The 130,840-nt window shown below is 34.6% G+C and overlaps 1 protein-coding gene and 1 pseudogene across 3 annotated transcripts; both read left to right on the top strand.

Moving 5' to 3' along the window:
• Nucleotides 1–18,713: 18,713 nt before the first annotated feature.
• On the top strand, nucleotides 18,714–111,598 carry LOC148942018 (uncharacterized). Of its 3 annotated transcripts, none has more exons than XM_089103533.1 (10): nucleotides 18,714–18,746; nucleotides 38,545–38,744; nucleotides 59,492–61,687; nucleotides 65,866–65,919; nucleotides 69,448–69,520; nucleotides 83,665–84,269; nucleotides 91,177–91,341; nucleotides 103,493–103,615; nucleotides 107,312–107,591; nucleotides 111,263–111,598. In XM_089103533.1, exons 2-9 carry the CDS (start codon nucleotides 38,664–38,666, stop codon nucleotides 107,540–107,542), a joined length of 3,528 nt encoding a protein of 1,175 aa, XP_088959659.1. In that variant the 5' UTR covers nucleotides 18,714–18,746; nucleotides 38,545–38,663; the 3' UTR covers nucleotides 107,543–107,591; nucleotides 111,263–111,598. The 3 variants fall into 3 exon arrangements, with proteins under 3 accessions (XP_088959659.1, XP_088959660.1, XP_088959658.1); XM_089103534.1 differs by having other exon boundaries at nucleotides 107,312–107,569; XM_089103532.1 differs by having other exon boundaries at nucleotides 107,312–111,598.
• Nucleotides 111,599–114,482: 2,884 nt separating this feature from the next.
• Nucleotides 114,483–115,153, top strand: LOC148942019 (histone H5-like; annotated as a pseudogene).
• The last annotated feature ends 15,687 nt before the right edge of the window (nucleotides 115,154–130,840 follow it).

The raw sequence follows: 130,840 nt of genomic DNA on the forward strand, positions 1-130,840 counted from the left end.
AAGGTGCTCCAAGGTGACACCTTCCTTTTTATTGCACAAAAATGTTTTTGGCGTTTTTTTTAATTCTTTATTTAGCTGAAGTGATTTACTTCATAATGTAATGATCTATAATTAAAGAGAGGATTTAGGTCTAATTCTCTACGAACCTTCAGATAAATATAGGACAAGGTTTAGCGGGGGGGGGGTAGGAGTTCTATCTGGGGTTCTGATGTACGCTTAGTGGACGATACCCAAAACTTTTCCCAGAACTGGATACCCAAAAGTTGGCCACGGTGGCCAACTAGGAAATTGGCTATTAGTTTCTTACTCGCTTACACTATATATAATTAATTTTTGACTAGCCTTAACGAGTAAAAGAAAGTGGCGATATCTCTACAAAAAAAAAACGTGCCTGAACCTTTACATTTTAGGTGGTGTGGAAAAGAGTTTTTTTTTCTTTAAATGTATAAAACAAAAAAAACATGCCCCTTAAAGTAGATAGTTATTTTATTTAGACTAAATGTTCTTTAGATTATATTAAAAAACAAAAACAAAACAATTTTTTAGGCTGGGTGGGGTTCCATATGTCTAAATGATCAGGTTTCAATGCCCAAACCATTTAATTCTCCATGAACCTTCGGATAAATATACGAAAGACTCTAAGGGGGGATAGGAGGGGTGTTGGTAATAGTATCACTCTCCGTTGCTACAATCTTTTTTCTATGTAGTATGGATATTGCATTCGCGTATCTACGGGCACAGAGTGGGAAAAGCCAAAGCAGGGCATCATGGGCCTTGCCAAGAAATTGTTGGGAGATAGTTGGTAGCAAGTAATACCAGGAGCTTTGTTTTCACCGATTTTTAATGGTAATTCTCCTTTTTTCCCATGCATAATGTTTAAACATAATTAAACAAACGTATACAATGGCATTTAAACGTCAGAAAACACTCTTTTGAAGGTCGTGAAGGCTTCAGCCACGTGAAAGACCAAGTCATGCAGAACGTCCATCCACATTAACAATAATACCCGCCTCTGTCCACCCGAATTTCCCTAGTTGAGTTATTTTTAAGAAATTATTCCAGAAAACTACTGTTCATCGAAAATTTTGACTTAAGAATCAAATCTTGTCCAAGATTTTAATTACAATCCAATATTTGAATTTTCCATCGCAGAAGACTGAAAAAGCGGGAAGCTACCATCCAATTTACAAGTATTGGTACATATACTTCAACAGCAATAAACAACGGTACTAGTAGAAAGGCCTCAGAAGGTCGTGACTACACCACGTGGTTTACGGTTTTCTCAGTGAGAATGAAAAAACAGGAATTTTCTCAATTGAAGAAACAGGAATTTTCTCACATTTATGTCTGTTTTCATGGATGGTTATGTGTGTTGGTCAATTTATTTGATGTTTTTCTCGGATGTCAACATCAAATTATGGATGATTTATGGTTTTTGTCAGTGAGAATTTGAAAAACAGGAATTTTGTCACATTTATGTCTGTTTTCATGGTTTTTGTCAGTGAGAATGGAAAAACAGGAACTTTCTCACATTTAAGGATGACAACAGCAATTTATGTTCCTGTTTTGTGTCTGTTCGTTGTCAGTGAGAATGGACATGCTTGACGAGAATGTTATGAGATTGTTTGGCTAACCTAACCTGAGAAATTGATTTACATAATCGCTAGGGGAAATTATTGATTCACGAAGGGGAGAATTAATAAACATTAAGGCTTCTTTAATCTTAGGTCTGAGGGATAAACGTCCTTAGGTCAGAGAGAAAAATTAATATTCTATTTTTAAATAGGGCTTCATTGATCTTTAGTGTCAGGAATTATAATTGACATCACTTGTTATCTTGGAATTATGCGGGAGTCTAAAGAGATGGAAATTCTATTTTTAAATACGGCTTCACGGATCTTTAAGTCGGAGATTTAAATTGATATTCTAACGAAACACTAATAGTTTAGCTAGGAAAATTTATGAGATGAAGAGATTAACGTAGGAAAGGGTTTCCTAGAAATTTGAAATGCGTTAGCGCAGAGATGCCAAACAAAAGGAACATGCTGAAATTACGTTTAGGGATTATTTGGGCGAAACCGTTTTATCCATTTTATGGGATTATTTCAGCGAAACAGTTAGAGACATTTTGAAAGAAGATTTTAGGAAAGGTTTTAGAAGAGAATTTGAGGGTGAAACTCTGTGGTCGTTATAATACACAAGTTCCATTTGAACAGTGTTGTGAGGTCCTCTACCCCAACCCCAAAGGGTTCCGATCCCCCACCCCAACCCCGAAGGAAGCCCCCGGTACTCAAAGGTCCCCCAAGCTCCCATAGAGCCCCCGCCCCCCAAACGCCCTCCACCGACCCTCAAAGGCCCGCCACTGGTCCGCCAAGGGCCCCCCGCCCCCCAAACGGCACCCCCGACCCCCGGACCCCAGAGGCCCTCCCCCGGGTCCTCAAAGGTCCCCCGGGCCCGAGAAGCGCCGCGGGTCAGGAATGCGCCGCATGGGGATGCGCCGCGGGTCAGGGGAAGCACCGCAGGGATGCGCCGCAGGGATGCGCCGCAGGGATGCGCCGCAGGGATGCGCCACAGGGATGCACCGCAGGCCAGGGATGCGCCGCTTTTTGTTAGAGTTCTAGTTTACTTTAATTTTAGTTAAGAGTTTGATGTTTTTCCTTTGAGTTTCATTTAGATTTCTAGTTTAGTTTTAGTTAAGATTTTAGATTTTTTAGCTTAGATTTTTTGTTTAAGTTATGTTTTAGTTTATTTTTATTTTATATTTTAGAGTTTTATCTTATAGTCTTAGCTTATAGTTTTTGTTATGGTTCTAGTTTAGTTTAATTTTAGTTAAGAGTTTGATGTTTTACCTTTGAGTTTCAGTTAGAGTTCTAGTTTAGTTTAGTTTTATTTAAGAATTTAGAGTTTTTAGCTTAGAGTCTTAGCTTAGAGTTTTTTTTGAAGTTCTAGTTTAGTTTAGTTTTAGTTAAGAGTTTAGAGTTTTAGCTTAGAGTCGTAGCTTAGAGTTTTTGTTAGAGTTCTAGTTTATTTTAATTTTATTTTAGAGTTTAGAGTTTTAGCTTAGTCTTAGATTAGAGTTTTTTGTTAGAGTTCTAGTTTAGTTTAATTTTAGTTAAAAGTTTGATTTTTTTACCTTTGAGTTTCAGTTAGAGTTTTAGTTTAGTTTTAGTTAAGAGTTTGGTGTTTTACCTTAGAGTCTTAGCTTAGAGTTTTAATTTGAGTTCTAGTTTAGTTTAGTTTTAGTTAAGACTTTAGAATTTTAGCTTAGAGTTTTTTTTGTTAGAGTTCTAGTTTAGTTTAATTTTAGCTGAGTTTGATTTTTTTACCTATGAGTTTCAGTTAGAGTTCTAGTTTAGTTTTAGTTAAGAGTTTAGAGTTTTTAGCTTAGAGTTTTTATTGAAGTTCTAGTTTAGTTTAGTTTTAGTTAATAGTTTAGAGTTTTATCTTAGAGTCTTAGCTTATAGTTTTTTTTATAGTTATATTTTATTTTAATTTTAGTTAATAGTTTGATTTTTTAAATTTGAGTTTAAGTTAGAGTTATAGTTTAGTTTATTTTTAGTTAAGAATTTAGAGTTTTTAGATTAGAGTCTTAGCTTAGAGTTTTTGTTTGTGTGTGTGTGTAAGTTTTTGTGTGTGTGAGAGTTTTTTTGTGTGTTAAAATATCAATTATATTTTCATAAAATAATATAAAATTTTCTTTTGTTTATGTGTGTGTAATAAGTTTTTGTTTGTGTGTAAGTTTTTGTGTGTGTTTAAGTTTTTTTGTTTGTAAGATTTTGTGTTTGTGTAAGTTTTTTTTTTGAGTGTGTAAGTTTTTTTTGGTGTGTAAGTTTTTTGTGTTTCTGTTAGTTTTTTTTGTGTGTAAGTTTTTTGTGTGTGTGTAATTTTTTGTGTGTGTGTAATTTTTTGTGTGTGTGTAAGTTTTTGTGTGTGTGTTTTTTTTTTTTTGTGTGTTATTTTTTTTTTTTTTTGTCTGTTATTTTTTGTGTGTGTAAGTTTTTTTGTGTGTGTAAGTTTTTGTGTGTGTGTGTAAGTTTTTGTGTGTGTGTAAGTTTTTGTGTGTGTGTAAGTTTTTATGTGTGTGTAAGTTTTCGTGTGTGTGTGTTAGTTTGTTTGTGTTGTTTAGTTTGTGTGTGTGTGTTAGTGTGTGTGTTTTTATTTTTTGTGTGTGTGTCAGTTTTTGTGTTTGTGTAAGTTTTTGTGTGTGTTATTTTTTTTGTGTGTGTAAGATTTTTTGTGCGTGTTTAAGTTTTTTTGTGTGTTATTAATTTTTTTTTGTGTTTAAGGTTTTTGTGTGTATTTAAGTTTTTTTGTGTATTTTTTTTGTTTTTTATTTTTTTTGTGTGTCAGTTTTTTTGTGTGTGTAAGTTTTTTTTTGAATGTGTAAGTTTTTGTGTGTGTGTTATTTTTTTGTGTGTATTTAAGTTTTTGTGTGTGTGTAAGTTTTTCTTGTGTTTTTAAGTTTTTGTGTGTGTTTAAGGTTTTGTGTGTGTGTATGTTTTTTTGTTTGTGTAAGTTTTTATGTGTGTGTAAGTTTTTGTGTGTGTGTAAGTTTTTGTGTGTGTGTGTAAGTTTGTTTGTGTGTGTAAGTTTTTTTGTGTGTGTTTATTTTGGTGTTTGCGTTTATGTTTTTTTGTGTGAGTCATTGTGTGTGTGTTTTTATGTTTTTATTTATGTGTTTTTTTGTGTGTTTTCTTTAGTTTTTGTGTGTGTGTGTAAGTTTTTTTGTGTGTGTGTAAGTTTTTGTGTGTGTGTGTGTATTCGTTTGTATGTTTTTAAGGTTCTGTGTGTGTTTGTAAGTTTATGTTTGTGTGTGTAAGTTTATGTGTGTGTGTGTAAGTCATTGTGTGTGTGTAATTTTTTGTGTGTGTGTAAGTTTTTGTGTGTGTGTAAGTTTTTTTGTGCATGTGTAAGTTTTTGTGTGTGTGTAAGTTTTTTTTGTTTATGTAAGTTTTTTGTGTGTGTAAGGTTTTTGTGTGTATTTAAGTTTTTGTGTGTATGTTAGTTTTTTTGTGTTTGTCAGTTTTTGTGTTTGTTTAATTTTTTGTGTGTGTGTAATTTTTTGTGTGTGTGTTAGTTTTTGTGTGTGTGTGTAATTTTTTGTGTGTGTGTGTAAGTGTGTTTGTGTGTGTTTTTAAGTTTTTTTTTTTTTTTTTTAGTGGATGTGGGTTGATGTGGGCGGGTCTTTTTATTATCTTTTGGGTGTGGATTATATATCTCGTGCGTAAGTTTTTGTGTGTGTGTGTAATTTTTTTTGATTGTGTGTAAGTTTTTGTGTGTGTGTGTAAGTTTTTGTGTGTGTGTATTTGTCTTTGTGGTTGTGTTATTTTATGTGTGTGTGTGTAAGTTTATGTGTGTGTGTGTAAGTCATTGTGTGTGTGTAAGTTTATGTGTGTGTGTAAGTTTTTGTGTTTGTGTAATTTTTTGTGTGTGTGTAAGTTTTTTTTTGTGTGTGTGTAATTTTTTGTGTGTGTAAATTTTTGTTTGTGTGTAAGTTTTGTGTGTGTGTCTTAGTTTTTGTGTTTGTGTTTTTTTTTGTTTGTGTGTGTAATTTTTTGTGTGTGTGTTTGTTTTTGTGTGTGTGTGTAAGTTTTTGTGTGTGTGTAATTTTTTTTGTGTGTGTAAGTTTTTTTTGTGTGTGTGTGTAATTTTTTGTGTGTGTGTGCAAGTTTTTGTGTGTGTGTTAGGTTGTGTGTGTGTAAGTTTTTTTGTGTTTTTATCTTTGTTTGTTTTTGTATTTTTGTTTGTGTGTGTATGTTTTTTTGTATTTGTAAGTTTTTGTGTGTGTTTTTAAGTTTTTGTGTGTTTTTAAGTTTGTGTGCCTATTTATGTGTGTTTGTTTTTTTATGATTTTTTGTTATTGTTTATTGTTTTTTGTGTGTGTAATTTTTTTTGTGCGTGTAAGTTTGATTTTGTTTGTAAGTTTTTTTTGTGTGTGTAAGTTTTTGTATGTCTGTGAGTTTTTGTGTGTGTAAGTTTTTGTGTGTGTGTAAGTTTTTGTGTGTGTTTGTAAGTTTTTGTGTGTGTGTAAGTTTGTGTGCAATTTTTTTTTGTGTGTGTAAGTTTTGTGTGTGTGTAAGTTTTTGTGTGTGTGTAAGTTTTTGTGTGTGTGTGTAGTTTTGTGTGTGTGTGTAAGTTTTTGTGTGTGTGTGTTAGATTTTGTGTGTGTGTAAGTTTTTGTGTGTGTTTAAGTTTTTGTGTGTGTTTAAGTTTTTGTGTGTGCGTGTAAGTTTTTGTGTGTGTGTAAGTTTTTGTGTGTGTGTAAGTTTGTGTGTGCGTGTAAGTTTTTGTGTGTGTGTAAGTGTTTGTGTGTGTGTGTAAGCTTTTATGTGTGGGTGTGAGTTTTTGTGTGTGTGTGTAAGTTTTTGTGTGTGTGTAAGTTTTTGTGTGTGTGTGTATGTATATGTGTGTGTGTGTAAGTTTTTGTGTGTGTGTAAGTTTGTGTTTGCGTTTCAGTTTTTGTGTGTGTGTAATTTTTTTTTTTTGTGTCAGTTTTTCTTGTGTTTGAACTTTTGTTTGTGTTTGTGTAAGCTTTTGTGTGTGTGTGAGTTTTTGTGTGTGTACCCATATCAATTCTATTTTCCTAAAATAATATAAAAATTTCCACTTCAATTCAAATTTTTCTCAAACAGATGAAAGAATTTAAAATACTGTTCTAAATTTTTCATAGAAGATAGAAAAGTTCAAGTTCTCTTCTGAATTTTACCAAAGAACATAATTCAATTCTAATTTCTCCAGAGAAAATAAAAAGCTTCCACTTCAGTTTAAAGTTCACCAAGACATGAAAAATTTAAAGTTCACTTCTAAATTTTTCCGTAGAAGATAGGAAAAGTTATACTATGATTGTGATTATTTTCCATGAAGATAAAAAGTTTCACTTTAATTCTAAATTTTCTTAAATTCAATTCCGACCTTTCTCAAAGAGATAAAAAAATTTAAAGTTCTGTTCCAAATATTTTCCCGGAAGAAGAAAAGTTCAACTTCGATTCTGAATTTTCTAAATTAAAATGAAATAAGTTATTGATCAATTCTATTTTCCAAAAATAATATAAACAGTTTCCACGTCAGTTCAGATTTTCTCAGATATTAAAAAATTTTAAATATTCTTCCAAATTTTACATACAATACATAAAAGTTCAATTTCTAGTCTGAATTTTGCCAAATAACATAATACAATTCTAATTTCACCAGAGAACATAAAAAGCTTACTCAGATTATTTTCCATGAAGATAAGAAGTTTCACTTTAATTCTAAATTTTCTTAAATTCAATTCCGACTTTTCTCAAAGAAATGAAAAAATTTAAACTTCTGTTCCAAATATTTTCACGGAAGAAGACAAGTTCAACTTCGATTCTGAATTTTCTCAATGAAAATGAAATAAGTTATTGATTAATTCTATTTTCCTAAAATAATATAAAACTTTCCACTTCAATTCAGATTTTTCTCAAAGAGATGAAAAAATTTAAAATACTGTTCCAAATTTTTCTTACAAGATAGAAAATTTCAAGTTCTCTTCTGAATTTTACCAAAGAACATAATTCAATTCTAATTTCTCCAGAGAAAATAAAAAGCTTCCAATTAAGTTTTAAGTTGACCAAGACATAAAAAATTTAAAGTTCAGTTCTAAATTTTTCCGTAGAAGATAGGAAAAGTTATACTATGATTGTGATTATTTTCCGTGAAGATGAAAAGTTTAACTTTAATTCGAAATTTTCTTAAATTCAGGTCCGACTTTTCACATAGAGATGAAAAAATTTAAAGTTCTGTTCCAAATTTGTCATTGAAGATAGGAAAAGGTATACTTTGATCGTGAATATTCAAGTTCTCTTCTGAATTTTACCAAAGAACATAATTCAATTCTAATTTCTCCAGAGAAAACAAAAAGCTTCCACTTAAGTTTTAAGTTCACCAAGACATAACAAATTTAAAGTTCAGGTCTAAATTTTTCCGTCGAAGATAGGAAAATTTATACTATGATTGTAATTATTTTCTATGAATATAAAAAGTTTCACTTTAATTATAAATTTTATTAAATTCAATTCCGACTTTTCTCAATGAGATGAAAAAATTTAAAGTTCTGTTCCAAATATTTCCCCCGGAAGAAGAAAAGTTCAACTTCGATTCTGAATTTTCTCAATGAAAATGAAATATGTTATTGATCAATTCTATTTCATCAAAATAATATATAAAGTTTCTACGTCAGTTCAGATTTTTTTCAAAGAGATGAAAAATTTTACTATACTGTTACAAATTTTTATAATAATATAGAAAAGTTCAATTACTCTTCTGAATTTTAATAAAGAAAACATTTGAATTATAATTTCTACAGAGAAAATAAAAAGCTTCCATAGATTATTTTCCATGAAGATAAAAAAATTTCAATAGAAGATAGGAAAAGTTATACTATGATTGTGATTATTTTCTATGAAGATAAAAAGTTTCACTTCAATTTTAAATTTTCTCAAAGAAGTGAAGAAAAGTTCAACTTCGATTCTGAATTTTCGCAATGAAAATGAAATAAGTTATTGATCAATTCTATTTCCCCAAAATAATATAAAAATTTTCCACTTCAGTTCAGATTTTTCTCAAACAGATGAAAAAATTTTAAATAAAGTTCAAAATTTTTTCATAGAAGATATAAAATTTCAATTTATATTATTAATTTTACAAAAGAAAATAATTAAATTCTAATTTCTCCATAGAAAATAAAAAGCTTCCACGTCAGTTTTAAGTTCACCAAGACATAAAAAATTTAAAGTTCAGTTCTAAATTTTTCCATAGAAGATAAGAAAAGTTATACTGATTTTAATTATTTTCATGAAGATAAAAAGTTTCACTTTAATTCTAAATTTTCTTAAATTCAATTCCGACCTTTCTCAAAGAGATGAAAAAATTTAAAGTTCTGTTCCAAATATTTTTCCGGAAGAAGAAGTTCAATTTCGATTCTGAATTTTTTCAATGAAAATGAAATAAGTTATTGATCAATTCTATTTTCCTAAAATAATATAAAATTTTCCACTTCAATTCAGATTTTTCTCAAAGAGATGAAAAAATTTAAAACATTGTTCCAAATTTTTCATAGAAGATAGGAAAAGTTATACTTTGATTGTGACTATTCTTCATGAAGATATGGAGCTCCACTTTAATTCTGAGTTTTCTCGAAGAAGTGCAAAATGTACAAGTTCTCTTCTGAATTTTCTTAGAGAAGAGAAAAAAGTTAGCTCAATTCTGAAATTTACCATTGAAAATGAAAAAGCTTTCATTTCAGTTCCTAATTTCTCAAAGACATAAAAAATTTAAAGTTCAATTCTAAGTTTTTCCATAGAAGATAGGAATGGCTATACTATGATTGTGATTATTTACCATGAAGATAAAAAGTTTCACTTTATTTCTAATTTTTCTTAAATTCAGTTCATTCATCTAACCACCAAAAACAATAGGTTAGGTTAGGTTAGGAATAAATAAATATTAATAAATAATTAGAAACATTTCTCCATGTTTAAGTTAGGTTAGGTTAGGTAAACTTATCACGAGCGCTCATGATAAGCTAACCTAACCTAACTTAAACATGGTAAAAAGATTAAATTAGGTTAGGTTAGGCTAGATTAAGTTAGGTTAGGTTAGGTTAGCCTACGTACGCTCGTGTACGTAGGCTAACCTAACCTAACCTAACTTAACCTAACCTAACTTAATCTAGCCTAACCTAACCTAATTTAATCTTTTTACCATGTTTAAGTTAGGTTAGGTTAGATTATCATGAGCGCTCGTGATAAGTTTACCTAACCTAGCCTATCTTAAACATGGAGCAATGTTTCTAATTATTTATTAATATTTACTTATACCTAACCTACCCTATTGTTTTTGGTGCTTAGATGAATGAACTGAATTTAAGAAAAATTAGAAATAAAGTGAAACTTTTTATCTTCATGGTAAATAATCACAATCATAGTATAGCCATTCCTATCTTCTATGGAAAAACTTAGAATTGAGCTTTAAATTTTTTATGTCTTTGAGAAATTAGGAACTGAAATGGAAGCTTTTTCATTTTCAATGGTAAATTTCAGAATTGAGCTAACTTTTTTTTCTCTTCTCTAAGAAAATTCAGAAGAGAACTTGTACATTTTGCACTTCTTCGAGAAAACTCAGAATTAAAGTGGAGCTCCATATTTTCATGAAGAATATTCACAATCAAAGTATAACTTTTCCTATCTTCTATGAAAAATTTGGAACAATGTTTTAAATTTTTTCATCTCTTTGAGAAAAATCTGAATTGAAGTGGAAAATTTTATATTATTTTAGGAAAATAGAATTGATCAATAACTTATTTCATTTTCATTGAGATAATTCAGAATCGAAATTGAACTTTTCTTCTTCCGGACAAATATTTGGAACAGAACTTTAAATTTTTTCATCTCTTTGAGAAAGGTCGGAATTGAATTTAAGAAAATTTAGAATTAAAGAGAAACTTATTATCTTCATGAAAATAATTAAAATCATAGTATAACTTTTATTATCTTCTATGGAAAAATTTAGAACTGAACTTTAAATTTTTTATGTATTGGTGAACTTAAAACTGAAGTGGAAGCTTTTTATTTTATGTGGAGAAATTATAATTGAATTATGTTATTTTGTAAAATTCAGAATAGAACTTGAACTTTTCTATCTTCTATGAAAAAATTTGGAACTGTATTTAAAATTTTTTCATCTGTTTGAGAAAAATCTGAACTGAAGTGGAAAATTTTTATATTATTTTGGGGAAATAGAACTGATCAATAACTTATTTCATTTTTATTGCTAAAATTCAGAATCGAAGTTGAACTTTTCTTCACTTCTTTGAGAAAATTTAAAATTGAAGTGAAACTTTTTATCTTCATAGAAAATAATTACAATCATACTATAACTTTTCCTATGTTCTATGGAATTTTTTTTTTATCTTCATGGAAAATAATCTGTGGAAGCTTTTTATTTTCTCTGGAGAAATTGGAATTGAATTGTGTTCTTTGCTAAAATTAAGAAGAGAACTTGAACTTTTCTATCTTCTATGAAAAATTTCGAACAGTATTTAAAATTTTTCCATCTCTTTGAGAAAAATCTGAACTGAAGTAGAAACTTTTTATATTATTTTGGTGAAAAAGAATTGATCAATAATTTATTTCATTTTCATTGAGAAAATTCAGAATCGAAGTTGAACTTTTCTTCTTCCGGGGAAAATATTTGGAACAGATCTTTAAATTTTTTCATCTCATTCAGAAAAGTCGGAATTGAATTTCAGAAAATTATGAATTAAAGTGAAACTTTTTATCTTCATAGAAAATAATCACAATCATAGTATAACTTTTCATATCTTCTACGGTTAAATTTAGAACTGAACGTTAAATTTTTTATGTCTTGGTGAACTTAAAACTGAAGTGGAAGCTTTTTATTTTCTCTGGAGAAATTATAATTGAATTATGTTCTTTGGTAAAATTCAGAAGAGAACTTGAATATTCAAGATCAAAGTATAACTTTTCCTATCTTCAATGAAAAATTTGGAACAGAACTTTAAATTTTTTCATCTCTATGTGAAAAGTCGGAACTGAATTTAAGAAATTTAGAATTAAAGTGAAACTTTTCATCTTCACGGAAAATAATCACAATCATAGTATAACTTTTCCTATCTTCTACGGAAAAATTTAGAACTGAACTTTAAATTTTTTATGTCTTGGTCAACTTAAAACTGAAGTGGAAGCTTTTCATTTTCTCTGGAGAAATTAGAATTGAATTATGTTCTTTTGTAAAATTCAGATGAGAAATTGAACTTTTCTATCTTGTAAGAAAAATTTGGAACAGTATTTATAATTTTTTCATCTTTTTGACAAAAATCTGAATTGTAGCGGCAAATCTTATATAATGTTATGAAAATAGAATTGATTATCAATTTATTTCATTTTCATTCAGAAAATTCAGAATCGAAGTTTAAATTTTCTTCTTCCGGGACTCTCTTTGGAACAGAACTTAAAATTTTTTCATCTCTTTGAGAAAGGATGGACTTGAATTTAAGAGAATTTAGAATTAAAGTGAAACTTTTTATCTTCATGGAAAAAAATCTGTGGAAGCTTTTTATTTTCTCTGGAGAAATTAGAATTGAAGTGTGTTCTTCGGTAAAATTCAGAAGAGAACTTGAAGTTTTCTATCTTCTATGAAAAATTTGGAACAGTATTTTAAATTTTTTCATCTCTTTGAGAAAAATCTGAACTGAAGTGGAAACTTTTTATATTATTTTGGGAAAATAGAATTGATCAATAACTTATTTCATTTTCATTGAGAAAATTCAGAATCGAAGTTGAACTTTTCTTCTTCCGGGAAAATATTTGGAACAGAAGTTTAAATTTTTTCATCTCTTTGAGAAAGGTCGGAATTGAATTTAAGAAAATTTAGAATTAAAGTGAAACTTTTTATCTTCATGGAAAATAATCAGAATCATAGTATAACTTTTACTATCTTCTACGGAAAAATTTAGAAGTGAACTTTAAATTTTTCATGTCTTGGTGAACTTTAAACTGAAGTGGAAGCTTTTTATTTTCTCTGGAGAAATTAGAATTGAATTATGTTCTTTGTTAAAATTCAGAAGAGAACTTGAACTTTTCTATCTTCTATGAAAAATTTAGAACAGTATTTTAAATTCTTTCATCTGTTTGAGAAAAATCTGAATTGAAGTGGAAATTTTTATATTATTTTAGGAAAATAGAATTGATATGGGTACATACACAAAAACTCACACACACACAAAAGCTTACACACACACACACACAAAAACTTACACACACAAAAAAACTTACACACACACAAAAACATACACGCACACACAATATAAAACGCACACACAAACTTAAAAAAAAACAAACCCATACAAAAACAAATAAACTTACAAAAAATCAATCACATACACACACACAAAAACGTACACACACACAAATTCACACAAATAAACATTTACTTACACACACACAAAAAATTACACACAAAAAAAAACTTACACCCAAACAAAAAATTACACACACACAAAAACTAAAAACAAAACACAAAAAATTACAAACACACAAAAGCTTACACACACAAAAAAAAACTAACAAACAAAAAAAAGCTTACACACACACAAAAACTAACTAACACAAAAAATAACACGACCATAAAAACAAACATACACACACACACACAAATACTTACAAAAACACAAAAAATTACACAAACACAAACAAAAACACACACAAAAAAAAAATAAATAACAAAAAAAAAAATACACACACACAAAAACATAAAGGCACACTAAAACTTACACACACAAAAAAAAACTTAAACACATAAAAAAAATTACACACACAAAAAAAAAACTTACACACACACAAAAACTTAAAGACACACACAAAATAACACACACACAAAAACTAAAACACACACACAAAATCTAACACACACACAAACACAAAAACTAACACACAAACAAAAAAGAACACACACAAATAAAAAAACACACACAAACAAAAACTAACACACACACAAAAACTTAAACACACACAAAAACTTACACACACAAAAAAACTTACACACACACAAAAAATTATACACACAAAAACTTACACACACACAAAAACTTGCACACACTCACAAAAAATTACACACACACACACAAAAAACTAACACACACACAAAAACTTACACACACACAAAAACTTACACACACACACAAAAACTTACACACACACAAAAACTTACACACACACAAAAACTTACACACACACAAAAACTTACACACACACACAAAACTTACACACACACAAAATTTACACACACAAAAAATTACACACACACAAAAAAAAACTTACACACACACAAAAACTTAAACAAACACAAAAACTTACACACACACAAAAACTTACACACACACAATGACTTACACACACACACACACATAAAATAACAAACACACACAAAAACTAACAAACACACACAGAAACTTACACACACACAAAAACTTACACACACACACAAAAAAACTTACACACACACACAAAAACTTACACAAACACACACAAACTTACGCACACACAAAAACTTACACACACATAAAAACTTACACACACACGAAAACTTACACACACATAAAAACTTACACGCACACAAAAACTTAAACACACACACACAAACTTACACACACACAAAAACTTACACACACACACAAAAACTTACACACACAAAAAAACTTACACACACAAAAAAACTTAAACACACACAAAAAATTTCACACACAAAAAAACATAAACAAACAAAAAAACTTACATACAAAAAAAAACCTTACACACACATAAAACATAAATACAAAAAAAAAACTAACACACACAAAAAAACTTACACATGCACTAAAAAAATTACATACGCACAAAAAATTACACACACATAAACTAAAACACACACTACATACACACAAAAACTTACATACACACACAAACCTTACACACACAAAAAACTTACATACACACACAAAAACTTACACACGCACAAAAAAACTTACACACACACAAAAACTTAGACACACAAAAACTTAAACACACACAAAAACTTACACACACACAAAAACTTATTACACACACACATACACACACACAAAAACTTAAACACACAAAAAAACATACACACACACACAAAAACTTACACACACATACACACTAACCAACACACACCAACTAAAAAAAACACACACAATAACCCACACACACACACAAAAAATTACACACACACAAAAAGTTACACACACACAAAAACTTACAGACACACAAAAAAAAACTAACACACACACAAAAACTTACACACACACACAAAAACTTACACACACACAAAAACTTACATACACACAAAAACTTACATACACACAAAAACCAAAAACACACAAAAAAATTAAATAAAAACAAAAAACTTACAAACAAACAAAAAAATACACACGCACAAAAAAAACTTACACACACACAAAATAATGAAAAAAAACACCAATAAACACACACAAAAACAAACACACACACAAAAACTTATAAAACAAATATAAGCATGCGAAAATTTTATATTATTTTATTAAAGTATTATTAATATGTGCACACATAAAAAAAACTCGCACAAACACAAAAACTTACACACACACACAAAAACTCTAAGCTAAGACTCTAAGCTAAAAACTATAAACTCTTAACAAAAACTAAACTAGAACTCTAACTGAAACTCAAAGGTAAAACATCAAACTCTTAACTAAAATTAAACTAAACTAGAACTCTAACAAAAACTCTAAGCTAATAATCTAAGATAAAACTCTAAACTATTAACTAAAACAAAACTAAACTAGAACTTCAATAAAAACTCTAAGATAAAAACTCTAAACTCTTAACTAAAACTAAACAATAACTCTAACTGAAACACATATCTAAAAAAATCAAACTCTAAGATAAAATTAAACTAAACTAGAACTCTAACAAAAAAAACTCTAATCTAAAATTCTAAAATCTTAAATAAAAATAAACTAAACTAGAAATCAAATTAAAACTCTAAGCTAAGACTCTAAGGTAAAACACCAAACTCTTAACTAAAACTAAACTAAAACTCTAACTGAAACTCAAAGTTCAAAAAATCAAACTCTTAACTAAAATTAAACTAAACTAGAACTCTAACAAAAAAACTTTAAGCTAAGACTAAGCTAAAACTCTAAACTCTAAAATAAAATAAAAATAAACTAGAACTCTAACAAAAACTCTAAGCTAAGACTCTAAGCTAAAACTCTAAACTATTAACTAAAACTAAACTAAACTAGAACTTCATCACAAACTCTAAGCTAAGACTCTAAGCTAAAAACTATAAACTCTTAACTAAAACTAAACTAAAATAGAAATATAAATTAAACTAAAATTTAAAACATAGAACTTTTAACTAAAATTAAAATCAACTAGAACTCTAACAAAAACTCTAAGCTTAGACTCTAAGCTAAAACTCTAAACTATTAACTAAAACTAACTAAACTAGAACTTCAATAAAAACTCTATGCTAAAAACTCTAAACTCTTAACTAAAACTAAACAAGAACTCTAACTGAAACTCAAAGGTAAAACATCAAACTCTTAACTAAAATTAAAGTAAACTAGAACTCTAACAAAAAGCGGCACATCCCCTGCGGCGCATTCCTGCGGCGTATCCCTGCGGCGCATCCCTGCGGCTTTTCCCCCGAATCGCGGCGCATCCCCCTGCGGCGCATCCCCCTGCGGCGCATCCCCATGCGGCGCATTCCTGGCCCGCGGCGTTTCTCGGGCCCGGGGGACCTTTGAGGACCGGGGGGAGGGCCTCTGGGGTCCGGGGGGTGGGGGGCCCTTTGGGGGGCCGGGGCCCTTTTAGGACCAGAGGAGGGCCTTTGAGGGTCTGAGGAGGGCGTTTGGGGGGCTGGGGCTCTTTGGGAGCTTGGGGGACCTTTGAGTACCGGGGGCTTCCTTCGGGGTTGGGGTGGGGGATCGGAACCCTTTGGGGTTGGGGTAGAGGACCTCACAACACTGTTCAAATGGAACTTGTGTATTATAACGACCACAGAGTTTCACCCTCAAATTCTCTTCTAAAACCTTTCCTAAAATCTTCTTTCAAAATGTCTCTAACTGTTTCGCCGAAATAATCCCATAAAATGGATAAAACGGTTTCGCCCAAATAATCCCTAAACGTAATTTCAGCGTGTTCCTTTTGTTTGGCATCTCTGCGCTAACGCATTTCAAATTTCTAGGAAACCCTTTCCTACGTTAATCTCTTCATCTCATAAATTTTCCTAGCTAAACTATTAGGGTTTCGTTAGAATATGAATTTATCTCTCCGACTTAAAGCTCCGGGAAGCCGTATTTAAAAATAGAATTTCCATCTCTTTAGACTCCCGCATAATTCCAAGATAACAAGTGATGTCATTTATAATTCCTGACACTAAAGATCAATGAAGCCCTATTTAAAAATAGAATATTAATTTTTCTCTCTGACCTAAGGACGTTTATCCCTCAGACCTAAGATTAAAGAAGCCTTAATGTTTCTTAATTCTCCCCTTCGTGAATCAATAATTTCCCCTAGCGATTATGTAAATCAATTTCTCAGGTTAGGTTAGCCAAACAATCTCATAACATTCTCGTCAAGCATGTCCATTTTCACTGACAACGAACAGACATAAAACAGGAACATAAATTGCTGTTGTCATCCTTAAATGTGACAAAATTCCTGTTTTTTCATTCTCACTGACAAAATCCATAAAAACATACAAAAATGTGACAAAGTTCCTGTTTTTCAAATTCTCACTGACAAAAACCATAAAACATCCATAATTTGATGTTGACATCCGAGAAAAACATCAAATAAATTGACCAACACACATAACCATCCATGAAAACAGACATAAATGTGATAAAATTCCTGTTTTTTCAAGTGAGAAAATTCCTGTTTTTTCATTCTCACTGAGAAAACCATAAACCACGTGGTGTAGTCACGACCTTCTGAGGCCTTTCTACTGGCACTTGTGTATTATATGGTACACACTCGAGAAGTGAAGTTACGTTAATCATAATGAAATATACGAAAACATCGAGTGTGTACCATATAATGGACAAGTACCTAAATAACTTTCAATCATGAGCGCCCATATGGAGGGGCAGAGGGGGGCTTCCGACCCCCCTTGGCCGAATGATTCTGCGTTATATTTTTGTTTTGAGATTCTCTTAGGCCTATAAAGCATTGGAAGCGCCGATTAGACCAGGTAAGCCCCCCCTTAAAATTCAGCTTATGGGCACCCATGCTTTTAATTTCCTTTTCAACGAGCATCCGGAATTATCCAGGGAGAAAATGGGTGGAAATTACTCGGTGGGATTTTCTGGGAGGGAATTTTCCGGGGGATTTTCTGCGGGGAGAATTTTCCGGGGGAGGGAACTTTTACTCCCGCCTATTTCGTACTTTCTCTGTGGTTGCTCAATTTTGCGTGTGGGAGAATTTTCCGTGTGGGAATTTTGGGGGGAAATTTTCCGTGGGGGAGAATTTTCCACAAGGGGGAATTTTACGGGAAGAATTTTCTGGGAGAGCAATGTGTTAATGACGCCAATAATTGACCAAAATGACAAGTTTATTTTAGAAAAGGAGGAACAAAAGAAAAAGTGCAATGAGGGCGCCAGAAAAATCTTTGCGATCCGGGGTCCCCCTTGGGCCCCCTGGATCCGCCTCTGTGATAATCTGATTAATAAAAGCATCCTTCACATAATCTAATAAGAATATCGTTGTTTCAGTGTTGTCTTTTATTTTGCTTTTTCTTATTCCTAGGGCCATATTTGGGACCATCAAGGGGGTTAAGCTGCACTGTCAGGAAAGCGTCCATAATATCTGGAAATAACATAAAGTAAGGAATCTAATGGTAGTTTTTTTTTATTTATTTAGCATGTTTGCTTCAGAAGAGGCGAACCACTATATAATTATCTATTTATTACTCCTAAACCCCACCAGACACAAAACTATTTTATTTCATTAGAAATAATCATTTCCTTTCCAATCAAAAAGGAATTCACAATGGGTGAAAAATAATCAAGGCGAGTTCATAGACGACGAATAATTAGAAATCTGGCATTAAATCAATTAAAACTTATTCTTGGCACAAATGCGGCCTCTCCTTAAAGCTTCCCTAGCGCAGTTTCGCAGTGATCTCTGTTGGATTATGATCGAAAAGACGTTCTAGTAAGTTTCTTTCTTTTTTTATTTAAGGGGACTAAAAAGGCAATCGAAATAGATTATGTCAAAATAACATTTAGGTACTAGTGTTGTGGCTTACCCATTCAGAAAGAAACGCTATAAAATTCTAAAACTACTTAAAAAGTACGGTACTTAAGTATTAAACGTACTCTTTTATAGCCTATACTGCTAAAGAAAACTGCTAGGTCAATATTTACCAAATCATATTATTGAGTTAGGAATAAAGTGAATACACCATTCGATGCCTTTTTTTATGCTGATTACGAATATAATAAGTATTTTTATCGGCAATGAATTTCAGCCCCCCCCCCTATATAGGCTATACCTAATCTAACCTAACTTAACCCTGAATTGGCATATATAGGGGGGGGTATGCTTATTATATTCGTAATCAGCATAAAAAAAGGCATCGAATGGTGTATTCACTTTAGTCCTAACTCAATAATATGATTTGGTAGATATTGACCAACTGCTATATATATCAATTCAGGGTATATATTTGCACATTAGGGGTGGGGTGGGGGGAAGGGTAAATTTTTACCAAATCATATTATTGACTTACGAATAAAGTGAATATACCACTCGATGCCTTTTTTATGCTCTTTCCAAATATAATAATCATTATTTCAGAAGTGAATTTTACCCCCACCCCTATATACCAATTCAGGGTATATATTTCCACATTGGTGGGGGGGGGGTTAAAGTTTAAACTTACCTCTCATTTACATCAGAAATAAAATTTCACCCCCCCCCACTAATATGCAAATAAATAGTCTGAATTGGTATATATAGGGGCGGGGTAAAATTCATTTCCGACAAAAATGATTATTATATTTGGAAAGAGCATAAAAAAAGGCATCGAGTGGTATGTTTACTTTATTCGTAAGTCAATAATATGAATAACGAAAAATTTACCGATAATTGTAGCTAATACATTTTGACCGCGGCTTTACAATACTCCCCCTCCTAAAGTGCAAATATATAGCCCAAATTAAATATTTCTCATGCATTCCGCCATCCGTCACAAATGTTTTTCCTGGTTCTTGTTTCATCACAGTTGATTCAATTTACGGGCACAGGGGCTGAAACAAAAGAGACACATTGGCAGAATGCACGGGAAATACATAATTTCGGCTATATTTGCGCAAGGGGGGATTGAAACAAAACAAGGGGGATTGGCACAGGGGCTGAAACAAAAGAGACACATTGGCAGAATGCACGGGAAATACATAATTTCGGCTATATTTGCGCAAGGGGGGATTGGGGGTATAGTGAGGTAAACATTCATTCTACTTTAGCGACTTTTGGCTATCTTGGGACGGTGTTAGGTTAGGAAAATGAAACGTTCAGGGATGGGTCTACAAGCAAAAGTTCGGTGTTTGAAGGTGTTTTGAAGTACCTACCTCCACTCCTTCTCTCTCTAGAGGGTCCTTAAATTGTACCATTGAAGAATTGTTTGTAGTAATAGCAAAGACTTGCTCGTGGCGATAGAGATTTCTCCTATAGCGCCACTTATAGCGCTGGAGTTTGTATCAACTAGGCTAGCTCCTCTCTCAATTAATGAGGGAAAATTGTACGTGTAGACACACCAATGTGTCTTCTTCTTTCTTGACCTATCCGGAGATCAGATTCCTTTGGGAGCATTTACCATGGAGACTGGCGAACTAGTTGCCCATTAACGGACTAGACTCAGACATATAAGATAAACGAGCACTTATAAGAAGATAATAGATTTATTTAACTTACATGCTTGGTCGTACAGGAACAAGTCACTTCTATGACAATAACGGTGACCAAAATACATTAAATTCGTCTGAATCTCTCTCGTTCTAAGGTACTAATCGCTTCAAATCCGGATAGAGATTCAAATTAAAAAGGCACATTTACCCCACTCCCAAACGCAGTTCTTTCGTCCTGCGCTATAGGGACTGCCTGCCATTGGCTTACGTGGCCCAAGGACGCGAACCCTCGTCCAGTAATACGTCTTAATTATTTTTGATGATTTAGGCGTTCACACGGTTATTATCGTTTAAACTTCCTTAAAAATATTGTGCGTAGCACTTTTCTTATTGCTCACTGTCTTAGCGAAATCCAAAGACTGCAATTTGTTTTCTTTGCTGATTAAGGACTTTTTCATTTTTGAAACTAGATTTATCTTAATTATAGGAGTCCGAATTAAAGAAGTAACTTTATTTTGGTATTTCAAATATATCGTGTTTTACTCCCGGTACATATCAACCTTCCCATGAAATAATGACGCCCCGTCATTAGTTACTGCCCATCAGGAGTTTTAAAATTTTTCAATTGTTTTTCTTATTTTATTATAAATCCCTATCTAAAATTCATCTACCGTACTAATATTATTTTTGGTCCTAGGTTATCTAATATACTAAAGATTTTTTTTTTTTTCTATATATAACACTGATTACTTTTAATTTTCTAATAAGGTTGGGACTATTCTACTTTTACATTAGTTGTTTTTTTTTTTTTGATTTTGATTTATATATTAAGTACTAAATAATATATAACAAACGTTAAATTAATAAAATAATAATATTACACCAAATTATACTTGTTGTACATACATGAATGATTTATAACATACAATATTTGGTTCAACATATTCACTGATGACATTAAAACAGTTTCACTATTGAGATTTTTGCATTGTCAACGCTATCAGGAAGTAACACATATAGCTTCACATCTATTCATCACCTTTCGTGTCCTTAGTGTACTACACCCTCCTGTTGTAAATTACTGTCCTTCACTCCTTTTGTCGTGGCAGAAATTACTAAGCACTTACGTTATGGTTTCTTCATGGAACAGTTTGAGTCTAGTTGTCTTTACACGGTAAGTTTTCCCTAATAGTCAACTGGGAAATGACCGTTATATACCGTTCTAATAGTCAACTGGGAAATGATTCTTCCCACTACAGGTGTTGGTGTTTTTCTTATCAGCATATCATTTTTTAGGATTTTGGGGCACATAGAGAATGTATTTTCGCGTAAAATTTTTTATTTGTGCCTTTTGAAATGGGTTGTTGTCATACTATAGTGACTCTCTTAATATATTGTCTTTAACTTCAGCTTCAAATATCTTCAACTATCATTTAACTTCAAATATCGTTAAATATCGTTTATCTTGTGCTGCTCGATGGTGTTCTCAGAGTTAAAGTTCAAATTGTCTTTAATTTCTGCTTCAAATATCTTCAAAAGTCTTTAAGTGTCATTTAACTTCAAATATCGTTTATCGTGTGCTGATCGATGGAGTTCTCAGAATTAAACTTCAAATTGTCTTTAATTTCGTCTTCAAAAATCTTCAAATGTCTTTAAGTGTCATTTAACTTTAAATAGCGTTTAATATCGTTTAGTTTCAAATATCATCACTATACTGTCAAATTATTATGGGGTCCATAGTGAGTATCAACAGCGATATCTACGTATTTATATCTTGTACTGGCCGATGGGTTTCTCAGCGTTTATGCGATTATATAGTTCGTTAAAGCACTTGATACTGAGGTTCAAATATAGTATTACCTGATACATAATATGGTTCATAGTCGAAGAAACGACGGTCGAAGGTAACTGTTGTTTTCTTAGACGAAGCTGGGATGGAAATTGCCTGAAGTTATGGTGAGTACTCGTCGCTGGTTGAGATGTGATGAAAATATATGCTACTGGGTCGTATCTGTACTGGGCAGCTTATTGTAATACTCAATGACCAAAGTGTCCATTTACTTTCCTGCAATAAAAACAACGCGGCAGAATCACATGTTCTTTGAAGTAAATACACATACAATAATTCACGCATTAATTGGGTTATAATTTCTTAGCTCTGAGACAGAATTAAATAAATACATTGATGTTAGTATTAACAATGGAAATCTAAAACATAAAAGTCTTCAAATTTGTTTGTAGAACGAACCCATCGATATAAAATAAACATAATTTACCCTGCAGTATTAAGTTTGAGGTCTATTTTTACAATATTTTTCATGCCTGCATTGTTCACGCAAGTCCATACTGTATAAGAAACGCATGTTGCAACGTCATAACCACACGGTTTTACGCAAACGATACTACAATGGGGGAACAAGACATAACAAGGACTAGTGGAGACCTCTATACCCACTAGTTTTCTGATGTCTTCCCTATTTCTTGGCTTAGACGTTCTCATGGGGCTCCGGGTTTAACGGCTGAAATGCAGAGGTTCTTAGTCTCGGGATTTTTCCGTAATTGCAAGTCCACATTGGTGCCTCATATTCGCTTTTCGAATAAGGTCATTAGGTGCAGGATTTCCAAGCTTGCCTCCTTAGATTCCAGTTAATGCTTGGCAAAGAATATAAGCATAATGAAGAACTGGCATCGATATCTTTTTAGAAGGCTATTGTTTGAGCAAATCCTTCAGAACTAAATAAATAAATATTATATTAAAGTCTTATTAGAATCCGTTAAGCGAGAAACACCTTCACATTAATAGGGAATTCCTTGTGGGTTTTACTTAGTCGCCATTGGACATCCACAGGGTTTCAATCCATGTATCTTAACTGATTAAATGGTTTTAAAATTTTACATATTATTTTTGAGATATAATTTCACATCCGCCGTGAAATTCTACATATAAACGTACCAATAGATTGTTACCAATTGTTGGCTATTAGTACATATATTGCTCGAGTAAGAAAAATTATATTTCTCGAGTAAGAAACACATGAATAAGCAAACTTGCGGCGCATAATTACACTGGTAGGCCTAAAATAATTATAATCTGCACTAATATAAAATATTTCATATAATTAGACGCTTCTGTACTGATAATTTCTTGTTTTTTTTTTGATAATATCCATCTTGATTAGGAAATGGGTGGATTTTTCATGTAAAATACAAGGGAGACCTGAGTAAGTGTAGGTAAGATATAACGTGACTGAATTTCGAAAATATGTCACAAAAATTAGAGCAAAAGATATTTCATAGATAAACCAATGAAATTAAAGAACATTTTTGTCACAGAACTATAGAACAGTGATCTCTCTGTTATTGAATACGTCATAGGTATAAACTAATGAAATTAAATTTTTTCGTCAAGGAGCTAAAGACATAAACGCCTTTGTTTCTCTTTGAAACTAATGTTTAACACAGCTGTAGGAAAGCATACGTCATGGATATAATATAATGAAATTAAAACGCTTTTTTTTTTTCTCGGAGCTATAAGAAAGTAAACTCTCTGTTTCTCTTACAAAGCATTCTGATTCAAAAACGAAAACTTAACTAGCTCGCTGAAGTTTCTATTCAACCTTTAAGTATTGTTTTGACTGGCCCTGATTGGCATAAAAATACTAATTTCTTACACTTGAAGGACTGAGAGATATCCCTTCCTACGTTCATTTACACGCAAAAAAATTACAAAACAATCATGGGCCTTGAGTTCCTCCTCGGGCTTCCCACAAGACGTGGTCCAACGCCTGTTGTCGTTTTAAGTATACCAAGATCGTCCTACCTGTGGTTACTTTATTTGTTCTTAAAAGTTTTTAAATCCATAGTATTATTATTTTTTTTTTTTTATCATTTAATTTTTATTTTTTTAAGTTAATTTAGAAAATTCTAAATTATTTTTTTTTTAAAATAAAAAATTTTAAATTTTTATTTTAGTTAATTATTTATATTTAAATATTTAAGTTTTTTTAAAATTTCTACCTGACTGTGTCGTGATTTTATCATCTGTTTATTGCAGATTTTTATTTTTATGGGTTTCTATCGAAAAAATGTAATATTTTTTTTATTTTTTTTTAAAAAAATAATTACCTTTTAATTTCGTTTGTTTCCCATGTGTGGCTGCTGAGGTCAGCCTTGATTTCCCCATTTCCTTAGCTACTATATGGTCTGATTCGACTTCAGACTCTTCAGAACTGGTTGCCGACGAATCTGGATTGGAACTTTTAGAGGTGGTACTTTTTGTGGTATCACCTGCCATTCCTTTGTATGTTTCCACTCCCCTGGAAGTAAAAGGTTTATTCTCTAAGTCCTCGCCTTGAGTTCTCAACTCGGGGGATTTGAAAGATTCTTGAGAGTTTTGGGAGGAATCAATAGTTTTTGCGGGGTTCCTCCAGTGTTTGAAGGCCATGTCTTCAGGGGGATGGGGCATTCTTTGCAATAGGGATTCCCTCCGTGAAGTCCACGTCCAGTCGTGTTTAGGTTTGACCTTTGACACAGTTATATCATGATATCGACCTTGCTGGTCATCCTTTGGAGTTTTAGTCCTGGGCAATGTACTTTGACTCGTTTTTATGGGAAAATTTATTAAATCCATAGCTTCTCGCAGGTTTGTTTTAGTTAAATCTTTGGGAGGAGTTTTCTTTACAGTGATACCGGGGGTTTCTACAGCTCTGTTTAAGTCTTCTTGTAAAGACAGGGGCCGTTCTATGAGTGTTGTGGGGGAAAAAATATCGTCTGGAACTGTTTGGGGGGGCGAGGGGGTCGAAATTCTTTCTGGAAAGAATTGGCGTTTTGGATTTATTCTCGAATCTAAATCTCCTGTGCCCACCGGTGAAAAAATTTTTTGACTGTTTGTAGTTTTAATTTCAGGAAAAAAACCTGGTATTAGGGATTTTTTCTTAGAAACAACTAGATTTTCCATTGCTAAAAACTCTTCAAAGTGTTGTTCATCACTGTCATTTTCAAAATAATCTTGTTTGAAATTAAAGGGTTTTAGATCTGCGAGTCTTGACCTAGGGGTCTCATTTTCCGAATCTGACGATTCAGTAGAAGAGGGATGTGACATCCATCTCTCTGGAAATTTTGCTGTTTTTATTCAGCTAACATGCGCCTTGTAAGTTTTTCCGCTATCGGGGTTTTCCATTTTAAAGGTATATTCATTATCTTACTTTTTGACTATTCTGTACGGCCCAGAATATTTGTTGGAAGGTTTTTTTTCCTTCAGTTTTTGCCTCGTTCTTTAGGTAAACGAAGTCTCCTACTTTGAAATCTATGTTCCCCTTAACTTTGGGTTGGTTTCTTAGCTCTTGGTTTATTTTACATTTTTCCAACTCTTGCCTAACTATTTTATAAGTTTTCCTCATCCTATTTATGAATTCTCGTTTATAATCTTCTGAGTCGTTATAAAACTGTCGAGATTAAATAATCTCATAAAAAGGAATTATAAAAACGCGAACAAAAAGTAAAAAAAAAGGATTTTCTCTGGTTTTTTAGGAATAATACGTGTTTATTAAGTTGGTTTAATAATGTAAGAAATTATACCAGTCGCTCCTATTGTCTTTCGTATAAATACGTAGAACGTTCGAAAATATTTTATGCCTGTCTTATATTTTTCCATTAGCTTGTGGATGGTACGGCGCTGTCATCATTTTCTCTATATTAAGGAAAATCATTAAATCTTTTGTTACTTGTGCAAAAAAATTGCTCCGATTGTCACTAAAAATTTTGTTGGGAATCCCGAATTGTAAAAATTATTTTGCCAATTCCTTACTTGTGGAACACGCACCTTGATTTTTCAAATCTTTTGCAAAATTAAATCCGAAAAATTATCTACTACCGAAAGAAAACAAGTATGGCCTCTGCTGGAAACAGGTAAGCCTCCATTTGTCCCGTACAGGTCGAATGAGATAATATCGAAGGGGTACTTTGCTACTGGGACCCTTCCCATTGGAGGATTTGGATAAGCTGGGGGGTTTTTCTCAAATTACATGCTTCGCATGTACTTACAAATTCTTTAAGTTTTGTCAGTGCCGATTGTACGTAAAAGTATTGTTTTAACTTATGGAACGTTTTCATAATTCCTAAATGTCCACCTGTGTCTGAATGAAAATATTCAAATGCAGGCCCTATCAAGTTTTGTGGTAATACAGGTATTATCGAGGTTTGGTTTCTATTTGTCTCAGCAGTCACAATCCTACACAGTATTTCTTCATCAAGGTCGTAGTAAAAATTATCTATCTCTTTTCTAAGAGTTTTGAATTTATCCGGTAACGCCTCATCATTCACAAAATAATCAATTAGTGCTACACACATTTCGTCCTTTTTTTGCTTTCTTTTTATATTTTCCAAAGACAGGGGACAATAGTTAATCTTATTTTCTTTTACTGCGTCTTTGACTTTGTTTTTCTTACATCCATGTTTGCTTTTAGCATTGATAGCATTAAATTTGTTTAAAAATTGCGATTTAGTCAAAGGATATTCGTTATTTGAAGTTTTAATACCGTTAACTAGGTTTCTTTTAGAATTTTCCCATGTATTTAAATCATTTTCCGTTAAAACCTAGATTTGGACTAAACACGTCCCCTTTTTAATTGTAATTGTATGATTTTCATGGTTATTGGTAACCCAAATAAAACCTTCTCCTTTGATATAGGATATAATCTGTTCCTCGCATGATAGATTTTCGGGAATTTCAGACGGTGTCGCAAACCATATTTCTGATTTGCTAATTGTTGGCTCGACCATTTATGATATTTGGATTTTTTGCATCGTTTTGGGAGGGACTTTTGTTTTCCTTATCGAAAATCGGTAATACTTCTCTTCATTTTTATTGTTTATTAGGTTCATGTTGGTGCTATGATGCGCCATTGCGGCATCTTGTGGCGTCACGTTGGGTTTTATTATGTTTTTCTACAATTCTACTATTTTCTTAATTTCATTTGATCTGTACTGTAGCATATCTCCTATTTTTATTTTCGCAGATTCAATACTGTTATTATTTAAATTTACTTTATTTCTGCGGTCTCTCTCAGGATAATTGAACAAATTCTCAATTAAGCCATGTCTTTGCGAGACATGGGGTTCAAAATTCTTTGACATTATACCATTATAAATTGTGTTTACTGTTCTATTTTCTTTGTATCCTCTGTTACGATTTCGTAAGATAGAAATTTCATCCCCCACCTTGGCTGGGTTTACTAACTTCTCTTTGGTTATGTCTAATAGTCACCTATTATAAATAAAAAAATTTTACCCTCTAATAGCTTCATATGGGAGGTTATCGCATATAGTGATGTTTGTCATGAATGTTCTAGTGTCTCTTGTTAAGTTTAGGCAAATTGACCCTTTTGTAATTAATTTATGACCTGTAATACTTGTTAAATTGGTATTCTTAGTGTTCTTTTGTCGCCTAATGTAAAGAGGCAGCGTATTAAATACGCAAGAGTTTATGATATTTACACCACTGTTTATGATAGTAGCACCACTGTCAACTAAGGCCGTAAAGTAAACGTTTTCTACATAAAAATCATTAAATATAGGTAACTTGTTAATAATATCACAACAAGAAGGCACTAGTATTGTTTTGGACCTATTAAATATTCTTGGCACCCTCGGGGTCCAACTTATGTTTCTGAGGGGCCTGAAGCGTGTCCCTGAGAATTTATTTCATTTGTCGGTGCCTGTAATAGATATTCAGACGTATTAGGTTCCGTAGGCATATTTAAATGATTTATGTCTGCCTGTCTTTGCCATGTATTATTATGGTAACGTGGATGTCTCGTGTCAGTGCCGTTTGCTGGCGATGTTTGCCAGTGCTGTTGGCTTGTAAAATTTTCATTTCTCATCGGCAAATTTTCATTATTTTTATATTGCATTATCGCATTATATTGGCCTTGGCGGATATTTTGGTTTTCAAACCGGTAATTAATTTGCCTGTTGGGGAAAGGGCTATACAAATTTGGTTGGTACGCATTATAAGGTACTGATTGGCGCAATCCCCCCTGGCTATAGCCTATTGCACGACCGGTGCTAAAATTTGTTCTTCTGAACAAATGGTTACCGTAATTTTGCGTATTACTGACAGCATTTCTTGGTATGGGATTGGTGACGTAGTGGCACTCTCTTGCTATGTGGCCAACACTATTGCAGTTATAGCACCTTATTATTGTAGGGTTAATGGGCTGAAAACGTACTGTTTTCTGCCTAGCGGGTTCTGGCGTTTTTTTTCTTTGTGCTACTGGGGAGTTATCCCTTGAAAAGAAATTGGGGGATGTCTGATCGCCCTTGAAGATTAGGTTTGCGTTTGAGTCACCTAGGCTGCTTGTTTTTGCATTACTATGATTTGCAACCATTTTATCAACTTCAATTAGTCGTTCTACCTCTTGGACTGCAAGATCCAACGTCTGAATACTTTTGGATATTACTACTCGATATATTTTTGGGGGTAGCCCTTGCAAAAATGTCTTTAGTATGATTTTTTCGTACAGTTGCCTAGAACCACTTCTGTATTTTGCTTCTACACAAATGCGTATATTATCCAGATATTCCCTTATATTTTGTGAAAAATCAAAGTTCACTACTCCATGTTTTAATTTATTTATTGAACTGGTTTCTATAAATCTCTCTTTGAATGCTTTTAACAAGTCATCAACCGTATTTATTGGCAAGTTGGCGTTATTTACTATGGTATGCTCGACCTGTTTTAGAAAGGTTAAGGCCTGGCCTCTTAATCGTAGAAGCAGCATGTCTTTTAACGCTCCAACGTCTGTTTTTGTTAATTTTACATACTGGGTCAATTGAATATTAAATTCTTCAATATCCTATTTAACATTGTATTCCGGGATAGATTTTGAAATCTATATATTTTTTCATACTAACTTTTTCAATAATATTATTTAATTTATAATTTCCATATTTTCGTTTTTTTTTTTTTGCGTTCATTTAAATTTATATTAAAATTTAATTTGAATATTTTTGGGTTGGCAATTATATACTATTATATATATAAATGGTTTACTATAGTATCCAATCGGTTCTATGCCTAGTCAAATTTATTATATTTCTGTATCCTTCCAAAAATCAAACATGAATTAAAAAGTTTAAATAGCCTAACTAGTTCGCAGTTTTCCTCCAATTTCCGACACGCGCCATTTGTACCATTGAAGGATTGTTTGCGGTAATAGAAAAGGTTTGCTCGTGGCGATAGAGATTTCCCCTATAGCGCCACTTGTAGCGCTGGAGATTGTGTCAACTAGGCTAGCGCCGCTCTCAATTAATGAGAGAAAATTGAATATGTAGACATACAAATGTGGCTTCTTCTTTCTTGAGCTATCTGGAGATCAGATTCCTTTGGGAGCATTTACCATGGAGACTGGCGAACTAGTTACCTATTATCGGACTAGACTCAGACATATAAGAGAAACAAACACATATAAAAAGACTATAGATTTATTGAACTTACATGTTTGGTCGCACAGGAACAAGTCACTTCTATGACAATAACGGTGACCAAAATACATTAAATTCGTCTGAATCTCTCTAGTTCTAAGATACTAATCGCTTCAAATCCGGATAGAGATTAAAATTAAAAAGGCACATTTACCCCACTCCCAAACGCAGTTCTATCGTCCTGCGCTCTAGGGACTGCCTGCCATTGGCTTACGTGGCCCAAGGACGCGAACCCTCGTCCAATAATACGTCTTAAATATTTTGATGATTTAGTCATTCACACTTTTATTATAGTTTACACGTCCTGAAGATTTGATTTCTTATCACTTTTCTTAGAGCTAAAAGTCTTGGTTTAATCAAAATACCGCAGTTTGTTGCATAAGATGAGTCCATACATTTTCCTTTTTGCAAATATAGATGTATTGACTATAGGAGTCAGAACTAAAGAAGTAACTTTATTTTGGTATTTCAAATATATCGTGTTTTACTCCCGGTACAAAATTTGCCTACATGACAGGTCTATTACCTATTAAAATTTTGACAAAACAACATTTTACCTTAATTTTGAGTTATCAGTTTCTTTTTCTCTGGCTTTAGTTCTGAAAATACAATTCCTGTAATTTGAGTAGAATTTTAAGCCATATCAATGTTGTTGTTTTCTTTTTCTTTATTAGGAAATGTATTTGGACATCTTTAAAACCTTATAAATTGGGATTGAGCAAAGTTGTGAAGCTGAAAACAATTTTGTTGTACTTCATTTATGCAAAAGATCTATTTTGTAAGGTTTCACTTTTATAACACAGGGATTTTTAAAGGTCATCAAAGGTCAGGACAGGACCCTCCGGAGGGAGAAGGAGTGGAGGTGATTGCTTCAAAATACCTTCCTGGGACATACTTTAGCATGTAGACCCATCCCTGCAAGTTTCATTTTCCAAACCTGACCCCTTTCCAAGATAGCCAAAAGTAGCTAAAGTAGAACTCTCCCCCAAACCCCCCGAACATGCAAATATATTGCCCTAAGTGTAAATTTCTTATTTAGTTTGCCATACGTAAATTTCTTTTTTCATATTAATACCCGTACGACCGTACACGACTAAAGAACACATTTTATTTTAAATAGTGACATAGCTATAACGGAAAAGAACCCCTTTTTCCAATTCCAAATATCATGTTCAATTTCCTAATAATGCAACCCACCCAAAGGCAGGTGTAGAGCAAAATCTTGGGGTAGTGCCCAATGTGACAAGGGCGCCAGTAACTGACCAAATTGACAAGTTTATTTTTTAAAAGGTAAAAAAGAGAAAAAACAAACGAGGGCGTCAGAAAATTTTTTGGGGACGATCCCCCTGACTTCCTGGATGTGCCCCTGACCCACCCCACCCCTTTAATAGTCTTACATATAACCCTCATAATATGCTTCTCCCTTAAGGCTTAAGTGAATCGTAATGCGTCATGGTTTATTTACTAAACGGGTTTCTACATTTTAAACCAGATTACTTCCTGTTTCGCATGTGATTGATTGCATTATTTGGCCAGAAATGGTGTTTAAAATGATTTAAAAATGGGGATAACAATGGAAGGAAATGTCCACTAAAAAATTGGACATTTCTATGAGAATTTGAAACGTCCTGCATATTATAAAGGAAAAATATCATCGATTTAGTGTTTTCGGTACTCCTGTACTAAACATACTCTTTTATATACTGCTAGTATGGTTAACGCTAATGAAATAAAATAAAATAGGATGAATATATAATAGTTTAGATACAAATTTGAGCTATATATTTGCAAATTAGGGGGGGGGGGGTAAAGCATAACATATATTATCACGTAACCTAACCTAGGTACTTTCCTCCCCCTACACCCCAAAAAACAACAGTTTAAATATCGTATACGCAATGAAAACCACGCTATGCATTGTATTACTCTATAGCGGTGACTTGAATTATCCCGTCAAAAACGGGTTTTTCGTGACTGGTTTCCATTGCAGTATATAAAAGAGTACGTTTAGTACAGGATTACCGTGTTTTCTTGTATATTATCCTAAGGCTATACATGGGATCATATGGGGGGGGGGGGTAGTGTCAGAAGTGACTATGATAATTGGGAAGAGCCTAAAATAGAATCGATACTTGTGTAGAAAGCAGTAAGGGTTATATCCCATTATCCGGGCATCTCGGCTTAATCACTATAGACTAGCCTGACTAGGCAATGATAAAACCCGTTTTGTGACGTCTTAACTGTTGTAGAGCAGCCAATGATAGCAAGGTTTTAATTGCGTATACGATATTAAACTGTGGTTTTTTGATTTTAGGGCGAAACAAGGTACCTAGGTTAGGTTATGTTAGGTTACGTATTTAAAATATACAATGCTTTAACCCCACCCCACTCCCCCTAATGTGTAATTATATAGCCCAAATTTGTTTCTAAACTATTATATATTCATCCTATTTTATTTTATTTCATTAGCATTAACCAAACTTGACTTTTTAGAGAGGACCGGATAATGGTATAGTACCGCGGTAAGTGGGCGATAAGTGGTTTCGTTAATACTAATGAAATGAAACAAAATAGTATAAAAATATAATAGTTCAGAAACAAAATTAAATACGTACCCTAACCTAACCCAACCTAGTTACCTTTTAGTCCCCCTAAACCCCAAAAAACTAAAGTTTAAATATAGTTCCTCGAATGAGAAACCGTTTATTTATACCTCACAACTTACAAGGCAGCGAAAACCTGTTTTCATAAAAGATCTTTGTAATACAATTTTCCCTGACTTACCGCTTTCTACACAAGAACCAAAGAATCTAATGGTATTGCTTTTCAATCATTTACATGATTCCTTTAGAAATGGTCAGTTTCTGAAGGTATCTGCATTTTAGAGTTCCTTCCAGATTCTGGAAGGAACTTTGGTATCTGGTTATACCAAAAATTCATTGCATTTAGAAAAACGTCCATTCGGTAGGCTATTTTTAATTTTTAGAATATTTCTGCTTTTTATTTCATATAACATTCTAATCGCCAATGGGGTATCTACTGCTTGATGAATTGTGAGAAATTCTCATTAAAGCACATGGAACCCTTTAAATACCACGAGTGGGAGAGGGGGTAACAGCTCTTTACGTCCAGGGTAATTTTGTTTATTTAAAGTTTTAAGTTTTTTAAGTTTAAAGTTTTAAGTTATATCTGAAAAAATTAATATATTTTGCCTATTTGCTCATATATTTTTTGAATTGTTCCTATAACATAGTTTTTATTTCTCCTAAAAATGAGGGTAGTCTCATTTTTGGGAGTAACCCTCTACTTTCAATGCTTGATTGTCATTTTTACTTTGCTGGATACAGGAAAGTCGGATTATTTTTTTTATTGAGCAATTTTTATGCTCCCCGAAATTTTTGCCTGACTCGCGAAAGCGTAACAAAAATGCATTTAAACAAATTTTGATGAGTTTAAAAAAATGTCAATCTGAGGGGAAAGGCAGCGTTTGTCTGTTTTTCTTTTTGTTTGACATATCCGTATTTATATGTAAATACAACTGATTACAGCTACGGACTGTTTTACTTTTTGGGGCCCCATAAAGGCTCAAAATGGAATTTCCCCCAGAAACGATTTTTGAACTATGATGTCTTTCGGCCCGCACAAGAATAGTTTTGTTGTTTCAGAGCGACGGTAATTTTATCCAGTATGGAAAAGGTAAACCTTGTGATTCCTTGGTAAAATCCATGATTTCCCGTAAAATCTATGTTTTTTAAAGTTAATCCATGGCAATCCATGACACTTCCAATATTCAGGGCAGGGATCGAAAAATTCATGTAAATCTGGATAAATTCGTGGTGGTGGCAAGCCAGATGACTGAGTGTTTGGATACGCTGGTGATTTTCTTATCTGTTTATTGCGGAGAGGGAGGAGGGGAGACTCCAGCGTCATTAAGTTGAGAGGCGTTTATAAACGATCTTGCAAGAGCATCCGCCTTTTCTTGAATAGAATGCATCATTCCCCCTTTGACCAGGGTTGCCACCCCTACTGATTTATCACTATTTCTAGTGTTTTTTATGTTGCCTAGTGATTTTCTTCTAGCTAGTGATTTATAGTTATTTTGCTCTAAAACTAATTATTTTTACCTAAATCTAGTGATTTTTCATGATATAGCGTTTAGATTCATGATTCAATCGAATAAATCATACAAGAATCTAATTAAAAAAAAGCGGAAAATAGTGATTCACTACAGAGACTCACTATTATATATGTTCAAGATTAGCATTTATGCAAACATAACACCTTTGAAACTTCCGATTTCCCACCATTTGTCGATATCAGATATAGACCCAAGAGCGTTGTCATCAAGATAACAGGCGAAACTAGTTAATCGCAAAATTGCAACAATATTCTATACCTCCTGTTTCACTTTCACAACGTTTGCTCAGGTCGAATTTTTGTCTTTATATTTATGTTTTGTTTTCTCTGTAATCTATCAGTTCTAGATTAGATTTTCTTCTGTTAAAACCTTTGAAAGTGGAGTGAATGGTACATCTGCAAAAAAAGTACGTCTGCAAAAAACCCCAAATGCAAGAATATTAAGAGAATAACCTAAGCATACCGACATAAATTTATTGCTGCAATAGTCCCATTTCTAAGTACCATCTGGAACCAATTCCCAAGTACAAGATAGCACCATTAAGTCGTAAATAAATTCTGGAGAACAATTCCCTTATGCAAAGTGAAAGTGTGGGATAGAAGCACAGCGTTTAATGAGATGACAAGTTTTCAAGTGTCGGCTTATACTCGTCTTATTGACGTCGTTTGGGAGGGCCAGGGGGGCAGTGAATGGTACATCTGCAAAAAAAAAGAAATGGATTCTTTGAAAAATAAGAAGGTAGGTATGCATTAAATATAATTTTCTAAATGAAAAAAGAAATCATTGAAAAAGAAAATTGACTTAGTAGGTTTTTTAATTAGATTTGTAATGTAACTAGATAGAATAAATCGATTGCAGTTTGATGATTGAAGTCGGTTGGGAGTAAGGGGGTTATGTACTCTGCGAATTGTCTAATGATTTTAATCTTTACTTCTAATATATAATCGAAACTCCAATAATTCTCAAAATTCTCTTATTTGTAATTGAAACGCATAATAAGCGCAGATAACGTCATATTTCTTAAGTTTTTGGATTTATGTGCTAACATACCAAACAGTTTGTGGTAACGAGCTGTAAGAATGGAGCAACAAGGCTGACAAGTAACCGAAGCTCTAGACACGGAATTTTAACATCAATCAATATATCATCGGCTTATTATGTTGATTTCAAACATTTAAATTCATTAAGCTTAGTTTTACCCATAAAGTCTAAGAAACTGTGAAAATTTGCCTGATTTTTGAAAGAGGAAGGAAATTTCTACTAAAAGTCAAAGAATTTTAATACAAATCAAACCATTAGATTCGACGTATTGGGAAACCCTACTGTAGAGGTTAAAAGCTCCTATCTGCAAAAGTGTATAATTTTGTATTATTTACTAGAAGGAAAATCACGGATGCGTGTTTATATATATATATATATATATATATATATATATATATATATATATATATATATATATATATATATATATATATATATATATATATATTATATATATATATATATATATATATATATATATATATATATATATATATATATATATATATATATATATATATATATATATATCTATTATTTATATAGAGTGGTGGTGTGGTTCAGGTATATCCTTCTTTACAGGTGTATTTTCAGATTCCCGCGAGCTACAAAATGTCACATCGTTGGCAAAGGCGCTTTTGAATATGCGTATAGGTGATGGGTTTATTATTTTAGAAATTCTTAGGAATTAAAGTAAAAACACCACAAAAGTAAAATAACGTCTAGCTCCCTCCTTTTCCCCTCTAAAATATTGAGTCTTAGCTCGCCTCCCCTAGACCAAATTTATGACTATGTAGGCTATATTTGCGGATGTACTGTTAATCTATTTTCTTGTGTCCTTTTTTTAGTTTCATCACATCTTTCTCCTCTCATTTCTCCTTTTTTCTTGACGGTGAAGATGGTTTGGTTAAAACGATAGCTAGCCAAAATGTTCCTACTTATCTGTTTTTTTTTTCCTGCTGTTCTTTTTCTCGTCAATTTTTTCATGAGCGATTTTTATCTAATTCGACATGTATTAGTTTGTTCGGCCTTAAGACTTCTAATGCTGGTAAAAATACCAAGTCTCACAACAGTGAAGGGTACTCCAATTACAGTTGTATTAATGACGTCAACTCAACTATTCACACTCACCTGGGATGAACACTGGTACGAAATCCCAATAGATAATCCATATATTTTACGTTTTAATAAAATCATTCGAGCTAAGTAAATGTAAATTACTGAATGAACCCCACTATTTCTAGAACAGGGGCCACGCGGGGATGGGGCGGATCTAGAGAAAAATCTTGGAGGGGGGAGCAATGTGACAAGGGCGCCAATAATTGACCAAATTGGCAAATTTATTTTGGTACTTATACATTATGCGGCACCCACCAATATATACTGTACAAGGAAACCAGACAGGGAACCAGACAAACGGGTATATGCCAGATACGTAAATTATTCGCAAAGCGTGATTTGTGATTACTGCTACTACTAACAACTCACCGCAGCACCAAGCCGCCTGAGGCCAACACAGCTACGCACACTCCTTCTCCATCCCAATCTATTAAAAGCCCCCCTTTTCACACCCGCCCTCAAAGTTCCCATTTCCTTTAAATCTTTCTTTATGACGTCCTCCCACCCCAGACGAGGACGACCTGCTTTCCGTTTAGCCGTAGACGGTTCGCCGAATAGAACAATCTTCGGCAATCTGTCATCCTTCATCCGCACAACGTGCCCTAGCCACCTCAACCTTTCTTTCATTATAGCCCTAGAGAGCGGTATTGAACCACATTTTTCGTATAGCCTATTGTTTGAAATACGGTCAGTCAGCCGGGTACCCAGAACAATCCTTAAGCAATTTCTCTGGAAAACTAGCAAATCTGTATTCGCTTTTCGAAGCGTCCATGCTTCAGAGCCATTTTTGACAACTGTCTTTACTGTATCTTCTAGTATTCTAATATTGGTTTTCAGACTTATCTTCCTATTCTTCCAAACTTTTTTAACTGTAAAAAAAAACCCCGAGCCTTGGCTATTCTACTTTTAATATCTTCACTGATCCCGCTATTATAGCAAGTAATGCTACCGCGGCAAGCGTTACTGTTAATTTGTTCAATGTTAATGATGTGAAGTATCACCTTTTTATTTTCACTTACTCATAGCCATAGTAAGTTAGTTTTTCTCGTATTCATTTCCAAAAGTGTCCTAGCAGCTTGTACTTGAAAAGCCTTTATAACTGCCTTCATTTTGCTCATACTTTACTCTAGGATTCTTAAATCATCAGCATAATATAACTCCAGGAGACTTTTACCCCATTTGATTCCGTGGTCTCCCATTGCCTATTCTGTGCTCCTTAAGACAAAGTCCATCAAAATAATCCATATAAAGGGGGATAGAACACAACCCTGCTTAACTCCTGATTTAATACAGAACCAGGTGCTAACCTCATTTCCTACCTTAACCGCAGCAGTGTTTTTCTCGTACATAGCACTAATCAGTTTAATGTATTTGTCTGGTATACCATACAAGGATAAAACCTTTACTAAAGCTCTTCTATCAACAGAATCGAACGCTTGCTCATAATCTATAAAACTGAGGACCAAAGGTGTTTGAAAACTCAGGCAATTCTCAATTATTAGCCTGAGAGTGAAAATTCGGTCGACACATCCTCTAACTTTTCTAAAACCGCACTGTTCTTCTCTTAAAACTTTGTCTACGACATCTCTCAGTTTAAAAAGTATCCTATTACTAAGTAATTTACCACCTACAGAGACCAGACTAATGCCTCGATAATTACCACACTCACTTTTATTACCTTTCTTATAAAGTGGCTTAATTAAGGTTTTCCTAAAATCGTTAGGTTCTTTCCCTTTTTCAAAAAATCATATTCATAATCTTCTGTAACTTATTTTTATCCTCAGAGCCAACATATTTAAGAAATTCATTTACCGCACTAACAGTACATTGGACATTATCAATTTTTAATCCTTTAAGTACTGTCGCTATTTCTTTGTCACAAAATAAATCTTCTTTCACATTCAAGGTGTCACAGAGTTTTTGATTTTACTCTATATGCAACTCTGTCTCGGTTAAGTAAATTCTCAAAATGTTCGGCCCATCTCTCTTTAGTGCTTTCCTTATCGCTAATTGCGGCCCCATTCCTATCTTTAACTGGGCAAGGTCCAGATTGACTACTCACTCTCAATTTGTTCACATGCCAGTACAATATTTTATTATTATACCGTCTAGCTGCATCTTCCAGATGCCCGGCAATTTTATCGATGGCCTTTACTTCACTTCTCCTTAGTTCATATTAACAAAAAAAAAAAACAGGTAATGAGGGCACCACGGTGGGGTAAGGTGTGTTGTCCCTTCCGTCCCCTGGATCCGCCAGTGACTCAGGAGTCAGACATGAAGTCTTTTTATACCAGTATAATTTTTTTACTTAATCCCTTTTCAGGGTAATTCGAATAACTGGTACCTATGAAGCAGCGAAATTCCGATTTTTAAGGAAACCGATTCGAAACTCGACTCGCCCAAAAGGCGTGACTTTTTGGCTGTGATTTAAAATAATATAAGATGGCAGATCAATCAACTAGTGGTAAAACTGGTCCTACTCGTGACAAGAGTTTCATTAAGGATAGCGGACACACACATCAGGTAATTAAGCTACTCATTGAATTACTGACCTTAAAAAAAAACCAAACTTAATTAACTGTAGTTAGTTAGCCCTGGATATTCAACGTAAATATACCCTCTCTTGAAAAATATTGTTTAGGTCTTAAGCACAATTTGCGAGTTTCAGACCATCACTTCCTCTTCTACACTGTATACAGATAAAATAACAGTAAGTTCACAGCTGATGATTTTTGGCGCTTCATTCTCGGTGCGTATAAACAGCCCCTCCCACTTACTCTTTCATTAGCGGGTTAGTATGTATTTGTCACTCACTGAAAAATGGTGCCAAGTTTCCAATGGAAGCCAAGTTTTGCGTTCAAGAGAAATCTGACTTGTCTATTCGTGAAAAGATCTAATCTCGCTTATGTCTTTACGTTCTCCGGAGCACTCGCATCTCGGTCCGGGTTTTTATAATAGGTGAGATAGGGAACGATCATGCTGTCTATTATTTATTTACTGTGCTCTCCTATAAGTGTTTTAATTCCCGTCCCTAAAGGTTATGCTCCCCCTGCAAGTTTTTTTTTATGTCATTTTTCTGCACTGCTATAGTTTTTAAGTTTCAACGTAAGATAAAAATTGTACTGTCATTCGATAGCTTAGGTTTACTATTTTAATATGCTTTAAAATAGCCATTGACTCAGATTATATTAAATAAAAAACAAGTTTTTTTTTAAAACTGTAAGTTTGGAGCGACATTAAAACTTAAAATGAACAGAAAATTTTCCGTATATGAAAGGGACTGTCCCCTTCTCAACCTGCAAAAAATACACTGAAGTGTGACTCTCTCACAACTCTACTTTTTAAGATAATAATTAAACTTTAGCGCAAAGAGCGGGGCGTTGAGGAGGGGACAGCTCGCTCTTTACGCTCAAGTTGTTTTTAGTACTTTCATAAGCCCTATTTATTCTAATTAAACCCTCTGTGATTCAGGGGTCATTCTTAAAGAATTGGAACGATTTGAACTTTAGCGAAAAGAGCGAGGTATTGACAAAGGGGGGAACCCCCTCATATACGTAATAAAAATATACGAATATAGAAGTTCATTACGTAAGTTAATTCGTAAGTTACGTATATTTATTACTAATAAAAACGTTCGTAAATGAAATATATACGTAATAATTTCAGTTCGTTTTAAGTTTTAATGTTGCTCCTTACTTTTAGTTGAAAAAACTTGTTTTTTTTTTATTTAGTTTCTGAATTTTTAAATGATGCTGGAAAATCTAGCATCATGTGCTCATGAAGAGAATCTTCATGAAAATTCTATTCCCCCATGAAAAATTCCTCCATAGAAATATCCTCCCACGTAAACCCCTTCTCCCGACCCCCCTCCCCATTCAGAAAAAATCCTGCCTTAAAGCGTGTGTATACTTCCCAATAACCAATGCTATGTGTAAACAATGGGCAAAGTCCATAACTTGCAGCCGTTCACCCGGGGACTGTGGGGGATTAAGTCGCCCTCAAAGCCATAGTTATTAAATTTTTCGACTATTCTGAACAAAATGGCTATCTCAAAATTTTGATCCGGTGACTTTGGGAAAAAGTGAACGTGGGAGGGAGCCTAGTGCCCTCCAATTTTTTGGTCACTTAAAAAGGGCACTAGAACCTTTAATTTCCGTTCGAATAAACCCTCGCGCGACATGCTAGGACCACTGGGTGATCAACCATGGTAAAAAAAAATAATTAATAAACACGCATCTGTGATCTTTCTTCTGGCTAAAAATACAAAATTCCACATTTTTGCGGATAGGAGTTCGAAGCCTCTACAGTAGGGTTCTCTGATACGCTGGATCTGATGGTGTGATTTTCATTAAGGTTCGTAACTTTTGATGGGTAAGACTAAACTTGATGAAACTTATATATTTAAAATCAGCATAAAAATCCGATTCTTTTGATTTATCTATTTGTATGACAATTCCGTTTTGTAGAGTTTCGGTTACTATCGAGCCGGGTCGCTCCTTACTTACAGTTCGTTACCACGAACTGTTCGATCGTAGTTTTATGGAAGTAGTCCGAGCAATAGTCTGAGTAAAATCATAATTCTGGCTTGGAGAATGGATAGATCTGTAAATAGCAAACCCATAGATGCAAGTATCTTGTTCTTTTGTGAAAATTAAATAAAAAAAAGGTTTTTTTTAACTGAAAGTAAGGGCTGTCCCCTCCTCAACGTCTCGCTCTTTACACAAGAGTTTTTTATTGTTTTAAAGAAAAAAGTTATGAGACAGAGTCAAACTTTAGCGTAAAGAGCAAGGCGTTGAGGAGGGGATAGCCCCTTTCATATACGGAATAATTTCTGTTCGTTTTAAATTTTAATGTCGCTCCTTACTTTCAGTTAAAAAAAAACTTGTTTTTTTATCTAATTTCTGAACGTGTTTAAATTAATGCAGGTTTTGATTTTGGCTCACCGTACATGAGTAATTAAAACGAAATTTGCATATTAATTTTACTTTCTTTTTGGCTAAATGGCTTTCTCGAAAGTTGTTTAGGTAAGTTTATTTACGAACATTTTTATTAGTAATAAATATACGTAACTTACGAAAGTAGAGTGCTAAGTTATACTTCTATAGCACTATGTTCCTTCCCATGCTATTCTATAGCATTATGTTCCTTCCCATGCTATTTGGGGACACTATGTTCCTTCCCATGCTATTTGGGGACACTATGTTCCTTCCCATGCTATTCTATAGCACTATGTTCCCTCCCATGCTATTCTATAGCACTAGGTTCCCTCCCACGCTATTCTATGGCACTATGTTCCTTCCTATGCTATTTGCTTAACGCTCTATACCTTTTCAAAGAGAGTGAGTATCCTCTCACACCTGTTCCATTTCTTTGAAGTATGTGCTATCAGACTGGTTTCTGATTTTTTGGACAATTGCCTTAACTCGAGAGTAGTTTGTTATTAATGCGTCGCTGCTAATTAAAAAATTGGATGCTACACTCAGAATTGTTTGATTGACATATGCTATTGAAACATTTTGCGTAAAAGCTAACTATATTTGCAAAAAGGGATAAGGGATTCGCGAATTGGACTGTATGAAAGATCTTATTCGAATAATGGGGGAAAAACAGAGCTAGATAGCATTAGCGAATTGGATCGTATGAAGGTGGAGAAAAAAGGGTTAAGCCGATTAGCAGTTAAGGTAACCTCGAAGAGCATGTTAACTCATAGCTTATTTATTTTAAATTTGGAACAATATCAATCTATGGAAATGGTTAACGATGATAAAATGGTCTTACGACTTGACCTAGCTTTGCTTCTTCGATGTGTTCTGTACTGTGTTCAGAATGAATAAATTCTTTATTAACATCAGTTGTTGGATATGTCATTATGAAAAAATTGTAAGTAAGTAAGTAACAAACTCTTTCTTGAATTCACCTCCAGGAGAACCAATACAGAAATTGAATACGGGAGAGTATGAAAAAATTGAAAAGAATTTTTATTAACACTTTTTATCAATTGAATTTACTTTCAACAGAATCCTTTGTCAGATACATCGAATGCAATTGACAAAATGTAAATATCAGAGTGAATAAATACTTAAAGTATTTATTCACTCTCATCCTTTATCCTTTATCGGATATGTCGGATAAAATTGATAAAATCTAAGTATCAGAGTGATTAAAATCTAAGTATCAGAGTGATTAAATTCCATATCAACATCCCTTTCTCGGATACATGGGATAGAATTTACTAAATCTAAGTATCAGAGTGAATAAATGCCTTATCATCATCATTTTTCAGGTATATCAGATAAAATTGACAAAATCTAAGTATCAGAGTTATTAAATTCTATATCAACATCCATTTCTCGAATACATGGGATAAAATCAACAAAAGCTAAGCGTCAGAGTGAATACTTTTTTTTATTAACATCTTTTGTCAGATACAACGAATATAGTTGACACATCTAAGTATCAGAGTGAATAAATGCTATATCAGCATCCTTATACATCAAATATAATTGACAAAATCTAAACATCAGAGTGAATAAATGCATTATCAACATAATTTGTCGGGTATATCGGATGACATTGACAAACTTGATGCGTACAATTGATTAAATTCCAAACCAATCTCCATTTCTCGAATGAATAGGATATAAGTTTATTACGTTTAAGCATGAGAATGAATAATTTTTTTCCACAACTATCCATTGTCCGATACATAAGATATAATAGACAAAATCTAAATATCAGAGTGATTAATTTCTATATCAGCATCCTTTGTCGGATATGCTGGATAAAATTGACAAAAGCTAAGTGTCAGAGTGAATAATTTTTTTATCAACATCTTTTGACAAACATATCAAATATAATTGACAAAATCTAAGTATCAGAATGATTAAATGCTTTATCAGCATCCTTTGTCGGATATCTCGGATAAAATCTAAGTATCAGATTGATTAAATTCTATATCAACATTCCTTTCTCGGATACATGGGATTAAATTGACAAAATCTAAGTATCAGAGTGAATAATTTTTTTTATTAACATCTTTTGTGAGATAAAACGAATATAATTGACAAAATCTAAGTATCAGAGTGAATAAATTTTTTCTATCGACATCTTTTGTCAGATACATCGGATAAAATTGACTAAAACTAAGTATTAGATTGATTAAATTCTTTATCAACATCCTTTCTCATATACGGTGGGTAATATTGAAAAAATATATATATTAGAGTGGATAAATTCCATATCAACTTCCAATTGTCTGATATATTAGATAACATAATTTGTGTATTAGAATGAATAAATTCCTTATCATCATCCTTTGTCGGTTATGGCGGATAAAATTGACAAATTTAACTATCAGAGTAAATAAATTCATTATCAACATCTTTTATCAGATACAACGAATATAATTGACAAAATCGAATCGTCAGAGTGAATAATTTTTTTATCAACATCCTGTGCCAGTTACATCGGATAAAATTGACAAAATCTCAGTCAGAGTGAATAAATTCATTATCAACAGCCTTTGTCAGATACGTCGGATAAAACTGACAAAATATAAGTATCAGAGTAATTGAATTCCATATCAACATCCGTTTCTCGGATAAATGGGATAAAATTGACAAAATCTAAGTATCAGAGTGAATAAATGCTTTATCAACATCCCTTTCTCGAATACATGGGGTAAAATTGACAGAATCTAAGTGTTAGAGTGAATAAATTGTTTTTATCAACATCCTTTGTTAGATACATCGAATAAAATTTGACAAAATCTCAATATCAGAGTGAATAAATGCTTTAACAACATCGTTTACCGGATATGTCGGATAAAATTGACAAAATCTAAGTATCAGAGTTATTATATTCTATGTAAACATCCTTTTCTTGGATACATAGGATAAAATTGACAAAATCTAAGTACTAGAGTGAATAAATTTTTTTTATCAACATCCTTTGCCAGATACATCGGATAAAATTAACAAAATATAAGTGTCAGAGTGAATAAATACTTTATCAACATTCTTTATCGGATATTTCGGATAAAACTGACAAAATCTAAGTATCAGAGTGATTAAAATCTAAATATCAGAGTGATTAAATTCAATATCAACATCCCTTTCTCGGATACATGGGATAAAATTGACAGAATTTAAGTATCAGAGTGAATAAATGCTTTATCAACATCCTTTAAATACATTATCAACATCATTTGTCGGGTATATCGGATAAAATTGACAAAATCTAAGTATCAGATTGATTAAATTCTATATCAACATCCATTTCTGGAATACATGGGATAAAATTGACAAAAGCTAAGTGTCAGAGTGAATAATTTTTTTTTATCAACATCTTTTGTCAGATAAAACGAATATAATTGACAAAATCTAAATATCAGAGTAAATAAATGCTTTATGAGCATCCTTTGTCGCTTATGTTGGATAAAATTGACAAAATCTAAGTGTCAGAGTGAATAATTTAGTTTTTATCAACAGCTTTTGTCAGATACATCAAATATAATTGTTAAAATCTAACTATCAGAGTGAATAAATGCTTTATCAGCATCCTTTGTCGGATATCCCGGATAAAATCTAAGCATCAGAGTGATTAAATTCTATATCAACATTCTTTTCTCGGGTACATGGGATAGAATTGACAAAATCTAAGTATCAGAGTGAATAGTTTATTTTTTATCAACATCTTTTATCAGTTACAACGATTATAATTGACAAAATCTAAATATCAGAGTGAATAAATGCTTTATCAGCATCCTTTGTCGGATATGTTGAATAAAATTGACAAAATCTAAGTATCAGACCGAATCAATGCTTTATCAACATCCTTTGTCGGATACATCGGCTAAAATTGACAAAATCTAAGTGTTAGAGTGAATAATTTTTTTTATGAACTTCCTCTGTCAGATGTATCGGAGAAAATTGACAAAATCTAAGTATCAGATGGAATAAATGCTTTATCAGCATCATTGTCGAATATATCGGAAAAAATTGACAAAATCTAAGTACCAGAGTGAATAAATTCATTATCAACATCCTTTGTCGGGTATATCAGATAAAATTGACAAAATATAAGTATCAGAGTGAATAACTGCTTTATCAACATCCCTTTCTCGAATACATGGGATAAAATTGACAAAATTTAAGTATCAGAGTTATTAAATTCTATATCAACATCCCTTTCTCGGATACATGGGATAAAATTGACAAAATCTAAATATCAGAGTGAATAAATGCTTTATCAACATCCCTTGAATGCATTATCAACGTCACATGACAGATACATCAGATAAAATTGACAAAATCTAAGTACCAGAAAGAATAAATTCGTTTTCAAAGTTTTTATCGGATACATCAGATAACAGTCATAAAATCCAAGTTCTATTCATTTTGACTTCATGCCTCGTTACGTTGAATTTAGGTTAGACCGGTTATAGAAGGCAGCACACCCGCTCAGACACACAGTCATAGTGAGAGAGATATTCAAAAAGTTGAGTTAATTTAGGTTCACTTAGAGTGGCGCCCTGACTTGGAGTGGTCAGACACACAGTCACTATGAGAGAGATAGCCAAACTGTTGGGCTTAATCTAGGTTCGCTTAGAGGGGCGCGCGCCACTCAACAAAAAAAAGTGATGATGGAGCATTTTAATAAATTGTTTTCACATGACAATGTTATTGTAGCATTTAATGCCGACAAGGAGAAGTATTTAAACTATGAAACAAGTACAAGTGGTAGCTCTATTGGAAATGTATGCATGCATTGTCATGACAGTAAGGAATTAAATTTCTTTGGAGTACCGAAAAAATTCAACTCTTATGTTGGTGGATATGCAAGATATAGATCTCCAGAAATGATTGCACTCAAAGAGAATCCCAACATAAAAATAATCGTTGATGATAGAGGACAACTCCTTGCTACTGTTGCAGGTAACACATTACCTACTGATACATCCTATCGTCAACTTTCGGGTATTAGCATTCAACGGAATGTCAAAAAAAAGAAAGGCCTACTCTTCTACTAATATCATAAACCATATCTTGTCTACGTGCCGAAACTTTTACCTGTTTAAAAATAATGTGATAATAGACAGTGAAATTGCCAGAAAAATCAAAAGGGCAGTGGTAGAAAATATCACTATGGAATATAAAGATGAATCAATGAAAAACAAAGTAGCAGCAAACGTTACTGCCATTGATCAAACAGTCAATGAACCAAAGAATACCAAAGACGAAAAGCATATTGAGCCTGTCGATGACACACCATTAAAAATTGTGTATGACTCAAAGCGGAATAATGATTATTCTACTGATAACGAAATAAGAGAAGACAATAACTACAATATCAAGAGAGAACATTATCAACGTCACATGACAGATACATCAGATAAAATTGACAAAATCTAAGTACCAGAAAGAATAAATTCGTTTTCAAAGTTTTTATCGGATACATCAGATAACAGTCATAAAATCCAAGTTCTATTCATTTTGACTTCATGCCTCGTTACGTTGAATTTAGGTTAGACCGGTTATAGAAGGCAGCACACCCGCTCAGACACACAGTCATAGTGAGAGAGATATTCAAAAAGTTGAGTTAATTTAGGTTCACTTAGAGTGGCGCCCTGACTTGGAGTGGTCAGACACACAGTCACTATGAGAGAGATATCCAAACTGTTGGGCTTAATCTAGGTTCGCTTAGAGTGGCGCGCGCCACTCAACAAAAAAAAGTGATGATGGAGAATTTTAATAAATTGTTTTCACATGACAATGTTATTGTAGCATTGAATGCCGACAAGGAGAAGTATTTAAACTATGAAACAAGTACAAGTGGTAGCTCTATTGGAAATGTATGCATGCATTGTCATGACAGTAAGGAATTAAATTTCTTTGGAGTACCGAAAAAATTCAACTCTTATGTTGGTGGATATGCAAGATTGAGATTTCCAGACGCGATTAAAACAAGGAACACTGATGATAATGAAATATTTGTTAGTGTGAGGTGATAGCTCATTGCAACATTCGCTGGTAACGCATTACCTGCTGACACTTATTGTCATCTACTCTCAAATTTAGGTATTCCGCGGAAGATCAAAAAAAGAATGACATACTCCTCTGCTAACGTCACGAGTCTTGCTTTGTCCACGTCCCAGATCTGTTATCTGTCTAAATATTATGTAATAATAGAAAGTGAAATTACCAGAAAAATAAAAAGGGCATTGGTAGAAAATATCACTATGGAATATAAAGATGAATCAATGAAAAAAAAGTACCAGCAAACGTTACTGCCATTGATCAAACAGTCAATGAACCAAAGAATACCAAAGACGAAAAGCATATTGAGCCTGTCGATGACACACCATTAAAAATTGTGTATGACTCAAAGCGGAATAATGATTATCCTACTGATAACAAACTAATAGAGGGTAATAACTACAATATCAAGAGAGAACATGGTGAACTATTTTATGGAACGGATTCAAAATGTCCAAAACTGATCATTGATATTAATAAGGTATCAAAATATATTTTTTTATTAATATTCTACATAGCATTATTTCATTAAAAATGTATTATGCATTATATTGTTATGTGTTCATTTTTTTTTAGAGTAAGCTAGCATATCAAACGTTTAGAATGTAAATTAGAACATCGGAGATGTAAGAAAAGGAATTTGCATACATCTATTGTCAGACACATGGGATAACATTGACAAAATCTAGGTATCAGAATGAATAAATTCATTATTAACATTTGTTGTTGGATATGTCATTATGAAAAAATTGTAAGTAAGTAAGTAACAAACTCTTTCTTGAATTCACCTCTAGGATACCCATTAAATTTATTTCGGGAAAGTATAAAAAATATAGCAGATTCTGTCTTAACATTCTTCATCGATTGAATTCACTTCCATCAAAATCCTTTTGCCAGGTAAATCGAAAAAAATTGACCAAATCTAAATTTCAGAGTAAATTACTTTATCGGCATTCTTTATCGGATATGTCGGATAACATTAACAAAAGCTAAGTATCAGCGTGATTAAAATATAAGTATAAGAGGGATTAAATTCCATATTAACATCCCTTTCTCGGATACATGGGTTTCTTTCTCGGATGACTAAATCTAAGTATCAGAGAGAATAAATGCTTTATCAACATCATTTGTCGGGTATATCAGATAAAATTGACAAAATATAAGTATCAGATTGATTAAATTCTATATCAACATCCATTTCTCGAATACATGGGATAAAATTGACAAAAGCTAAGCCTCACAGTGAATAATTTTTTTTATTAACATCTTTTGTTACATACAACGAATATAGTTGACAAAATTTAAGTATCAGAGTGAATAAATGCTATATCAGCATCCTTTGTCGGATATGTTGGATAAAATTGACAAAATCTAAGTGTCAGAGTGAATAAATTTTTTGTTATCAACACCTTTTGTCAGATACATCAAATATAATTGACAAAATCTAAGCATCAGAGTGAATAAATGCATTATCAACATCATTTGTCGGGTATATTGGATAAAATTTAAGTATCAGATTGATTAAATTCTATATCAACATCTATTTCTCGAATACATGGGATAAAATTGACAAAAGCTAAGTGTCAGAGTGAATAATTTTTCTTCTATCAACATATTTTGTCAGATACAACGAATATAATTGACGAAATCTTAATATCAGATTGATTAAATTCTATATCAGCATCATTTGTCGGATATGCTGGATAAAATTGACAAAAGCTAAGTATCAGAGTGATTAAATTCTATATCAACATCCCTTTCTCGGATACATGGGATAAAATTGACAAAATCTAAGTGTCAGAGTGAATAATTTTTTTTCTATCACCATCCTTTATGAGATAAAACGAAAGAAATTAACAAAATCTGAATTTCAGATGTGAATAAATTTTTTTATCAACATACTTTGTCAGATACATCGAATAAAATTGACACAATCTAAGTACCAGAGTGAATAAATTCTTTATCAACATCCTTTCTCGGATACGTTTGATAACATTGTCAAAATCTATGTATTAGAGTGGATAAATTCTTTATCAACTTCCCTTTGTCTGATACATCAGATAACATTCACAAAATCTGTGTATTCGAATGAATAAATTCCTTATCATCATCCTTTGTCGGTTACGTCGGATAAAATTGGCAAATCTAACTATCAGAGTGAATAAATTCATTATCAACATCTTTTATCAGATAAAACGAATATAATTGACAAAATCGAATCGTCAGAGTGAATAATTTTTTTTTATCAACATCCTGGGCCAGTTACATCGGATAAAATTGACAAAATCTAAGTGTCAGAGTGAATAAATTCATTATCAACATCCTTTGTCGGATATTTCGGATAAAATTGACAAAATCTAAGTATCAGAGTGATTAAATTCCATATCAACATCATTTGTCGGCTATATCGGATAAAATTGACAAAATCTAAGTATCAGATTGATTAAATTCTATATCAACATCCCTTTCTCGAATACATGGGGTAAAATTGACAGAATCTAAGTGTTAGAGTGAATAATTTTTTTTATCAACATCCTTTGTCAGATACATCGAATAAAATTTGACAAAATCTCAATATCAGAGTGAATAAATGCTTTAACAACATCGTTTACCGGATATGTCGGATAAAATTGACAAAATCTAAGTATCAGAGTGATTAAATTCTATATCAACATCCTTTTCTTGGATACATAGGATAAAATTGACAAAATCGAAGTGTTTTGTGAAGCATTATTTTTATAATAGTAAAGGTCATGAATAACATGTCTATACAATTCTCATTTTGAGTTTGTAAAATATTAAATGTGATTTTTTTTTGTTTTAAGTATGTTTAATCTCATTCGAAGACATGTAAAAAAAAAGTTTTAAAAAATATATCATGTAAAAAAAATAATAAAAAAAAGTTAAGAAAAAAATTTCAAAAAAAAATCAAAACAATTGGGGGAGGGGGCCAAAAAGTTGGAGGGAGGGGGTGCCTTTCGAGTTTGAGGATAGGGGATTTTTGGGGGGTTGAGGTCTCTGGTGGTTAGGGTCGTTTGTGCTTATGATCCTTGATGGTTCGTACTCACTCTCACCTTACTACTTGATTTGGAAGGATTTCTAAGGTTTGTTCTGAATTTCATTATTAAAATTCTTTTCTTGCCATCTACATCTCTCTTAGTATCAACTTTTAGTATACTATAACGTTAAACTCTATTTTAAATTGACAACACTGTTCAAACACCACTTGTATATTATACAGAACACATCGAAGAAGTAAAGCTAGGTCAAGTCATAAGACCATTTTATCATCGTTAACCATTTCCATAGATTTATATTGTTCCAAATTTATAATATATAAGCTATGAGTTAACATGCTCTTCGAGGTTACCTTAACTGCTAATCGGTTTAACCCTTTTTTCTCCACCTTCATATGATCCAATTCACAAATGTTATCTAGCTCTGTTTTTTCCCCTATTATTCAAATAAGATCGTTCGTACAGTCCAATTCGCGAATCCCTTATCCCTTTTTACAAATATAGTTAGCTTTTACGCAAAATGTTTCAACAGCATATGTCAATCAATCAATTCTGAGTGTAGCATCCAATTTTTTAATTAGCAGCGACGCATTAATAACAAACTACTCTCGAGTTAAAGCAATTGTCCAAAAAATCAGAAACCAGTCTGATAGCACATACTTCAAACAAATGGAACAGGTGCGAGAGGATACTCACTCTCCTTAAAAAGGTGTAGAGCATCAAGCAAATAGCATAGGAAGAAACATAGTGCCATAGAATAGCATGGGAGGGAACGTAGTGCCATAGAATAGCATTGGGGGGAACATAGTGCTATAGAATAGCATGGGAAGGAACATAGTGCTATAGAATAGCATGGGAAGGAACATAGTGTCCCCAAATAGCATGGGAAGGAACATAGTTCCATAGAATAGCCTGGGAAGGAACATAGTCCTATAGAACAGCTTGGGAAGTAACGTAGTCCTATATAATTGCATGGGAAGGAAATTAGTCCTATAGAATTGCTTGGGAAGAAACGTAGTGCTATAGAATAGCATGGGAAGGAAAATAGTCCTATAGAAGTGTAACTTAGCACTGTACATACGAATTAACTTACGTAACAAACTTCGTTCGATTTTTTTTTCCAATTCTTTAAGAATGACCTCTTAATCACAAAGGCCGTTAATTAGAATAAATAGCTCTTATGAAAGTACTAAAAAAAAAACTTGAGCGTAAAGAGCGAGGTATTGACTAGGGGGCGGACCCGATCATATACGTAATAGTCTCTGTTCGTTTTATGTTTTGATATTGAAAAGTTTACAGTTTGAAAAGTTTTCAGTTAAAAACTTGTTTTTTTTATTTAATTTCTGATCGTTTTTTTAAATAATGCTGAGAAATCCGGCACCCTCTTCATAGCAATTTCCCTTCCCCCATGAAAACTTTTTCCATGGAAAGATCCTCTCACGTAATCCCTGATCCACCCCCCCCCCTATCAGAAAAATTCCCCCCTGAAAACGTCTGTATACTTCCCAAAAAACAAAACTATATGTAAACGTTGGGCAAAGTTGATAGCTTGCAGCCCATCCCCCGGGGACTGTGGGGATTAAGTCATCCTTAAAGACATATGTATTATATTTTTCGACCATGCTGAACTACGATCACCCCTGGGGGAAAAAACAACAAAAAAACAAACAAACATATAAACACGCATCTGTGATCTTTCTTCTGACAAAAAATACAAAATTCTACATTTTTGCAGATAGGAGCTTGAAACCTCTACAGTAGGGTTCTTCGATACGCTGAATCTGATTGTGTGATTTTCATTAAGGTTCCATGACTTTTAGGGGGCGTTTCCTCCTTTTTTCGAAAATAAAGCAAATTTTCTGAGGTGCGTAACTTTTGATGGATAAAACTAACCTCAATGAAACTTATATATTTGAAATCAGCATAAAGATCTGATTCTTTTGATGTATCTATTGGTTTCGAAATTCCTTTTTCTTAGAGTTTCGGTTACCATTGAGCCGGGTCGCTCCTTACTTACAGTTTGATTGCAGTTGCAGAACTAGCACACAGGCTTCATCGCAGAGTGAAGTTTAAAGGTTTCAAGCTTATTTTTTGATAGATTTTTAGTTGAAAAATTTTGCAACTGTAATGTTTGATTGTAGCTGTAAGCTGGCCGCATAATTGCATACTTCATTGAGAACAGAAGCCTTCATCTACACCATATCTGAACTTCCATGTCATTTTCAAATGGTTGTCCTATATGTAGGCTGTTAATACCCTGGCTGTTTTCACATATGTAGCTTCAGATGATTCTCAGAACTGTGATTAAATTCAGGGTACTTATGTGGTATTAAGCTAAAAAAACAGTTTTTCCAAGGGAAGTAAAGAGCGAAGCTGAAACTTAAAACGGACAAAAATTGTTGCTTCAAAACCTATCTAATATATAGCAATAAAACTAGTACAAATAAATCAACTATTTAGGTTTTCCTGTGTTTATAGGACTATAGAAAACTAGTGCTTTACTGAAAACACAAAAATTTAGTGTTAAAAACAGGAATATTGATTTGGGAGTCATAAGTGAGTATGGAGCCTAACATCAATAAACTAATCTATAAAGCTTTTCATAGTCTTACACCAGTTGTGACATTAGTAACTTTCCATAAGTAGTATGCATCGTATGGATTTGCTTACTTTATGTTCCTTACCGTGCTATTTGCTTTCTTTACGTTCCTTGGCGCCTTTCCAGAGCCTGGCCTTATGGATTTGCTTACTTTATGTTCTTCGCCATGCTATTTGCAGAGACCTCTACACCTTTTCAAAGAGAGTGAGTAGCCCCTTGCATCAAGGTAATACTTCTATGGAAGCTCTACACCTTTTCAAAGAGAATTAATATCCCCTCGCAATGTTGTATGGATTCTATGACTTTATGTTCCTTACTGTGCTATTCTAAGGGACCTCTACACCTTATCAAAGAGAGAGAGTAGCCCCTCGAATCTAGTTAATACTTCTACGGGAGCTCTACACCTTTTCAAAGAGAGTGAGTATCCCCTCGCAATCTCGTATGGATTTGCTTGGTTTTTGTTCCTTACTGTGCTATTCTACGGGACCTCTACACCTTTTCAAAAGAGTGAGTATCCCCCCGCAATGTCGTATGGATTCTATGACTTTATGTTCCTTACCATTCTATTTGCCTGGTTTATGTTCCTTGGTACCTTTCCAGAGCATGTACTTATGGGTTTGCTTGCCTTATGTTCCTTGGTACCTTTCCAGAGCATGTACTTATGGATTTGTACTGTTCAATTCATTTTAATTTCAAAGATTGTGGTCAAGCTTTGCACAATCACCAATTGTGGTTTGCAATCAAAACGATAAAAAAAACTTTTTTGGCTGTGATTTATGTTTGCTCATATAAATATGAAATATTAAGTTTTTTGGCAAGACTTTTTTTATTCCCGGCTGAACACAAAGCTTTGATTATTAAAGTTATTAAATAAAAAAAAAGTTTTTTTTAACTGAAAGTAAGAAGCGACATTAAAACTTAAAACGAACAGAAATTATTCCGTATTTAAAGGGGATGTACCCTCCTCAACGCCTCGCTCTTTACGCTAAAGTTCGACTTTGTCTCACAACTTTATTTTTTAAAACAATAAACAACTTTAGCGTAAAGAGCGAGGTATTGAGGAGGGGACAGCCCCTTTCAAATACGTAATAATTTCTTTTCGTTTTAAGTTTTAATGTCGCTCCTTACTTTCAGTTAAAAAAACTTGTTTTATTTTTATTTAATTTCTGAACGTTTTTGAACTAATACAGGTTTTGATTTTGGCTCACCGCAAATGAATAATTAAAACGAAATTTGCATATTAATTTTGCATTTTTTTTGGTTAAATGGCTTTCTTGAAAGTTGTTTAATTTCATTTACGAAGTTTTTATTAGTAACAAATATACGTAACTGACTAATTAACTTACGTAACGAACTTCTATATTCGTATGTTTTTATTACGTATATTAGGCCCCCTAGTCAATGCCTCACTCTTTACGTTAAAGTTTGAATTTTGTTCCAATTCTTTTAGAATGACCCCTTAATCACAAAGACCGTTAATTAGAATAAATAGCTCTTATAAAATGACTAAAAAAAACTTTTTCATAAAGAGCTAGGTAGTGACTAGGGGGCAAACCCAATCATATACGTAATGATTTCTGTTCGTATTAAGTTTTGATGTCGCTCCTTACTTTCAGCTGAAAAACTTGTTTTTTTTTATATTTAATTTCTGATCGTTTTTTTAAACAATCCTGGGAAATTTGATGCCCCATTCATCGTAACATCCCATTTCCCGTGGAAACTTTCTCTGTGGACAAATCCTTCCACGTAAACCCCGATCCACCCCCCCCACTACTAGAAAAAAATCCCTCTTAAAAACGTCCGTATACTTCCCAATAACCCATACCATATATAAACATTGGGCAAAGTTCATAACTTGCAGCCCTTCCCCTGGGGACTGTGGGGAATTAAGTCATCCTCAAAGAAATAATTACTATATTTTCGACCATGCTGGACAAAATGGCTGTCTCAAAATTTTAATCGGGTGACTTTGTGAAAAAACTAGCGTGGGAGGGGGCCTAGTTGCCCTCCATTGTTTTTGGTCCCTTAAAAAGGGCAGTAGAACTTTTAATTTCCGTTCAAATGATCCCTCCTGCGATATTCTAGGACCACTGGCTCGATACGATCACCCCTGGGGAAAAGAAACAAAAAAACAAATAAACACGCATCAGTGATCTTTCTTCTGGCAAAAATACAAAATTCCACATTTTTTCAAATAGGAGATTGAAACCTCTGCAGTAGGGTTCTCTGATACGCTGAATCGGATGGTTTGATTTTCAGTAAAGTTCTATGACTTTTAGGGGGTGTTCCTCCCTGAAAGTGACTTATATATTTGAAATCAGCATAAAAATCTGATTCTTTTGATGTATCTGTTGGTATCAAAATTCCGTTTTCTAGAGTTTCGGTTACTATTGAGCCGGGTCGCTCCTTACTTATAGTTCGTTAGCATGAACTGTTTGACAAGGATAGTGAAAGGGAAAGCTGATTGTTTTAACTGGTTAATTGAAAACCTACACGACTATACAAATCCTTGCATATATATATATATATATATATATATATATATATATATATATATATATATATATATATATATATATATATATATATATATATATATATTAAATACATAGATATATAGTAAAAAAGACAGGATTTGAATTTTAACTGCAACAGACCTCCATATGCAATTTCTTTGATGACATACGCCAATTTAAAAATAAAAAGGAAACGAGGTTGAAGAATCAACAAAAAATGGCTAAAAACATGTGGGACCGAACAGATTAAGAGAAACAATTTTCTTTTTAAGCTGTACTTGTCTTTTGAATTGACAGATTAGTAATGTTTGAATTCTCTGCGAACAAAAAAGTTGTCAAAATTCATTAATTAGATTGCTTATTTATTTTCTCGGTTTAATGCGGCAACGCTGACGAAAATGTGATGCTGCTTCAAACACTTCTTAATATTTAAACCCAAAGTTTGAGCCAATTTTCCCAAACCAAGTGAAAATGAAAGTGAAAAATCAAAAATGAGCCATATCTAAAGAAAACTGACCTGTTTCTCTGGATGCTTGAATTATGCAGGCTTATCTTAGTTTTGACCATAATTGTGAAGAAACTAAATTTCAGCTGGGGGAAAGGTAAACTGGAGTCTGGAGGGGGCAGTGTTTTTACTCGATAGCCTTTTGTCCCTTTTTTACTGAAATCGTTGTTTTGCCCAGCAAAATAACGGAAAATGTCATTTTTCTACGGCTCAATCTTATTTACTACTTAAAAAGACACTAGTACTTTCGATTTACTTTCGATGAACCCCATTTTAATATCCTAGGGATATTGGTGCGACATGATCATCCCTGAAAAAACAACAACAAACAGACTAATGAATAGAGACGTGCCCGTGACGTTTCGATTAAAACGGTTTGTCTTACGGAAACGTACCCAAATCATGCGCATGTGTAGGTACGAAACGGACTTTCTATTGTTTTTTTTTTTTTTAAGACGGGGATGTCTGCCCAACACCTTTTTACTCTTATTAAAGCTCTAGATGCTTTTCCACTCGTCAGCTATCAGCACCAATTCCAGCATCGTCTGAGATGTTTCCCAATAAAATGTATAGTGAACTTATAATCTCAATTGTGAAAATCTTTCAATTGAAGAAAGATTTTGGTCCCGACTGTACTTTAGACGATTTGTCTCCGGATCAAAATTGTGTTTTTTTGGTTAACCATCGCCAAATTTATAAATTTTTTTACTCCACTACCAATCTTTTCAATAATCGGGTATGTCGCTGGAAAACACTATTCAAAAATCCTAAGTTTCCCATGACCGGAATTACATTGTCTCGTTTCTAATCAACTGCAAACCGAGACCAAAAAGACCACCTGTCACCTGCAGTCTCAGGAAGCCTAAAAGTGAGTCACGATACAAAGAAGTCCTACCGTTAACCGGATTGTATGCAGTTTTGAGTTCCAGTCGCTTCCTTCAATATTTTCTTTTTATATTTAGTTCTCTGACATACCAGACAACTAGGCAAAATATCTTTCTCGTCAACCCAGAGACTGCGAACAGAAAATTTCGACCCCAAAAGCGCATGTAATCAGTCAAAGATTCTTCAATATTTCATATTTTGGAATATGGTGCCGAATAGTTACCATTACTGAATCAGTGTCAGATGGCAATTTTTCTTCACTAGCCATTTTTTTTTTTTCAAAACGCATTTTTTACCTTTTGGTTACTATGGGCTGTGATTCGCTCTTTACTAGGTTGCAGCTACTGCTGCAACCATGATACCAGGTAAATACATTAGAGTGATTAGTGCTATACATGAGAATGACATTGCTGCGGTTAGGGTAGGAAATTATGTTAGTAGTGGTCTATAATTAAATCCGGAGTTAAGCAGGGTTGCGTTCCATCTCCATTGATGTGGGCAATTTTGATGGACTTTGTCCTAAGATGCATAGCAAAGGCAATGAGAGAACACGGAATCAAATGGGAAAGCAAAACTCTCCTATATTTAGATTATGCTGATGATTTAAGCATCCTAGATTAAAATGTCAACAAAATGGAATGTTTACATATTTTGCGGGTTCAGTCTGCAAGAATAGGTTTAAAAATTAATTTTAAGACGACTGAGTCGTTAAGACTTGGAATAAATGTAGTTGAAAAATGGATGTTGCGGGATGAGAAGATCGATCAAGTGGACAGCTTCATTTACCTTGGTATTATTATTAGTAAAGGCGGTGAGTGCAGTGAAGATGTTGAAAGTGCAGTAGCCAAGGCCTAGCGTGTTTTTACATAGCTGAAAAAAAGTTTGGAAGAATAGGAAGATAAGCCTGTGACATGGACGCTCCGAAAAACGGAGTAGGGTTTGCTACGTGTTTTCCAGACATATTGTTTAGGGATTGTTTGGGGACCCGACTGACTAACCGTATTTCAAACAGTAAGCTGTATAGAAAGTGTAGTTCAATCCCGCTTTCTAGGGCTATAATGAGAGAACGGATGAGATGGCTAGGACACGCTCTGCGGATGAAGAATGACAGATTTACGGATGAAGAAAAGACTGTTCTGGTCGGCCAACCGTCTAGGGTCAAACGAAAAGCAGGTCGTCCCCGAACGGGGGGGGGAAATGTGGTAAGGAAAGATTCAAGGGAAACAGGAACTTCTAGGGAGTTTGTAAGGAGGGAAGCTTTGGATAGATTGGGATGGAGGAGGATCGTGCGTAGCTGTGTTGGTCTCAGGTGGCTCGATACTGCAGTGATCTGTTAGTAGCAGTAATAGTTGTAAGGTCTAATTCAGCGGCTTCAATTGGGGATGGGACATCCGTCCCCTAGATTTTTTTTATCTTAATAGAACATATAGGAGTAGGAAAACCCCTCTCCTGAGTTAACCGAAAGGGACCCCCACTGTAAATTTGTGCAATTTGACCCTGGAATCTCCCTCTTTTATGCATCAGATATCTCCCAGAAAATTCTTTTTTTTCCACCCTAAGCATCCGAACTCTTTGCACTTGCGCATAATGGGATCAATTTTGAGACGCATAGAAGGGGACGGGTATCTTCCGTCAATGAACCGCTATAAAATATAAATAGATTGCTGGTTATTTGTTTATCAAAGAATAACTTCTGCCTCTCAAGTCTCTATTTTGCTTCTTGTTTGTGATTTTATATGAAAGTAGAAATACGACAGGAATTTGTACTCTCTAAATATTAACATCTGTTTATTTAATTCCTAAATGTGGAAAAAAAATTTTAATAGTTTTTTCTGTATATTTTATTCTATTTCTTGTTCTATTTTTTTACTTCTTCTATTTCTTGTTCTATTTTTCTACTTCTTCTTAAATTTTTTGTTCTATTTTTCGTACCTTGGTCCTTTACTTTTTATTCAGCGGGAGAATGAGTTAATATTTGTAAAGCTTTAATAATTTTAATTTATTTTAATATCTCTCCCTCTACTTTTTCATTTTTTAAATCTTTCACTTTTTATTTTAGTGTTTAGTCAATTATATGAGTTTGAACGTATAAATAAAATGAGCCCTTTCATTTTGACAGACATTTAATAATCAAGGGGTCGCGAATTCAACTTTATTACTTAATTAGTCGCATATCCCATTTAGATCTTGGAACCGATCTATTATATATTCTAATTCTAAGACGGTGCAAAAAGAAATTGAATTCATAGTTTAATCGCCAGGATTATATTTTTGCCAAAAATATTCACTATTTTTTTTTTTAGGTTTATTCGTCATGGAATTTTTTTTGCATTTACTGTAACTGCTAAAAACTCTTTCTACTAACAACTTTTTTAGGGTTTGGTAGCTTAAGTTAAATCTTTTTTTCTAAATTTAAATTTTTTTATTTATGTCTTGTCTATGTGGATTAACGACGCGTTTTGTCAGCAAAGGTCCTTGCGTCAGCCCGGTGGCAGCTAGGATTGATTCCCGGTCTCCGTAATGACCATTAGAAATCACTCCACTATGCCATCACAGACACTTTTGATTTATGTCTGTTATTTAAGAGTTGGTATGAAAGTCGGGACGATCTCAAGACTGGGGGTGGCCTTTCCCCTATGCGTGCTTGCCTAGGTCGATGCTCTGTGCATTGGGTCTTCTCATTGATACAGTATAATCTAAATTCATTTTTAGATTCCGCTGAATTTTAAGAAAGAGAGTGGAACTAAGAATATTCCTAGCCAAAAGGCCACAAAAGCTGCCAGAAAAGAATCTCAGCTGAAGGTCTCTGTCCCCTCAACACCTGAAAATCGTTTTAAAAGTATTTCCACAAAAGGAAATGATTTACCAAGTAAAAAATTAAAAAACAATGGATATGAAGGAGAAAATGTAACCTCATTTCGACTGACAATACCGATTTCCAATTCTGCAAAAATGAAGTCTCCAATCAAAATCGGAAGGGCTAAGGATCAAATAAAAAACATTGAAGAAAAAAACCCAATGACTTCCAGTTCAGAAGTATCGAAGCATCGAAACAAACTTGACAATGAAGGAGGGAAATCAAATACTCCTGATCAGACTCCCCCTGTCCCAGTTTTTGCAAGACAACGGTCTTTTGCCGATGTGGTTAAAACCAGTCCTCATCAAAATACTGACACTGTTCTAGCAAAACTAACGATACCTACCGGGAAAGCCACGCTAAATGGTGAGATGGAAGGGGATAGACAAGTTAATATTACTTTACTACCATCTCCCGGAGGGAAAATAAAAAATGAGATGGAAGAGGGTTTAGCTGCAGATATAGTTATCCCTCAACCACCATCCGACTTTTTACCCGATACCAGGAATAATTTGGATATGAGAAAGGAAAAACAAAAAACGGCGGAGGATATCTTAAAAGATAACCAGGAACCCATTTGTAGACAAAGATCATTTGCAGAAGTGGTACGGTTACTACCTCAAACTGAGAAAATTGCAAGCATACCGAAAACACAAAATATGGCCAATAAGCTTGTAAGTAAATCATCGCAGTATGAAAAACCTACTCTTCAGAAAGTCTCAAGGGCAAATTATTTGTTGAAAAATACTGTTTTCGGTATGAAAAACGATATCCATCAAAATTATGCATATGCAGAGGAAGAAAAAAGAGTGAAATCGCAGCTGATAACGGATGATTTTATCAGCCGTACCGAAGAACGGGGTGCTAACCTAAATAAAGAGTCTGATTCAAGGATCCCCCCTCGAGTTAAAGATCATTCTGAAAGCATGGCTAAATCATTCCCAGTTCTTAAAACTGGTGAAACTAAAGTTGTACTAAGGTCAAGGTCGGATATCATCAGACCCCAAATTGTTGATACAAAGTTTATAAACAACGATGTCAAAACAACTAACATTTTATCAGCAATTGATTCAGCTGTTAGCGAAAGGAGTAAAAAATCTGCAGCAGAACTAATGAAAGAGGTTACTCAGAAGAGAAAAAATATGCTGGAGAATAAAAATAGAGTTGACGCAAAAAATATTCTTGAAACAGCTTCAAATCCTATCTTAAATAAAGAGATGGATAGAACTCAGGAAAAACAAATCGGGGAACAATTTAAACAGCAGTTGGTGAAAATGGACTTAAAATCAGTAAAGGTTACCAGAACGAATTCAAATATTCATGTATCAAAAAATAAGTGCAAGCCTAGAATACGCTCAAACTCTATTCTTGGCAACAACCTAGGTGCCAACTCTTGCAACTGGCGAGCAAGATCTTGTGTTGGTGAAAGCAATGAACGATTCCCTGGAAATACCCAGAGTCCACAAAAACGCCAGATGAAAGATGAAAAAAGCTACCCAAAACATGCAGCAGCTGCAGCTCTAATGTCAAATTTAGAACCACTTGACAACACTGGAAAACAATCACGGCCTTTTTTTGTCGCCTGTGATGTCGCTAAAACAAAAAACGATGGATATAGTCGAGCTAAACATTCAAAGTCTGGGCATTTTGTTGATAAAGAAAGTGTTAACTTGACTACAATATGTAATAAAATATGTGATGGAGAAAACAGCCGGGAAAGCAAGATTATACAATTGGACAACCCGGAAGTGCAAGGCGACGACGAAGCAATTAATAAGATAACTGAGCCAGTGCATCTCAGTGAAACCAAAAACATAACCTCACATGACCTAGAAGATATCAATCACGCTGAAACTAAAGAAAATACATTACTATTACCAGATACAACATATAAAGCAACTAACAATATCCAATGGCAGAGGCCCAAAGGCAAAAAGATTTGTTCGGACGTGTCTGGAAACCTTTGCCAAAATGTTAGCTGTTCTGATTCATTCATGAAAATTAGGCAATTAAGGAAAACGCCTATCCATGGATTGGGTGACATAACTAAGGTAAAGAAGGACTAGAAGTGTGTTTAGTAGATTGTTAATGATGTGGAGAACGACAATTATCAGTGCGCTTGTCAAAAGAAATTAATTTAGTGAACTCGTCAATTTTGTTTAACAGCTTGTTTAATTTGAATTGTTAGTGTAATTGATATGGACTGCAATTGAATAGTGTTTTGGGAAATGATGAAAGTCTACAAAAATTGAGTAGCTGAAACAGCTATTTTATATATTTTTTTTCAAATCCAATAGTATTAATGGAAGAAAAGGTTAATTTACGCTAAATGTTATTGTTTTCGCATGAATAATGAGTGCTAGGACGATTGTAGTTCTTACAATCGGCTTAGCTTTAGTTAAGAAATATTAGTTTTAATATTAGCTTTAGGTGTCTTAGCTTTAGTTAAGAAATATTCTTCTTTTTTCTTTTTTGAAAAAAGTTAGACCTTCGGGGCTAACTTGGCAAATTTGGACCTAAAAGTTACACCTTTGGTAAAATTACACATCAACAGGTTTTGGGTGTTGGGAAAAGTTACTAAAATTCATTAATGAAACTTTCATGAATGGACTTAGGCCTACATCCTAAAAAAGCAAGAGAGGGGGTTTTCAGGCTTCTATCCCCCCCTCTTCTCTACTAGCAAGGCTTTGAGGATTTAGTGAAGATAGGCCAAACTTTGTCGTAACGATTTATCTACGAACTTGTTCCAGAGCCTGCTTTTGCTGGGTGGTAGATCTTGAGAAAACGGTTCCCATGATCTGAGATAGACTTGAGGCCAAATTTGAATTTTCGCTAGAAGTTAGAGTCCGCGTTCACAGAATGTATAAAAGCTTGTCAGTAGGAAAGGAGCGTAAGCATGAAATTGGAAACGCCTTCCCAGACCCATACTTCTATCTTAAACCTATTTCCGCGATTTTTTTCCGTTTACCTACCTTGGGGGAGGTGGAGGATCAGTTCAAAAGATCTTTCAAGGTTCTGAGATGGGATGGGGGAGGATGAGATGGCTAGGACGCCTTCTGCGGATGAAGGATGACAGACTGCCAAAGATTATCCTTGTCGGCTAACTGTCTAGGTCCAAACACAAGCGGGTCGTCGCCGAATGGGGTGGGAGGAAGTCGTAAGAAAAAGGTTTAAGGGAAACGGGAACTTCTTGGGAGGGTGTAAATAAGGAGGCTTTGAATGGATTGGGATGGAGGAGGAGCGTGCTAAGCAGTGTTGGCCTCAGGCAGCTTGGTGCTGCAGTGAGTTTTTGTTAGTAGTAGTAATGGTACTTAAGTGTTATACGAGAAACACTCGAGGAGTGAAGTTTGGTTAATGCTAATGAAATATACCTAAGTAAGATAAAAATATAATAGTTCAGAAATAAATTTGGGCTACATATTTGCACGTTAGGGGTGGGGTAATGATGGTAAAGCATAGCATGTATTAAATACGTAACCGAAACAACCCTTTTCTAACCTAACCAAAATACAAACCAAATATTTAATTAAAATATAGCTATCCACGGTCAGACACTATGTTCTATCACTATACATTGCAAACCAACCGGGATAAAAACCGGGTTGGGTTTCAAGTGTTTCTCATATAATACGCAAGTACCATAGTAATAGTTTCAAGGCCCTGCTTTAGATTGTATATCCATCCCTGAGAGTTTAATCCATCCAGCTCAACAACTTTCCAAGAAACCGCTCACCTAGAATATAACACAATTTTATGGGTTAACCCCCCCCCCCCGCCTCAGGATTCGGCATCGGTATAATGACCGTAATGTTATATTCGGTATAGATAGTTGGGTTTTTGTTCCAAACCGGAAACGGGCACGTCTTTAACGAAGAAGGTCCAAATTTGGTATTGGAACTGTGACTTACAGTGGTTTCTACAACTAGGTTTCTTGATTTACCAAGCAACCATAGAGATTTCAGTCAATGTGGATGCATGAATAAACGAAAAAATAGCTTCTATTTGCTGCAATACACAACACAGCTCTACTAGGTTGTTCTTAAAGCACCAAGGACCGTGAAATTGAATTCTAATTGGGTACTTGTATGACATACGCCCTACCCAATGTTCTTCTAATATATTTATCTGACACTCAATACTAATGAAATATAACAAAGTAAGATAAAAGTATAATACTTTAGAAACAAATTTGGGCTATATGTTTGCTCATTAGGGGGGGGGGGGTAGTTGTTAATTATAGCGGGTCTGCATTCCTAATGTCTTAGGTACAATTATTCTGTATATTATGTAGTAAGAATTGTTTTCTAACTTCACACTGTCAAATACTTTACCAATACCCCCCCCCCCTGCACCCCTAATGTGCAAATATATAGCACAAGTTATAGATTTTCCATCTATTCTGTCACTTCTCTGTGTCTGTCTAACGCTAAGCTGAAAGAAACTAACGACAAAAAACTAGTTTATGTAATGCGTCAATAAATGAACAACTTGAGCGGTAGGGCGTTTATCATACAAGTACCTCTAATTGTTTGAATTGGTTAAGGGAAACTATCACAGCCATGTATGTCTTAAAAAATTGGAAATGCCATTTTAATGACAAAAACCTTCGTATGCAGTTATGCAATTTTTGGTAAAACCCTGTCTAAGGCACGGTTTTCATACCCATTTGTACCTCTCCTCTTGAAGACGCAGTCGTTTCAGGTTGAAAGCTGGAACGCGACAAGTAACACAATGGAATACAAGTCAATAGCACTTTAACTGGGATTCGAATATAGATGGGTAGGCCTATATGCATGTAGGATGCATGTGGAATTTAAACTAGAATACAATTGGATTGCATTTTGATTGGTTCTTTTGGAGTGTGCGTTAAATTTATAGTGTGATAGCATCGTTGTAAGTTTGGATATTAAAGTCAGAAATTGTTCTAAAAGCTAAAATACCGGGTCGCCATTTCAAGAATGACTGTTTTAGCAAATCAAGGGTAAGTTTCAGGCAATAGAAAATACTTCTCGCCTCCCTGGGTTTTTGTGAGATAGTCCATCTATTAAAATCGTAGTAAAATATGAATTTTATTTAGCTGTACACGAGGAGAATAAAGAAACCCTTACAAATTATCCCAAGGGCCACCTTCCCCAGGAAACCATGGGTACAGCTAGCCACATTTTTATGCGAGTATATGGGGGATTTTTATTCTGAGAAGGGACAATACACATTTGGACTGTCTTTATCTTATTCCTCCCGTCATATTCAAAACTGTATAGTCCGGACATAAACTTTAAGGATTTATAAAATTGTATAAACACATAAACATTTATTAGCCCGGTCTTATAGTTTTTCTTTTTTTTTTTTTTTTTTTTTTTTTTTTTTTTTTTTTTTTTTTGATTATCCATATGATAAAATCCTAGCCAGAGGACACCCATTTTCAGAAACTACGCACACCGTTTTGGGGCGTGCCAAGCGTGGTAGGAGTTTGCCAAGTGTGGCGAAAACTGTGCCAAGTATGGTGGAACTGTGTGGCACACGTGGCGTTTTGAGATGTATACTAGGTGGCGGCAAGTAGGCACCCCCTCGAATCGTGGTTTTTGCTGTGATTTAGGTATATCTCACCATCTGTGGGTTGGTTCTAAAATTCTACAGCTGTCTACAGCAATTTGTGATAGTCTCTGCGGTTTTCAGAGAAAAAAAGTCGAAGGACTTCCTTGATCTCCCCCCCTCCACACACTAGAAAAGTCTCGGTTCGCCTGAGTTACATACTGGTGCTTTCGTATATTAATTATTTTAAGTTCACAAGTCTAAAGAGGGGTTTTGAAAAGCCGAACTATTCATTGATTCAGTTTTGAGCTACAAAATTGTTTGGTTTTGTACAGGATTCTTTATATGTCGTAGTGGCCCCTATTTATTGACGAATAACGTTTGTAACCTTTCTGATTCGCCTCGATTCAAATTATAATTATGCACATAATGCATTTTGATTGTGAACACCGATATGTACTCCAAACCAGAAGGTATCATTTGTGTTGGTTTAGTTCAATCATTAGCTATATAAAACAGCAAAATGTTAAAATAAATAAATCTTAGCCTTATTAATTATGTAATGCCTTGTTTCAAATTTTATACCTCCAAAGAATTCTAAATTACCGAAAAGACGAGGAGAATACAAACTAGTAACAAGATAAAGACAAGGGATATTTAGTCTAGATTTTAGTCTTACTACTGATTTGTATTCTAGCAACCGAGGAAAGAGAGAAGTTTTGTCGGCTATACAAATGGAAACTATAAACAGGTAAGCCGTTTTGCCAAGGATGTAATTTTGTGGGGGGGGGGAGAGTTGTTGTTTTTCCTCCTTTGGCTCAAGAGTAACAAAACATGGATCGCAAACTGGGGCAAAACACAGGTGGTAAAAACAGGTTTCTTTCAGTGTTGCGTCCCCCAAAATAATGTGACATTTCTTCGCTTTTCCATTCTGATATTGATTTTTTATCATTCATTTTTATATTGAGTGTTTTGAAAAGATAATGCATCCTTAGCTATAATCAATTTTTTTTTTTTTACTTTAAAATCAGTGAAACCCGATCAGCTCCATAGTGAAACCCATCAGCCAATCCGATTGCAGCGTTTTACTTGTTTCTTCGATACAATCAGACGCTTAGTCAGAGAGAGGATCGAAGCCCTGTGACCCCCTCCCCCCTGCACTGTTAAAAATGACGTGATATGTGCATTTCTGATTACATAGGGGCTTAAATACCCATTTAAAATAAGACTTGTAATAGTAGTGACGAATGCGTCTGAATTTTGTCCGAGTAGTACGAATTTGGTTAGGAGGGGGGGGATGAGGTAAGAGTTGTTGTTTTTTCTCCTCTGTCTCAAGAGTACTAAAAATTTGATCAAAACTGGGACAAAACCCGAGTGGTGAAAACAGGTTTCTTGCAGTGTTGCTTCCTCCAAAAGAATGGGACATTTCTTCTCTTTGCCTTTATTAATTTTAAGTAGTAATCATTCACTCTTATATTGAGTTTTTTTTTTAATTTAATTAATCCTTAGCTAGAGAAAGAAGGGTTTTACTTGAAGCATCTAACAAACAAATTACCATTCTTCTCGGGGAAAAAGATGAAGTTTCAGGTTTTTTGACATAATTTCTTAAAACTTCTATTCCAAGGCTAATATCCTAAATTTAATGCTGTTTGAGGTTTTCCCCATATTTTTCAAAATTAGAAAAGTTTTTTCATTCCAATAACTTTTCATATGTAGCTTTAACCTTAAAGAATTTCACATGTTTGAAGCAACCATAAGAAACAGATTTGATTTTTATATATATATATATATATATATATATATATATATATATATATATATATATATATATATATATATATATATATATATATATTATTAGTTATCAAAATTCCTTTTTTTTATTTTTGGTTAGTTGGCACGAGTCGCTCTATGCTTACAGGTTTTACACATTAGAATATGTTCATTTTAGCAATTACTGAGGATCTATAACATTGTTATGGTTGTAATATATATATATATATATATATATATTGTTATCAAAATTTCTTTTTTTTAATTTTTGGTTAGTTGGCACGAGTCCCTCTATGCTTACAGTTTTTACACATTAGAATATGTTAATTTTAGCAATTACTGAGGATCTATAACATTGTTATGGTTGTAAAATGTTAAGTTTTATCCCCATAAACAATGACAAATGTATTTGGAAACCCATAGTTTGCAATGACAAAGTAAAAAAGACGAACAAAGAAAAATGAACGAAAACAAGAGTGACTTATAAAAGAACAAAAACCGCAGTAATAAAATTAAAATAAACAGTAAAGTGAGCAGAGAACTTAGGCTATCTTCCAACTTCAGAAGTTACTTGAAGTTGACATTCACTGAGAAAGGTTCTGAAGTAGTATTGCCAAATGGTTTAAAATTCCGGCACCATTAAAGTGAAAATGCGCCGAAACCGCCATTTTTCATGTGCTGAATGAGTGATTCCACTCCCCCCCCCTCAGTATAATTCGGTGCAATGCGCCGATTTGAAAAATTCAATGCGCAGCCGCCTAAAAAAACCGTCCAAATGGCGCAAATGCGTTCCATATGACAACCCTGTTGTGAAGTAAGTAACTACGGGTTTATTAGATTTGTAAGGATCTAATCTTCATAGGTTTCGATTGTATTCATTTCTCTTTTATTATAATTTCATAATAATACTTTTAATATGTTTGAACTGATAGTAATACTCAATGATGACAATGATGCACAGTTACTTCCATGAAAATGCGCCTAAACTATCTTCAGTAAAAGTTACTATAAAACTAAATTCGATGTTACTTTTCTGTCGTTCCAGCTACTACAACAACATCAGCTGGAACGACAAAGTTAGTTTTTCGTATTTTTTTTTCTGAACCTGAAATGCAACCTTAGACTAGGGGAACTGATCACCTGTATGTTGGAACTTCATGATTGGTTTTTCGGCAACTAAGAAGCTTTGAACAACTAATTTCAGAAAAGCTAAGTTGTAGTGCCAAATCAGGAAGCTATTTCAGGTCGAATTCAGCAGCTTTTGAAAACACTTGGCAAACAGGGATAACAAAGATCGAATTTTAGTCTTTTTCCCGTTTTGCCAGAAGTTTTGAGACTAGCGCTGCGTTTTATGAATGTGGCTAGGCAATATATAATACTTAACAGCAGTTTCGTTTGCTAGTAACTCCCGTAAATTGAAGTACGAATTAGTTGTATCAGGAAATAAGTTGTAATGTTAATAGAAAGGGTTCCAATAGGTACTAGTGAATTCCTTCAATGGTTAAATGTCATAAAATAACAATAACTCAGAAACTATTGCGTTTGTGCTCATGTTTCGGATTGTATTCTCTATTGCAAACTAAGAAACTACCCTAAGTTGCCTCTCAATTATTAAGAACGTTCTGGTCATAGCTAAATTCACTTCAACATGGACCGAAGACAAGATTATAATAACAATCATAGACACCTTGAGGATTTTTCGGGGGAGGGGGAAGGCTCCTAGGCCCTGCGCTCAGGGATGTTGTTGGTAAATGTACATTCGAAAGCATAAGGTGTGAGCCTATAATCGAGGGTTCTGGATTTACGTAACTGGCAGTTTTGACCTTATATATGTAAGGCGATGCAAGCAAATCTCGCGAAAATTAAGGGACATTATGGAAAACTAGGGGAAATCTCAAGACTGTTTTGGACTCGAGCCAAGTTACCCAGTAGGTGAAAGAGAGAGGGCGAGAGAAAGACAGAGATACAACTCTGTGACCTAGTTCACAGAAAAGCAGGTTTTTTTTCAATTTTTTATGAAAATACCTCCAAAAGATATTTTTAATATTTAGGGGCAAAAAATCTAGAGGAGGGACAAAAATCTAGAGAGGAGAAAGGCCCCTCCCTCAATTGACACATCTGGAAAGAGAAGGGAGGGCTGGAAGAGCAAAAGTAAACCTGGGGGTGGTGGCAGAAGGTAATGGACAGTGAACAAGGCCAGGTACGAAAACATCGGTAAACGATTTGCTGGACGAGAGTATAACGATTTTGACAGAACTGAATAAACAAAAGAAAGAAAACAAAATACAGGACTCTCGGTTAACATTTCAGTAGATTCCACCTTTTCTTTCCTCGCCCTCAAGTGAGGTATCTCTGTCTTAAATGCATGAATGTAGAGACATTGCACGTGTGCAGTTGGAAACAGGTCAGTGAATATCACGTTATGCTTCTAGAGATATTAGGAAATGATTTTACTCTCGTTGACTGGCTTCCATAATTTTCAAATGTATGGTTTCTTTTCTTACAGAAACGAGCAAATCAGTCGATGGCAAATGCTAAAGTAAGTGGGAAACCTAGCCTGGAATTGTATAAGCCTCCAAGTAAGTACTAGCCTTTTTACGTATCTGAATGTACTCTTGAAAAATAATTATTGACTGAACATGTCCTAATCAAGCTTATCTTCCCCAGTCTTCGATATTTTTTGAACTGTGTGCAAACTACAGTTTAGCATGTGGATCAAAGACTATTGGTAACTTATAAGAGTGAAAAGTAGCGCTAGCATCGGCAAAAAAAGTCAGCGCTCTCTGGACTTTGGCAACACTTGGCTTTTTTTCAAGCTTTGCAATCGTTTTTTTTTGTCAGGAATTGAGATCGGACGCTTAATGCACTGATTTTACCAACTGCACAGATTGAATTAATTATTCTTATTGTTAGCTGAAACAAGGCCAAGTGTCGCCAAACACTAGATGTTGTTGAGGTTTTTGTCCACACTAGTACCAGTTTTCACTCTTATAAGATATCCATACTCTTTGATTTTGACTCTATTGACACAAAGACGTTTATTGAACCAATAGAGCTCCATTTTCGTAAACAAACCATGTCTTGTCGCTTGTCTTTTCCAAAAGTGCTGAGCGTTCTCCTTCTACCGAAGTCTACCACGGACCCTGATTCACGCAGTCCGTAATGTCGGGAGATATTGTCCTATGATCGAATTTATAACAACTTAATTTCAAAAGACTCAATCAATATTTTCGCCCAATCTATTTTAAGACAGCCTATTTGCATATCTAATGAAAATCGAAGCTGCAGAATGGCGAAGTCTATTGCCAGGCAAAAATACTTATTCAATCCAATTGGTAAATTTTTCTTTCATTTATCTCTGGCTGTTTCTTTGATTCAGTACCTATTCTGATTTTGCTAGGTTCACTTTGAAAGGTTAGATTTTGCTTTTTTTTTCTTTTTTTTTGCACTGAGGACGACTTGGTGGAGGTTCTAATCGAAATATTTGTTTGTTCTTCGTCTTCATATTTTGCCACTGGGTGCCAAAATCCTCGTTTTCTCACCTATTTGATTTTTCTTTTTCTTTTATTACATCATTTCCTCTCTTGCTTTCGTATGATTGAGATACATACAAGGATTCATGAAAACATTTCAGGCAGTCCCCATTAAATGTTCAACCGCAATGGCTACATTTGTTCTGTTTTATGTATCTGAGAAAATGTGAGGAGGGGCCTCTTACTTCCACCCAAACTCAACAAATTATAAGATTCGTGTGGACAGAAATGTCAATGTGTCAGTTTTAAGGAAAAAATATGTGGCTGATTTCGAGGCTGGGCCCCGGCACGGCTACATGGCAGGCTTATATATATTCCTTCTTAGGTCACTTGCCTTCTAACCGCAGATAATGTGAGCCTCTTCTTGATGTCATGGTGTAGCCATAGGTTCGATACAGCCACCCTGGGAAAATTAAAATTTTTCCTTAAAGTTGTGACCTTTTTAGATCGTTTTAGTGGCGAGAAACGTTAATATGCCAGTTTTGAGAAAAAAACTATGTAGCCGATTTATAGGCCGGGCCCCGGCGCTTTGAATGTGGCAGGCTTGTATATATTGATGCTCATTATAAGTAGCAACCTCCAATTGAATCAACTTTGTTTACTACTCTTTCATTAGGAAAATCGAGGGATCCCCAGGGAATACATATACTGTTGAAGGGTTCCAGTGACTTGTATTCAACAGTTACGTAGTTTTATGCCATTCTTATAGGCTTGTACTGGGTTTTGCGCCATATTTTTTTGGCGTCGAAGATTGTGATGGTGTTGTTCATCGAACCTAATATTTCTTTCTTCTTCGCTTTCATTTTTAACTCGTTCTGATTTTCGCTGTCGCTTGTCTTCCAACATCACAATTCTTTGTTCTTCACTTCATTTTTTGGCCAGAAACGTCAATATGCCAGTTTTGAGACAAAAACTGTGTAGCCGATTTAAAGGCTGGGCCCCGGCACTCGGAATATGGTAGGCTTGTATATATTGATGCTCATTGTAAGTAGCAACCTCCAATTGAATCACCTTTGTTTACTACTCTTTCCTTAGGAAAATTGAGGGATCCCCAGGGAATACATATAATGTTGAAAAGTTCCAGTGACTTGTAATCAACAGTTTAGTAGTTTATGCCATCCTTTGAAGTTTGTACTGGGTTTTGCGCCACATTTTGTTGGCGTCGAAGATTGTGATGGTGTTGTTCTTCAAACGTAATATTTCTTTATCCTTCGCTTTCATATTTGGCTCGTTCTGATTTCCGCTGTCGCCTGTCTTCTAACATCACAATTCTTTGTTCTTCACTTCATTTTTGACACGTTCTGATACTTGCTATTTCGTTATCGCTTGTAATTCTCGCTGCCGCTTAACTTCTAACCGCATGTTTCTTTGTTTTCGCTTTGTCATATCTTTCAACCACATATTTCTTTGTTCTTCACTTTCATTTTTAGTTCCTTCTACTCCTCGTTGTCACAGGTCTTGTAACCGCATATCTCTTTGTTCTTCATTTTGGTTTTAAAGTCGTTGTAATTCTTGCTGCCGCTTATCTTCCAATCGGATGTTTCTTTACTCCTCACTTTCGTTTTTGACTCGTTGTAATTGTCGCTGACACAAGTATTCTAACTGCATATTTCTTTGTTCTGTATTTTCGTTTATCATTACTTTAGACATTTTTTCAATACCCTTTACCTTAACTGCTCAGATTGGTTTTGTCGTCTTTGACGGTCTAGGTTGTTCATTTATCCTGTAGGCATTATGAAACTGCTTAAAACACCTTTTGTAAATAGACTCATTAAACTTGGTATTTTGCACTTAGCTATGTTCCTTTTTTTATGTTGCATGCGTCATAGATATAAAAACCATATGTTCACTCCTGCTGTGGGGGGGATGATGTAAATTTTTCTCTTGAAATATGCTGATAAATATGATGTCAATCATATGATATTTCTTGTCAATCATATTATCTAATTTTGACTGTATCATAGACACGAAAAACGGTAAAACCACAACTGAGGCAAATATGACGTGTGTCAAACAGTTCGTTAACGAACTGTAAGTAAGGAGCGACCCGGCTCAATAGTAACCGAAACTCTAAAAAACGGGATTTTGACACCAATAGATACATCAAAAGAACCCTATTTAATACTGATTTTAAATATATAAGTTTCATCAAATTTAGTCCTCATCACAAGTTACGAGCCTGAGAAAATTTGGCTTATTTTCCAAAAAACGCGGAAACATCCCCAAAAAGTTATAGAATCATAATGAAAATCACACCATCAGATTCAGCGTATCAGAGAACCCTACTGTTTCAGGCTCCTATCTGCAAAAATGTGGAATTTTGTATTTTTTGACAGAAGAAAGATCACGGATGCGTGTTTTTTTTTTCCTGGGGTGATCGTATCGACCCAGGGGTGCTAGAATACCGTGAGGGGGCTCAGTCGAAGGGCAATGAAAATTTCGAGGGCTCTTGGTCAGGGGCAAAAAAATGGAGGGAAACTAGTCCCCCTTCCACACATTTTTCCCGAAATAAACCGGTCACAATTTTTAGATAACAATTGAGTTCAACATGGTCGAAATATAATAACTATGTCTTTGAGGATGACTTAATCCCCCACAGTCTCCGGGAAGAGGGCTGAAAGCTATGAACTTTACCCAATGTTTACATATAGAATTGGTTATTGGGAAGTATACAGACGTTTCCAAGGGGGATTTTTTGGTAGTGGGGGGGGTTTGGGGGTTATGTGGGAGGGTCTTTCCCTGGAGGAAGTTTTCATGGGGGAAGGGACATTGCTATGAAGGGGGCGCTGGATTTCCCAGCATTATTTATAAAAACGATCAGAAATTAAATAAAAAATAAACAAGTTTTTCAACTGAAAGTAAGGAGGAACATCAAAACTCAAAACGAACAGAAATTATTAAGTATATGATTGAGTTTGCCCCCTAGTCAATACCTCGCTCTTTAAGCCAAAGATTTTCTAGTACTTTCATAAGAGCTATTTATTCTAATTAACGGCCTTTGTGATTAAGGTGTCACTTTTAAAAAATTGGAACAAAATTCGAACTTTAGCGTAAAGAGCGAGGTATTGACTAAAGGTCGAACCCCCTAATATACGTATTAAAAATATATGAATATAGAAGTTCGTTACGTAAGTTAATTCGTAAGTTATGTATATTTATCATTAATAAAAACGTTCGTAAATAAAATTAAACAACTTTCGAGAAAGTCATTTAACCAAATAAAAGTAAAATTAATATGCAATTATTTTTTTAATTATTCATTTACGGTGATCCAAAATCAAAACCTCCATTCAAAAACGTTCAAAAATTAAATTAAAAAAATAAAACAAGTTTTTCAAACTGAAAGTAAGGAGCGACACTAAAACTTAAACCGAACAGAAATTATTCAGTATATGAAAGGGGCTGTCCCCTCTTCAACGCCTCGCTCTTTACACTGAAGTTAGACTCTTTTTCGCAACGCCATTTTTTAAAACAATAAAGAACTTTAGTGTAAAGAGCGAATCGTTGAGGACGGGATAGCCCCTTTCATATACGGAATAATTTCTGTTCGTTTTAAGTTTTAATGTTGCTCCTTACTTTCAGTTAAAAAAACTTGTTTTTTTATGCGCTCTTGAAATATGCTCAAAAATATAACGTCACTGACGGGATTTTTTTTTCCAAAATCAGGGCTCTAAAGGAATTTTCTCAAACTTGTGGCCTGTATAGATCGTTTTTTTAGGCCAGAAAATCACAGGATGCCAATTAAAAAAAAAAAAAAACAACAGAAATATCGAGCCGTTTTCGAGAAAAACACACACATATATATATATATATATATATATATATATATATATATATATATATATATATATATATATATATATATATATATATATTATCTTTATAAGTGAGCAATAATTGTGTATGTATGTATATATGATTTCCCGAAAACGGCTCAGTATTTTTTCGGGAAAATAGGCATCCTGGGATATTTTGGCCTAAAAGAACGAAAACTTAAAGATTTTCATGAATGGAGAAGTTTACATTAAATTGCTTAAAGGGCAAAAAACTGGTAATTGCATAAGTATTTGTATATATTTTAACAAGGGATTACAGCAATACAAAAACCTTAAAAAATATAACCAAAAGTTTGAAACTTCGTTGAAATCGTTGTTAGAAATCGGACTTGATTCAATAATCAAATATCTTTGAAAACACAATATGAAAAGACATTATTCACACTGGGGGAAAATAAACAATCTGGACTATCAAATGAGACAAGATCCAAAAAACGATAATTAACAAGTTTTATAAATGATAATTCATTGGAAGAAAAAGAATTTTTCGTCCTGCCACCTGAGCAATTAACGAATCAACAACCTGGACTGTCATGTAGAACTAGACCAGTAAGGACAGCTAAAGCAATGGGCATTGGCAAATTGTCCGAAGTAATGAAAATCCAAAATGAAGAAGAAAGAAAAATGGGGTTAGAAGGTAAGCGACGGCAGAGTCAAAACGTGCCAAAATTGAAAATGATAGTTAGGATAATTGAGTTTGGGTTTTTGACATGGAAAAGGTCATCGGTGCTTACCATGCCTTTGTTAAAAAAAAATCAAGCTTCGGCAATATGTATTTCATAATGACAAAAGACAAGCCGGGGCAAAAGTCGACGTTCAACAAGTATTTTTGAAAAGACTGGAATATGAAAAGACATTAAACTGCTTAAAGAACAAAAAACTGGTAATAGCAAAAAAAAAAAAAAACTGGCAATGGTCTGTATATATTTTAACAAGGGATTACAACAATTCAAAAACTTCAAAAAAGAAAACCAAAAGTTTGAATCTTAGTAGATTTGAAGCTTAGTAGAAATCGTTGTTAGAAATCGGACTTGCTTGAAAAATCAAATATCTTTGAAAACTTGCAGTATGAAAAAACATTAATCTGTTTAAAGAGCAAAAACTGGCAGTTGCAAAAATATTTGTATATATTTTAACAATGGATTACAACAATTCAAAAACCATAAAAAAAACCAAAAGTTTGAAGCTTAGTAATTATGGTATCGTGGATAGAAATCGGACTTGCTTTAAAAATCAAATATCTTTGTAAAGACCGCATTATGAAAAGATAGCAAATTGTCTCAAATTGTCTGCGGTTAGAAGACAAGCGACGATGAGATTCCATATATAGAAGCGTGCCGAGTGCCGAGGACCGGCAGCGAAGCCGCTGGGCGGAGTACCAGGAGCCCGGCGGCTTCGCCGCCGGGCCCTGGCACTCGGCACGCGGCACGCGGCAGACTTCTATATATGGATTCTCATTGTCGATTGTCTTCTAACTGTAGACAATTTGTTGTCTTTTCATACTAAAGTCTTTTCGAACATATTTGATTATTAAAGCAAGTCCGATTTCTAACAACGATACTTACTAAGCTTCAAACTCTTGGTTTTGTTTTTGAAGGTTTTTGAATTGTTGTAATCCCTTGTTAAAATATATACAAATATTGCATATATATATATATATATATATATATATATATATATATATATATATATATATATATATATATATATATATATATATATATATATATATATATATATATATATGAGATATATGAGATATACATTTATTAAAAAAGAAAACAAACACTATTCGCCTTTCGCCTGCCAAGAAAGACAATAAGCTTGAAAGGGCAAGCAAGGTTATCACTCTCAGCTAATTAAAATAACATTCATACCTTGCTACTCAACACACAAGAAAATTATCGGATGAAGGAATAAAGGAAAAAAGAGAGAAAGAGGAAAAGACAAGAAGTAGATAAAAAAAAAAGAGAAAAGAAAAAAAGCAAGCTAAATCGGGGAAATACCTTAAATAGAATGACAACCTGGAGTGGGCATAACACCAAATTCACTCACTAGATAAAAGAAACTTCTTTGCCCGTGACTTGAAAGCCGGAAGACTAGGCGCATTTTTCACACACTCGGGCAATATATTCCAAACATGGGGACCATAATGGCGAATCACAAAAGATGCCCGAGTGGTGCTCCTAAACTCATGAGTTAAGTCATCAGCTTCTCTTGTATTATGATCATGAAGGTCTCTATTAAAAGTAAAAATATTTTCAAAAGCAGGGGTGAGCAGCTGATTCAAATATTTATACGAGAAAATCGCGACATGGTAATCTCGAATTTGGGATACATCCATTAACTTATTCTTTTTAAAATGCTCATAAGCAGGAACCTCATCAGAATCATCAAATTCAGATAATAATTTTACAGCTCTATTCTGAAGTTTTTGGACTCTTTTGAAACATGTAACAAAATTACTTGCCCATATAGAGCATCCGTAGCTAACATATGGGTAAAATATAGAAAAATAAATCATTTTCAGGATCTTTTTTGGGACTAGATTTTTAATTCTTCGCATCACCCCAAGGCCTCTGCTTAATTTTTCAGCTATTGGACTTGAATGGTTTTTCCACGACAGGTTTTCATCAATTAAAAACCCCAAATACTTCGTTGTTGCTACTCTCTTTATCACATTTTCTTGACCCGTGATATGGTCATTTCCAGCACTAGAAGAAAGTCTAGAAAATATCATGAAAAAGGTTTTAGAAAAGTTTAGGGTTAACATATTTTGCTGAGAAAAAGTTAGAAATTCAGAAACTGCATTAATAAATAAATAAATAAATATATTGGAAAAACCCGTCACAATTGAACAAAAGACGGATAAAAAACAAAAGAGAAGAAAACGCACATACAAAACACAACGAAACTTCTTGAAATGAAAATAATCACGAAGGAACTATAATACAACTATGTAAGAATGGCAGTCCACTGGTGGTTACTCGCTTCTACTCTATCACGGTACTTTTCAAGACACGCTTCCACCGCAGTAAATGGGTCAGGTACTGAATACCGCCTCATTAGGTATGAATTACTTGTTCTTAATGGCATCTCAAGTAGGAACTTGAGGTACCTGAAGAATATTCTTCTTATAGTTACTTTATTCGAATTTGTAAGTAACTTCCAGAACGGCGAAACGTAAAGAACATGGGGTAAGGCAACAGCAACAAATATTTGTGCACGCAGCGACCTATTAAGATTACGCTTGGAGGAAACCGAAGCTCCATAAGCTGACCTGATCTTCTTCTCGATGTGCTTTACAAGCAGTGCTCGTGTATGCTGAAGAGTTTCACCGATCGGCAGACCCAGGTATACAATTGACTTAGAGGGCATGACCACCTGTGACCCCAGTTGGATTTCGGGTTGAGAGGCATTCCAGTTAAATAACAGTACTTCACATTTTGTCACATTAAAACTCAACCCAATTTCATCATACTCCATCTCCAAAATTTTAAAGTTAGATTCCAAAGAAGACAAAATTCTTGAAAAGTTTAGAAGGTCATCTGCAAACCCAACTAGGGACACGTCAATGCCTTTAAAAATACAGCAAGGGGCCACTTTTGACTGAGCCGTCGATATGCTGTTGTTGAACAGATCAGGTGATGATACGGCTCCCTGTTGTATACCTTTCTTCACCACAGCAAACCTACGACTTGATTTACCTGACAGTTTAATACGGACCTTGAGCCTACTATACATGTCGTTCAAGGGTTTGACAATAGCACGGTCAACTCCGGACTTTCTCAGCTCAACCATATTCTGAGAATGGATACCCGAATCAAAAGCCCGCCGTACATCATATTCACCTATAGCTAGGCTTTCTTTCGAAATGTGGGCATCCAGTAGAATATTTGCAACTACATGCAAGGCATGGGCACATCCTAAGCCAGCTTGGAATCCAAACGGGTGGGGAGGCACTTTGCAACTAGCTTTAATGTCCGAAATTATGAGCTTTTCAAATAGCTTACAAAACACAGATGATACAGTAATGGGTCTGTATGACGATGGTTCATGAGCAGGTTTACCCTTTTTCAAAACTGGAGTGATCACACCTAAACAGAAAATATCCGGTACAATACCATGTGTTAGTATAATTTGGTAAGCTATTGCTAAATGCTCCGATAGAACTGGACCACCATTCAGTAGGTGTAGAGCACAGATTTGGTCGGCACCGGCGGATAATTTCTTCTTTAATTTTTGACAAAGGTGGGTTATTTTCGCACTAGAAATCACGAGGTAATTATTCTCTTTCGTCATAAGCTGATCGAGCTCTTCGCTAAACTTTTTATTTTTCACTTCATCTGGTGGGGAGAATTCAGCAGCAAAATAATCTACCCATATTTCCTCATCAATATCACTAGCATTTTGTCCCGTACTTTCTACAGGCCTGGCATGGAGCTTCCAGACCAAATTAGGGTTTTCAATGATTTTTGAAACTGTTTCTCGTTTAAGGCTACTACGATGTTTTCGTAGCTCTTTCGCGAACCGCCGTTTTGTATAAACCCGCAATTCATTGACTACTCCGCTTCTTGGCCGGTCACACTCGTGCCAAACCCCCAGCCAGAACTTGGCAGCTGCTCGTGCCTTCACAAGCTCACTGTTAGAGGCCCATCCTTTCACTCGCGACCCACGTCGGACGCTACGTAATGGGACAGCAACCCTTTCAGCTACTCTTAAGGAGTGGCAAATTTCGTAGAAATACATGTTCAGTTGCAGGCGTATCTCGCTTTCCGTTAGGCCACAATCCCACTGTAGGAGGTGGAAAGGCACTTTAATTTTCTTCAAAGTTTGTTCACAATTGAGCTGGAACTGCTCACGGACTACTTTTTTCCAATCACGTGTTGGCTCAGGCTTGGTTTTTGGAGCACACTGGGGACTGACGGCTGGTATTGCAAAAGAGAGAGGTAAATGATCCGAATAGGCACCGTCAGATCCAACCGAGACTGACTCTAGGTCCAGTTTGTAAGTTACTATATGATCAAGATTTGAGACGGTTTTTGCGGTACTGATATAGGAATAGCACTTATCCTTCTTAGCAACTTTAAATCCGCTTGGTAAGGCGTTCAGCAATAGTACAGCCCGAGGGCAGGAAAGATCGTCGAGATTGCAGTTAAAGTCACCAAGAATTATAACAGGGCATGATTTCTGGACTACACTGAGGAGGCACTTTCCGAGCTTCTGGCATGCTTTTGCAAACTTCTTTTCTGAAGCGATGTCATTGTAGTTGGTTGGTAAATAAACATTTACGAAAAACACGCCATGCATTTTGGCAGCTTGGAACCATTCATTCTGCTCGACACACACGGGGGGCCCCGAGTTAGAGCGTGTGATTATGGCTAGGCCACCAGAGGGACGACCCCGAGTCCCAGATCTTCGCGCAGGTTGAACGAGGTAATGCATATCCGAGGAAAACTTTAGAAGGTTTACACTATCATCGGTCAGAAAGTGTTCCTGTATGCAAATACAGTTATATTCTTTAGAAAGGTCGGTTAGAAGGGGGATTCTGTCCAACACTTTACCGTTCATATTCCAGCCGAAGATTCGATTTTCCATTTACGTGCGCGTGTTAGGCTGGGCTTTGTTAAAGGGGCAAGCAGCATGGTAGCAAGAGTGTCTACTAGAGCCGCAATTTAGGCATTTTTGCTGATTACTACATGGGTTGTCCTTACTAGAGCTGTGACCATCGCCACCGTAGCGCGAACACCTTTCTGGTTGCAAACAGTCAGCTGCTAAATGACCAACAGCATGGCACTTGAAACACCTCCTCGGTAGAAAGCGGAACTCTTCAATCCTGAACAGTTCTAAACAAATCTTCAGCGGGTTCGCGATAGCGTTTTCAAGTGTTTGTCGACTTGCATAGAATAACTTGAACGCTCTCGTAGATCCGCATTGCGCCACTTTGTCGCATCCAGCAATTTGACAGAGTTCACTCTCGCTAACTGATGAGGGTACTCTTTTCATGATACCGACAAATTGGGGAACTTTGACTTTAGTGGTTATGTTCTTCCTTTTCATTGCTTCTGCAAGTTGGGTAGCGGCATCTCGAGACTGGACAAGAATCTTCCATTCATCGTTGCTACGTTTCAGAGTAAGAGAATCGGAGCTTACGTCGCTAGGGCAAACCTGTGCAATGAAGTCTTTCCGGGATTGTGGGGACGTTAACTCAGGCGGCATATCGTTTGCTTTCACAACCACCGAGTAAAGTGGCTTTGATGGCGGATTCGCTGCTGAACGGGGAGTGGGTGAGCCCTGGGAAATAGCGTCGCGTATGGTAGTACAATTCTGCGATACCCCGGCGAGCTGCTGGGCACACTGTTCAGATGCAAGTTTGATCTTATCCGCGATAGCCCCTAATCCGGCATCAAACTTTCGACACATCTCGTTTACTTTTATTCTCACGCAGGCACTGACCTCATCAGGGCAGGTGGGCACTTCCTGCGGATCAAAAATTACGAAAGTAAGCAAGGGCTTTTTCTCTTTAGCGCAAAGGGCTAGGATTTTCGCCATTTCCATCACGTTATCAGAATCGTTTGCCGTTTTCCGATAGACGTAATCATAAACAATCTCATTGGCAAGAGTTATAAGTTTCTCCTTCGCACTAAGAATTTCAGCATGATCAAATAATTCCACAGCTCGCTTAAAAATGCTTTCAATTTTGTTCCCCGCTTGCATGGATCGCGTGAGAAAATTCAGTACAGCATAGCGTACGAGAGTCCCCATTGCTCACGTCACAGCATTCAACGCAATTTTCGGATAGCGTACACAAGTATAAGGGAAGCGTCGGGACCTGCTCACCTATTCCCCGCAATTTAAGGGTAACTAAATACCAGCAGGTACGTACGGCTCTTGCGGCAGGCACCCGCCCCTCTTCTGCTTACAACCTGTGTACGTTTACCTATCGGGAATATTATTTAGCGGCTCTCTTTGCATGGAAAATTCTTCAAAAGTATTTGATTTTAGACAACCAATAATTCTTCAATAATTCTTCAGACAACCAATCCTCACTCGCCAGCCGATGAAATTCAGCAAAGTAACCTTGACTAGACTGAAGCCTATGCTGAAGTCAATTACTATCTAAATCTCTTGACAGAGGTCTTGTAAGATTAGCCTAATTAGACAGACACATTTAAATCACACAATCTTCAATTCTCTGATCTGTTGGTGGCTTTTTACCAAATTTCACTGGACTTTGAATATGATAACCAAACCTTCCAAACGTTTTCGGCTGCCGACTTTTTGGCTGATTTTTCAAATTCGCCCAAAAGAAATTATATTGGCAACTTCGGAGCGGCAACAGCGACAAAGAAAAGTCGAAATCAGGACACGTTTAAATCTCTAGGGAAATACACTTAAATATCACCAATTAGAAACACATTAAACACAATAAAAATCCAAGGTAAATAAGTATAGTATAACACTTTAGGGTCTATTAATAAGGATAATAACACACTAGGTTTGGAAAAATGTCTTTGACTCACAATTTGAGGCAATAATCCACAATTAGAAATTCATAATAACACATGGGTTTGTTGATGTTGTCACATCGAATTCTATTTGAATTCTATTATAATAAGAATATGAATTCTAATAATAATAGAATTCTAATTCTAATAGAATTTCTAATTCTAAATTCTAATAGAATTATGAATTCTATTATATAAAACATCAAGTGAAGGCGCTGCCAGAAAGAGCAAAGTGTCATCTGCAAACAGGATGACACCAGCCTCTGACAGGTAATGTTTCACTCGATCAGTGAAAATAATGAAAAGTAGAGGTCCCAAGATTGACCCTTGTGGGAGGGACCCCACACTCTACTTTCTTTTTGAAGATAAAGATGACCCATTCTGAACTATCTGATACCGATTATGTAGATACGATGAAAACCACTCCAGACTTGAACCCTTCACCCCAATCGAGTCTAGAGCTTGAATAAGCTCTGAGTGGTCCACCGTATCGAACGCTTTTTTTATATCCAAAAACACAGCTGCGGGTATGAGACCAGCTTCAAATGCATCACTAATCCAATCAACCAATTTCAGAACTGCTATATCTGTAGATAGCCCTTTTCTGAACCCAAATTGATTTTCCATTAGAATTTTATTCTTTTCAATATAATAACTTAACTGGACATGTACCACTTTCTCATATAACTTAGAGAAAAATGGGAGAATAGATATAGGTCTTCAATTCAATGGGTCATCTTTTTTCCCTCCTTTATGAAGAGGAATCACTCTTGCAATCTTTAGTGCTTCCAGGAAGACTCCAAGATCTAAAGAAAGGTTGATGAGGTGCGTCAACACAGGTAAGACACTCGTTTTTGCGGCCTTTATGAGTTTCAGGGAAAACTCGTCCATCCCGCTAGAGCTTGACTTCATCGTACCCAAGAATCGTGCCACGTTCCGTTCCGAATACCTTGCAAACTCAAAGGAATTCTGACTTACAGGCTGTCTTTTAACGACAGATCCAAAACTCGCAGATGTGTGTAGTTTAGCCCGCGCTTGATCGCAACGTCTTTTTCCTTCATTTGCAAAATAACCACACAGAAATTCAAATATGTCTTGAGAATCAGTAAGACGACCTCCTGCTGTCTCCATGACTCTCACCTCCTCCTTACTCTGAAATTTACCCAAAAGTTTATTTATTGTTTTCCATGTATTTTTCATATCCCCTTGATTTTCATAAAATTCATTTTGGAAATAAAGTTTCTGAGCATTCCGTTTTACTGAATTTAAAATATTCCGAAATCTTTTGAATTTTATAAAACTATCATCTGAATGATCCTTTAAATAATTCACGTAAAGTTTTAATATATATATATATATATATATATATATATATATATATATATATATATATATATATATATACGTGTATATATATATATATATATTTAAAGTGTTTTTAAAATGTAACTAGACCTATAAGTGTTTGTAGCCACAAGAGATCATTCTATTGAAGAACCCTCCTAGCATGTGCCCAAGGGCTGTTTGGGGAAAGGCACAGTGGCATTGACCGAGTCCTCACTTATGAACTGAGGTCACATAAACTTTTACCGGGGGTGGCATATGTTTTAAAACGGCTTTTCACCTATAATAAGCACTACATACATATAGAATAAGTAAGTATAAGTAAGTATAGTAAAAAGTAAGTATAGAATATAAGTAACAGAAATGAGTAAGTATAGAATAAGTACTAGGCCTACACAGATTGAAAAACACCGCGCTTTGTATATGCATTTTTGTCTTCTATGTTTTTACTCAGAATAATTGCAAAACGAAGCCATTTCCTATCAAGAAAACGTTTTTTCAGGCATGCGAACGAGCGACACAGACAGCATGCCGAACGAAGCAGACTTTTCCCATAATGAAGGCACACAACGCTCTAAGTCAGGTACAAATATAGACAAAGGATCTATTTTAATGCGCAGCAACACTTCTACACACTTTTATAAGAACCAAATGATGCCTTACGTTGTGCCAATGCCTATTCTCTCCGCTCCGCGTGTCCACTTCCAGCCTATGGAGAATATCAACTACCGCCAAGTGCCACCAAGAATGATGAAGAGCAAGACGTCTTTAAATTTGTATAATAATCAATCAGTAATAGATACATCCATACCTCCACCACCCCTAGTGCAGCCTGTTGCTACTACACAACCAGTGCCTTCCTTAAAACGGTCTAAAAGTGTTGGCTGTGGCTCTGATCTAGTTAATAGAAAAGATAAAGAGATAGAGTTTCCTGATTTGGGAGCTATGAGTCCTGAAGCACTCGCTTGTTTGAAGAAAGTGTTTGAGAATCCATCAAGAGCTAGTGCCAGAACCATTATGGATGGAGTTCGCCATCTATTTACCAAGCTTGTAGAAAGCCCTAAGCTGGCTAACGTTGCTGCTCGACTTTGTATTGCTATTATCGAAGTAAGTAAAACATTTGTTAATACTTTACTCAAAACACATTTTTGTTCATTTCTCATTGGCTATATGGTTATTCTAATAGTCTTCTATCTTCCAAGGTTTGTTTATTGATACGCAAGCTGTTTTCCACAAATACAGATAGGATCCTTGAAGATTTCTTATAATTAGGTTAGTTGGGGTCTACATCAGACTCGTAGGCTACGCAGGATTATTTTGTTGGGGCATAAGTAAAAAATTAGTCAGTTATTTGAACAAGAAGAGCTCAGAAATTCGGAAAATTTGGGATTCTAGGGGCCACACCCAGGGGCGGATCCAGGATTTTTTTTAGAGGGGGCGCAAAATAGTTTGATCCGATAAACTTGCGTTAGGAGCAAGCACAATTAACGCAATATTGCGTTAATTTAGGAAATTACACTACTTTAGACTACTTTAGGGGGCGCGCGACCCCCTCGCCCCTCCCCTGGAACCACCACTGGCCACACCCCGATTCCCCTGCACCTAATTCCCCTTCTGCGTACGTATCTGATCTCGAACATGCTAAGGTGTCCCTTTGATTAGTTTTTTGTTGGCTTAGGATGCATGCTACTGCTGAGAATTCACTACAGCACCAAGCCGCCTGAGACCAACACAACTGGGCATGCTCCTCCTCCATTCCAATTTATTTGGAATACACTGTTTACCAAGAACTTTTAAAGAGGAAAAAAAATCTCATCCTTAAATTGAATTCTGTTGATGGGCAGTTAACTCGTTCTAAAAGTGTGCTGGTATATTGAAGCGTTACCAAGAATTTGTTCTTTTTTCTTCTTTTTTACATAAACGCTTCTTTAGCCTCTTTTGCCATAAAGAAGAAATGCATGAAGATCGCTTAAGATAGTTTCGGCTGAGATTGTATATATTCTAAGGTCCGGGAATATCCCAATCCGATTTGGGTGCTGACCTGGCAAGGATATAACAAGGGTACAAGCTCTTTGCATAAAGATTCTTCTGGGTTTTTTAAATTATCATTTTTAGGTTCTGCAATTCGCAAACTATCATGAATCATAATCACGACGCGAAAAGCACTCAAAACCAAGCACCTATAGTTTTTCTACAAAAGCTTCCGTTGTCCACATACAATATCCCCAGATAGTAGCTTTTTGATTCGGGCTTCCTTGAAAGCAGGAGATTGTACCAGTTGACAATCATGCATAAATTCCAACCCTCCATAGTCGTTCTCAAATCTTTGACCCCGCGAGACACTTACGTTGTCCAGTGAGATGAAAATCGCAGGCCGATAATTCGAGGCTACAAAGGAAGTGCTTACGTGTTTAAAACTCATTCATTTAGTTTTTGCGAGGTTGAGCGCCCCTTTAGCATGGAGAAGAGGGAAGCCGGCGTTCCCCCTGGAAAATTCTCCCCCTTGAAAAATTCCTCCCCGGATACTTTCCCCGTGATTTGTCTGGCTATCTATATGACGTGCCATTCAAAACATCTAAAATTTGCAAATGAGTCCATATTGACATAGGGAGAAAGATTTTCAAAATAAGCATTGCAAAATATTTCAGAAGGATATAGTACCTAAATATTTTCAAAATGCATACTTTATATGTTAGAACCTTTTTGCTTTTCCACGTTTAAGGTCGTTTGCGCAACAACCTTTTCATCTAATTAAGAGCGTACCTAAGATTTTCGTTGGGGGGGGGGGTGTTTTACACAAAAAAAATGTTTCAAAAACTTGTTTATATGCCTTTTTGCTTTGTTTTTAAGAGTCAGACATTTTTTTTTGGGGGGGGGGGGAAGGGTCAAACCTGGTACCCTCCCCCTCCTGGACATGGCCTTGTATCTAATGATCCATAAACGTTCCTTTGCTATCTAAACCTCTTTTCATTCGTTAAGTTTAAGTCTCTTTTTCATTATAGACCACCAAAGTAAACACAAACGGAATTTCACTTGCATATTTATGTCTGGAAAACTGAGCCAAAAGTAATCGGAACAGTAGGGGAATATACATACCAAAGAAAAAATGCGTGTTATTTTCAGAAATTTATCTCCCTATAGCTATTAGGAAGAGGAACGTTGATTAAGAAGAAATTAAAAAAATATATATAAAGATCCTCCGAGTCATTGAAGGCACACATAGGGTGTTGACAGCCACGACAGGTTATTGAGTAGGTTTCAATTGAGTAGGTTTCAATAAGCCTTTTTGCATATAATTCGACAATTGCAATTGCCTATTGAACGCCAAAAATTACAAAAATCACTTGTGTATCCAAGGGTAGCCCACCGCGTGTCCCTTAGGGACTCTAGTATCATAGCTTGAATTGAAAACTGAAGTGGATCACAACGCAGAACAGTAAAAGAAGAGAACATGCATGATAATTTCCTTGATCTGTTTATGAATGACGCTTTCTAAAAAAAAACGTACAATTTAAGGTAATTTCCACTTGAAATACCAATTAAATTCATATTAGTCACTAGATAGTGTGTCTGATTAAATGCTAAAATCCCAAATGAATGGTCAACAATCCCAATTTTTTCTTAAAATTATACAACGACAAAGCAGCAACGGAGGCGTCTTTTTCTATTTCAAAGGGAAGCGTACTGCTGAAAAATAAAAAACCAACGAAGATAGTGAACTAATCAAAAGCTACATTTTTGGAAGCTGCAGACATATTACCTAGCAATTTTAAAAACAACGGCGAGATAATGTCTGCTATTCAATCTGGCAACTGTCTGCCAAAACATATACGAGAAGAGTTGAATCAATGAGTTTTTATGTAGTTTCACAGCTCAAAACGAACTTAAATTGTTGCAGTTATTTTTAGTGCAACTTGACCATGATTGACTGATGATTATATTGATGCAGCCCAGTTGGCCATTATACAAGAATGATTTTTGATGACTTACAAGTAAAGCTGCAGCTTTGGGGGGAAATCCTACCCTGGTTAGAAATAAGCACACTGCTTGTTAAAAGCAGATTCTTGACAACTAAGGACTTTCACAGCCTCCTTACAACAACAAAAGAATGTATTGCAATTATTTCAGAATTGAAAAATCTATTCAATCACCGCTTTCATGACTTCCATTCAAGATTCTACCACAGTTCGTCACATCTGCTTTTGCAGAGATTGATGCTGAAGACTGCTTGTTTTTTTACTGAATTGGATTAAACAGTATTAAAAAAAAAAACAAAAAAAACAACACAATTTAATCATTTGACAAGTAGCCGTTCAAGAAGAAACAGAGCTCTGAGGACGAAAGGCTACAACAACCAATATCAATAATTTCATATGAATAACTCAATATATATACATATACATACACATAAACATGTATACACATATAATAATAACAAGTAAAATAAATATCAAAAATCAATCTCTCTCATCACAATATATATATATATATATATATATATATATATATATATATATATATATATATATATATATATATATATATATATATATATATATATATATATATATATATATATATATATGTGTGTGTGTGTGTGTGTGTGTGTATGTATGTACAAATATATTAAAATAAATAAAAAATACAAAGACTGCACAAACTGTGGTTCTTCATCCTCCGCTCCCAACAAATACTTCTTTAATATTTTCTTAAATTGCTGTATATGTTCAGCCGCCATAGTACTCGCCAGAAGCACATTGTAAACACTAGGTCCCATATAGCAAATTGTAAATCCTGCTCGACTACTCTGCCTATGCTCAATCACAAGGTTATCCACATTTCTAGTACAGTAGCACTATTTTCATGTAAGCAACTATTACTCTTGTAAAAGTGAGAAAAAATATCTGTGCATATATCATTCCGATATTGATATGCAAAAATTGCAGCCTGATAATCCCTGAGCTGTCCAACATTCATCACTTTTAAATTTCTATAACACGTCTCTGTATTATTAGAAACTTTCACATATTCTCCAATTATTCTCACCACTTTATTTTGTAAAATTTGAATATGTTTATAATTAGAGTAAAAATCACTAGCCCATAAAACACAACCATATAAAATATAAGGACTAACTATTGCATGATATAAAAGAAGTAAAATTTTATTTTCAAGAAAATTTTTCAACCGACGAATAACTCCAACTCCTCTAGCCACTTTAGTAGCGACTAAATCGCTGTGCCGCTTCTAAGGTAAATTAAAATCCACGTAAAAACCAAGGTATCGCACACAATTTACCTGATTCAATGGCTCCCCACTCAATAAAGTTTTTCCACCAAGATCAATCGGTGTTCTTAATCTACTATTAACCATAAAATTAGTTCTACTCACATTTACTGATAAAAGGCTAAGACTAGTGAATATATAAAGTTGAGCCATTACACTTTTCAAACAGTTCGTGGTGACGAACTGTAAGTAAGGAGCGATCCGGCTCAATAGTAACTGAAACTCTAGAAACCGGTATTTTGATACAAATAGATACATCAAAAGAATCAGATTTTAATGCTGATTTCAAATATATATATTTCATCAAGTTTAGTTCTACCTATCAAAAGTTACGCGCCTGAGAAAATTTGGCTGATTTTCGAAAAAAGGGGGAAAGACCCCCTAAAAGTTATAGAACCTTAATGAAAATCACACATTCATATTCCGCGTATCAGAGAACCCTACTGTAGAGGTTTCAAGCTCCTATCTACAAAAATGTGGAATTTTGGATTTTTTTGCCAGAAGAAAGATCACGGATGCGTGATGATTTATTATTTTTCATTGTTTGCTTTTTGTTTTTTTTTCCAGGGGTAATCGTATAGACCCAGTGGTCCTAGAATATCGTGGGAGGGCTCATTGGAATGGAAATTAAAAGTTCTAGTGCCCTTTTTAAGTGACCAAAAAAAATGGAGGGCAACTAGGCCCCCTCCCATGCTCATTTTTTTCCCAAAGTCACCCGATCTAAATTTTGAGATAGCCATTTTGATCAGCATGTTCGAAAATATTATAAGTATGTCTTTTAGGATGACTTAATCCCCCAAAGTTCTCGGAGGGAGGGCTGAAGGTTATGAACTTTACCCAATGTTAACATATAGGCTAGTATTGGTTATTGGGAAGTATGCAGAGGTTTTCAGGGGAGATTTTTTCTGTTAGTAGGGGGGTGGGTGGGTCCGGGGTTATGTGGCAGGATCTTTCCATGAAGGAAGTTTTCATGGGGGAAGGGACATTGCTATGAAGGGGACGCCGGACTTCCCAGCATTGTTTAAAAAAAGATTAGAAATTAAATATAAAAAAACCAGTTTTTTAACTGCAACAGCAGCAACATCAAATCTTTATACGGATCAAAAATATTACGTACATGATTGGATTCACTACTTAGTCAATACCTCGCTCTTTAAGCCAAAGATTTCTTAGTATTGTCATAAGAGCATAAGAGCTATTTGTTCTACTTAACTGCCTTGGTGATTAAGCGGTCATTTTTCCAAAATTGGAGCGGAGTTCAAACTTTCGCTGGAAGAGCAGGGTATTAACTAGGGGGCGAACCCCCTAGTATACGCATTAAAATATATGAACATAGAAGTTCGTTACATGAGTTAATTCGTAAGTTACGTATATTTTATTACTAATAAAAACGTTCGTAAATAAAATTAAACAAGTTTCGAGAAAGCCATTTAACCAAATAAAAGTAAGAATAATATGAAAATTTTGTTTTAATTATTCATGTACGGTGAGCCAAGATCAAAACCTGCATTAATTCAAAACGTTCAAAAATTAAATAAAAAAAACAAGTTTTTTTAATTGAAAGTAAGGAGCGACATTAAAACTTAAAACGAGCAGAAATTATTCCATATATGAAAGAGGCTATCCCCCTCCTCAACGCCGCGCTCTTTACGCTAAAGTTTGACGTTCTCACAACTCTATTTTTTTTAAACAAGGAAAAACGTTACCGTAAAGAGCGAGGCGTTGAGGAGGGGACAGCCTCTTTCATATACGGAATAATTTATGTTCGTTTTAAGTTTTAATGTCGCTCCTTACTTTCAGTTAAAAAAACCTGTTTTTTTTATTTAATTCTATTAAAGAGCAGGTTTCATGCACTATATTGAAAAAGACAACACTGCAGTGGAGGTGGAAGTGGGTTATTTTCAGTTACCTTTCATTGGAATCACTCGCTTAAAGAAATGAAAATATTAGGGTCTCTGTTCCTAAACAAAAATATCTAATTTGGTTCAAGTTGGTGAATGCAATGTTCGGCCAAACATATATCTGCGAGATTTTATTTCTCAGTATGAAAGTAAAAGAAAAATAATACGTGAATCGGTTGACTGCCGAACATAGTGATAGCAGCATTCGAATGACCGTTGCGATGAATGAGCCTAACATTAAGAAACTTGTTGATGACGAAAAAAAAGTACAACCCCTCACTTTAAAACATGTTATTATGATTCAAAAATTTTGCTAACATTTGATTGGGTAGCTCATACTAGAGCCGCGTTTTCAGACTTAGCGGGTTCGAACACGGGTTGTTCTCGTCTAGTTTCAAGTTTCTAGTTTTTCGTCTAGTTTCAGCGGGTTCGAAGCTTCAACCCCGTGTTTGATGCGCTAGATGCACTGCTGCACAACGCTTGATGCACAAGACGCGAACAACCCGTGTTTAAAGACGGGGTGTTCACGGATCAGCAGGTTCATACACCGGTTGTTCTCGTCTAGTGCATTAAGCGTTGTGCATCAGTGCATCTAGTGTTTCAAACACGGGGATGAAGCTTCGAACTCCCTGAAACTAGACGAAAAACTAGAAACTTGAAACTAGACGAGGACAACCCGTGTTCAAACCCGCTGAGCCTGAAAACGCGGCTTAAGGTTTATGAGCTGTAAGATAGCCTAGTGGCTTAAAATTTTGACGATCACGGTTTTAGACTATCGCTATTCTGACAAAATTTATTTTGATCCTACAATATGTTTCTTATTTCAGAAAGAAACGGGTGAAACATTCTACGAGAGTTTGATGAACGCTTGTCAAGAATGGTATCGTGATAGAGATAGACTTTTGCGTAGCCCAGTTGGACCACCAGGGCTATCAAACCCTTCTCCGAGATGGGTTGCATTTATTTGTTTTCTTCATGAACTCTATTTAGCCGTAAGTAATTCGGTACTGTTGCGTTATATGGTCGCTTTTATATACTAATTAGAGACAAAACCCGCCAGACTCGTTATCTCTGGTTATTTATCAATAGCGGTCTCTTGAAATGGAACGCAAAGAGTAGTTTTTATTGCAACTGTTGTTTTTTGTTTGTTTGTTTTTTTTTTGGGGGGGGGGAGGTACCTAGGTTAGATTAGGTTACATATTTAATGTATGCTATTCTTTATCCCTCATTCCCCCCCCCCCTAATGTGCAAATATATAGCCCAAATTTGTTTATAAACTATTATATATTCATCCTATTTTATTTTATTTCATTAGCATTAACCAAACTTGACTTTTTACAAGTGATCATATAATGCACCACTACCAGCAATTCTTTCTTATTATTATTGTTATTATTATTATTATTATTTTTGTTTCGTTCAAACTAAGTGCTAGTGAAAAGTAATATTGCAATAGTTTGAAGGTGTTATCAATATGACATGATATTTATGGGATAAAAAGTCACCAGCCCAATCAAGGTCGTAGGCCTACCCAGGATTTTTTTGGTGGGTTTTACTCAATTTTTTTTCGGGGGGGGGGGGTACGCAAAAAAACCTCAAAAAACGCATACAAAATTTGTTTATATCCATTTTTGTTACGTTTTTACGAGTCCAACAAACATTTCAGGGAGGGGGTCAAACCCCCTAACCCCCCCCCTGGATACGGCCTTGAGCCCAATGGCAGAAAACAAAAAAGTACGAAATAAATGAGCTCTTCAGCAATATGAAAACTAGTGTGCAACATCCTAAAATTTTCAACAAATTTTATACCCACCCTTAGGAACCTCACCAGCAACGTTATAGTATCGTAACATCACTTCTAATAGCAGTATCAGCCGCTCTTCATCATATTTACCACGTCCAAAGATGTTGTCTCTTAAATCCTTCAATGTTTAACACTCAAGCATTTAATGAAGCACTTTCATTCATACAACCAAGCATTGGGCATTAACAATAGCTTCCTTTTTGTTTTAAACAATTTTCTTCCTTTTTGTTTTAAACGATTTTCTTCTTTTTCCCAGAGGTAAACAATCAGCTTTTAATTCAATACTTAAAAATTCACTTTTTAAACCCACCTTGAAAACAATTGATTCTCTCCAAATCTCTTTCACCTGACAATATATTTCCAAAGATTCTAGTGTTTTCTTCTTTGCTTGCTACGCATGAATTACTTAGTAACTCAATATGCTTAATTTTTTCGAAATGCAAGTATTTTATACATCTAAACCTTTACCTTCATCCTAATCTTTCCCCAATCCTCTATCATTTACTTATAACTAGTTTCTCTCCCGACGGTTGACGTATTATGCGAAAACGGTGCCTCTCAATCATTACCTTGGAGGAGCTGTGACTATATGTCTTCCAAAACTCCATCTGCTAATCTAGATTCTATCTCAAGGCATTGCCCCCGCGTCACTTCTAACATTGGGATAATGAATTCAGCACCAGATGCCACAGGGGGGTTGGCAAGTGCTTATCGACATAAAGCTTGCTACAGTATAATCGCATTACGAAATAGTGGTACGGGTAAAGTGGTCCGTATAGTATTACGAGTAGCTTGTCCTAAGCTGGCTATAGCTATTTACTCTGTCGTGTGCTCCATTAGAATTTATGGATACTCCAAAATTCACCTGGCTAAACATTCCTTCATCTTCATTTGTTTTTCGCCAAATGGATTTTGAAAAATCCAGTCGGTAAATTAAAATATTTTGGATCGAAATTATGGGAACTAGCCCAGTCCACGGTTACTACTCCTTGGAATTTTGGATAATCTTCGGTTTTCAGTCCTGAGTTTGGGCTCTTGGGAAAAGTGACAAAAGTACATAATTATGCTAAAGAATTCTAACCCAGTAATTGAAATAAAAGAAGAAAAATAAGTTAGAATACTATTCCAATAAATACGTTCTAAGGCCATACTGGCTATACATGGAGTTTGACAAAAAACCAGAGATTTTGCTACTAATTTTGCTACTTTGCTACTGTCTGAGAGTGAATTTAGGGCCGTTCTTTTACTCATCTATGTGCTAAGATCTTACATCTTTTGACAAAGAACGCTTAAAAGTGAAAAGTTTTAAGATCTTCTACTAAGATCTTACATCTTATGGCGTTCTTTTGCAAACGTCTTTCATCATTCTGCTCTGATCAGCGGTCTGAGAAAAATGATGAGTATATGATCAAAGTTCTCTCATCATTGATATGTATAGTACTAAGGCTGGGCTTGTTACACTATCTCCTAGCGTCAGTGACCTGCGAGACCTTAGGGCAATAATGAGTAGAAAGAACACATATCTCTGTAGAAGTATGTGGGTCCTTAGATGTTAGATCCTAAAGCAAAAGAATGGGCCTTTTCTCTTACTGCCTTCTGACAAAAACCTGGTTAAAGATTTTGAATGCACTCTAGTCCAGTTAATGAAATTCTATTTTTTTCCTTCGGCCATAGATGATGCTGAAAAAAAAGACAGTGACGATAGGATAATTCCGATCGTAGAATAAATTTTTTCTGAGGAAAAGGGCTGACGTGTCGAGTAGGATTAAAACATGAATTTTTGTTGCTAAGCACAAAAGCGGAAAAACATGCTAATTGGTAGAATATCTCCAAAATCTTGGTTTCTTATGAAATACGATAATTTTGGTGTCAGATTGTGATTTGGTCTGTTTTAAATTCTGTGGGTCGATTTTATTCAGTGCTTTAATAAAGTCTAGTCCTTATATTAAAAATCCTTGTTTCAGATAATTTCCTTTACCTGAAAACAAAAATGTTTAAAAGGCAATTTTAAGAAGCAGTCTCTAATAACGTTCGCTTTTTCCAGCCGTCATCCAGGTTTTATATAGTTTAATTCTCTGCCTTGAAAGTCCATGATCTAATGTTATATTTAATATGCATAAATAAAAAAAAATATTCACATAGTTATTTAACAGACTTTACCAATTGATGGAGCAGAACGGCTAAGTTATTAAATATGGGGTCAATAGTCTGGGTTAGTTTTAGGCTGTATTTAAGATTCTGATTTCAGCATACGTTATTTTCTTATGAAAACTAACCAACCAAAGAAATCAAAGTTTGAAAAAATCTAAATTAAAAAACCTGTCTCATAAAGCATCCAAAAGCTTATATTTCGCTTCAAAAATAATTCAGAATTCAAGTGCCGAATTTGATGCTAAAATATACATTATGAATAAAAATACTTCTTCTTGCTGCTAATATATTAAGCCAATTTTTCACAGATCATGTTAGCTGGAAGCTTTCTTTTGCCAATATATTCAAACATTTATTTTTGTTTAGTTAAATAATGCATGTTTTTTTGTGTCAGAAGTTTACCGCTTCAAAACATATCACTAATCACTTTCAACTATTAAAAAAGGCACTAGCCCTTTGAATTTCAAATCAAATGAGCCCTTTTTTGAAGTTTCTGCGACAACGCCTTCTATAAAAACCTTATATGCCCCCAGGGCATAAATTAAAACCCTTGCCCTGAGGGCTGTGGGGGAGTATCCTCCTCAAAAACATATTTTCTATCTGGAAAAAAACTACGCTGAACAAAATGGCTATCTCAAAATTTTGATTGGATGTGTTTGGGGGAAGGATGGGTGTGGGGAGGCTAGTTGCCCTCCAATCACTTTAAACTATTAAAAAGGGTACTAGCCCTTTCAATATCCAATCGAATGAGCCTGTTTTTAAGTTTCTACGACAACGCCTTCTATAAAAACCTTATATGCCCCCAGGGCATAACTTAAAACCCTTGCCCTGAGGGTTGTGGGGGAGTGTCCTCCTCAAAAACATATTTTCTATCTGGAAATCAACTACGCTGAACAAAATGGCTATCTCAAAATTTTTATTGGATGTGTTTGGGGGGATGATGGGTGTGAAGGGGGAAGAGTTGCCCTCCAATCACTTTCGACTATTAAAAAGGGCACTAGCCGTTTGAATTTCCAATCCAATGAGCCTTTTTTGAAGTTTCTACGACAACGCCTTCTATAATGAATCTTATATGCCCCCAGGGCATAACTTAAAACTCTTGAAATGAGGGTTGTGGGAGTGTTTTGCTCAAAAACATATTTTGTATTTGGAAATCAACTAGCCTACGCTGAACAAAATTGCTATCTTAAAATTTTGATTGGATGTATTTGGGGGAATGATGGGCGTGGGGGGGGGGGGGCTAGGTGCCCACCAATCACTTTTGAAAATTAAAAAAGGCACTAACCCATTGAATTTAAAATCGAATGAGTCTTTTTTGAAGTTTCTACGACAACGCCTTATACAAAACCTTATATGCTCCCAGGGCATAACTTAAAACCCTTGCCCTGAGGGTTGTAGGGGAGTGTCCTTCTCAAAAACGTATTTTCTATCTGGAAATCAACTACGCTGAACAAAATGGCTATCTCAAAACTTTGATTGGATGTGTTTGGGGTAAGGATGGGCGTGGGGAGAGGGGGGGGGACGAGTTGCCCTCCAATCACTTTCGACTATTAAAAAGGGCAATAGCCCTTTGAATTTAAAATCGAATGTGCCTTTTTTGAAATTTCTACGACAACGCTTTCTATAAGAACCTTATATGCCCCCAGGGCATAACTGAAAACGCATGCCCTGAGGGCTGTGGGGGAGTGTCCTCCTCAAAAACATAATTTCCATCTGGAAATCAAAAAATGGCTATCTCAAAATTTTGATTGGATGTGTTTGTGGGAATGATGGGCGTGGGGGGGGGGCTAGTTGGCTTTCATTAAAAACTTTCATTAAAAGCTTACAACCCTTGCCCTGAGGGCTGTGTGGGGAGGGGTTGTCATCCTTAAAGACCTAATTTCCAAAACTTTCAACTACGTTGAATAAAATGGCTATCCAAAAAATTTTATTGTATGTGTTTGGGGAAAAGGTGGGCGTGAGAGGGGGGTTAGCTGCCCTCAAATCACGTTCGACTATTAAAAAGGTTAGGCTACTAGCCCTTTGAATTTCAAATCGAATGAGCCCTTTCTCAAGTTTCTACGACAAAGATTTCAATAAAAAACCTTATATGCCCGCAGGGCATAACTTATAATCCCTGCCCTCAGGGTTGTGGGGGAGTGACCTCCTCAAAAATATATTTTCTACTTGGAAATAAACTACTCTGAACATAATGGTTATCTCAAAATTTTTATTGGATGTGTTTGGGGAAATGATGGGCGTGGGGGGGGGGGGCTATTAAAAAGACTATTAAAAAGAGCACTAGCCCTTTGAATTTCCAATTAAATGAGACTTTTTTGAAGTTTCTACGACAACGTCTTCTATAAAAACCTTATAAGCCCCCAGGGCATAACTTAAAACCCTTACCCTGAGGGTTGTGGGGAGTGTCCTCAAAAACATATTTTCTATCTGGAAATTGTATTGCTATCTGGCAATACGCTGAACAAAATGGCTATCTCAAAATTTTGATTGGATGTGTTTGGAGGAATGATGGGTGTGGGGAGGGGGGGGGGCTAGTTGCCCTCTAATCCCTTTCGAATATTAAAAAGGGTACTAGCCCTTCAAATTTCCAATCGAATGAGCCTGTTTTGAAGTTTCAACGACAAGGCCTTCTATAAAAAACTAGTATGCCCCCAGGCCAGAACTTAAAACCCGTTCATAGAGGGCTGTGGGGGAGTCTCCTCCTTACAAAAATATTTTCCATCTGGAAATCATATCCGCTGAACAACCTTGCTAACACAAAATTTGGCTTGGAGGGTTGGGGGGTACGGATGGGCGTGGGGGGGGACTACTTACCCTCCGATCACTTTTCACTATTAAAAAGTGTACCAGCCTTTCCAATTTCCAATTGAATGAGCCCTTTCCGAAGTTTTTATGACAACTCCTTCGATACGAAGTGCCCGGGTATGGAGAAAAAAAAAAAAAACATTGTGCCCACATCGTTCTTTACTTAGGCAGCGCTAGCGCGCTGCCTATGATAAAGTCTTCTGTTAGTATATGTGACATGTCTGATCATTTTCCAGTTAGTTTTGTTTTAGATTTAGCCCAAAGTATATCTCAACCTGCATTTAAAAAACATGGAAATAAAAATTCTTACCGACAGAAAAAATTGATTGATTTTAAGCATTTGTATGGATTGATTGATAATAATGACTGGACCCCCATTTTTGATTGAAATGATGTTAATGATGCTTTTTCGAAATTTATCCATGATATGATGCAACTCCGAGATCAAGCAGCATCGACAAGATTTTTGCGCGGAAAGTTTTCAAAAAATTTGACCCGTGGATTACGTATGGTATTTTGACGTCACTTAAGATGAAAAGGAAAAAACATCGACAGTATCTGGCTGCCCAATCTGATGTATTTTATGAGGAGTATAGAACTTATCGAAATAAACTGAATTATATTATAAGATATGCTAAAAGAAAATATTTTGTCCGATAAATTTTTACAGTATAAGTCAAATATGAAAAAGACATGGCAGCTAATCAATGATATAATCCACCCCAATCATCGTTCGAGTTCTGGAGTTAATTGTCTTGAATTTGATGGTTCAAAAGTGACGGATCCAAAAGAAATTTTGGATATTTTTGGCAAGCATTTCAGTACTATTGGGTCTAGGATTGTATCGAGTACAAATAGGCAAGAGAGTCAGTCGACTGATTTTGTTGTTGACCATGAAGCACCAAACTCATTTGATTTTTCTGAAATTGCATCCCAGGAAGTTAAAAAACCTGTAATGAAACTAAAGCGAAGTTTTTCATTGGATGATTTTGGGTTCTCTACATAAATCGTGAAACAAATAGCTCCTAATATAGCCCCATTGTTGGCACATATTTTTAATTTGTCTCTACTAAATGGAGTTTTTCCTGATCTTTTAAAAAATGCCCATGGATTAGCTTTGTATAAAGGTGGTGCTTCTACGGATCCTTCAAACTATAGAGGAATTTCACTGTTATCTGTTTTTAGTAAAAAACATAAAGTACTTCAAAATTATTTATGTAATAATAAAATATAGCATCCTTCGCAGTATGGATTCATTAACGGAAAATCAGCAGAACTAGCAATACATCAGCTTTTAATGGAAATAAATAATACACTGGATACTGGTCAGAACGCCTTAGCTATATTCTTGGATATGGCCAAGGCGTTCGACTCGGTTGATCACCGTCTTTTACTAAATAAACTAAAAAAATATGGATTTTCTTCAAATTCTTTCAATTTTTTTGCATCTTACCTTGCTGAAAGAAAAATTGAACGCCATAATTGTAAAAACGGAATCCGATGTAAGTAATTTTCCGTAAATTGTGGGGTTTCTCAGGGCTCTGTTTTGGGTCCTTCCCTATTTCTTCTTTTTATTAATGATTTGCCTGAGTTTCTTCCAATCTGCAAAATTGTTATGTTTGTGGATGATGTTATGATTTTTTCTTCCCATTCAGATTTAACGAAGCTTTTCCTGAACATCCAAAGTACTCTATCAACTACTTCAGAAAGGTATTGTTGAAACCTTTTTTGATTAAATGAAAGAAAATGCCAGGATATGCTATGTTCACGAGTTGGTTCAGTCAATTCTGATACTTTTTCTCTTTATTTAAATAATGTGGAGTTGAAACGGGTACAACAGTTTAGATATCTTGGGATAATTATAGACGAAAATTTGTCGTTCCATGAACATGTTAAAACTCTATCGTTAAAAGTTTTTAGGAATGTTGAGATTATGTGCCGTCTCTGCCATTTTTTTCCAGTTAATATACTTAAATCAATTTACTTTTCTCTGGTCCATCCCTTTTTTCTATAATTTGTTTCAGTGTGGGCTTCAACTTTTCTTTCACTCTATAAACCCCTTCAAGTTTTGAAAAACAAAGCGATAAGAATACTTTTCCTGATTGATAATGAGTCTTCTGTTACTCATCATTTTGGATCAGATAGAATTCTTCATTTAAATCGACTTCATTTTCTTGAAATATTCCAGATATGTCACAATTACGATTTTAGTCAGTTAGCATCAGATCTCCATGAACCTTTCCCTCTTAACTTGCAGCGTCATTTATATCCGACATCACTCAGGTTTAATTTCTCGCAGGAGTTTAGGCGAACAACTAGAGCAGGATTTAATTTGAGGCATATTGGTCCAAAGGTGCGGATTTCTAGTCCCCTGGATATTAGAGAATGCGGTGATTACCAGCAGTTTCGCAGAATGTCTGGGAAGTTTATTCCTGATGATTGACTTTGGTTTTATTTACTTTGTTTGTACTTGGGCAGTTGCCCAAGAGGCTTGTTGTTTTTTTACATTTAATTTGTTAACGGTGTTTAATAATTTGTTGTAATTTTTAATGCGCTCAATTATGCCACAAGGCATGTGCGCAGGTGTATTTTGTAGCATTGTGTATATTTCATAAATAAAATATCTGTATCAAAATTACTTTCTTTAGAGTTTCGGTTACTATTCAGCAGTCGCTCCTCATCATCGCTATCATTTTCAATTTGTTTGCTTTGTTACACCTTAGTTTATGTCTGACCATAATGAAATAAACATCATCGAACCTTTGTTTTTTTACCATAGTTATGGTAGGTATCGGTGACCTTATCTTTGTCGGAATCCATAACCCCCTAATCGTTATTTATATTTTTAATTTCTACATGTTTGTAGTTTCAGTGTTGATTCTTATTTTCATTGAGCCACTACTCTTCATATTAATTATTGTTTTCCTGTCTCGTACCATGTCGTATATGTCCGAACTGCGTGTGACTTTTTCCTTCATTTTCACTTTTAACACGCTTTAGTTGTCGTTTTCCAATATCTTAACAAATAACTGTTGCGTTGGAAACTCAACAATCTTATTTATGCTATGCAAGACATCATATAAGAAAATACTAATATGATGCCATATATGATGTTTTAAGAAATGCTTATATAATGTACTAACATAGTTCTTGACGTCAATTGCAAAAAACAAAATTAAGGCACTTAACAATTTTTCTCAGACTTCTGACCTATCTAGATTGTTATATACATATATATATATATATATATATATATATATATATATATATATATATATATATATATATATACCTGGATATATATATATATATATATATATATATATATATATATATATATATACCTGGATATATATATATATATATACCTGGATATATATATATAAATATATATATATATATATATATATATATATATATATATATATATATGTGTGTGTGTGTGTGTGTTTGTCAGTGTGTGATAGACCCAGAGAGCATAACATTCAAACATAAGCTCAATTAATGCATTTGCAAAAACTAACCAACCTGGACAACGCTGTCCAGATTGATTTTTATTGAGTCGCTGCTCTTCATTTTCATTTTTGACTCCCTCACTGGCTCGGTATCGTATGTCTTCTAACCGCGTGTGTCTTTGCTCTTCATTTTCACTTTTAACACGCTTTAGTTGTCGTTTTCCAATATCTTAACAAATAACTGTTGCGTTGGAAACTCAACAATCTTATTTATGCTATGCAAGACATCATATAAGAAAATACTAATATGATGCCATATATAATATTTTAAGAAATGATCATATGATGCACTAATATAGTACATGCCGTCATTTGCAAAAAACAAAATTAAGGCTCTTAACGATTTTTCTCAGACTTCTGACCTATCTAGATTGTTATATATATATATATATGTATATATATATATATATAGTCATTTTTTGTTTAAAATCATTTTGTAATTTCAAAACCCGGAAAACATCTTTTTGCCTTATTCAACGTCATATTGTATTGAATGGAGCATATTCAAACGAAAACATTTTTGTTTTTTTTTACTCTTCCGAAATTTTTGACTCTTCCGAAATTTTTTTGACTCTTCCGAAATTTCTTCGGAAATTTTTCATCCTGTTGAAACCATAATACAGTTGGCCCATTTGCCTTTCATCATAGATCAGTTGCCTTAGCTCAAAAGACGTTATTAAGTACTTTTGACAAAGTGATTCTTATCGCCCACCCGATTAAACGAATATGCTTGATCAATTGATCACTTTCTTCTGTCTTATTTGAGCCACAAGATGAATAGAAATTTAATTTTTCCAGAATACTTTGTATCTCCTAATATCAAATTGAAAAATAATCTGAATTTCGTGTTTTTTATATCAAATCCGGCTCTATCATTATTGAAGGCCAGTTGAAAGCCTTCGTTGTATAAGCAGCTGTTTCGTTAATGACAATTAATGGCACATTGTTACCCCCCCCCCCTGGATTTCGAAAAATAAATTTCACCCCTCAACCTTTCCAATATTTTTTGTCTATTATTGCCACTGTGCAGCAGCCAAGTGGGGTTGCCACAATTTGCTTCTCCTGTAAAATATCTTTAAAAATGTGTAGGTTAAAAATATCTTTTTACAGAGCGTCATCTATTAAAACAAGCCAGCGAGGCTCTATATTAGAAATTTGCACTCCTGATAACGATGCAAGGATTGCCACTTACTTTGTTGGAAGAAGCATTCCTTGTAGCCTCCATTGAAATTTTCTTATCCCTTAGCGTACGATTCAATCAACGGTAGGTTAATTTTGTCTCACAAAACAAACTTGCAAAGTGGCTCCCTAGGACAATAAACCGGCACACATTGACCTTACTGGCCTATTGACTCTAGACGAGATCGTTCAGGCACACGTGCCCAAACTAAGGCTTTTTTATGCGTAGGGATGAGCCCCACCTTCCTCAGTATGTTAAAGAATCTATGCATAAATCCGTACCTTTTGGTTATTAAGGGACCAAAGAAGGCACTAAAATGCGCTTCCTGTAATGACCCTTTCTCAGTGAGAAATCCTTGCAACGAGACGGCCCCTCAGAGATTAGGGCCGTTCCTTTACTCATCTTTGTACTAAGATCTTACGTCTGTTGACAAAGAACGCTTAAAAATGAAATCTTAGCACTAAGATCTTATATCTTATAGCGTTTTTTTTTTGCAAACGTCTTTCGTCATTCTGCTCTGATCAACCGTCTAAGAACAATTATGAGCATATCATCAAAGTTCTCTCATCATTGTTCTATGTGGCAGAAAGATGGCGTCTTTCATATGTATATATATATATATATATATATATATATATATATATATATATATATATATATATATATATATATACGAAGTGCGTTTTTTAATTAAGGTCCGTTTGATCATAAGTACACAGCAAATGATTATTTAAAAAAGTAAATTTATTTTGCTTGAGGTGGAGAAACGGATGGTAATCACTCGGCGCAAGATCAGGACTATATTGTTGGTGATCTAAAAATTCCCAGCCAGAACTGTCCAACAAATTACAGTTCTGACCAGCAGTGTGAGGTCTTGCATTGTCATGAAGAAGGACAATTTCCTTTGTCAGCACGCCAAGTTTTTTTTTTTCTTTGAATCACTGCGGAGCTTTCTGAGGGTTAAACAGTATGCTTCTGCATTGATAGTGGTTCCTCCGTTGCATCAAATTAACCACAAAAACACCATGCCTATTCCCAAACACCGACGCTATGATTTTGCGCTGGGAGAGAGGATGTTCGGCCTTCAAATTTTCAGGGGAGTGCGTGTATTTCCATTCCATGTTCTGTGGCAACCGTTAGAAAAATGACGACGACGTAAAAATAGCAGTGAACTCTTGGTTATTGGAGACGGTGGCAATTTCTTATAAAGATTTTACTTTAAAATTAGTTGAGAGGTATAAGTGTTTCAAAAAACTTGGTAAATATATCGTAAAATAGAGTAAAGTATGCACTTACTGAAAATAAATTTACTTCTTTGAAATAATATTTCGTTGATTAATTATGTTCAAACGGACCTTTATTAAAAAACACACCTCGTATATACAGAGTATAAATTTGTCTCTCAGAATTTGGGTTCAAAACCCTAAAGCTCAAAGAATGTAATTCACGCTTTTTTCATTGCTGAAGGGCTAGCTTCCCCTAACAGATAATTGACACCACCTAGAATATTTGAGATATCTATATTTTTTCATTTTTTTTTTATTTTTTATTTATTTTTTTTTTATTTTTTTTTATCATTTTAGCTATATTAAACTATTTTTGACCATATTTTATGTATCTATACCTTTACATAACTACATAATTTTGGGTAGCTATAACTATATTTAACGTTATGATTTTGTTTTCAGTTTAAAAGGAAGGGGATTCCCCTAAAGCAAGATGATGCTGATTCAGCTTCAGTTATTCTCAAACTTCTTGCTGAATGCTGCATTGTCAGCTTAAAAGTGCCTGCTGTAAACAGTTTACCAGAGGTAAGTTGGATTTTTATATACAACAAATTACATTTAAATGTACCCACATTTTACGTTCTGTGAAAACATGCTGCAATCTTAGGATCGATGAGCAATTTACGCTTGATTCAGAAAAATAATTAAGAAAAAACACAGAAATGTATGAGCTGACATGGTGTAACTCATTTTTGAAAAGTAAGGTTCACTTACCAAAGGTGGTATCTACATGTGTTTTCTATGGAAAAGCAGAAACTTCGGAGTGATAGTTATAACCGGCTCTACCTCCAAATGTGCAATCAAAAATTGTGCTTTGATTACGATTCTCTGTAATTGAAAGTGCTTTTTTTACGAGGCTTTTGCGTTTTTTATCGCAATAGCACTTTTGCTCCCATTACATCTTTATCGCAAGAAATCGCACCAACTCTCAAATTACGTTCTCAAATTGTAAAACACGGTATAAAACACGGGGAAGTTTTGAATAAACCGTATATTAAGTATATTAAAGGATGACAAACAGTAAGCTTGAAGTTTTATACGAGAGAAGAAATCAAACTCGAATTGGAATTTCCAAGTCAAAACCCAAAACCAATTATAAACCTCTAAAACACATACACTGTTTGTAGATACAATTACTACGTACGTGATGAAAATAGTTTACACTCCAGTAATGTCGAAATCAGCAACAAAAACTAAACTATAGTAATGGGTTAGTCGATGCTTTAGGGTGTATTATTCAGGCGATTTTTAAACTTTTTTTAATTCAACAGTTGTACGACTAGAATATCGTTATACATTGAAATTCTTATATACATTAAACTGTTATATATTATAAAGCTAAAAATGGTCAATCAAAGTATGGCTCATTTCCAAGTTAAGTTAAGAAGAGTTAATGTTAGTACGATTAAAATGAGCGTTAAGTGCGTTACGAAACATAGAATGGAATTCTAGGCTGGTCATCTTCAATTGAAGCCTATATAGATCATCTAACTCAATAAACTTAAGATAATTTTTTCTGGGAGCTAGGACTTAGACCGCTAGATGTCGTTGATTTAAATTTTTGATTAACCTCTATAAACTATGAATTTTTTCTTGTCATGTACGTTACGCTGATTTGTTGCGAACGTTACAGACTGTGAAATCGTATTTTTTGGGGAATTGTAAGGAATTGGCTGATCTGAGAAATGAGTGTTTTTCGTTAGTATTGGCAGATAGAAGGGGGGTGGAAGAGATTGTAGGATCACGAGTTAAAATGACATTAATAAATCTGGAAAAGTATCTATATGAAAGGCTGATAGATCGTTACATATTTATCTCCTTATAAATGTTTTCGTGAATATTTATACGTAAGTACGTTTTTTCTTTTTAATTTATTTGTGTTTTTTTTGTGTGTTTGTTGTTGGTTTTGTTAAGTCTATGTTCTGTTTTTGTTATATATATATATATATATATATATATATATATATATATATATATATATATATATATATATATATATATATATATATATATATATATATATATATACACATATATATATATATACATATATACATATATATATATATATATATATATATATATATATATATATATATATATATATATATATATATATATATATATATATATATATATATATATATATATATATATATATATATATATATATATATATATATATATATATATATATATATATATATATATATATATATTACTCTTCACCACATCCTCTATATTTTACCCATCTAGAAGATTCTTACACACCCTTATAAATTGCAAATCCGCCACACTTTCTTCTGTTTCAGAAAATATTTACTGATATATCCAATTTGGACAAGCAGTTAAAAACTCATGAACAGACTTCGGATAGCCTATTTTACTATGAATGTTGCTAAACTTATATATAAAAAAAAACGAAAAAAAACAAAAAAAAACGAAAGGTTTCAAAGCACACTTGGAAGCTACTCCTTCTACACTAGCTACATTTTCATGGCTCTTCTTCTTCGCTTTTGCTACGAGTGCCTGCGTTCTTCTTTATTTTTGTTTTTATTGAATTGTCTTTTGTCCTAGAAAGTATATTTCTGTTTTTTTTTTTTTTTTCGTAGTGCTCCGTCATTTTTTGTATGAAGACGGGTTTTCAGTAAATAATAATAATAACACTTTAAACTTTAAACAGAAAAAAAAATTGGAGTATAAACCTTTTGCAAAACGCAAGTAAAAACTGATAGTCACTTTAGCCAGGCAAATGTCGGCTGGTGGAGATCTCCAACCCTAAATTCCTAACATTTTCATATATTTTCCAATTATCATGCGATTTCCCTACATCTCACCTATTTGAATTCGCTTGACGAGTTTCCTTCACCTTTCTCACCGAGTTTATGATTTTATATCTAGGAAATAAAATATTGAGAAATCCAAATTCACACAAAGCGCCAAAAATGGGAAGTTATATGACAGATGTGAACCTACTTGGAAAAAACTGAAGAAAACTTTCGAAATTTTATGGGTACGGACTAAAGGCCTCATGCCCTACCTGCAGAGGGCTCTGCACCAACTCCCTATATAATGCTGTTACATATAATTCCACTCCCTGTATAATTCTGTATATACATCTGTTTGAAAAGAAAAACCACCTAAACCTAACTTGTTTACCGTTAACCGGTTATAATTACGATCATAATTATTTCTTCAGGTTAACCACCTGTAGAAATAATTATTTAACTCCCAAGAGTTCAGTGGTGACTCTGGCCTCTCTTGCACCCGGGGATCTTGATTAGCGCCCCCCCCCCACTGTCTCTAAAAAAAATTTCAAACCAGATTTTAACACAATTTTCATATATTAACGAAATTATTTTCAATTAATTAATTATTAATATTTTTTTTTATTTATTATAAAAAAGGTTTAATTATCATTTATCATTTTAATTACTATTATTTTACTATTTTTAGTTCATTTCTATTTTATTAATTAATCAGTAATTTACTAATTCTTTTCTTTTATTAACTACATCCTCTATTTTAATAAAAATAAAATTTAAAAAACTTAAAAATGACCATAAACATTGGATTATTTATTTGAAATTCTGTGCCTCTAAAAATTCTGCGCCCGGGGCAGGTGCCCCTTCTACCCCTTCCCTAAAACCGCCTCTGCAGCACCATTTCATTCAGTAATTCTTAATACCGCGAGAATTGTTATTAAACAAGGAGAAAAAAGACCAGTTACAAATCGTCTGGGGTAATTTAAAGGGTGCTATATAGCATTTTTCGTCAACTTGATATTTCTATTCTAACTTACGAAACAAATTCACGATTGGTTCAGCCAACGTTCCTGTGTTTTACTTGAGTCTGAAAATAAGTAGAAGTTTCTACTTTTTCCAAAATAGGTTATATCTCGTTTTATTAAATGTGGAAATAATTAGAATGTTCTGTTTTTCAAATCAAATTGAGTGTATCATATCTTGGAAGCCAGATAGAAACATTCCTTATGTAAACAACTGCTCGTTAATAACATTAAAAAACCCGTTTACGTCTTCTTGTTGTGATGTAAAACTTATACTTTGTAACATACGCCTTGTGAATCATCGCTGTCAAAATGTGACTATCATTTCAAACGCGAATTGAAAGCGCGCTTTTCAATGAAATTGTCGCATCCTTTCATCTTAGAATATTTTCCTGATATTTCTTTTAAAGAAATAATTAAGCTTTATCTTTTAGCTGGAACGTGTATTTGTCATATTGACAGGTGTTGGCCGAGATCTTGAAACTAGCCTGCCATCTAAGATGTCTGCCGTAATAAACACAATTCGTGATTCGTTTTTGGATGTAAATGTCGCTGATAACGCGGGAAAAACTCTACTGCAAATGATTGAGCTGCACTCAGCGCGTTGGCAGCTACCAGCTACAGCTGTTATGTATTACTACCCATCAGTTACTGGAATCTCTTAATTTTTAGTGTCGTCTAATAGGATAGAGGTGTGTTGAAACATTGTGTAAGGTAAATTAACTGCTACTGATGACGACCATTTTCCAAACGATTTATCATCAATAATCGATAAAATATTGGCATTTCTTAAGTGGGGGAGGTTCGGGGCACTGGGTGCACTTACAATCTGTCTTATTTAATTCAATCCTATTTAAAGTCAAAGCTATGTTGAGTTTTTATATGCCTGTAACTTGTATATTACCTTATCAACAAATAAGATTTGAGCCTCATTGTCTTTTATAGAGTACGGCCAAAATACGGAAAAATACGGCCAAAATTAAAATAAATGAACACATAGGCCAAACAGCAATAATTTACGCGGGATATGTCATCCGAGACTTACTCTTTAGTAAACGAGGGGTAATAGTCCCGCATGTCCGAAATTTAAAATTTTTGCATATTTTGGCTATATAAGTCACTGTTAGGAATCCTTGCTACAGTATAAGCGTCTTCATATGGATTAATGTTCGCGCTAGATAAACTAATTTAGGTTCTATATTATTATAAAATTTAGGTTTTCAGGGGAATTTTAATTGTGTAACTTAGACAGATAAATAAACATGTGTCCAATTTAGACTTCGGAGAAAAACAAAGTTAAAGGTTAGAAAACATAAACAAGAAACATTCCTCAATTTAACGATATGAAACAATTTAGATAAAATGGGTGGTAGTTCTACCAAGTACCCTTTCGTTTGTATTTATATATATATTGGACATAAAAAAATAATACGAAAATGGCCGAGTTCTAGCTCGGTATACTACTTAATACGTTTTTTGTGTATTAATCTACTAAATATTGATATTTTTTATGGACTTACAAAAACTTAAATCCAATAGTAGTTAGTTTCTTTCAAAAACTGGAACCCTCTTCCCCTCCCCCTCAACAAAACTTTTTGGATCCGTCTGCATTTGATGTTTCGTTACTCCAAAAAAATGCTCAATTATTCAATGAACGATCATTTTTTTAAAAACAAGTTTCATTACAAATAATTCTATGAAAAAAAAATGTATCCCTAAAGCAACTTTCTTATCCGCAAAGCAGTATCTGCATTGGAGTGTAGATGCAATCTTACAAAAATTGCATAAGGAGTCTCAATTTACTTGGAAATTTGTCTTGTGTAGATAGTTCAGTTAGAAAAACTATCTTAACAAAAAACAGTATGTTTTCTATAACGCTATACCTCGTAATAACGTTATAATAACCTCATTCTATAACTTTACATGTATTTCAAGGAAATACGACAGTATGATAACTAAGCGTTATTACGATTTTATTATTTCTACCAATGTCTATGGGAAACGGATTAGACTTGGAACTCAAATTGGCCTCCAAAAAATGAATCATCGATATCTAGCGTTTAACCTTAACCTACATTAGTTTCAATTTATACCGCTAGTTTTTTTAATTCAACTGGTCGACGCTGTACCGTTTGGTGTCCTAGTAGTAAGTAGTTTGTACCGGAGCCTTATTAAGGCCTTAAAGATCAGATCCTTTTCAGGGTTCCATGCCATTTTATTTGAACTATTCGTTAGTTTTCCCATAGTTGTTTATGTACTAGTTTAATTCATCGTTGTAGTTGTATATCACCCAGTGCCTTGATTTGAGTCAATTATGTACGGAAGCCAAGGACGTATCCAGGATTTTGTTCGGGGGAGGAGGGGGAGGGTGATTACCAAAAACTTTTAGAAACGCGTAAAAAATTAGTTTTTATGCATTTTTGTTACATTTTTACGAGTCGGACAATTATTTTTTTTTGGGGGGGGGGGGGGCTCAAAACCCGTAACTCCCGCCATCCTCCTGAATACGGCCTTGACGGAAATATAGGGTAACTGTATATAAGAGAGGAAAATTGGTTCAATTCATGTTGGTTAAAAGTTGCTTCCAATAGCCAGTGAGCTCCTTACATCAGGTTAAAGCAAGAAGAAATATGGTGGTTACTTTAACGTATTTGGTTGATTAGTTTTCTAGCTCCTCCCCTTACAAATATGCCTGTAAATATTGTAGGCTAAGACAGTTATGAATATATTAGTCACACTTGCCGCTTGATGTGCTACCACCATTTCTTGCTATTATGAAGTTAATCTTATTTAAAAACAAAGCATAACTATGATGGGATGGGACCACTCTTATACAGTTATTCTATATACGGTAGGCTATTTGTTAATGTCAGGTTTTTAATATTTATTATCCAAGAAAATGAGAGACTGGTGAGAGAGGAAGCTTAAGTTCGCCTCTAAAAGAAAAAATAATTCCATTCAGCGTTACCCAGAGAAATCATTAAGTTATCTCATATCTGATCTCAGTTTCTGAAAAAAAAAGTTGCGAAGTTTGAAAAAATGCCAAGAAACGCAAACTCTAGATGGCATTGGTGATTGGCTTGCCGACACGAGTGCGATTTTCCACGCTTCCAAGTTATACATACTCTTTGGACAAATTCTCTGTAAATTAATCCCTTACTATTTCATAATCCAGAAATTTTTGAAACTACCGAATCCCTGTTCCTTCAGAGAATTCCCTGTTAGATTCAAAGATAAATTGAGCTTTAATTAAAATAATAGTCTTAATAAATTTAAGTTCAGCTTGACATAAATTTTTGAATTCTATTGGGCAACGCCTTTGTTTAGTGACACTAGTCTGAATCTGTAATAAGTCCACGTTAAAGTGCTAACGTTCTCCCTCTTACCAGTTCCTCGTGCTAGTTGACCTATTACTATATGTGTTAAACAGGTCAGGAATTTGTCTGCCTTATTTTTTCATTTGATTTTTCTTGATGTAATAGATTTTATTGCTAATACTAGCAATTTGTGGTCATAGACTAACTTTGGTGCAGGAATGTAGACTTGCTCAAATATACGCTGATAAAAAATGTAATGTCATCGTTCGGTTGCGCGGGTAAAGACTAAGTTTGTTTTTGATTTGTACAATTATAAAAGAAATAAAAATGCGATTTAAACAAAAAGCAGGAAAACAATACTGATATTTTTGTATTACTGTCCGTGGAACCGTTCTGAAAATAGCCGTGAGGGATAGGAGAAAATCTGCGAATTTCGTCTTGCTATCCGCCTTAGAGATGAACAGACTCTAAGCAACATCTTTATTAAATGTTTTGATATTTGGCTAATTATTTTGGAGCCGTAAGATGCCAAAACCAATAAGGTGTGCTCGATAGGTATGTGTTGAATAATTTAACGATATTTGTTTAAAGGTAATGTAGGTGTAACTTTGGAAATGTGAGGCCAACCTTAACTCTTTACGAAAAAAGGGGGTTCGATCCCAATAAAATAAAAGAGTTGCCTGGGCATTTTCTAAGGTTGGACCAAGAGCGTATCCCTTGATTGGTCCTACTAAATAGCTCCTATGAAGATAAAAAAAGAGTTTGGATCTGTAAAATCAGCTGCTTATTCATACTAATATTTGTTTATAAGTTGTTTGCAAGGTCATATAATTCAAAATTGTAAATTCCTTTCGTCCAAACTATGTATACACAATCTCTAAATTTAGTAGAAATATTTTCTAAAAAGACACATTTGATAGGACCGATAAAATTTTTTGTGAATCATTCACAGGAAGGGGAAGTACCCTCATTTCCATCCCACTCCCTGGGGGGGGGGAGGAGGGGCCTACAAAAAACTTTAAAAACGCATGGAAAATTTGTTTATATTCATTTTTGTATTCATTTTAGGTATTATTAGATAAATTTCTGTATGAATAAAATCACCATGAATAAAGTTCCTCAAGTGAGACAGCTTCGTCCGCTGCATTTTTTGTCAATGAAGTGAAAACTTCATGAAGGAAGCAAATCTACCGTCTTGTTATACAATAAGTGTATGTTTGTGGCATTATCAGATCTTTTTGTTTCCTTTTTTTACCTTACTGTTGAAAAATGTTGTTAGTGCTTTCTTTGTGTTTTTTCTGCCTTCCAAAAGTTTTTCAATTTTCTTTTGTTTTGAAATTTTGTTTATATTTTGATTACTAGTCATCACTGTCAAGGAATGGTTAATTGAAATAAATGATTATATGAATATATTCTTTCTATATGGATAGGTATCAGGGCAGGGGAGGAGGAGGTATGAGCGAAGAGCAGCCACAAAACGCATCTGTTTCTTCTTTCCATTTTTCGTATTCTGTCAAATATACATTGATATATGTTTCTGATTTTTTTTAAACTGTTGTGAATTTAATGTCTAAATAGATCAATCCACCCCCCCCCGCCCCCGCCCCCAAAAAATAAACGCAACAACACCTATTTAAAATATGATTAGTGATTCGCGTGTAATCATAATACAGTAAGATCCCTGAAAATTCCCTGATGAATTATGTGATAATGATGAAATATTTGTATCGAGGAGCACACAGTAGATGCATTTTCCTTTGGATAGGGGAGGGAGGGCGATAACCCTGTAGCTAGAGAAGCAAATATGCTGTCTTGTGTCAGAGCTTAACCACTCCTAAGAACTTGTCAGTGTCCCCTTAGCTGCTATGCGCTTGGGTGCATGCAGTGTCGCCAACTAGAAGGGGGGGGGGGCAATTGCTCCTTACATTATGAAAATATTTTTTTCACTAAATAAATCTTTTCCTAAAGTTTTCTACACTCCCTCCTCTATTTTCGTAAATTGAGAGCCACTAGATGAATAAGCAATAGCAAGATGAATATTACTTCGGAGTGGGAATCGGAATAACTCAAAGTTCCATCTCCTCCATTGCTCTAATGGGTGAAAATCTCAATGAAGAAAAAATAATTGAAGTCACAATTATAGTTTTCTTTTCAATTTGGTATCCAAAGCCCACCACCGAATTAAGAAAAAAAATTTTTTTTTTTCCTGTTAGCAATAATAAATAAAATTCAGACCTAGTTTTGAGCACACAAATAAACCGAATCATGATATTTTCTAATACCTATAGAATTCTTTAAACTAATACGTTGCTAAAAGCGAAAAACTGACCCACAAAAAACAGGATAAAATTAAAATTCTCTCTAAGTACCATAGGACTGTATGGTACTTATGACCAGGGTTGCCCCCACTTTAACGAAATTAGTGGTACTACCCAGAGCCGCTAAGATGTACTACCACGACAGAAAAGTACTAACTCCCAAATAATTTGCCGATTCGCGCTACACATCTTATTTCAGCAGTGTAGTTTTTCTTTGGCTTATCATAATGTCCTGAGTAATCTTTTATTTCTCCATAGCTAGTTGTCCTTCACTGAATTCCGACATGGTGAAACATGGCCACTGGTACAGGATCCAACTACAAGCAAAATCGTCTTATCTCTGAATGTTCACTTTGAACGTCCCATGATCGCCTAGTTTGATAATACCGCGTTCAGACTATCCATTTTCGAGAAAAATCGGACGAAAAACTGGAAGCAGTAAAAGCGGTCGAGATGTGCTGTTTTGTTTCGAAATTCATCTATACAAGTTTATCAGTTATTATCGGGAGGAAAGAACTGTATGGTAGTCTACATATCCTTAAGCAAGTTTTGGAAATGGAACTGGATAAGTTGTCCTTACCAAACCTATTCTTTCTTAGCCAAAACCTGCAAGACAACATCTTAGATTGTGCATCACTAAGAGTAATGCAAAATTTAGGGTGATGCTCAATTGAACATCACTTAGAGTGATGCCAAATTTACCGGAACTGGAACTGGATCAGTTACCCTTATCAAACCTGTTTTGTTCTTAGCCGAAACCTGCAAAACAACATCTTAAATTGTGCATCACTCAGAGTGATGCTCAATTAAACATCACTTAGAGTGATGCCCAATTTACTGGAACAGGATCAGTTATCCTTATCAAACCTGTTTTTTCTTAGCCAAAACCTGCAAAACAACATCTTAAATTGTGCATCACTCAGAGTGATGCTCAATTAAACATCACTTAGAGTGATGCCCAATTTACTGGAACAGGATCAGTTATCCTTATCAAACCTGTTTTTTCTTAGCCAAAACCTGCAAAACAATATCTTAAATTGTTCATTACTTAGAGTGATGCCCAATTTACTGGAACTGGATCAGTTATCCTTATCAAACCTGTTTTTTCTTAGCCAAAACCTGAAGAACAACATCTTAAACTGTGCATCACTTAGAGTGATGCTCAATTAAACATCGCATAGAGTGATGCCCAATTTACCGGAACTGGAACTGGATCAGCTGTCCTTATCATACCTGTTTTTTCTTAGCCAAAACCTGCAAAACAACATCTTAGATAGTGCATCACTTAGAGTTATGCCCAACTTACCCTGTTTCTGTTGAAACCCTACTAGAAAGTTATTTCTATTTAGTACTTCTTGTCTCCTTTTCGATTCTTTTTCCAGAAAAACAGTACGCACTACCTCTTTCCGTTGGTAGGGTCACGCTAAAAGGTGTCATCTAAAAATTCCAACTAGAGAATTTTTATTTAGCTACCTCAATGGTATGCTTGAAAAATGACCCGTGTATCGAAGAAAATCAACAGACCTTAAGTCCACACAAGCTTTCAAAATAAGAAACCTCCAAAGTCTCAGAAAAAGATGGGGGGAGGCGTCAGTTGGGAAACTTTGACTGAGTGTGTTGGGACCAGGGGACCCCAAATATTGTGTTGGTGCGGAAAAAAGGGAAGGGAGACTAAAAAAAAATATTTTAATATAGGTCTAAATCGGTTTTGCTATGAGCCCTTTTTTCACATTGTAGTATCAAGGTGAATTGAAAAATACGTGCCAAGATTTGAAAATACCTTATCTGCAATATCTTGGAAATGAACTTGATCATCACTTTCATCGTTGATCATCACGATCTGCCGAAATTCCTTAGCTTGCGCAAAGAGAGAAATGTTAACTCGGGTACGGCGGTTTCGTAAATATAATTGTAAAACTTTGAAAATAAGCATGCAATCGAAATTTAGTCGCATTAGTGACAAATAGAAAACTAAGAGGAATTTGAAATGTCTGAAGTTGAAGCTGAAGTGGCACCGACATCTGTAGAATCTCAGAGCATGGCTTCACCAGCCAAGAAGGAAAAGAAAGCAAAGGCTCCAAAACCTAAAGGGGATAAAAAAACCAAGGCACCAGCAAACCACCCAAAATACACAGAAATGATCAACAAATCCATTGCTGACCTGAAAGAACGCGTCTGATCTAGCCGTCAGGCCATTCTCAAATACATAATGGCCAATTTCCAGATTGACAATGATGCGAAAGTTATGAATATGCATTTCAAGCAAGCTTTGAAGCGTTGCCTTGCAAATGGAATTGTTATATATCAAAACGGTACTGGCGTAACTGGTTCTTCAAGCTTGCAAAGCCTGTCAAGGCTTATAAATCCATGGCTGCAAAACCAGCCAAGCCCACAGCTAAGAAAGCCTCAGTCAAGAAAACAGCCAAACCTACCGCAGTTAAGAAGTCGACTTCAGCCAAAAAGGTTACCGAGCCTATGGCTGGTAGGAAGAAACCTGTAAAGGTTTCCAAGAAACCCACTGTTCAGAAAAAGCCGTACCAGCAAAAAATCGACACCCAAGAAGTTCTTGTCTATCAAAAAGGCTTCCGCCAAGAAAGTGGCATCTAAACAGCCAGTAGCTAAGAAAGCAGCAACAAAGTAATTTCCATAATGGTTATCCTATACAACCAAACAGCCCTTTTCTGGGCTATTAAAGCAAATGCCCGACGCTCGAAACTTTCTGTTCAGAAAGTTACAATGATATTAATTTTAATTTCGACTTTCTAATTTTCCCTTTCAATTATACTTCAGCTGCTGTTTACGCCCAAAACACGTTCTACAATATTTACTTTTGAACTATAGTGTATCTTCAGGACTATTTATTATAGGTGGTTCGTAAGGTTCAAGCTTATTAATAAAGTGGTAACAATAATAAGCTTACAAATACCTTTCATAGCCGAAAGGGTTGAGCAGCGCCTTCAAATCGTGGGGGCTAAGGTTCTACTCCCGACTAGGCTTGGCGAGGCTGATGCATGATAGATAATATAATACCCAAGGTAAGGTAAATAACATTATTATATAATAGAAAAATAATATAATTATATTATGTTTTTGCTTGAATTTTTTTCAAACCCCGACACTAAGGAAAGGTTTGGTTTCAAACAGTTTCGACTGTTAAATAGAAAATTCTGTGAATCGAAATAATGTAGTTTTTGCTTCTTTTTTTTTGCAATACAACAAATGGATTACAATCTTTGTAAGGGCAAACAAAAACAAACACAGATTACCTGAAAATAACTCTTTGGCTTCTGCGCATAAATTTTTAGCACAGGTATTAGTTTTTATTTCGATATAGATGCTATTAAAAGACAAAGGCAGTTTGTAATAGAGTTGACAAAAGGTTAAAAAAAAAAATATATATATATATACCTGTTTTGATTCTTTCTAAATTTCAGTCTACTCAAAACTTTCCTTCATGACTTTAAAATTAGGCATTTTATTTGTTTCCAATTTGTTGATTAACACATACTTTGTTAGAACAGTTTCAGCCAAAAGCCAACCCACATTGAAATTTTACCAGTGCAGGTAATCAAACTGTTTTCCATTAGAATTTATGTGGCTCTGAAGTCTGTCTCTTGCGCTTCGACAACTCCTTTTTTTCTATGGTTAGACCTCTCCCCTGAAATGAATTTTGACCTTCTTGAAATGACATTTTTGTTGCGTCTCAACGTCTAGGCCAAGAAATATTTCTCTTTTTTGATTACAAATCAGTCATGTTTTTTCCAGATGGTTCATCTCGAAATGGCCTCTGTTCAATGTATTTGGATCAAGCAACCATTGGATCAACCGTAACGCCTTCTTCAGGAGGTTTGTATCTACAATATTTGCTGTGTTTCTCTATAAAGTTTCAAGTCATCGGTATTTTGAGAAATTCAACCTTTTATTGTTATATTTTATGCTGTCAATTGATCAAGCAAATGTATATCTACTAAGTCAAACCTGTAGGCAAGGGAGGGGAGATTCTCTTCCCTGAAAATCTTCCAAGGACTATTCTTACTACAATCATGGTAAATCTAAGAAGTGAACATTGATGAATGTAAAAATGTGAATTCTTTGGTTTAAAAACGAGCTTTATCTCAATCTTGGAGTCCATTTTCTACCCCTTCTCTCTGTAAACATTAGTTTAGGTATATGCTATCGTGAACATAGATGGCAGTTTCCTTATGTCAAACATTTGCAAATTGACTGTTTGGGCTCCTTGGTTAAACTCCAAAACAAGTCTAAAGCAAATATTATTGCTAATCAATAAATCTTTAAGCTAAAGTTATTCTTTCTTGAAAAATATAGCAATAACCAGTCTGCTTGTCTTATACAATCTCAACCATAGTTCCAAAACATGTTTGTTCACTTTATAGGTATAAAAGGTTTGATCGCTTTTTACAATGTGCACGTGAAGCTGTAGTGCATGTTCGTATGCAATTCCATGTATCCCTGAAATATATAGCAATAACCAGTCTGCTTGTCTTATACAATCACAACCATAGTTCCAAAACATGTTTGTTCACTTTATAGGTATAAAAGGTTTGATCGCTTTTTACAATGTGCACGTGAAACTGTACTGCATATTCTTGTGCAATTCAATGTGCAATTGAAAGTGCGTAAACACTTACTACTTGAAACATAGTAATCCTTAAAATGGTCAATGATATATGTTATAATAGATTTTCTTTGAGATCTCCCGCGGAATGCTTTGTCTGTTACGAAGTTTTTGACCAGTTCCGGTGATTGCTGGGATTGTGCTGGTGTTTTGGCCTGGGTAGTACCGGTAGGTTTTGCAGCCTTAGCTGTTTTTGGAGCCTTTGCTTTCTTTTCCTTCTTGGCTGGTGTATAACAGATATTGTACACTGAATAAATATTAGATACAAATTCTACAACAAAAAAAATATAAAATTCCTTTCAATTTTCTCTTTGTCACTTATGCGACTAAATCTCGATTGCATGCTTATTTTCAAAGTTTTACAATTATTTTTCCCGAAACCGCCGTACCCGGGTTAACATTTCTCTCTGCGTGTGAGCTAAGGAATTTGGGCAGCACTTGTGTTTGTCTGGAATTACTTTATTCTCATTTTTCATTAGGAGGTGGGATTTTGAGGAATAAAACCTATGTTAGAGGATAGGCATATCCTTCTTTTCTACGTACATATTTTTGTTATTGCTCTATCCTTGCTAATTTGCCAACAAATGAGCAGTGAATAGTACAAATTAGTCAAATAGATTGTTATTTACTAAAAAAACGCCTTTTTAATTTCTATTTCCAGTAACAGTGACAACTTTTTATTTTTTAATAGTAATATTAATTCAATTATCCGTCAGATAATTTCCATGAGTCAATGGTGAGTGTTAAATTAAGCCGTGACATTAGTAAAAAAACTAAAAATAAAAACACTCAAGCTAAAGCTTTAAGAAACGAAACCAAGTTTTGAGGCTTGTGTGTTAAATTTGTATTTTAATGTTTAAATTTTACAAAAACAGAAATAGTGTCTTATGGTTTGAACGATGCGTGGGGGATGGGAACTCGGTTGCAAAATGGAAGTAAACTGCTTTTATTTGTTTAGATGGGGAGGGGTGAACCCCCCTCCTCTCTCCAAGCGATGGGGCATCCAAGGCTGTATATCCATTTCCTTTCGTAGCAAGTAATTTCAGGAGGAGGGTTGCTAGCCCAACCGTCCCTAGGTGCATTTAGTTCTCCGTTGGCTAGCCGGATATCCAGAGGCACGTGAAGTGCCTCACGATATCCGGGCGCTCTGCATGCGCCATGAATGCATGGGACCAGACTTCGGAAGAGAGACAGTTCCTCCATACAAAAATTTTGAAAATCATAAAATGAATTTGTTATAATTTTCTCTTCCAAAATAGATTTTGAAAAGATTTTTTTTTCTATTAAAATACAAATTAAAGGCAAAAAAATATCTTTAACATACATAAAATATCAAAACTAGCCTATGGAATCAATAATTTTGAACACTGGCTTAGCAAATGGCCTAAATAATTTTGATATCAAAAAACAAAACTTAGAGGTCTGAATGTAGAGTAGTTGAATTCCCCCATCGCCGGAGATTTGTACTTGGAGGTTTAAAAGAGGTACCATCTTTTTTTTAATATTTCTACTATTCTTGTACCAGTGTATGGCTCTTCTTTTCGGTGTTTCGTAACTCATGCAAATTGTGAGGCGCAATTTGGTAGTTTACCAATTTGTACAGTTACTTTTTCAAATGGGGCCGAGTCAGAAAATAAGGTAGTTGAATTTTTCCATCGTCGGAGGTTGGATCTTGTAGCTTCAAAATTTGCAATTCGTTCAAATTCCTTCACTAATCTTTTCACCTTTGGATCGTAACTACTTTTATTCATATTTCCCTTATCACTTTTTCCTTAGTCAAACAAGTGTTGTTTCTTTGGTATCTAATTGTCAAATAAACGCTTTATTATCATAATGTTACAATTGTAGTATCAGACCCCACAGGCCACAGGTGAACCGGTAATGGCACAAGCACAGGAATGTCTGCCTACGTTGGTGGGTTGTCACGGAGTGTTTAGGAGGGGTGGTTATCTGGATGTATTTAAATTAGGATTACGTATAAACATTTCAGTAGTATAGATTTCGATATTTTTTCTGATATAATAAATTTGCCCCTTGAAAAAACATTTGTGGATAATAGAGAACATTTTTCAAAATGTATCATTATTACAGACATAACCTTTTTTCTCGTACTGATCATCCTTCTATAGCGATGAAATCTTTAGTGATGTGGTTATAAAAGAAAAGGGACTGGGCTTAATTGTGGTCATAAATATTGACCGCGTCAAATGTAATATCGTACCTTAAAGCTGAGAACTTACACTTTATAGGTTCTCCGATAGCGCCACTTATAGCGCTAAAGATTGTGTCAGCTAGGCTAGCGCCGCCCTCAATTAATGGGAGAAAATAGAATGTTTAGAAATATAAATGTGACCTCTTTTTCTTGAGCTATCTGGATATCAGATTCCCTGGGAACCTTCTTAGAGACTTGTGAACTAATTACCTATTATTAGACTAGATGCAGACATATAAAGTGAAATAAACACAGGTAAAAAACAATAGATTTATTGGGACTTACATATTTAGGTGCACAGCAATGGGTCACTTCAAATGACAATAACGGTGACTGAGATACAACAATGAAAGAATCACCAAGCTTGAATGGCCAAAAAATTCTATCTGAATGGTCCTGATTCTACATTACGAATATATTCAAAAAGCACTTTTACCCCACTATCAAATGTAGTTTTTTTCGTCCTGCGCTGTGAGAACTGGCTCACAATTGGATCGAGTGGCCCCAGGATGCAAACACTTCGTCAAATAATACATCTTAAATAGTTTTGATGATTTAGACGTTCACACACTCTTATCACTTAAGACTTCCTGCGAAAGTGACTGCACTTTTTCTCTTTGCTGATTAAGGACTTTTCATTTTTGAAACTAGATGTAACTTAATTAGCGGAAGTCGGAATTATCGGGAGAAGAAAGTAACTCTATTTTTGTATTTTAAATACATCATATTTTACTCCTAGTACATATTACCTGTTCCATCAATTAATGACGTCCCGTCATCTTGAATTACTTGTCTTCGGGCCTTTTAGTGTTCGAAATTTATTAATGGTTTCTTCTATATAATTATTTTATATTTATGTTATGGCTTAATCAGGAGTGCTAAAAATTTTCTCTATTACTTTTCTTATTTTATTCTACATCCCTATCTAAAATTCATCTTCCGGAATAAGTTTATTCATGGTTCTAGGCTAACTACTATACTAAAGATTTTTTTTCTACATTTAACACTGATTACTTTTACATTTCCAACACGGTTGGGGCTATTCTACCTTTACACAAGATTTTTTTTTGAATTCACTTTTTACAAGGCTTTTTTTGATTTTGCTGTCTATATGGCACACTACTTTCTCTCTACGCTACATTAAATGAATAACATGATAATACTACATCTAATTCTACTTGAACCTCTAGTGGTACATACATGAATGATTTATAACACACAATATTATGTTTACCATTTTCACTGGTGACAAAAACACTTTCACTTGGACTGTTTGTTATATAATATCAACATTAAATTATCGAAATTGTTAAGTTGTCAGATATGAGTTCACACCTATTTTACCACTATACGTGTCTCTCTACTCACTTACTCCTTCTGTTACGAATTATGGTACTTCACTAGTATCGTCTTGTTGAAACAAAATTTTAAAGCACTCATATGTATTTTCCTCACAGATTAGTTCGAGTATGGTTACGTTCATCTTGGACGAAGTAATTTCTCTAATTATCAAACGGGAAATGATACTTTTGGTTACAGGTGTGTGGAATTTTGCCATTAGGGTTCATTCTCACCTGTTGTTTTTGGATAGTTCGTAGGGTTCCTTATTGTTAAGGGTTTGAGCACTGGGAATGCGTTGATGACAGACGGGTTGACTATCCCATAGTATTTCACTCTTGGGTTGTCTTTAATCACATAGAGAATGTATTTCTCGTGTAAAATTGTTCCTTCGCACACTTAGAGATTATAGTTTATAAAATTGTTCGTGCATGGCTTGTACCCATTAGCTTTTATGGGGACTCCTTGGTAAATCATAGGGAAAATGATGTTTGAATTTGGAATGAGTCAACATTAAACTTTAGTGACTCCTTCATCATGCTGTCTTTAACTTTTGGGAGGAGTACATTGTCACTCAAGGGTTATTCATTGGGATTATTTTGGTTTCTATGATTCGATGGTTGGTTTCCAAGTCCATATTTCAAAACTTACGTAACATTAACGGTGATATCTCTAATGTATCTGTAATCTCGTAATTGAGGAAGGGTCGAAGGGGATTCAACGTGTGAATCGTCGATACGTAGAAAGTCTGCTGAATTGGGTTCATCGATATTATTGTCAGGTATGATGTATTCATTTACATCTTATTCTAGATAATGGGATTCTCAGGGTTGTTATGTTTATAGTTCGATAAAGCACTAGATACTGAGATTTGTTACCTGATACATAATATGGTTTGTGATTGAGGAAAATTGTTCTTCGTCAAACGATCATCGTTTCCTTGACCAAAGGGTATCCGTAATTTTCGTAGGCGAAGTTGGGATGAGAGTTTCTTGGGGTTTATGGCGAGTACTCTTCGTTGGTCGAGATGTGATGAAAATAGGTGCTACTGGTCTGTACTTGCACTGGTCTTTGCACTGTCCTGATTAGTGTCTGATATGCCGTTCCAATTCCTAAAATAAAATAACTCGGCAGAATCACACGTTCTTTAAAGTAAATACTTATAGTACAAATAAGTCACGTATTGATCGGGTACATGAATTTTACGCTATGAGACAGAGTTAAATGAATACATTAATATTAGTATAGAAAACTAAATTTTTATCGTGTTCAACACTCTTTCAACACTTAGTTAATTTTACATTAGATTTAAAATAATCATTTAAACCGAGTTTATGCTACATGGTTAATTTTGAGGTCTTATTTTACAACATGTTTCATGCCTGCATTTTTCACGCCCGTCCGTGCTGTTTAAGAAACGCATGTTGCAGCGTCATAACCACACAGTTTTACGTGAACGATACTACAATGAGGGAACAAGACATAACAAATACGAGTGGAGACCTCTATACCCACTCCTTTTCTAATGTCTTCCCTATTTCCTGGCTTAGACGTTCTCATGGGGTTTCGGGTTTAACCCCTGTATTTCAGCTGTTTCCCCGTGTTCTTCTCTTGGTTTTCGCCTTCTTAGTCTCAGGATTTTTCCGTAATTACAAGTCAATACGGCTCTTATGGTCAGGGAAGTCGCGAATTCGAGACATACGGCCAATAGTATGTTCCACCATAAATTGGTCGATTCTTTAAATTCATTCGTGCGTCTTTTTAGTCTATTTACTTGTTGAATCAAGGTCTTAAAGGGTTTTGGGTCCGATTTCATTAAAATCTCTTTTACACCATGGCTAGATAGCAATACTTTTTTATGCTCGGATGTTGCTCCATGTTTTATAATGTCTTTGGCCACTGCGTGAACAATGAGGTCTATGATGATATTCTTAAGCCTCAACTTATTTTTTGTTTCTAGAATTAATTTATCATTAATTGTACCCATTTTTTGCAAAATTCTTTTCTTTACTGCTTTGTTATTATTATATATTTTTTTTTTCAAAGGCACTTTAATTTTTTACTTAGGTTATTTCTTATTATGTAATCATTTTGTGGCATTGGCCAAAGAAAACTGATTTGTAGACGTAAAACAGAATAAATATTTTTATGATTAGATAGGTTAGGAAGTAAAGTTAGGGCTTCCGAGCTTAATTCTTGTCGTGATATACCTCTATGACTGGTTGAGATATAACTTTAAAGCGTTGCTAATAATCGCTATACGGTTTAATTTTTATATTATATTTCTCGAGTAATAAACACATGAATAAGTAAACGTGCAGCACATAATTACACTGGTATCCTATTTTATGTGTAGGCCTAAAATAATTATAATCTGCACTAAGACAAAATATTTCATATAATTAGACGCTTCTGTACTGATAATTTCTTTTTTTGGATAATATCCATCTTGGTTAGGTCATGGGTCGATTTTTCATAGAAAATCCGAGGGCGAGCACGCCCACAACAAATTAAAAGCTGCATGGGCCTTGAGTTCCTCCCCAGGCTTCCCACAAAACGTGGTCCAACACCACTTGTCGTTCTCAGTCGACCACGAGCTTCCTACCTTTGGGCCTTTCTCTCTGATCACCAATGTTTTGACATCACTCGTACTATTTTTTTTCATTAATATTGACTTGGTTAACTCTACTTAAACACTGTTAAATTTATTATGGTGGATCATGAGTTGATTTTCATAAGGGATTTGAAATTTGTCTTTACATTAATTAGGGATATTTCCATCTGTCAGGTTTTTTAACCGTTCTACCTGACTGTGTCGTTATTTTATCCTCTGTTTCTTGCGGTTTTTTATTTTTCAGTTTTTATTAAGAAAAAATTTAAAAATTTTTTTATTGTTTTTTTTAAAAGTTCTTGCCCTTTTAATCTTGTTTCTTTCGCGTGTGCGGCGGCTGAAGTCGGTCTTGATTTTCCTATTTCTTTAACTACTATATGGTCTGATTCGTCGTCAGACTCTTCGGAACTAGTTTCCGACGAATCCGGATTAGAACTTTTAGAGGTGGCACTTTTTGAGGTATCACCTGCCCTTCCTTCGTAAATTTCTACTCCCCTGGAAGTATAAGGTTTATTCTCTATGTCCTCGCTATGAGTTTTCAAATCGGGAGATTTGAAAGATTCTTGAGAGCTTTGGGAGGAATCAATAGTTTTTGCGGGGTTCCTCCACTGTTTGAATGCCATGTCTTCAGGAGGATGGGGCACTTTTTGCACAAGGGATTTCCTCCATGAAGTCCACTGTTTAGGCTTGACCTTTGACACAGTTATATCATGATATTGACCTTGCTGGTCATCCTTGGGAGTTTTATTCTCGGGCAATATACTTTGACTCGTTTTTATGGGAAAATTTATAAAATCCATAGCTTCTTGCAGGTTTGTTTCAGTTGAATCTTTGGGGGGAGTTTTCTTTACAGTAATACCGGGGGTTTCTACAGCTCTGTTTAATTCCTCTTGTAAAGACAGGGGCCTTTCTATTGGTGTTGCAGGGGAAACCATATCGTCTGGAAATCTTTTGGGGGGACAAGGGGTCAAAGTTCTATCGGGGAAAAATTGGGCTTTTGGAGATATAGTATAATCTAACTCTCCTGCGCTCGCCGATTAATAACTCTTTGGATCTTTTGGTGTTTTTATTTCAGGAAAAAATCCTGGTATTAGGGATATTTTCTTAGGAACAACTAGATTTTTCATTGCTAAAAATTCTTCAAAGTTTTCTTCATCACTGTCATCTTCAAAATAATTTTGTTTAAAATTCAAGGGTTTTAGCTCTGCCAATCTTGATATAGGTGGCTCATATTCCGAATCTGACGAATCAGCAGAGGAGGGATGTGATACCCATCTTTCCAGAAATTTGGCTCTTTTTATTCTGCTAACATGTGCCTTGTAAGAGTTCCCACTATCGGGGTTTTCCATTTTAAAAGTATATTCGTTATCGTGCTAGTTGACTAGTCTGTACGGTCCAGAGTATTTGTTGGAAAGTTTTTTTTCCTTCTTTTTTTGTCTAGTTCTTTAGGTAGACGCAGTCTCCTACTTTGAAATCTATACTCCCCTTGAATTTGGGTTGGTTTCTTAGCTCTTGGTTTATTTTACATTTTTCCAACTCTTGCCTAACTATTTTATAAGTTTTCCTCATCCTATTTATGAATTTTTGTTTGTAATCTTCTGAGTTATTATAATACTGCCGATATTCAATAATCTCATTATACCGGATTCTAAAATCACGACCAAAAAGTAAATAAAATGGAATGTCTTTGGTTGTTTCTGAATAAGCAGTGTTGATTACGTTAGTTAAATAAGGTAAAATTGATCCCAGTCGTTACAATTATCTTTTGTATAAATACTTAATACGTTCGAAAATATTTTATGCCTATTTTCTATTTTACCATTATCTTGTGGGTGGTACGGAGCTGTCACCATTTTCTCGATATTAAGAAAACTCATTAAATCTTTTGTTACCTTTGAAACAAAATTGCTCTCGTTATCACCCAAAACCCTATTTGGAACGCAAAATTGTAAAAATAAATTCGCTAGCACCTTACTGGTAGCGAAAACACATTGATTTTTTTAATGCCTTTACACAATTATATCCTCAAAAGTAGTCTTTAACTGAAAGAATACAAGTATGGCCTCTGCTGGAAACAGGCAAGCCTCCGCTGGTTCCGTATAAGTCAAATGAAATAATATCGAAGGGATACTTTGCTATTTGGACCCTTCCCATTGGAGGATTAGGATAAGCTGGGGGGATTTTTCTTAAGTTACACGCTTCGCATGTACTTACAAATTCTTCAAGTTTTGTTATTGCCGAAGGCACGTAAAAATATTGTTTTAATTTATGGAAAGTTTTCGCTACTCCTAAGTGTCCACCTGTATCTGAATGAAAATATTCGAACGCAGGTATTATTAATTTTTGTGGTAACACAGATATTATTGAGGTTTGGTTTCTATTTGTCTCAGCAGTCACGATTGTACATAGTATTCCTTCATCAAGGTTATAGTAAAAATTATCTATCTCTTTTCTAAGAGTTTTGAATTTATCCGGTAACGCATCGTCATTCACAAAATAATTCAAAAGCGCCTAACACATTTCATCCTTTTTTGTTTTCTTTTTATATTTTCTAACGGCAAGGGACAATAGTTAACCTTATTTTCCTTTACTGTGTATTTGACTTTGTTTTTCTTACATTTATGTTTGCTCTTAGCATTGATAGAGTTAACTTCTTTTTCCTCGGCTTCCGACGGAATACTTTCTGGGTATCTACTCAAAAAGTCACAAGCTGTGTTTTGTTTACATTTTAAATATTCAAATTCGTAATCTAGGTCTTGGATTTTCATAATCCATCTAGCTAGAATTCCCGTCGGGTTTTTAAATGTGCGCAGGTACTGCAAGCTTTTATGGTCTGATCGTAGTATAAATTTTCCACCAATTAAACAGTGTCTAAATTTGTCCAAGTGGTGGATTATGGATAATAGTTCTAAGTTTGTGGCGGAATAACTACTTTCGCCCTTTGATAAGGTTCTACTCGAATAGCATATATTTTTTTCAATTTTTTTTATTAGAAGGTCCTTGTAAAGGATCAAGGTTTCCCATGGGAATTATTTGCGAAGGAATAGCCCTAATGCCTTTTGAACTAGCATCGGTCGTGACCACAAATCCTCCGTTTTCGAAATCAGGAAGTGATAAAGTGATCTTTCATAGTTCTGGGAGTTTTGAGGTTTTCAACACATTTTATTTTATCAGGGTCTGGGGATATCTCTTCTTGTGTCACTACTACTCATAAGAATTTAATTTTATGTTGAAATAAATTTACTTTCTCTGGCCAGTATTTTAAATTGCCTTGTCTGAACTTCTCGAACACGTTAGCTAACGTTGCTAAGTGTTGTTCAGCATTTTGTCCCACACATATGACATCGTCGACAAAATGAATGATATTCTTTAATCCTCTTAACAGGTGCAATAGGGGTCTACATAGCGCGCTTGAACTTGTTTTCAGTCCAAATAGTACTATTAAGTATTCATATGAACCACATTCAGATTCTGAAAATGCAGTTTTATGGACATCCTTTTCGGCTATTTTCACTTGGTGGTAGCCTTGGGTAAGGTCCAAAGAAGTAAAAATTTTGTTTTTGCTTGAAATTGAGTCAAGAATTTCATCTATTCTTGGTAGAGGAAATTTGTCGCTTACAACTTGTTTGTTGACGGCTCTATAATCTGCTACAAGTCTAAGATCACCATTCTTCTTTGGTACTAAGATCACTGGTGCACCATACGGACTTATACTTTAGCGTATAATTTCATTTTTTTCTAATTCCTGAATTTTATGCTTTAACCACTCTTTGTGCTTATATGACACACGATATTGCTGTTTTGCTACGGGATTACCAGTCGTTTAAATTGAATGTTCATAAAATGGTATCAGCCCGATGTCATCTTCAGATGCAGAAAACACATCTTTAAAATTCTATAATAATTCGCATAACTTTTCTTTAAGTTCCAAGTCCGTAATATGATCCATATTAAATTTGTTTAAAAATTGTGATTTAGTTAAAGGATATTTGTTATTTGAAGTTTTAATACCGTTAACTAGGATTCTTTAAGAATTTTACCACCTATTTAAATCATTCTACGTTAAAACCTGGATTTGAACTAAACACGTCCCCTTCTTTATTGTAATTGTATAATTTTCGTGGTTATTAGTTACCCAAATAAAACCTTCTCCTTTGTCATAAGATATAATCTGTTCCTCGCATAACAGATTTTCGGGTATTTCAGAAGGGGTTGCAAACTATATTTCGCATTTGCTAACCAGTGGTTCTATCATCTGGGATATTTGAATTTTTAGCATCGTTTTGGGAGGGAGTTTTGTTTTCCTTATCGCAAATCTATAATATTGCTCTTTATTTTCCTGGTCTATTAGATTCATACTGGCACTATGCTGTGCCATTGCAGTCTCTTGTGGCGTCACGTTGGGTTTTACTATGTTTTTCCATAATTCCACTATTTTCTTGATTTCGTTTGACCTTTACTGTCGCATATCTCCTATTTCTATTTTTGCGAATTCAATACTTTTATTATTTAAATTTACTTCATCTCTGCAATGTCTTTCGGAATAATTGGAGAACATTCTGATTTTTCCATGAGTTTCAAAAGATTTCGACATTATTCCGTCAGAAATTTTGTTTACTGTTATGTTGCCTTCGTATCCTCTGTTACGATTTCTTAAGGTAGAAATTTCTTCCCCCACCTTAGCCGGGTAGACAAGCCTCTCATTTGCTACGTCTAATAGTATTCTATCGGACCTTAAAAAATTTGCGCCTATGATTGCTTCATATGGAAAGTTAATGCATATTATAAAATTTGTTGTAAAGATCCTGTTGTCTCTTTTTACGTTTAGGCAAATTGAAACTTTTGCATCCAATTTATGCCCTGTCACACTAGTTAAATTGGGATTATTAGGGTTCCTCTGTCGCCTAATATGCAGAGGCAACATATTAAATACGCAAGAGTTTATGATACTAATCGTTGCACCAGCGTCAATCAAAGCCTTGAAATAAACATTATCTACACAAAAATTATTAAATATAGGTAACTTGTTATAAATATCACTACAAGACGGCACTACCATTGTTTTTGACCTATTAAATATTCCGGGCACCCTCTGGGTCCAATTTATATTTCTGAGGGGCCTGAAACGTTTCCCTGAGGATTTATATCATGTGGCGGTGACTGTAATAGATATTCAAACGTATAAGTTTCCGTAGTCATATCCAATTGACTTACCTATTTCTGTCTTCAATATGTATTATTAGCATATCATGGACGTCTTGTGTTGGTAATAAGTGCTGGCACTGACAGGAATATCCGCTGATATTAGGTTTGGCGATCATTTGGGTTTTCAAATAAGTTATTAGTTTGTCTGTTGGGGGAGGGCTGTACAAGAGTGGTTGGTACGAGTTGTAAGGTACTGACTGGCACAATCCTCCCTGGCTATAGCCTAGTGCACGACCGGTGCTAAAATTTGTTCTTCCGAACAAATGGTTGCCGTAATTTTGCGTATTACTCACAACAATTCTTGGTATGTGGTTGGGGACATAACGGCACTCTCTCGCGATATGCCCAACACAATTACAAATATAGCACCTTATTATTGTTGGGTTATTTTCATAATTGGATTGTTTGACAGGCTGAAAACGTACTGTTTTCTGCCTAGCGGGTTCTTGCGTTTTGTTTCTTTGTGGTATTGGGGAGTTATCCCTTGAAAAGAAATTGGGGGACGCCTGATCGCTCTTGGAGTTTATGTTCGCATTTGAATTGCCTAGGCTATTTTTGCTTTACTGTGATTTGCGACCATCGTGTCGACTTCGATCAATCGCTCTACCTCCTGAACTGCGAGATCCAACATCATAATATTTTTGGATATTACCACTCTATATAGTTTTGGGGTACCCTTGCAAATACCCTTGCAAAAAGGTATTTAGTATGACTTTTTCATACAGTTGCCCCAAACCACTTCCGTATTTTGCCTGTCCAGAAATGCGTATATTATCAAGATATTCTCTTATATTTTGTGAAAAGTCAAAGCTCACCGTTCCGTGTTTTAATTTATTTATGGAACTGGTTTCGATAAATCTATCTTTAAATGCTTTTAACAAGTTATCAACCGTATAAATTGGCAAGTTGGTGTTATTGCCTATGGTATATTCAATCTGTTTTAGAAAGGTTAAGGCCTGGCCTTTTAATCGTAGTAGGAGCATGTCGACTAACGCTCCTAGCTCTGTTTTTGTTAGTTGTACAAACTGGGCCAATTGGATATTGAATCCGTCAATATCTGACTGACCATTGTACTTCGGGATAGACTTCGCTATTTCTATATTTTTCGCGACCAATTTTTGCACTATTAATAACTCGTTAAGGTCGTCCGACATTTTTTTTTGAATCAATTCAAAATAAATTTATTTTTTTCACTTAACCTATTTTGGGGGAGGCTATTATCTCCTATGAGATATTGTTTTGGGTTTCCTGTCGTAGCTTAGCGGTTATAGGCCTAATCACTTTACTTATATGTCTGTATCTCTCTAATAATTAAATTCAAATTACAAAGTTTATAGCGTAATTATTTCGCGAGTTCTCTTCCAATTTCCGACCGTGCCATTTGTAGCGATGAAAGCTTTAGGGCTGTGGTTATACAAGAAAAGAGACTGGGCTTAATTGTGGTCATAAATATTGACCGCGTCAAATGTAATATCGTACCCTGAAGCTGTGAACTTACACTTTATAGGTTCTCTAATAGCGCCGCTTATAGCGCTAAAGATTGTGTCAACTAGGCTAGCGCCGCCCTCAATTAATGGGAGACAATAGAATATGTAGAAATATAAATGTGACCTCTTTTTCTTGGGCTATCTGGAGATTAGATTCCCTGGGAACGTCCTTAGAGACTTGCGAACTAATTACCTATTATTAGACTAGATGCAGACATATAAAGTGAAATAAACACAGGTAGGAAACAATAGATTTATTGGGACTTACATATTTAGGTGCACAGCAATGGGTCACTTCAAATGACAATAACGGTGACTGAGATACAACAATGAAAGAATCACCAAGCTTGAATGGCCAAAAAATTCTATCTGAATGGTCCTGATTCTACATTACGAATATATTCAAAAAGCACTTTTACCCCACTATCAAATGTAGTTTTTTTTCGTCCTGCGCTGTGAGAACTGGCTCACAATTGGCTCGAGTGGCCCCAGGATGCGAACCCTTCGTCCAATAATACGTCTTAAATATTTTTGATGATTTAGACGTTGACACACTCTTATCACTTAAGACTTCCTGCGAAAGTGACTGCATTTTTTCTCTTTGCTGATCAAGGACTTTTCAGTTTTGAAACTAGATTTAACTTAATTAGAGGAAGTCGGAATTATCTTTAGGAAGAAGGAACTTTATTTTTGGTATTTTAAATATATCGCATTTTGCTCACGGTACACTTGTAATCTAATTTTTTTTTATACTAGTAATATTTAATTCAATTGTTTTCAGAAAAAATAAGGTATAATCTTTTGTGTTTTCGACTTCGAATATAAATTAATTATACATA

This window comes from Artemia sp. Qi Xiang Cuo, chromosome 17 (genome assembly GCF_049724085.1).
Source record: "Artemia sp. Qi Xiang Cuo chromosome 17, ASM4972408v1, whole genome shotgun sequence".
In the NCBI taxonomy this organism is placed as follows: Eukaryota; Metazoa; Arthropoda; class Branchiopoda; order Anostraca; family Artemiidae; genus Artemia; species Artemia sp. Qi Xiang Cuo.

Bases quoted from the DNA above. Each gene is read 5' to 3' on its own strand.
- LOC148942018 (XM_089103532.1), top strand. From the start codon at position 38,664: ATGGCAGATCAATCAACTAGTGGTAAAACTGGTCCTACTCGTGACAAG. The intron at 91,342-103,492 runs GTAAGTAATTCG...TTTTGTTTTCAG, and splicing joins TTCATGAACTCTATTTAGCC to TTTAAAAGGAAGGGGATTCC. The intron at 103,616-107,311 runs GTAAGTTGGATT...TTTATCTTTTAG, and splicing joins CTGTAAACAGTTTACCAGAG to CTGGAACGTGTATTTGTCAT.